Source organism: Ovis canadensis, chromosome 3 (assembly GCF_042477335.2).
Source record: "Ovis canadensis isolate MfBH-ARS-UI-01 breed Bighorn chromosome 3, ARS-UI_OviCan_v2, whole genome shotgun sequence".
Taxonomy (NCBI): domain Eukaryota; kingdom Metazoa; phylum Chordata; class Mammalia; order Artiodactyla; family Bovidae; genus Ovis; species Ovis canadensis.
The window spans coordinates 20490517-20634695 of record NC_091247.1 but is presented as its reverse complement, the minus strand read 5'-3'; the positions used below and the strand labels follow the sequence as shown (position 1 = coordinate 20634695).

At 49.2% G+C, this 144179-nt stretch overlaps 2 protein-coding genes across 2 annotated transcripts; one reads left to right on the top strand and one right to left on the bottom strand.

Annotated features, from left to right (window-relative positions):
- Positions 1–53198: 53198 nt before the first annotated feature.
- On the top strand, positions 53199–60743 carry NTSR2 (neurotensin receptor 2). Its single transcript, XM_069586305.1, is given in 5 exon segments — positions 53199–53822; positions 56752–57001; positions 59037–59127; positions 60397–60571; positions 60573–60743. Coding segments are annotated over 5 exon segments (1257 nt in total). The 3' UTR covers positions 60690–60743.
- Positions 60744–71622: 10879 nt separating this feature from the next.
- Positions 71623–140467, bottom strand: GREB1 (growth regulating estrogen receptor binding 1). The gene is made up of 32 exons (XM_069580216.1): positions 140311–140467; positions 135368–135487; positions 133786–133962; positions 125062–125244; positions 123088–123231; positions 121602–121730; positions 118657–118770; positions 118004–118147; positions 116104–116289; positions 112744–113094; positions 111567–111695; positions 110757–110885; positions 109933–110130; positions 109117–109297; positions 106975–107170; positions 104578–104714; positions 102713–103052; positions 101448–101563; positions 99971–100170; positions 98221–98310; positions 95410–96017; positions 92494–92596; positions 88372–88530; positions 87278–87420; positions 83717–83878; positions 82611–82815; positions 79930–80104; positions 78177–78395; positions 76731–76866; positions 75444–75644; positions 74638–74776; positions 71623–73297 (listed from the first exon to the last, which is right to left on the bottom strand). The coding sequence occupies exons 1-32, from the start codon at positions 140465–140467 to the stop codon at positions 73134–73136; spliced, it is 5835 nt and encodes a 1944-aa protein (XP_069436317.1). The 3' UTR covers positions 71623–73133.
- Between the last annotated feature and the right edge of the window lie 3712 nt (positions 140468–144179).

Genomic DNA, 144179 nt, shown 5'->3' with positions numbered 1-144179 from the left:
ACCCCCTCCTACATTGTCTTTGGACAGTGCTTTTGAATCTTGATGGAAAAGTTGCATGTGTAAGACCAACTCTTACAAGGAAGAGAATGCTTCCTTTCATCTCTAGCTCAGAGTAACTTGGGTAGATTTGTGGTTAACCCACTCCAGTATTCTTGCCTGGAGAACTCCATGGACAGAGGAGCCTGGTGGGCTACAGTCCATAGGGTCGCAAAGACTTGAACACGATTGAATGACTAACACTGTAGAGACCTAAAAAGCATGTTCTGCTGTCAAAATTCTGGGAAGTAGGTTCTGGTAACTGCATGGGATTTGTACATTGCTCTGTGCACTGGTCACTATGCAATCCAGCACCTCTGGTAATCATGTGTAAGTCTACCATGTTCTGTCGTGTATAAGAGAATGCTGTTCGAGGCAGTGTATCTAAACTTTCAGCAAATCATCTGAACCAAATACAAGGCTCTTCTGTAGTCTCTCCAGATCTTGTCAACCTAGCCTTACCAAACTTTAGAGGCTAAGAAAATATTAACTTGTTTCTTGGGAGTCTCATCTTTAAAGTTTACTCTTTACTATTGAGATGTGAAGTCAGCATATTCATGGCCATGAGATTTCAGCCTGTATGCCCCTCTGCAAGCCTCAGGAGAAGAAGACCCCGAAGGTTCACATTTCCCCCCACCCTGGGGTATTTGGCTGCATAGGTAGATAGATGACTGACAGCCCAAAAGAAAGGAAGTCATTTTCCCTGGTTTTCTCTGAAGGTCACACCATGCTCAGAAAACCACATTTGGTGCTGGCCTCCGTGCTTGAGAGATATAATGATGGTCTGGAAGGAATGAGCTAGCATGAAAGGCAAAGCCAAACCACTCTCTAAGAATAATGACCAAAGCTGCTTAAATTGCAAAAGAAAACCCAGTGGGGGGAACGGGAGATGGAGAAATAGTGACCTAAAGAGAGGACAGGATCATATTTGCCTGTAGATTCCAAACCATCTGAAGGATGGAAGTTGGTGGATCTGCAATCATGATAAAAGGGACCCATGGCGAAAGGACAGGCCTCTGCAGAGAGGCTCCTCTGTGCCTGGAGCCTGGGGGCTCCCCGCTGGATCCCCACTAGGAGCAGGGCTGTGGAGACAGATCCAGAGTGAACAGCTGGATCTTTTGTGTGACCGGGTTGAGAAATCTGGACTCAGCTTCGTGGTCCCACCAGAACAGCCCTCAGAGGAGTGGGGGTCTGTGCAGAGGTGGGCAGTTGGGTTCAGCATGCTTCCACCTGATTCTCTGATGCCTGGATTGAATTAGCTGCTCCACCTCCCTCTGCCCTCCAAAGAGGATGACCTGGTTCTAGCAAAGCTCTCCGTTGGGTGAAATGGAGAAGATCCCTGAGGCTTCTGCCCCAAAAAGAGAAGAGACAGGAGCACTTCTGCCTAAAGGGACTCTGAGAATAAGCTGGTTCCAAAAGCTAATTTTGAGTTTTAGATCTCTCCCTGGTCCAGCCCTCAGGCTCACCAGAGGGAACATGTCCCCACCCCTGCTGCCCCCACCCCCAAGCTCATCACAAAATCTGACCTGGGTCTCTGATTTTTCCTCCCAGAACAGTGAGGACGTAAGCCCAGTAAAAATATCCCACATGTCTTTCTGGAAACGGAAGTGTCTTAGACAGGGTGTGGTTCTGGGGATCCGGAGATCTAGGTCCTTGCCTATGTTCTGCCACTTACAGGATCCTACCTAGGTCACCTCAGTCTCCATGATGGAGAAAGAGAGGAAGTGGGAATAGAGGGCCATCTGCTCTGACCTGTCATTTACACATCTATGCTGTGACTTCATGGGGACAGACAGCCTCATATCGTCACGACTGTCTGATGCCCCAACACACACAGTGCAGTAACTGTCAGGCTGGGGCCCATGCCCCCATTCCAGGGCATCTCCATTCATTTCAGAGGATATTGAGGCAGCTTCAGAAGGAATAACTGTGAATTCTCTTTCATTTTAGAATATCACATCTCCCTCCTCCCACCCCATATTCTCCTCTCCTGTCTCCCTCCCTGGCGGATGTGTAAGCAAAGGCTTGGGCATAACTAACCTAAACAAAGGAAATTCTGAGCCGAGTTGGGAGTTTCTTGACTTTCCAGTGGGGGCTGGGCAGACCAGGGTTTGTCCGGGCCCTAACACTGCTCAGTTTCAATTCTCTTCTACCGTTCCCTGCCCTGTAGCATTGAATATACCACAGTACGGTCTTGCTCCGCTGATGCTCAGCTTAGCTGCAGTGTTCTCAGGAGACCCAGAGACAGCTGGGTCAGCCAGAGAGCATCTGGATGGGGAGTGGTTCTCTGACAGACAGGCACCTCCAGGCTCCTCCAGCATCAGACCTCTGACGGCCTGTCTGGGGCCTGGCTGCTCTGCCTTCACCATTTCTCCACACAGTCAAGGCTCCAGATGCACTGGATAATTTTCAAGTCCTTGGGCTTGTCCTGTTCCCTCCTACCACAGGGCCTTTGCACATGCTGCTGCCTCTACATGGAATCCTCTCCCCCTTCTTCACTGGGTTAACCACTGCTCACTCTTCATCCTTTGTTCAAGCATCACTAACCTCCCCAAGGATGTCAGTGTTCCCTGTTAGACACTTGGATTGCTCTGCGAATCTTTCATTTAGCGTACTGATCAAATTTAAATGTTCCATTTGTGTGTGCAATGATTGCAAAATCTCTCCCCCAGCAGACAGACTCTACAGGAGGGAAAAGACCATTTCTGTTTTAAGGATCTAGCACCATTTCTGGTACTTAACTGGTGTTCAATAAATATTTTGGAATGTATGCTTAATTATCATATGGTGTCAGCATTCACTGAATAGGAAATGATCCTTCTCAGTAAGATTCTAATTAAATACATTATTGTTGGATCTGACTGTGCTTAGTGCCTAGCACTGATCCATCTTGGGCAAGAGTTACAGAGCAGGGCAGTCACGATTCAGGCTAAGAAACGCAATCGGCTGTAAGATACCTGCAGAGTACTTCTAGATAGGAACACGGTGAACGTCATCGGATAAGTTCAGAACAGCTCCGGTTATGATGCTGGACAAGGAAGAAAATCCTGGGTGAGGATGGCAGGTAAAGCAGAATGAACACAGGTGTCTATTTTCCCTTTACTTCCAGATGTTGTTGTTCAGTCACTGACTCGTGTTCTACTCTTTGTGACCCCATGGACTGCAGCACACCAGGCTCCTCTGGCCTCCACCATCTCCCGGAGTTTGCCCATTGACTTTATAATGCTATCTAACCATTTTATCCTCTGCCGCCCTCTTCTCCTTTTGCCTTCTATCTTTGCCAGCACCAGAGTCTTTTCCAGTGAGTTACCTCTTTACATCAGGTGGCCAAAGCGTTGGAGCTTCAGCTTCAGCAACAGACCTTCCAATGAATATTCAGGGTTGACTTTCTTTAGGATTGACTAGTTTGTACTTTCAGATACCTCATCTCTTTAGATTTCAAGGAAACTTCAGAACTTAAAATTTCACAACCGTGAAGAGAGAACCATCTTCCATGGAAAAGACGTTTAATCAAATTTGGAATGTGGAAGCAAAGGGAAGGGTTGAGTAAAGAAATAACACGGAGCAAGTTATAACCTGGAATGCCTGCAAAGGGGCTGCAGCAGAGGGCAGAGCCACCTGCTCAGGAGAACCTCAAAGCAGGGGCCAGAGCCAGAACCACGTGGTCTTGGTAACAGCTCCCTGACTGTTTATCCCAGAGCAAACCCCAGCAATGGGAAATTCCAGGCAACCTTCCTACCCTATCCATGTTAAAGAAAAACAGTCAACTGCTAATCACCAGATTCTTGAGGAAACTGCAATCTGAAAGAAAAAGAACAACAGACGGGGGAAACCTGACTCCAGAAGAAATAAAAAATAATTAAGGGAACAGAAGATAAATTAATAGGAAGAAATGCCCAAATTTGAAGCTCAGCGAGATCAGGGAGGTTATTTCATACATAAAATAGAAGAAAGCTGTGAAAGAGGAAAAAAACTAGAGAACAAAAAGGAATCTGTTAAAGGAATCTGTTAAAATCTGTTAATTATTTTTGATTGCCAAAAATAACAATGAGAAAAATAGAAGGTTAAGTTAATGAAATCTGCCAATCATAGACCAAAAAGTTGGGCAATAGGGGATGAGGGAGATAGGGGAGAACTTCACTGGTCTCCAGCCACCACTCTTTTTGTTTTCCATTTTCCTTTAATCTGTTGAAACATCTCATCTGTTGATATTCATTAGCTTACAAGTATGTTGTCCATCAGAACAATACAGACTCACGCTCCAAGGTCTAAGCAGAATGAATGGGACACAATCCACTGCTGAGGCTTCAGGATACAAAGGGTTAACCGATACCCAGAAGCTTCCAGATAGAAAATAATAAGTCATCCAAGAAGGAACAAATGTCAGACTGGCATAGAGGTAACACTGGTTCTTAGAAGTCAATGAAACAATGCATTCAAAATTCTGTGGAAAAGTGATATAACCTCAAATTCTCATTCCAACCAAACAATCAAACATAAAGCCAAATTAAAATAGAGATTCAGACACACAAGGACACAGAAACCTCTCTTCTAGACCCCTTTTCTGGGAGATCACATGAAAATGAATTCCAGTTTGCTTACTTCTAAAGAGTAAACTAAGAAAAGAAGAAAATAAGGATCTGGGTTAAGGTAGGTGTAATGAGAGCCTGCCTAGATGCCAGCTCTAGTGGAGGACTGAGAGCAAGCAGGAAGAGAGGTCTCCTGGAGTGAGAGGTGATCCAAGAGAAAAAGGGCTTGGAAAAATCAGGGAACATGATACAGGTACTAAATGCAAGAAATAAATGAAAAGAATTAGAAACTACTGAACAAGGCAAACTTCTTATACAGGCAGCATACTGCTGCTGCTGCTAAGTCGCTTCAGTCGTGTCCGACTCTGTGCGACCCCAGAGACGGCAGCCCACCAGGCTCCCCCGTCCCTGGGATTCTCCAGGCAAGAAACTGGAGTGGGTTGCCATTTCCTTCTCCAATGCATGAAAGTGAAAAGTGAAAGTGAAGTCACTCAGTCGTGTCTGACTCTTGGCGATCCCATGGACTGCAGCCTACCAGGTTCCTCCGCCCATGGGATTTTCCAGGCAAGAGTACTGGAGTGGGGTGCCACTGCCTTCTTCATACAGGCAGCATGCTGCTGCTGCTGCTGCTAAGTCACTTCAGTCGTGTCCAACTCTGTGTGACCCCATAGACAGCAGCCCACCAGGCTCCCCCGTCCCTGGGATTCTCCAGGTAAGAATACTAGAGTGGGTTGCCATTTCCTTCTCCAATGCATACTACAGAGCTTAAGAACAAAGTCTCTGGAGCTAGGTGTGGGTCTGAATTCTAACCCTGCCCTTTTTCAGCTGTATGACCTTAAGCGAGTGGCTCAACCTCTCTGTGCTCATTTTTCTCATCTCTCAATTACAGATAATAATAAGACCAACTTATAGAACTATTGTAAGGAAGTAAATGAGTTAATATTTATAATGCTCTTACCAAAAAAAAACCTATCACTTGTTCCATATAAGGTTTGTTGAATAAATAAGAAATAAGTAAGAAAACCAAAGTTCTATATGAAAATCACGGTCATCCAAATAAGTTAGTAAATAGATCCCAATTAAAACAAGTTAATGGACTTAAAGAATGTGATAGTTTCCAAGTGACAGACTGAAGTAAAAGCTTATCAGTGTGTGTGTAGTGGGGAGGACAGACAGGGACTGGGAAGCATATATCTTTCCTGCTAACAAGGAAAAAGGCAAATATAACTTCCAGGAAAAACATATTCCCTGCCTAAGAAAAACTCCATATGTAAGAAAGACAGAGTCTAAACACAGAACACACTGAACAAGGATAGGATTATACATAAACTGAAGAGTATGAAAAAGGAGAATGCATTTACATACAATGATCTGTGAGAATCAGCTAGATTCTCCTCTCTCAGTAGGTCCATAGGACAAGGTGCAAAGCAGATACAGAAGTGGTCGGGGTAAGAACCTGGAACTATGGCTTCAGCTCTGAGCCAGCATTTCTGAGTTGATTTTCTAGAAAGTAGGTACATGAAACACTTTGATAAAATATTTCAAAAATTAATTTAAATCTAACCAAAGTCACTTCCTCCCCACGCAAAACATGCCGTCCATCCTAAAATCCTGTCCTTTGTCAGACCTGAAGACAAGAAAGAAAAACAGTAAGCAAAACACAGCTCCAAGAAACTGTGCCAGGATCATCTAGAATTCTGGGAATTGCTGCTTTTGTTAGGAATGGTGCAATCAAAACACAGGTTGGCCAAGAGGGAGGCTTCATGTGACAAATTGTATCATGTTCTCTCGTCCGAGTTAGACGGCTTACGTAGTTTGGGTGGACATTTCATTGCTCAATTCTCCCTCCAGAATTCAGGGCTTATTGCCTTGAATGAACCTCTCTTTGTGGGGGGAGAGGATAGGTATGCTGCTGTGTATCTGGGGTGGGGGGGGAGGTTTCTGCATCCCATTGCCAGATTCTTCAAACTGAGAGCAGGACCCCCCAGGAAATCCTGCCCTCAGACATTCCTCGGGTCCATGGAGAATTCATCACTGGCTTCTCTGTACCAAGCATCCCACATGGAACTCCACCATGGCACGTGATACAAGTCTTGTCACTGCGTCATTTCTTATGCCTCTATCTCCTCTGCCGGCCGGTGAGCCCTTCAAGCCAAAGACTAACCACAACACGCCCATCACTCTACCTTGTGCCACACACATTTATCTACAGTAACTAGGAGACAGAGACAAGGGCAGGGACAGAGCTCTTGAGTCCTACTATCTGCCCCATCGTACTTCCCCTTCATTTTGGGTTTTTCTCATCACTCAGCATTTTTGGCATTTATTATCTAAGGATAACAACATACCAAAATATTACCAAAAGCTGTCATAGTAGAGGTTCTGACTGAAAACCCACCTATATGACCTCGCCCACCTCCCCATGCCACACACACTCCTGGGTGATTCTGTCCCCCTTGCAGACTACGGTGACACTGTTCTACTGTTGACCCCCAGTTCAGTATCTCCCATCCTGACCTTGCCTCTCGGCTCCAGACCTTTCATCCGACTAACTCCTACACACCTCCATTTGGGCAGTCCTCCAAGCACTTCAACTCAACTGAGCTAATGACCACTTGCTAAAGGGTCTCCCTGCCTCCAGCCCCACCCCATGTCTGCCCTGTAACAGGCTACAGATCTGACTTAGCACTGTCTGCTTAAGTCTCTTCAATGCTAACCCTTCCTCCATTACCTTCTCTTGCAGGATAAAGGCCAACTCCTCAGAACAGCAAGTGAACCCCACCCCCCATCACTGGCACTGCTTTCCCCTCCTCCACTGTCATCACCCACTCTTTCAATCATATGATCCAGTTTTTACCTCCATGCCTGGTTCACCTGGGCCTCTTTCAAGACCGTGCTTCTCTTGGACTCACTTTCTCTTGGAAGCATTTTTTCTGAGTTGCTTCTAAACTCTCCACCCAACCCAAGCTGAGTTACAAGCCCATCTGCTCTTCTATGGGCTTCCCTGGAGGCCCAGTGATAAAGAATACACCTGCCAATGCTGGAGACTCAGGAGATGCAGTTTCCATCCCTGGGTCGGTAAGACCCCCTGGAGGAGGAAATGGCAACCCACTCCAATATTCTTGCTTGGAGAATCTCGTGGAGAAAGGAAGACTGTTGGGCTATAGTCCATGGGGAGGCAAAGAGTGGAACATGACTGAACAATTAAGCAAAAACATACACACACACACTTCTCTTCTACACGATGCCTGGTGGTAAACAGCGAGCACTCTGTTCACAATGGGATGACCTCCCAATGCACCAAAGGAAACAAAGCTCAGGGAAGTTAGACAACTTGCTCAATATCACACGTGCCCTAAAAGTGGCAACTGTCACCAGAATTCTGCTCTCCTAATTCAGTTCTCCTGCACAGACAGTTAAGATTTTCTGTAATTTCACCCTAAAAACCAGAAACTTCACATCCCTGTCCATGGTTTCTTGTCTTGTTAGTTCCTGAGCTCTGTGAAGGTCCAGTACAAGGCCTGACAGGAGGGCCCAAATGATGCCTTTCCTTGACCGCCTGTCTTGTAACCTGGCCATTGTGCAGCACCACGGACCGGAGGCTGGGCCTGGAAACCTGGTGGCCATGGGCTCCAGACCCCAGGTCTGGAGAATGGGATTTGGCCATGGAAAATGGCAGCCTCAGACCACCTCATGACAGCCAGCCCCCACGGCTACCCACAGCAGCTCACTTACCAGGACATCCTGCCCCTTCTCTCCTCCATAGAGGACAGCTCCCCTCACTCCAGCCTCAACTGCCACTAACTGCCCACCCCACTCAGGATTCCTGGCCTCTGATTGGGCCCAGTCCCTGCCAATCCACTTGGAAATAGAACCTGTGCTTTTCCCAGCATTCCCAGGACCAGTCTTCCTCAGGAGCCTTCTTCATTCACTTAACTGGGGTCTCTGGATTCATGTATGAAGATGTGCTCTGGCTGGCCCTGCACTGGGTCTCCTGGGTCCTCTGCAATTCCTCCTGGTCCACACTCTGACCAGAGTCTCTCTCAGACTGAGCTCTTTGAAAGCAAGACCAAGTGTTACTTTTATTCTATATCCCCAAAACTTAGCACAGGCCACAGTTGAGACAAATGACTATTGAGGCTTTATTACTTCCTCCCTGTGTGTGCGTGCTAAGTTGCTTCAGTCGTGTCTGACTCTTTGTGACCCTATGGACCCTATGGACCCTATGGAGCCTGCTAGGCTCCTCCATCCATGGGATTCTCCAGGCAAGAATACTGGAGTGGGTTGCCATGCCCTCTTCCAGGGGATCTCCCCAACACAAGGACCGAACCTGCACCTCTTCTGTCTCATGCATTGGCAGGCAGGTTCTTTACCACTCATGCCACCTGGGAAGCCCACTTCCTCCCTAGAGTATTCCAAAAGCCTTTTCTTGAGACCCCTCCACCTGCAGTGTATTCTCTCAAGTCTCTTCTCCACAGGAGAGAATCTCAGGTTTAAAATCTACTGAGCAGAGCAAGTTGTAGGAAACTACTGAAGCTTAAACTCTGCTCCAGGGCAATGTGCAGGTGATTTGTAGGTACTGTGAGAAAAGAGCCAGGATGTAGATGGACTACTGCCTGTTATGCTTCAGTAAAATACGCCTCCCCCCAAACTACAGAGGCTCAACAAGTCAGACTCATGAGCAGAACGTGGAAGCTGGCGTGGGCATGTAGACAAGGGAGGTGCTGGCCCTCAGGATGCTGAACATGGGGGCAAGGGAGACCCTGAAAGAGCAGAGAACAAAGCACTAAGAACAGTCACAGAGACAACCTGAAAGGCCGGGCCAAGGCTTGGGGACCAGGCATGGGGCAGTGGCCAAACGGACCAATGGGTGCAGGAAGAAGAGGCAGAATTTGCAGGACTCTGAGGGGTTCAGTGGCAGCAGCAAGGGCTTTTATTAATGTGATGGACATCTGACCATCTATCAGGGGCAAACAAATAGTCTGAACTTGATATGAACCGTTTCCTGTTAGCACTAGGGAGCCACCAAATGCTTTTTAATCAAGGAGGTGATAAAATCAGAGCTATGACAAGCTCTAGGTCCATCTATGTTCCTGCAAATGGCATTACTTCATTCTTTTTGATGGCTGTTGTACATATGTACCACATCTTCTGCCAATGGACATCTAGGTTGCTTCCATGTCCTGGCTATTGTAAATAGTGCTGCAGTGGGCATTGGGGGGCATGCATCCTATTGGACCCACTCTGCTCAGTGTTAAGTGGCAGCCTGGATGGAAGGAGGCTTTGGGGAGAATGCATGGCTGAGTGGCTTTGTTGTACACCTGAAACTATCACAGTATGTTAATCAACTATACTGTAATATAAAATAGAAAGTTAAAAACATAACAAAAATCAGATCTATGCCCGAGAGAGGGTGGCTCACAGGCAGAAGAAATTAGAAACTAGCCAAAATGTTCTGGGCTTCATCTGGGGCTCATCAAACCTTTAGAAAGGGCTATAGAGCAACTCTGAAAGCTTTAGGGGAATGGTAGTCCTGGTCTGGGGACTGCGTGTATCCATGGCAATAAGCCAGCTGGTCAAAGAGTATTTTCTCTCATCTGGAAATATTAAAGTATCATTAGGACATTCACAGCAGCTCCACTCACATTAATGTTTGAAGACCAGACATTTCGAATCCATCCAGGGTCTCTCATTATTGGAATCTGGAAAACAAAAACATTAGAAAATAATTCATGGTGATGTTCTGAAATTACTGGTAGCATTTGCACAACCTCGTGAATGTACTAAAAACTACTGAACTGTATGCTTTAACATGGTGAATTTTATGGTATGTGAATTATGTCTCAATTAAAAAAGAAACCGAGGACTTCCCTGGTGGTCTCATGGCTAAGACTCCATGCTCCCAATGCACGGGGCGCAGGTTCGATCCCCAGTCAGGGAACTAGATCCCACATGCTGCAACTAAGACCTGGCACAGCCAAATAAATATTTTTTAAAACAAATAAACAAAATTAAGAAGGAAATTGAATAAGAAGAAGGATGTGGTGAGGTTTTCTTCCCATGTGCTCAGAGGGTGGGATTTGGAAGGAAAGGACACAACATGAGTTCGTAAATCTCTCTTTCTTTTCTTCATCATCTTCATCCTCCCAAGGCACGTGGACCTACTGGGGAAACTTCAGGAGATAAGGCAGCATGAGGAAATGACAGGAAGCGGAATCTGAAGACACACTTTCATGGGCTTCCTCTCCTATGTCTTGGCTATAGGGCTGCGCAGGGCTAGTTCTCTTATCCGTATAATGGATGTAACGATAACCTCAGAATGGACAGGTGTGTTGTGAGCATTAACGGAATCCACTCAGGTGAAGGGGCACAGCCTCACACACAGACGAGCTGCTGAGACTGTTGGTGTGAAATTATCCAAGCGAGTAGGACCCGCTGCTGCTGCTGCTGCTAAGTCACTTCAGTCGTGTCCAACTCTGTGCGACCCCATAGACAGCAGCGCACCAGGTTCCCCCGTCCCTGGGATTCTCCAGGCAAGAACACTGAGTGGGTTGCCAATTCCTTCTCCAATACATGAAAGTGAAAAGTGAAAGTGAAGTCACTCAGTCGTGTCGGACTCTTAGTGACCCCATGGACTGCAATCCACCAGGCTCCTCCACGCATGGGATTTTCCAGGCAAGAGTACTGGAGTGGGGTGCCATTGCCTTCTCCGAGTAGGACCCGCACTATCTGCTTTTCCCACAGGGATCCCAGTTAGAGTTCCCAGCCTAAGAGACATGTTGAGTTTTCATGGGCCTTAAATTATTCCTTAAGCTGTACTTAAAAACACCTGTATCCTGAATTCAATTACAGCAGTCCAGAATCAACCACCCTTGAAGGCCCTCGCTCCTGCTCCCCTCACCCCGTCATCCCCCTGCCCTGTCACCCCACCTACTACTCATCTGAGGCATTTAGTTTTTCCGGCTTGCATTGTTGCCTGGCTGATCATTAATGGCGTTGCTTCGCCTCCTGGTTTATTGAGTTTCTCCCAGGGGCCAAGCACTTTGCTAGGTAGTGGGAACACAAAGACGAGTAAAATCTAAATCTTGTCCTTTGAGTCATTCATGATCTGTGGACTATGTTAGTCACTCAGTCGTGTCCGACTCTTTGCGACCCCAGGAACTGTAGCCCACCAGGGTTCTCTGCCATGGAATTCTCCAGGCAAGAATACTGGAGTGGATTGCCATTCCCTTCTCCAGAGGAACGTCCCAACCCGGGGAGCAAACCTTGGTCTCCTGCCTTGCAGGCAGATTCTTTACCATTTGAGCTACAGGTAAGTCTATGATAGCCACACGGAAGTCTATCATTCATGATCTAGTAGGGGTGAGTGGGCAGGAAGACATGCAGAAAAGGTTTCCATGGCCGTGGCCACCATCAAGACACAGCTGGGGTCGGGTGGGTGGGGGAGGGGCCAACAGTTTGCCTGTGGGATATATCAGGATGGCTCCACGCCGTCCTCAGAAGGTGACATCTGAGCTGCTTCTGAAGGGTGAGTGGGGCTCTCAGAGGAGAGAGGAGGGGGAGAGTCTATCCCAAGCAAAGAAGGCGTATTCAAGGAAACAGAGGCAGCACACATATGTTTGGGGAACAGCCAGGAGCACTCATGACTGCAGAACATTCCATCATGTGCAAGAGACATGGAGGGGCCTGGGCTGGTCTGTGGTCAGGAGACATGGATAGACTGGAGCTATTTTTTAAAAATTGTTGCTGCTGCTAAGTCGCTTCAGTCGTGTTCGACTCTGTGCGACCCCATAGACAGCAGCCCACCAGGCTCCCTCGTCCCTGGGATTGTCCAGGCAAGAACACTGGAGTGGGTTGCCATTTCCTTCTCCAATGCATGAAAATGAAAAATGAAAGTGAAGTCGCTCAGTCGTGTCCAACTCTTCGCGACCCCATGGACTGCAGCCTACCAGGGTCCTCCGTCCATCGGATTTTCCAGGCAAGAGTACTGGAGTGGGGTGCCGTTGCCTTCTCCAAATTGTTATGCCCCCCTTAAACCAAATTTTTTGCAGAAGCCTGTATATAAGTAGAAGGGGAACATTATGGTCATTTCAGGGAAGAGGACTGGAGTCCCCAGTCTTGGCTACGGAACCCTGGCTTCAGAGAACATGGGGTTTATTTTGGTTTTTGTTTTTTTGGCCATACCGTACAGCATGTGGGACCTTAGTTTCCTCACTAGGGATCGAACCTGTGCCCCATTTCACTGGAAGTGAAGAGTCCTAACCACTGGACCATTAGGGAAGTCCCCAGAGAACACAATTTGAGAACAATCATTGTACACAAGAGGGGATGGCGACGGGCAGGATGGTCAGAACTGTGTTTTACGTAATTGCTCTGACATGTATTTTGGAGGCAAAGAAGCACATTTAAAGGGTGTGTGTGTGTGTGTGTGTGTGTGTGTGTGACTGAGCCACATGGCTTGCAGGATCTTAGGTCCCAGCCAGAGACTGAACCCACGCCCTTGGCAGTGAGGTCTTCCCAAGTGGCTCAGTGGTAAAGAATCTGCCTGCTAATGCAGTACATGCAGGAGATGCTAATTCCATCCTGGGTCAAGAAAATCCACTGGAGGAGGAAGTGGCAACCTGTTCCAGTGTTGTTGCCAGGATAATCCCATGGATAGAAGAGCCTGGTGGGCGACCGTCCATGGGGTTGCCAAGAGTCAGATATGATTGAGCGACCGAGCATGCACGCACACCTCAGCAGTGAAAGCTTAGGGTCCTAATCACTGGACTGCCAGGGAATTTCTGGGGTTTTTGGTTTTTTGTTTGTTTGTTTCTTAAGACGATTTTAGCAAAAGGTACAGCGTGTGAAGGCAGGTGGTGACGGGGTAGGGGTTGAAGAGAAAGGGGTGGCTGTGAGTCCTGCCTGTGGGCGAGGCCCCCAGACTTGGTGAGACTCCGACTGGTCAGGTGAGTGAAGAGGGAGATTCTGTGGATGACAGAATTTTCTGGGTGACCTGGGTGGCCTGGGTGACCAGGTAGATGACATTGTCATTAACTAAGTGAGGGAAATTGGAAGGATAAATTTGGAGAGGACTACTTGAGTATTCTGGGACATCTGGAATAAAAAGGACAGAGCTTCCCCTAAGAGAGAAACTGGGAAGGAAGCAGATATGAGTTAGGGATTTGACCCAAGTCCAGACGCTGGTTGGGAAAGTGGGGCGAGGCGATTGGTTTCTTCATCTATAAATTGCTTAATATAGTAACTGTTTCAGTCCTGGCTTCAACCAATCAATGCATTTGAAATGCTTCTTGAAATCCAGCTACCACCTCCACTTCATCTCCTGTGGATTATTATAGCACGTGGCAAAAACCATACTCCTTGGATTCAGATGTTCTGTGCTATCCAACTCAGATTCCTCAAGGGCACAAACACAGTCACATGCCCACCAGCGCCAGCCGGGTACAATAGTTGCACTGAATTTACACTCACAAGATAGGTTAGGAAGGCGGGCAGCAGTTTAAATTCACAGTGCTTGGATTTGATCCCAATTACAAAGGAAGTTTCAAATTAGATACCAGATATATATTTTTCCTGCCATGGGAGCAATGATTCTGATCCCCCAAGAGTTTGGTTAGATTTCAAAGATTAAATATATATACAAGAACACCAAAAATGGTGAACCTGTGTATTTCAACAAGTTTCTCTCAAAGCTAAGAAGAAAATTTTCTCACTCTACTCCCACAGTTATTTGCTGTCATTCAAAATTCTAACACAAAATTTGAAGCCCAGCCAATGGACCCTGAGCATCAAGCGGTTAGCAACCATGGGGGAAGCCAGAAACGAACTTGGGTTTGAACCCCCATTCTCCCACTAAGAACTGTATGGCCTTTAGGGAGGAATTTAACCTTCCTAAGCCCCAATCTTCTCGTCTGTAAAAAGAAGCAAACAATACGAGAACAATAAAATAGTTCTGGAGCTGATGTAAGAATGAAAAGAGATAACACCGTGTGAAACAGTAATGCACAAATATTAGCTGCTAATCCTGGATGCTGATCATAACATGGGAGACTGGATGTCAGGAGCCGGCAAACGTCTTCTGAACAGCTGGTTTGCTTTCTCCTTATTCGCACCAGGAAGTGTGTGATTGCTCAGGTCCCTCCTTAGGCACTGGGGGCCAGGGCCACACTTCCATGTCCATGTTTCTCCTTGTAAATAAGCCAAACTCTATCATATTCACATTTGTGTTAGCCTCATTCTTGGCTCTTTTTTTTTTTTTTGGCCTCTACCTCCTTTTCCCTTTTCTTCCTCACTTAATTTAAATGTATGGAACCACCATGGACTGACTGTTCGTGTCCACCCTCACCCTGCTTAAAATTCAAATTTGAAGCTCTAATCCCCAATAGGATATTATGTGGAGGGAGGGCTTTGACATGTAATAAGGTCATAAGGGTGGGGCCCTTGCAATGGAATTAGTGCCCTTAAAAGAGACAGGACAAAAATGAGCTCTCTCTGCCCTGTAAGGGTACATCAGGAAGGTTGCCATCTACAAGCTAGGGGCAGGGCTCCCACTGAACCAAACTCTGCTGGCACCCAAGCCTTGGACTTCAGCCTCCAGAACTATGAGACTTAAACTTCTGTTGTTTAAGCCACCCAGTCTGTGGTATTTTTGCAACAACAGCCTGAGCTGATCAAGACAGAGATTCTGTTATGTTTTGAACCATCTTTTGTCCTTTGATATATGCAGAAATAGATATGAAAAGACAGGTAGATAGCTAGATAGATATAAAACATGGGGAAATGGTTTGGAGAATGGACATAGTAAATATAGACAGGATAATAGATAGGAGATAGACATGTTTCTACTCTTTTCCTTTATGCTGTGTTGATTTGCTGCTCACTTGACTACATTAATCGTTATATAGTAGAGAGCACCTGAAATAGAAACCAAAGGGCAGAATTATACTAAGTGATTCCCAAGGGCTCTTTATCTCCAAAATTCTATAAGCTTAAATGCACGTGCCTGCCCACATCATGATTCCAATGGCATGACTCCTGTCTTCCTCAGCTCAGCCCCCTCTGTTAGCACAACTCAAAATAAGGGAAGAGGGTAAGGAAGGGTTTGCCCTGGTGGGAGAAGATGGGTGAAGAGGAGGACACTGTAGGTGGAGCTGGAATGGGACCCAGTTAGCCTCTACCTGGATCCCCCGGGTTCCTTAGATGAGTATAGAAATGGAAAGAAGATCTGTAATCAAGAGAACTGGATCTAAGCCCTGGTTATAATACTTAACTAATGCTTAGTCCTAGGTAGGTCACTTCACGTCTCAGAAATTCAGTTTCTTCAACTACAACACAAGATTAATAACACTTCCTCCATCTTCAAAGCTCCCGAGGGCAGGTCAGGTGCCTCTGAGATTTCATGTCTCTGACCCATTCTCTGAGTTCATGGGATTATACCAGGCACACCTGGATAATCCAGGATAACTCCCTATTTTAAGGTCAGTGATGAGTAATCTTAATTCCATCTGCAACCTTAATTCTTTTCTGCCATGTAATTAACATATTCACAGTTTCTGGGGATCAGGACATGGACACTTTTGGGGTGAGGTCACTATTCTGCCTCCTAATGGGTCTGTCCCCATTTCCTCTTGCCGCTCTATAGTTCACTCTTCATGCTGTAGCCAAGGGGAGCTTCCTGAAACACAATCTGGTCATTTAACCTCCATGAGTAAAGTCATTCAAGTCAATATATAAAATGTATCAAGTGGTAAAGAATCTGCCTGCCAATGCAGGAGACCCAGGCAAGAGTCTCAGGTTCGATCCTTGGGTTGAGAAGATCCCCTGGGGAAGGAAATGGCAACTCACTCCAGTATTCTTGCCCAGGAAAGAAAGAGGAGCCTGGTGGGCTACAGTCCATGGGGTTGCAAAAGAGTCAGACACGAATGAGCACATACAATTTTTAAACTCTTTCTTAACATGATGAATGTAGTTTCTACCCACCTGTCCAGTCTCACCTCCCACCCAGGCCCTTCGATCTCTGACCCACTCACACTGGGCTTTTCCGCCTCTCCTATTCAATAGATTCCATCCAGCCACAGGGCCTGGGCATATGCTGTTTCCTCAGCCCAAGACACATTTCAACTGGTGAGCTGCTACGGATCCCCCAGACCACACCAAGTACCATCTCAGAGAATGGTTCCTGGCCTCCTTAACAGCGGTTCCATCCTGACTGCACTCCCTGATCGCTCATCCCCTAATGGCACCCCCATCTTTCCTTTCCAGCGCTTAGCACAGTTGGCAAAGTTACAACTGCTGGTGTCATTCTCCAGCTCAAGACATCCATCAGGGACAGTACCTGTGGTTCTCACCACGGCATCCCCTGAAAGGTGGTCAATAGACACGTGTTGAACGCAAGAGAAGTGTCACTTCTTCAACATACAGAGGAGGACACTGGAGCTCAGAATGTCGAGGAACGTGGTCAAGGTCACACAGCTAGCAAGCAGGGGTTGCTGGGATTTGACCTGAGAGCTCCAACATCACTCCATTTGCATTGCAGACAACTGATACGGGAGTGGGGCTGCTGCTGCTGTTGCTGCTGCTGCTGCTGCTAAGTCGCTTCAGTCGTGTCCGACTCTGTGCAACCCCACAGACAGCAGCCCACCAGGCTCCCCCGTCCCTGGGATTCTCCAGGCAAGAACACTGGAGTAGGTTGCCATTTCCTTCTCCAATGCATGAAAGTGAAAAGTGAAAATGAAGTCGTTCATTCGTGTCCAACTCTTTGCGACCCCATGGACTGCAGCCTACCAGGCTCCTCCGTCCACGGGATATTCCAGGCAAGAGTACTGGGGTGGGGTGCCACTGCCTTCTCTGAGTGGGGCTGCGGACGATTTGATTTTCATGATCTTAAGGGAAGATGAAGGTGGTCCTGCAACTGCTTGAGATGTAACTTCTAGGACAGAAACCTCCACTGAAAGGAGTGACGCCAGCAGACTCTTATCTTAGCCTCCTAAGGTAATAATGCACAGCTGCCACTGTTTCAAGCCCAGCTGTAGTTGCAGTGGTGTGCTTAATAGGGGAAGGGGTGGGTGTGTGGGTGTGTGGGTGTGTGGGTGTGTGGGTGTGTGTGTGTGTGCGTGTGTGTGTGTGTGTGTGTCTGATTACAGATGGCCTCAAATTCTTTGCTGCCATTGACAAGTGAAATCTGGCAGCCCTCCCCTTGAATCTGAGCGAGACTTCTTATTCATTCCATGTGATAATTTCTGTTATTTTTGTTTGTAATGTTTCAGATTGCAAGGCAATAGGTAATATAGTGTAAGTAAAATACTCTGTCTATTATTTACTACTGGTATTTTGATTTGTACAGTCATAATTTGTTTCAATGATTTCATTTTAACATCCTCCACTGATGTATATTAATAATATAAGTTCAGGTTTAAAGAATGATGGGAAAATGTTGCATGGAATACTTTCGCAAGTATTGGGAGTTCAGTATGTTTTGAAAATAGCAATTTACTAATTCAATGGACATGAATTTGAGCAAACTCCAGGAAATAGTGAAGGACAGGGAAGCCTGGTGTGCTGCAGTCCAGGGGTTGCAAAGAGTTGGACACAACTTAGTGCCTAAATAACAACAAAATGTAACTTTTGGGGTGTAAGGAAATGGGTTTTATCAAAGTCCATTGTGGGCAATGGTAATACTGGCATTATTACCTGGTAATACTGGCACAGGGCATTCACTCCACGCCTTATTAACAGTGAGGTATGTTTAAGAAAAATTTTTAAAAACATCTGAGCAAGTCTGACAGACTTGCTTGCTCAGTAACGCGGAGGACAAATGACATCCTTCAACTCCCGAGGTGGTAAAAAACCTTCCTGCACCCCCTCCACATTTTGTGATGCTCTTTGTGGGGGATGCCAGCTATGATGTGAGAGGCTTGACTACCCTGAGATGTCCCATCCCAGAGGCCCTGTAGGCCCTCCTGGCCACAGTCCCGGCTTGGCCCCACCTTCTAGCCACCCCCACCGAACCACCAGACACGTGAGAGAAGCCGGTGTGGTCCTTCCAGGCCAGCCTGTCCAGCAGTCAATTTCACCGAGTCATCATGTGAGGAGGTGAAGCATCACCCAGCCAAGTCCTGCCTGAATCCTGACCCACAAAATCACAAGCTGTAATGAGACAGTCGTTGGATGAAGGCCCTACATTGTGAAGCATTTTCCTTGGAGGGATACATAAATAGCCATGATAGAGGATGTGTGTCTGGGGGAGGGGTCTGGGTTGTGTCTCCCTGTTTGTTTATACACAAAACTACATCCTTGCATCGTTTTCTGGTGGACAGTGATCGTGCTTATTTCTGCAAACATGTCTATGTTTTGCTTATATCCCTTGGATTGCAAGGAGATCCAACCAGTCCATCCTAAAGGAAATCAGTCCTGAATATTCATTGGAAGGACTGATATTGAAGCTGAAACTCCAATACTTTGGCCACCTGATGTGAAGAGTTGACTCATTGGAAAAGACCCTGATTCTGGGAGAGATTGAAGGGGGGGAGGAGAAGGGGACGACAGAGGATGAGGTGGTTGGATGGCATCACCAACTTGATGCACATGAGTTTGCGTGAACTCCGGGAGCTGGTGATGGACAGGGAGGCCTGGCGTGCTGCAGTCCATGACACGACTGAACGACCAAACTGAACTGAACCCAGTTTGTGCTTCTGTGTGTTTACCTGTGTGTCTTCTTAGTTTCTGTGTGTCTGCATGTGTGTATTTGTGGCAAAACGATGAGGATAACTCTCTCGTGTGGAATCCAGTCCCAGTGCATACACGCCTCCTTGCCTATTTTTGAGAAGGGCCCACACAGACCTATCAACACACACACGTGTGTGTCTATCCAAGGATAAGGTTTGATGGAGAAGAAGGACATAACTTCTAATTAGCTGGTTCTAATGGAGAATTCATTCAATACAGGCAATTATGGAGCACCCACTGTTTGCTATGCACTATACCAGGAGCCGGGGATCCAGAGAGAAGCAAGACTTGGTACAAAGCCTGGGGCAACGCCAGGAATCTAGGGACCTGGAAAGGATCAGGCCAAGCTGAGAGCCCAGGGCTTTCAAGGTAGTGCCTCTGGGCTCCTGGGGCACCTGAAGCCCAGTGAGAGCTCTCAATCCAGCCCATGAGCAGCAGCTCCGAGCCAAGCCGCCCCACTCTACCCCGCACACATGACAGTCTTCCCCAAGGACTTCTCCTGGGTTGGCCAGAAAGTGAAAAGTGAAGGTTGCTTAATTGTGTCCGACTCTCTGTGAACCTGTGGACTGTAGCCGGCCAGGCTCCTCTGTCAGAGGAATTCTCCAGACAAGAATACTGGAGTGGGTTGCCATTCCCTTCTCCAGGGGATCTTCCCAACCCAGAGACAGAACCTGGGTCTCCTGCATTGCAGGCATATACTTTACTATCTGAGCCACCAGGGAAGCCCATGCAAAAACCAGTTCTGAGGTGGGGCAGATAAATCTGGAAACATCAGATAAAACAGAGATAAAGATTTATTCCAGCATAGCTTCTTAGCACCCTTACTACCTCATTGAATGCTGTCAGTCTCCTAAAGGGAATATAAAATGCAGCATTTCCCCAAACCACACAATCTTGAAATCCCTTTTCACTGAGCAGATGATGATACCTGTGTGTTCAGTAACTCATTCAGGGGACATCCTGGGGCAGAAATAACAGGTGTGGTCTCCAACCTTGGGGGCCAGTCAACCACGTTTCCTATCATACCATCCCCCAGGGAAGGCAAGGCAGCAATTCAAGTCTGAATGGAGAGACTAGTGGAAGGAGCCACAGAAGTCTGGGACAGAGGGAGTGAAGTGAAAGTCACTCAGTCATGTCTGACTCTTTGCGACCCCATGGACTGTACAGTCCATGGCATTCTCCAGGCCAGAATACAGGAATGGGTAGCCTTTCCCTTCTCCAGGGGAACTTCCCAACCCAAGGATCAAACCCAGATCTCCACATTGCAGGCGGATTCTTTACCAGCTGAGCCACCAGGGAAGCCTAGGACGGAGGGAGGGAGGGTGGTAAAAATGAATGAAAACAGAATTCGTCTGTCTGTGCTATGGCGATGAGGTACGAGACTGAACCAGGGAGATTATACAAAATAGTTGAGAAACAGTTTTAGTACAGCCACTGCCCAAACCAAAGAGACATCCAACCAACCAGAAGGGACACATCAGCCTTGGATACACCAATTAGCATGTCAAGTATTTTTTTACAGGGTGACTAAAACAGATTCTAGAATCCGACCAGCTCAAATCCTAGATCCATCACAGACTATCTGTGTGACCTTGATCTAGTCCTTTAACTTTTCTGTGCTTCAACTTTTTCACCTGTAAAATGGGGCTGAAACTACATTGTTATGATAAGGATTGAATGTAAATAAACTTCAAGCACTTAGCCCCAAAACAGCTTCATAGCACACATTGAATAAATGTCATATTATTATGATGGTGACCAGTACGTGTAATTTAATGACAGAATTGAGGTCCGGTGAAGCTTCTCACTGGTGCTGAGTCCACTGTGCCTGTCTCCTCTGCCAGGGGCTGTGAACAAGCTTAAGTGCTGTTGGCTGCTGCTGCTAAGTCACTTCAGTCATGTCCAACTCTCTGCAACCCCATAGATGGCAGCCCACCAGGCTCCTCTGTCCACAGGATACTCTAAGCAAGAATACTGGAGTGGGTGACCATTTCCTTCTCCAGAAGAGCGCTGTTGCAGTTCAGAGCAGAGAAACCGGCGAGCACAAGATTAGTCACGTCTGGTCACTAATTATTTCCTACCTGCCCTGCCCTGTCTAGGTACTGAGTTCATCATTAGGACAATTGCGAAGGTGACTAAGCCTTGATTGCTTGAGTGATTCAGAGATTAGAGTGGAATCATAACACACACGTACTGTGTGTCCCGTGCTGCACCAGGTGCTTCCTACATTCAAATTCTCATCATTCCTCTCTAAGTGTTGTGGGTATCACCATCCTGGTTTTTATTGGAGAAGCCAAGTTTCAGAAAGGCTGAGGGATTTTCCCAAGGCCACACAGCCTATCGGCTGTGCCCTAGATCATTCTGTCCAACTGACCCCCTGCCTACTCACCCTCCATCTGTCTTGTGCAGCCTGACCCAGCTCCTGCAGGTGCCATCAATCATTTCCATGTCAGCATTTCCCTAACCCCTTGTTCTTAACACCACACCTCTCAACTTGCCTTGCCTACCTGTCCCCCACTGGACTGGGAGCTCCCTAAGACCAGCCACCAGCTTACTCTTCTTTCTGTTTAGAGCCCAGTACATGTGGCCACTCAATGACCATTATGTTGAATGTCTGAATGAGAGAATGAGTGAATGATGTAACCTCAGGTGTGGTCAGCTGGCACACAGACCATATTTATATTAATAGCGCTTATAGTTTCTCAACACAGTAGAGAGCGATTCCCCAAAGGCTTTGCATTTCATATGTCAAAGCTCATGACCCATGGCCATGGGGAAGCAGTGTGGAACTTCAGTTTCTATGTTCTCTCTGTTTAATCATCTTTCTCCTGAACATCCTCCAGCAACTCAGACCCCTTAAGTCACGGAGGTGATGGAGTGTGAGGTGACATCCAACCCTGGCAGGGTTTCCCCAAAGGATTGGAAATTGCACGGCCCATGAAGTCAAACTTTGTTAGTTCTCCCAAAGCAGAGCACAAGTCAACTTATAACACACTTTATTCTTTTCCACTACAAATCATGACTTGGCCTCAGCAAGCAAGTGCCCCTTAGAAAGGTTTTATGTAGATAGACTTTTTTTTAAAGAGACACAATAATACAGTCCTGCCAATTCAAATATTTGTCTGAATTAATAAGCTCATCTTTTAAGATACAAACAGCCTTTAGAGAGAATAAACAGAGCAAACCTTTTACCCACAGTGTCCACAGATTAAATACACTCAGCAAATTCAGTTGCTCTGTGGGAAAAACAGTTTATAATGGGAGGGGGGGAATGGTGGAGAGTAAGGTCAGAGGGCATGTTTGGGGGAAAAGAATCAGAACCTGATCCACCAATTCAAAAGTGGGCGGGTTTCTGTGCAGAAACAACCACCAAGAAGGTGAAGCAACTGCTGCCCCTGAAGACATTAGATCCACATGACTCTGTTCTTGCTGTTCCTAGAAGGGGCGGGAGAGGTGGGAGCCAGTCACAGCAGCGCTGATTCCGGGGAGGACGTTTACATAAAGAACCCGGAGAAAGCCTCTTGACCCTGCGTACACTGAGTTCCTTCTACGAAAGCATCTGGTCTCCTGAGACCGCTGGCCCCCTGCCAGGCTGGGGCACGGGCAGCGGACAAGCGGAGGTGACGGCAGAAGAATCAGGACAGGGCAGGACACGCTGTGCCCCAAGGACTCCAGCCCTGCCTCCAGCCCTGTCCCAGAGCACCAGGCACCGAACTGACCCAGAAGACAGACTTCCACATCCCTGTGCACCTGGGACCTGCAGGGGGAGGTGGGTGGGCTTCCCAGGTGGCGCTTATGGTAAAGAATCTGCCTGCCAACGCAGGGTACATCAGAGACGCAGGTTTGATCCCTGGGTCAGGAAGAACCCCTGGAGGAGGGCATGTCAACCCACTCAAGTATTCTTGGCTGGAGAATTCCATAGACAGAGTGGCCTGGTGCGCTACAGTACACGAGGTCAAAAAGAATAGGACTGAAGCAACTTAGCACACACGCATGCAGGGAGGTGGGCATTGGATGGAAAGATTGTTGCTCAAGAGAAACTGACAGCTCAGTTGTTTAAGTGCTGGACACAGTGATGCGCTCTGACCATCCAGCTGCCTACACCCTGGCCAGGACTGCAGGCAAAGCTGGGCGCTTCCAGGCTGGGATATCACTCAAAGCTGAGAGAAGCATGATAACCCTCCCCCTGGGGGTGGACTGGACTCTGGAGAGGGGCTTGCTCCTGGCCTGGGGAGATGGGCAGGAGGGGTTGTAATTGGGGTGGGCACAGGAAGGGCTTGGTACCAGGCTCTGCCAGGTGCCCACAGTGAAGAAGCTAATAAAGTGGGAGAGGTTTTTCAGCCAGCAAGATGGCCAACCAAGAGCTCCTCTGTTCAGCCTGTCTGTGATGGTGGCCTTTCCCTGTCCCCAGGCCAAGCCTCGTCACTATCAACAACAAGCAAGAAAGAAACCAGCAGGTCACCAAGCTTCAGCGAACGCCAGCTTCCTAGGGCTGAGAAAACAGGCCAAATTCCTTGGTTGTGATGTGCAGACTCCTGTGGCTGGCCAGGCTTTCAAGCCAAGGCAGTGAGAAGCAGGAGCCAAAGCCTGGTGGGGCCCAGAGTGGCCGGGGGCTCCCCTTCCTGCCCCCAACCCCAGCTTGGCTACCAGCCCCCAGGAGCTGCTGCTGCCCCAGTCTGGAGGGAAGTCAGAGCCCAGGGTTGCCAAAACACAGGAGCTGGGCGAGGCCTCTGGGATGTGCAGGGGGCTGGCCTCGGGGCACACACGGGGAGCCTGGGGTTTGCGGGACTGCCTGTTTGAATGATGGCTTCACTTTAGAAACAAAGAGGGAATAAGCCAGAGCTCCACAGAAGTGGGTGCCTCCTCCTTGGGACCCGAGTGAGGGGACCACGCACCTGCTCTTACAGGATGCAGCCCCACTCTTGGGAAAAAACACCTTCCGCTGGGCGGGAGGCTGGGGACCCAGAGATAGGGTAGGGGGTTCCCTGCTCTGAGGGATCCCTGCCAACCTGGAAAACCATGTAACAGAGAGCATAACAGGATAGGATCACAGGGAGGGCCGCAGAGGAGCGACAGCTGAACTCAGCCGCGAAGGTGGGTGGGGGTCTCAAGGCCGAGAAGGGGAGGAATCTCTTCCCCAGGGAAAGGATCACGAAGGCTCCAAGCTCAGAGAAGGGGCTCCTCGTGCCTGCGGCTTGATTCGGAGCCAGGAAGGGGCACCCTCGGACCACGCCAAGCTGGCAGTGCTGAGGAAGAAGCTGGCTTTGCTCCTGATTCTCCCCATCTGGCTGGAAAGCCCAGAGGCTGCACCAGCCTGTGCATCAGGTTTTAGGAAATAGGCCTGCTGCCCCCACACCAGGGAAAGAGAGAAGCCCCTCTTAAGACATCATCAACTTTCCCATCTCCACTATTGACCCATTCTGTCAACAAGGAAACACACTATCGTCTTGTCTTACTGTTCAGTGGCCAGCAAAGCCCCTCTCTTCCCTGGATTCCCCTGCCAGCTACTGCCCATTTCCGGTCCCCTTCCCAGCAAACGCCTCTGCTTGTTTTCTCCAGTTTCATTCTTCTTGTTGCTCTCTTAAGCCCTTTTAGTCTGATTCCCCCGCCTCCTCCACAGTTTCACCAGAGCTGTCTTCATCGAGGTCGCCAACAGCATCCAGGTTGTAAATGCAAAGGACATTTCTCAGTCTTTATTTGTGCTTTTCATCCATCAACAATGTTGGACACAATGTCACTCTCTTGTCCTTAAAACACTTCCTCCTCTGGCCTCCAAGGCACCAAATTCCCTTGGTTGTTCCTCCTGCTCCAGTGTTGGCTCTCGTTTTCTGGCAGGTCTCTCCTCTGCCCTCCAGGGACCAGACCGAGTTCCTCTTCTCAAGCTGACTGACTCCTACGGTGACCTCATTCAGTCTCGTGGCTTTAAATACCTACGGTATCCCTGTATCTCCAGCTTCAGCCTCTCTATAGAGTCTAGAATCATATACTCAACTGCCTGCTCGTTATCTCCAAATGGGAAACCTAGCAGCATTCTCCAAATCAGCACATGCAGATCTCCACTGACCCCCACACCACTCTGCCCGTGGCTTCCCTTGTCTTGATTGATGGTCACTATAGCCTTACAGGTGCTTGGGCATTCTTCTCTCCTCTCAATCAACATCTGATTCACCAGGAAATCCCAATAGCTCTGTCTTCAGGACGTGTCTGGGATCTGATCACTTATCACCCTCTTCACGGCTCTCCCATTAGTCCAAACCCCCTTATCTGTCTTCTCATTCACAACAGTGGCCTTCTCTATCAACTTCTTGCTTCTCTGATCCTACCGACTACTCTCCACACTGCAACCCAAGAGGTCAGAAAACCTCGCTGCTCAGCTCAGACCTTGAAACGGCCAAAATAAAAGCCAAAGTGCTGACAGTGGCCTGGAAAGCTCTGGAAGCTCCCTCTTCCACCCCCCCACCCCCCGACCCTGGCCCTGGCTTCACCTCCTGATGCCCCACCTCCCTTGCATTTCATTCCAGCCACGCTGGTCTCCTTCCTGGTCCCCAAATGCTCCGTCTTAGGCAATAGCAACAGCAAAGATCCTTACTGGTTATTCTCTCCACTGGGAAAACCTTTCCCTACAAATTAAGTGACCAACTCTCATCTGCTTCAAGTATTTGCCGAAATATCACCTTCCCAACAAGCCACTCTTGACTACAGTCTGCCCCCTCACCTTACAATCTCTGATCTGTGGGCTATTTTTTCTTCCATTGCACTTTTAACTCTAACACATTAGATATTTATTATACTTATTGTTTATAAATTGTCCTGTTGTGAACTCCATGAGAGCAAGACTTCATTTTTTATTTGTTTTGTTTTGGTGAGATTTGTTCACTGATGCATCCCAAGTTTCTAGCACAGTTCTTGCCATACAAAAGGCTCTTAATAAATATTCTTGAGCGAATGGAACTGAATGAATTATAGCCTCCTGACTGACTTGGACCTCGGTTTTAAGATGCTCATTTGACAAGCAGCAAAATCAAACAAATAACCATATGATGTCACAGACAGTGGAGTGTCATAGAGATATACAGTTGCTGAAAAAATGATTGGAGAGTGGTACATTGAGCCTTTCAACTGTAATAATCCTTTTTTTAAAGCAGTGGTAGGGATGCAAATGTTCATTATATTACTCTGCATCGTGGATGTATGAAAGATTTCCTATTTTAAAACAGTAACAGATACTCAGCAAGTTAGCACTGACTATCGTGCGCTCAGTCCCGTGCTAGGTACTGGGCTGGGGAGCAGATCAGGACCAAAAGAACCCTGGCCCTGCCCTCCAAGAGCTTGAAATGTACAGTGAGACAACACAGCAGCTTCCAGAAAAAACACAGTGCAGACAGGACATACAAGGAGGCCAGTCCAGGAGGCATGGGCGGATGAGTGACACCAACACCCCATGGCACAGAAGCTCAGAGGGTACAGAGATGGCTGGTCAGAGGTGCCGGGGGTCCTCACGAAGACAGGGAGCTGAGCTCAGCTCCGGGGAGCCAAGAGAAGGAGAACTCACAGAGAACAGGCGCTCTCGCAGGAAGCCCACGTGCCAGTAAGAGTGTCAGTTCAGTTCAGTTCAGTCGCGACCCCATGGACTACAGCATGCCAGGCTTCCCTGTCCACCCCCAACTCCTGGAGTTTACCCAAAGTCATGTCCACTGAGTCGGTGATGCCACAACCATCTCATCCTCTGTTGTTCCCTTCTCCTCCTGCCTTCAATCTTTCCCAGCATCAGGGTCTTTTCAAATGAGCCAGTTCTTCACATCAGGTGGCCAAAGTATGGGAGTTTCAGCTTCAGCATCAGTCCTTCCAACGAGTGTCCTACCCTAGAAATGTCTGTCAACCTCACCATACCTTTCTCATCCATTCACAGCAACCCCTGTTCTATACAATCCACCAAGTCTCTTCTGCTTGGAGGATTCTATCATTCTGTGTGCCAAAACGACCAATCTGCTCAATGCTAGGCATTGGGCAAGGGGAAATTTTTTAAATACATGGACCTTGCCTCAAATAATTCACAGTCTAATATGGGAGTTGGGCATTAGTTCCCTTAACAACCTTGAGAGGGAGGTACAATAAAGATGAAGAAACTGAGGCTCAGAGAGGTGCCAAGGACAAAGCACAGACTGGGTCTCCCAGATCTCCCATTCCAGAGACAGGTTCCCAGGTAAACCAGAAGCCCCATTCTCTGTGACCTCATACTCTGACCCACCTCTGAGTCAGCCAGAGGGCTCGCTCTTGTGAAGAAGGCAGGTTGTGACCCAGCAGGTCTGCGGTGGAGTCTGAGTCTGCACTTTTGATTGGCACCCAGGTGTTACTGATGCTCCCGCAGGTCTGAGGACCAGCACACAGCTCTCAACTCAGACAGGCTCACATTTATGTGCCTGGACCACATCTAGATCATTCCAGAATCTCTACATCAATGCTTCCCAAACTGGGAGTACATCACAGTTATGTGGGCAATTAGTTAATGCCTACAGCTGGATTCCATAGGGATGGGATCTGGAATTTTATAGTCTTTTTTTTTTAATGAGTTGTTCAGGGATTCTGATACATGACCTTTGCCAAAGATGACTGCCCCACCTCGTCTTCCTGAGAGCCCAGGACCAGCTCTGGCTTTTCGATGTCTCTGACTCTCTAGCTCCACCTGCTGGGTCCACTTTGTCTGCCACAATGACCTCAGAGCCTCCTTCAATTTACAAATGGACACAAGCTTGAGAAAGCTTCTGGGGTATTTGAAGTGCATGAGGAAGCTTGCCCCATGACCCAAAGAAGATGTCTCTCCCACTACGGCTGATCTTGATGTCTTAGGTTTCTCAGGCTGCAATATAATCCCAAGATCTCAGGGCAGGATCTGGTCTCTGTATCATTGTTGTTGTTCAGTCACTAAGTTGTGTCCGACTCTTTGCGACCCCAAGGACCACAGCACATCAGGCTTCCCTATCCTTCACCATCTCCCAGAGCTTGCTGAAACTCAGGTCCAATGAGTCAGTGATGCCACCAACCATCCCATCCTCTGTCTCCCCTTTCTCCTCCTGCCCTCAACCTCTCTGTATCGTGGGGCTTATCAAACGATACAGAAGATAGACCTGGGAGTGCAGTGGAATTTAAACAGAACCTCTGAACTAAGCATTGCTCTTTCTTCTATGTGTTTCAAAGGCAAACATCTGGAGAAGAGCATTTTAAATGAGTTTCCTCCTGTGGTTGTCCTCTGGGATACAAAGTGGGCACTACCAGAGCCCTAAGTGTCTCAGAGGAAAGGAGAGGTGGGATATGGGAGAAGAAAAGGAGGTGGGGGCCCCTACAGGGCACTGAATGTGTGCTAAGCACTTTACAAACGCTGTGATTCAGGATCTAAACCTGCTCGCTCATCAGAAATGACTGGAAAAGGCACTGACAGTCTTTATTCTAGGCCCCACTCTAACCGATTGAATCAAACTCTCTAGCACGAGCTTCGCGAAGCTCCCAGGTCATTCCGGTAGGTGGGAAGCATGCGTTACATCATTACCCTCTCACAGCAGCCCATTTTACAGATGAGGCCATTCAAGTGCAGAGGGACTTTCTGAAGCCACAAGGTCAGTACGGGCCAGAGCCAAAGCAAGGAGAAGGAAGTGGGACCCACCTTTCCAGTGGCATTTTTATAGGAAGTCCTGCTGTTTGTTCAGTTGCTAAGTCATGTCCAACTCTGTGACCCCATGGACTGTAGCCCATCAGGCTCCTCTGTCCAGTGGGATTTCCCAGGCAAGAACATTGGAGTGGGTTGTCATTTCCTCCTCCAGGGGATCTTCCCGACCCAGAGATCAAGCTCGAGTCTACTGCACTGGCAGGCAGGTTCTTTACCACTAGCGCCACCTGGGAAGCCCAAGACAGATATGCTGCTGCTAAGTCTCTTCAGTCGTGTTTGACTCTGTGCAACCCCATAGACAGCAGCCCACCAGGCTCCTCCATCCCTGGGATTCTCCAGGCAAGAACACTGGAGTGGGTTGCCATTTCCTTCTCCAATGCATGAAAGTGAAAAGTGAAAGGGAAGTCGCTCAGTCATGTCCAACTCTTAGCAAATCCCATGGACTGCAGCCTACCAGGCTCCTCCGTCCATGGGATTTTCCAGGCAAGAGTACTGGAGTAGGGTGCCATCGCCTTCTCCAAGACAGATATGCTACTGCTGCTGCTAAGTCACTTCAGTTGTGTCCAACTCTGTGCGACCCCATAGATGGCAGCCCACCAGGCTCCTCCGTCCCTGGGATTCTCCAGGCAAGAACACTGGAGTGGGTTGCCATTTCCTTCTCCACCAAGACAGATATACTAAGACTCAAAAAGTCCATTGTGTAACTGATAGAAAAGGCCTAGCCATCAGCAGTTATTAAGTAACTCTGAATGCTTTGATCTTAGAAAACAGTAAGAGATATTTAAATCTAGAATAAGACCAGGGGCCATTGTACACTGTACTGGTCAGATAAAACTCTAAGAAGGACGCTGACAAACTAGACTGTGAAGAGTACCAGTTGGTGTCAACAGAAGCAGAAATCACATCTCATCTCACAACAGAGTAAATGGAAGAAGTCAAGCATATCTGGAGAAGAACAGATGAAATAGGGTCATAAACACTGTCTGCGTGCCTGGTAAAGAGACATAGACACTAAAAAAGTGTATATAATATAAACAATATATAAAATATTATAGATAATATTCATAACTATTATAAATCATATATTTATTCACTTATATCTATATATTAATACACAAACATATTTGATGTCTTTATGTTCTTGGAGAAGACTCTTGAGAGTCCCTTGGACTGCAAGGAGATCAAACCAGTCAATCCTAAAGGAAATCAGTCCTGAATGTTCACTGGAATGACTTATGCTGAAGCTGAAGCTCCAATACTTTGGCCACCTGATGCAAAGAACCGACTCATTAGAAAAGACCCTGAAGCTGGGAAAGATTGAAGGCAGGAGGAAAAGGGGACCACAGAGGATGAGATGGTTGGATGGCATCACCTACTCGATGGACAGGAGTTAGAGCAATCACCGGGAGTTAGTGATGGACAGGGAAGTCTGGCACAGTCAGATATGACTGAGCTACTGAACTGATACTTGTGTATATTTTTGTATATAATCGTGTGCAGCTGAACCCCACAGATTGTGAGTCTATATTATTCAGAAACTCTGTGAGTCTGATAACCAGGACTGGGAGTGACCACAAGACTCCCACGAGGCCAGCTGTGAGTGTAAGACTGCATTACGTGACAGTCAACAAGGCCCCCTCTCAACTAACATTTGAGAATCCCATACATCATGGAGTGTTCTCTCATCCAGAAAATTTCCAAGTGCAGAACTTGTCTCTCCTGCTCCCTGCTGCCACCCCCATGTCATCCTAGGAAGAGGCACCGGTACCAGGGTCAGTTGGAAAATGACTGTCATTCAAGAGAGATGGTCCCTTCTGGAGAAGCAAATCTCTAACTCTGAGTTTCAGGGCTGAGCAGAGATGTGCAGCTGGGAGACTGGCTCGCATGAAAGAGTTCAGTCCTGTGAAAGCTTCCAGAGAAAAATAGGACAGCGGCATTTCCAGGGGAGAGATTAGATCTTAGAAGCAGGAGACTAGCACAGAAATAATGGTTTCACTGCTGGTTGTGAGACCTCAGCCCAATTAACTAATGTCTCTCAGCACCTCTGTGTATAAACTAAGGCTAATAATCCACCCACATGGTTCTTATGACGCTCCAATACTTTGGCCACCTGAGGCGAAGAGCCGACTCTCTGGAAAAGACCCTGATGGCTGGGAAAGGTTGGTAGCAGGAGGAGAAAGGGGCGACAGAGGATGAGATGGTTGGATGGCATCACCGATTCAATGAACATGGACTTGGGCGAATTCTAGGAGATACTGAAGGACAGGGAGGCCCGGCACGTTGCAGTCCATGGGGGTCGCAAAGAGTCAGACACAACTTAGCAAATGAACAGCAACAACAACGGTTCTTAAGAAGATTGATGACAAAAAGAAAATGCTTCCTCAGTGCCTAGCATACAGAAAGCACTAAATAAACAACAACAGCAATAATAGACCTAGACATTTGCATTTTGGAAGCACTTTAAATTGTCCATAAATTACAAATAACTATATTTGCAAAAATACTGTGCTACAAGGCGGCCACTCAGAGTGCAGCCTATAAGACTCACTGTTCTTACTCTTTCCATCTGGTAATATTTCACCCACTGGGCATTGCTAACTGGATAAAACCCAGAAACTTGATCCCATCTTGCTTCACCTTTCACTGTGAATTGTCCATCAACGGGCTATTAATAAACTCAGTTTCTGCCCATGTAAGATCAGGGGAAGATATTAGCTAGCCCAAGTGCCCATTTCCTTTATCTTGAACTATTTGAAGTTCAAATCACCTCAGATAAAAATAATTCACTCAAGAATTTCAACAAAACTCTCTGATTGTTGGCTGAAATGCTTTATGTATGGATTCAGTTTTCATTTGCCCTTACTTGTAGGAGAAGAGAGGACACGGTCCCTTCCAGGTGTGCCCTCTCCTGGGTCCCAGTGTCACAGTGCCCTCTAGAGGGCATTTCTGGGCCAGGACACCAGACCCTGAATGGACCGCAGTTACGATACTCAATATTCTTGGGCTGCCCTGGTGGCTCAGATGGTAAAGATTCCACCTGCAATGTGGGAGACCCGGGTTCGATCCCTGAGTTGGGAAGATGACCTGAAGGAGGGCATGGCAACCCACTGCAGTACTCTTGCCTGGAGAATCCCATGGACAGAGGAGCCTGGTGATCCATGGGGTCCTGGTTTAGAATTACATATCCTAACAGCTGATCCAGTGTTTTGCATTAAACTTCTATTGCTAAAATGGAGTCAGGAGACAGTGGAAAAGGGAATCAGGTGTAGGTTTTAATACCAGCTCTGCTGTAACTACATGAGTGACTCTGGGCAGCTGGCTTTCTCTCTGTTAGAGGACCCTGGCGGGCTACAGTCCATGGGATCACAAAGAGTCGGATGCAACTAAGCACAGCACAGAAAGGGCTGCACTGAAACAGCGCCCCCCAGCCAAGGCCAACAGATAGGCTCAGCCCACCGAGCTGAAGTCCGGAGACTGTCACTCCGTTTTGCTCCCAAAAGAATTTCAGTCTGTGGTTCCCAAATGGTCAGTTTGGACAGGCTACAGGAGGCTGCCTCTTCCTCCCAGGGGTTCAAACTGCACTGCATGCAGCCCTGGGTGACTAGGGAGAGAGAGACGGGGGCAGGGGGTGGTTGGCAGGAGGTGGTGGATGCGGGATCTTGAGAGGGGAGGGTACCAAGCATAGCATTTCACAAGTCGCCCCATTTTAATTTCATTTACAAGGAAGAGCCTGCTGACATTGTCACCGATGGCAAGGGTTCTGTAACAGGAATAGCAGGTGTTTCAAATTGTGGCCAGGCCCAGATCTGGAGCCGCGGCCAGCACACAGGGCCCCCTGGGCAGAGTGAAGAAAGAGCACTCTCTGGATGAACGGCTTTCAGGGAGAGCCCCTTCTTCCTGACCATCCCAGGACCCTCTGCCCCCGAGCCCAGCAAGGTTGGTGAGTGGGGAGCAGGGTGGCTTTCTGCCCTGGGTGACACCTGGGCCAGCACTCTGTGTGGACCACAAACTTACACAGCTGCCCTGCCACACCCTCATTCCACAAAGGCACCTGATAAGGCTTGTAGATAATGAGCTTAGCTCCTCCAAGTGGGCACTCCTATGCCCACAGCTGTGATTGGTAGACAGCCCTATGGGGGAGGGATCATAGCTCGAGAGTGACAGAAGGCCTGCTCAAAGCCACACCGTGAGCCTAGAACTGAAACGTCCAATTCTGTGTTGCTCTCCTACTGAGACAGAGTCTCGCTCTCTTCATTCATCTAACAATAAACACTTCCAAGTTTCAGGGGAATTTGGAATTTGCTGCCTCCCCTTGCTGTCCCTGCTATAAGGGATGTCCATTCTTCAGCCCCTCCCCCTAGACTATAGACCCACCAGCCAGGAATATCACATTTCCATAATATCCTGCTTTGCCATCCATCCTGCTTTAAAAAAAAAATAAGGTCTTGTATTCCAAATTTTTGGTTATTATTTGCTTATATTCTTTAACAAATCTAGAAAGGATCTCAAGTAGCTTAGGGAAAAAACTCAAGCAATCAAACTGTTTGCAAATAGATCAAAACCCATGACATGGAACAGGATTTAGAATGATGGGAGGAAGTAGACAGAATTACTCCTGACATCTAGGCTCAGATAATCCTGCTCTCGGGGACTCAACAGAGCCCAGGCCTGGGGCAGCCAGGGCAGAGGAGGAAGATGAAAAACAGGCTCTTGTCCAACAGAAGGACTCACATTGATTCATCACTTTAGACAACATTCCATCCTGTGAGGAATGGATTTATAACACCTCACACGGGGCAGACAGCAACAGAAGAAGGTGTCTGGCCCACCGGAGCCTCGGGGGCGGGCATCTTCTAAATCACTTACATGGGATGAGTGTGACCTTTCTGGTGAGCATATGCTCTGCTCACAGCGCCCCGGGGGTGGCCATGCATCCCACTCCTGTGCCTTTAAACCAGGCCTACTTACCCACAAAACACACCACACAGTCTCTGTCCAGCAGCCAATATCCGCCAACCTCAGGCATTCCAGAATAACTCATCTGGGCCAGACCCTCTGGCGCCACCCTTTCCTACCAGCCTTTCATGTTCCCAGTCTTTCCAGCCTGACATTCTGGTCTTCACCTCCCATTTCTCACTTGAGCTTTACTACAGAGCCATCTCTAAATTGTTTCTGAGTCCCCCTACTCTCTGGCTCCTTCCTCTCCAAGGGTCTCCCCCAACTCAGGGCAGGACTGTGGGGGATCACCCAGTAAGCGCTGGAAGTGGGGTCAAGGAGCCTCAGTGTGTAAATGAAGACGAAACCAGGCAAAAGCTCGCCATCGAGTGATAAGGACCTGGGGGTACTTATTTTGTAATTTCATTCATTCTCTGCTCCTTCTAGAAACGCCGAGTACTTGCTATGTGCCAGGGACCAATCTCGGAACAACTACGACAAAAGCCTATTCCAAACAGAAGTGGGGGTTTAGGAGAGAAGCATCACTCCCAGCTGGGGTTTCCAGGCAGAGGCTACACTTGGGCCAGCCCTTCAAGGAAAAGTGACGGCTGACAGTGGCAACCCCTCCCCCAGATTCTCTGCTGACTGAGCGTAAACTGTGAATGAAGACATGGGGTTGGATAAGCATAGACACCAGGAGGAAGCTGAAGGGATGAGAAGCTGAGAGAAAGGGAACAGAGGAAATATCTGGAAAGAGAAACAAAGCGTAGTGTACTCCAAATTCAAATGGGAAGAGAAGTTCAAGGTGGTGTCTGAATTTACCTATGTTTCCTGCACGGAAGGAATTGTAGCCTTAAGTCTATAGTCATGCCTAGAAAATATGTCCTCTGACAGGTTCAGTCTCCCCATCTGTAAATTGGGGGGTTGCAGGCTTCCCTGCTGGTTCAGTGGTGAAGAATCCACCTGCCAGTGCAGGAGACACCGATTCCATCTGTCCAGGGAGCTCATATTTTCCCCAGTTCTGTCCCACCACAGCAAAAATTTGAAGCGATAGACGGACCAGTGTTACAGCTTGGAGTTACAGCTTAGTTTTATTTGGCAAGCAAAGGAACATACATCCTCTAGGCGTGAGGGTGGGCTGACCCAAAAGATGCGAAGAGAAGAAAGCCCATGGCGGCTCAGTATTGGTTCTTTTTATGTTTTTTTTTTTCTCCTTCTCCTGGCCTGCCTTAAGCTGGGCTCACCAGAAGGGCTGTTTGCTTCACCTGAGGTTCTCACTCCAGTCCTCAGACCTTCCTTTGTTCTATTTCCATGGGCTTTTCCCCTTCTTTGTCTTTTAGCTACCACTATTTTGGACTCCTTTTTTCTGTTCTAACTACCTAACACATCCCTGGTCCAGGAGGATCCCAAATGCCGAGAAGCGACTAAGTTCGTGCGCCACAACTACTGAGCCCGCTCTCCGCAACAAGAGAAGCCACTGCAATGAGAAGAACATGTACCTCAACCAGAGTATCCCTGCCTGCTGCAACTAGAGAAAAGCCCCAAATGAAGACCCACAGCCAGAGGTAGACACATTGTTTAGAAATGAGGGGTTGCACCAGATCTGGGGTCTTAAACACTGTGATTCAGGGACTGAAAGTACATTTCTAGCCTTGACCTCTTCCTTGATTCCATCATTGACCTCCAATTCCAGAAGCTTCTCACCTCCATTGCAACCACCCTGGTCCAAACCACCTTCACCTCCCTGTGGGATTAATACAACAACCTCCCAACTGGTCCCCTGCTCCTGCACGGCCCCTGGTGCCCCCAGGACTTCCTGTCTCAGTCAGAGTCAAGGCCAATTCCTTGATGATGCCTGGTCAGATCCACCCCTCCGTTACTTTCTGACACAAACTCCTATTCTTCCCCTTGTGGTCTTAGCCCAGCCACACTGGCGTCTTTGTTGTTCCTCAAACCTGCCAATGGCCTTCAACCTCAAGCGGGGCCTGGACACCCACCAAGCCCTCTGCTCACCCCCGCCTCCTGCCCAGATGTGCTTTGTCAAGTGAGGATCATTCTTGATGCTGCCAAAAGGTGGAGTTCCACGTCCAGAAGCCAGTATGGATCCAGGGCCAGCCCCAGATCAGTGAGGACCAGCGTGACACCAGCCTATGGTTCACAGACCTTACAGCTCACACTGAATTTTTCAGTGACTTGTCCTCTTCCACAGCTCCTACTATATGCTTCATGCGGCTGCTAAGACTCTCAAACCTCACCCCATTTACCTTCATGATAAGCTAACAAAGGTGGTTTATTAGTCCCAAGTGGTAAAAATGAAGAGCCCGAGGATCAGAGCAGCTCAAAGCACCTTGGTGGAGGTGGGATGGGGAGGCCCCGCCCCCGCCTTCTCATCTCTGTAGAGCCTGGGGCGAGGGTCAGGGGCCAGGAAGTCTGTGCCTTGCTATTTCAAATCCTGAAAGATGATGCTGTGAAAGTGCTGCACTCAATATGCTAGCAAATTTGGAAAACTCAGCAGTGGCCACAGGACTGGAAAACGTCAGTTTTCATTCCAATCCCAAAGAAAGGCAATGCCAAAGAATGCTCAAACTACCACACAGTTGCACTCATCTCACACGCTAGTAAAGTAATGCTCAAAATTCTCCAAGCCGGGCTTCAGCAATATGTGAACCGTGAATTTCCAGACATTCAAGCTGGTTTTAGGAAAGGCAGAGGAACCAGAGATCAAATTGCCAACATCCACTGGATCATGGAAAAAGCAAGAGAGTTCCAGAAAAACATCTATTTCTGCTTTATTGACTATGCCAAAGCCTTTGACTGTGTGGACCACAATAAACTGTGGAAAATTCTGAAAGAGATGGGAATACCTGACCACCTGACCTGTCTCTTGAGAAACCTATCTGCAGGTCAGGAAGCAATAGTTAGAACTGGACATGAAACAACAGACTGGTTCCAAATACATCAAGGAATACATCAAGGAGTACTTCAAGGCTGTATATTGTCACCCTGCTTCTTTAACTTCTATGCAGAGTACATCATGAGAAACGCTGGGCTGGAAGAAACACAAGCTGGAATCAAGATTGCCAGGAGAAATATCAACAACCTCAGATATGCAGATGACACCACCTTATGGTAGAAAGTGAAGAGGAGCTAAAAAGCCTCTTGATGAAAGTGAAAGAGAAGAGTGAAAAAGTTGCCTTAAAGCTCAACATTCAGAAAACGAAGATCATGGCATCTGGTCCCATCACTTCATGGGAAATAGATGGGGAAACAGTGGAAACAGTGTCAGACTTTATTTTTCTGGGCTCCAAAATCACTTCAGATGGTGACTGCAGCCATGAAATTAAAAGACACTTACTGCTTGGAAGGAAAGTTATGACCAACCTAGATAGCATATTCTAAAGCAGAGACATTACTTTGCCAACAAAGGTCCATCTAGTCAAGGCTAGGGTTTTTCCAGTAGTTATGTATGGATGTGAGAGTTGGACTGTGAAGAAAGCTAAGCACTGAAGAATTTATGCTTTTGAACTGTGGTACTGGAGAAGACTGTTGAGAGTCCCATGGACTGCAAGGAAATCCAACCAGTCCATTCTAAAGGAGATCAGTCCTGGGTGTTCTTTGGAAGGAATGATGCTAAAGCTGAAACTTCAGTACTTTGGCCACCTCGTGCAAAGAGTTGACTCATTGGAAAAGACTCTGATGCTGGGAGGGATTGGGGGCAGGAAGAAAAGGGGATGACAGAGGATGAGATGGCTGGATGGCATCACTGACTCGATGGACGTGAGTCTGAGTGAACTCCGGGAGTTGGTGATGGACAGGGAGGCTTGGCGTGCTGCAATTCATGGGGCCGCAAAGAGTCAGACATGACTGAGCGACTGAACTGAACTGAGGTGATTAAAGCAAAGAAATTGAGGAAAACAATAGGATGGGAAATATTAGAGATCTCTTTTAGAAAATTATAGATACCAAGGGAAGATTTCATGCAAAGATGGGAACAATAAAGTACAGAAATGGTACGGACCTAACCAAAGCAGAAAATATTAAGAAGAGGTGGCAAGAATACACAGAAGAACTATACAAAAAAGATCTTCATGACCCAGATAACTCAATGGTGTGATCACTCACCTAGAGCCAGACATCCTGTAATCCAAAGTAGGCCTTAGGAAGCATCACTACAAACAAAGCTAGTGAAGGTAATGGAATTCCAGCCGAACTATTTCAAATCCTAAAAAAATGATGCTGTGAAAGTGCTGCACTCAGTATGTCAGCAAATTTGGAAAACTCAGCAGTGGCCACAGGACTGGAAAAGGTCAGTTTTAATTCCAATCCCAAAGAAAGGCAGTGCCAAAGGATGTTCAAACTTCTTCACAATTGCACTCATTTCACACACTAGCAAAGTAATGCTCAAAATTCTCCAAGCTAGGCTTCAACAGTACATGAACTGAGAACTTCCAGATGCTCAAGTTACATTTAGAAAAGGCAGAGGAACCAGAGATTAAGTTGCCAACATCTGTTGAATCATAGAAAAAGCAAGAGAATTCCAGAAAAACATCTACTTCTGCTTCATTGACTACGCTAAAGCCTTTGACTGTGTGGATTACAACAAATTGTGGAAAATTCTTAAAGAGATAGGAATATCAGACCAGCTTACCTGCCTCCTGAGAAACCTGTATGCAGGTCAAGAAGCAACAGTTAGAACTGGACATGGAACAACAGACTGGTTCCAATTTGGGAAAGGAGTATGTCAAGGCTGTATATTGTCACCCTACTTCTTTAACTTATATGTAAGTACATCATGCAAAATGGCGGGCTGAATGAAGCACAAGCCGGAATCAAGATATTTGGGAGAAATATAAATAACCTCAAATATGCAGATGACAACACCCTAATGGCAGAAAGTGAAGAGGAACTAAAGAGCCTCCTGATGAAGGTGAAAGAAAAGAGTGAAAAAGGTGGCTTAAAACTCAACATTCAAAAAATGAAGATCACAGCATCCAATCCCATCACTTCATGGCAAATAGATGGGGAAACAATGGAAACAGTGAGAGACTTTATTTTCTTGGGCTTCAAAATCACTGCAGATGGAGACTGTAGCCATGAAATTAAAAGACGCTTGCTCCTTGAAAGTAAAGCTTTGACAAAGCTAGATAGCAGTAGTCATATATGGATGTGAGAGTTGGACCATAAAGTCGGCTGAATGCTGAAGAATTGATGCTTTTGAACTGTGGTATTGGAGAAGACTCTTGAGTCCCTTGGACTGCAAGGAGATCCAACCAGTCCATCCTAAAGGAGGTCAGTCCTGAATATTCATTGGAAGGACTGATGCTGAAACTCCAATACTTTGGCCACCTGATGTGAAGAACTGACTCAAGAGAAAAGACCCTGATGCTGGGAAAGACTGAAGGCAGGAGGAGAAGGGGACGACAGAGGATGAGATGGTTGGATGACATCACTGACTCACTGGACATCAGTTTGAGCAAACTCTAGAAGATGATGAAGGATAGGGAACCCTAGCATGCTGCAGTCCATGATATCCATAGAGTCAGACAAGGCTGAAGGACTGAGCAACAAACTCAGTTTGATCTATTTAATATTTAATCTATTCCCTTAGCTTTTCTGCTAACACATCAAGGCATGGTATCTGCAGGGAAGAACATCCTCAGGGAGCCGGACCACACAGTTTCTGCCTCCTGCACTAACGTTAGACCCTAATCTTTGTGTGAAACACAGCACTGCCATACAAAGCCCTCCAAACCTCTCTAGCCCTGACAGGAGGAGATGATTAGGACCCCCTAAGTGGCAGTGAGAAAAGGCCTTTGGGTACAAGCTGTGGGTGAGGGGATGGCCCCAAAGCCAAATGCAGGTATGACCTTACAGATGTGTACCAGGTAGGGTGATCACCCCACTTCAGAGCAAAAGGGGGTGCTGTAATATTACATCAAGGCAAAAGGTATAAATCCAGCTGACCCAGACATGTAACACAACTGTGTTAGGAGCTCTGGGCAACACCAAGATGGAGACACTCTGGTTGCCCTCGGGGCTCACAGCCCAACAGGAGAGAAGAGGTTATAAATAAGGAGAACAGAACAGACAGAAAGGGAAGGTGGTAGCAAGAGTCAGAGTTTAAAAGCGCAGTGCAGAATGTAATCCAACAACAGTTTCCTGCGAGGAGTTTAATCACAAACAAGCTTAATGAGGAATTCAGATTTGATCCAGTAACGACTGACTTTGCACCACCGACTTTGCACCACCGAGTTTCTGTGTGCACCATCCTGTTTCTGTCCCTAGTAAAAGTCTTATCGGCCACTTGGCTGTGATACGACGGGGTGGTGGTTTTCCTGTAGCTTTTCTGTTTTCCTGTTTGTAAGCACTCGCAGAGTCGGATGCGACTGAGCGACTGAACTGAACTGAACTGAACTGAAGCACTCTGTAGTGGCAGAGTACCACCTCCAGGGGGCGCTCCAGACCTCCCCTTCGACTTCACAGGAAGCAGGGGTCTGGTGGGTGGGCCCAGGCCACTGGAGAGACGGAGCAAGGAGGCCAAAACTCTGATTCCCATGGCGGGTACGTGTGGGGACTGCTTCCTGGTTTCTCTCTCTGCCCGTCTCCGCATCACCCAGCCAGGGAGCCGGTAGTTTCATGCTGATCCCAGGCAGTAGCCTCTTGGGATCCTGCCTGGATCAGGTGGGCAAACAGGTGTCTCAAGTCAGCTGGGCCTCTGGGGAGAGGTGGACACTGTCCCTGAGTCTGTCTTTCCATGCCCCCAGCACTGTCAGGGGTGCTGGCCCTAGGGGTCCCTGAGGAAAGTGGTCCCAGAGGCCAAGACCCGGCCTCTGCCCAGGCTTCTGGTCAGCTTTGCCAACAGAGTTTGGTGGCAAACATGTGCTCTGGGAAGTTGGGGCCCAAAGTCCAGCCCCTTGCCAAGTCTCAGGGGCTGGAGACGGCAGGATGGATCTGAGGTCCTGATGTTCATTCCCTGGAGACCCAGCTAACATAATGGGTTCAGCGCCTCCAAGGAGAGGCACTTGCTGGGCAACACATGGTCGCAGAAGGTGAGGACAGAGCCAAGAGCAGGAAGCTCTTGAGAGGCCTTGAATGCCGAGCCAAAAGGTCTGAACAAAGGCTCATTCTGAATTCTCCATATTAGGGGATGTGGGGCTCTGATTTGGTGCATTATCTCTTTACCATGCTGAGATCAACAGTCCAAATGCAAATGATTTTCTCTTCACTGGTATTTACAACCCAACTTGTAACAAGCTATTTTTTTTTTCAGGTTTATTAATGATAGCTCATTTACCAAGCACTTGGTACCAAAGCTCTGATACTTTGGCCACCTAATGAGAACAGCCAATTCGTTGGAAAAAGACTCTGATGCTGGGAAAGACTGCAGGCAGAAGAAGAAGAGGGCGGCAGAGGATGAGATGGTTGGATGGCATCACCGATTCAATGGACATGAAACAGGGTGAACTCCAGGAGATGATGAGGGACAGGGAGGCCTGGTGTGCTTCAGTCCACGGGGTTGCAAAGTGTCGGACACAACTTAGCAAGTGAACAACAGTGAGCAACCAAGTCCCTGTGATTATTATATTATTAGGTATTGTTAAGTCCCATTTTACAGATAAGAAAACTTAGGCTCCAGTTAATTAAACTTGCAGGTGGTAAAACTAAAGCTTGAGCCCAGGTGCTGTGTGGCCCTGGATTCACACCAAGTCCCACATATTTGGTCCGTGACTGTTTGCTTTCTCTCACAGGCTGGGGGTCTGACCGAGATGAATGTCACCATGCATGCCCCAACTCAGGAGACATAAAATCCCAAACGGCTTGAGGAACTGAACTTGCAGAATTAGCTTTAGCAGAACACCCTGTTCTTGCAAAGCCCAGCTGTCACTCAGGCTGAACCCTTGACCTAGAAGTCTCTGCCTGCCACCCCTCCCCCCATGTGTTTATTGAAATCCTACCCTCCTCCCAAGGCCTGGCTCCGATGCCAGCTTCACAAAGACGCCTTTCCCAGCCCTGCCAGTGGGAATTCCTCCTGATCTGTGTCCACAGGAACTTGGCAGCTGGCAGATGCACCCACTCACACTCCACCCTGACCTCCTGCGGGTGGGGACCAGGTCTAACCCATCACTGTGCCCCATGGGGCTCTGTACACGCTCAAAGCCTGGACATCAAGCTCACAGCCTCTGGGAAGGGATGTGGCCTGTGTCCAGGGAACTGTTGCCAACTTAACAGGTGCCTCCCAGGGCTCTCGGCACTGCCAGCTGCCCTTTCCTGGCCCCAGGAATGAAAGTGCCCCATGATGGCTGAGCCATTCTTACCCTCCCCAGAAGCAGCCAGCTCAGCCCGGCTCCTGGCCACAGCAGCTGCAGTTCCCGCCTCTCCTGCCCTGCTTGGCCAGCTCTCTTGCAGCCTCCTCCTAAGCTTTCCTGCATGACAGGCAGTCCATCTGGGCATCCACCTCGATTTCCTGCTTTGTGTTCCACTCCAGCTTTGCTGAAGCCTCACTCAGGACCTGGCCTCCTCTGTCCTCCTGGGGCTGGACCCAGCCCCCAGCAGTGGAAGGAGGCCAGCGCTCCCCCTGGAGCCCCGTTAGACTCCCAGGATCCCTGCCCTGCAGCCACCCTTAAGCTCAGCAGGTCAGATTCTCCTGGATGTGGACACCAGCAGGAGCCAAGCCCAAGTTCCTGGGCCCATTTAAATCCTGCACCCAGGGGTGGACAGTCTGCAGGGCCAGCACAGCAGCTCCAGAGTCCAGCAAACTGTCTGCCACCACCCTTCACCCTCTCCTGCCATGGACACCTGCCTCTGCCAGGAAGACAGTCACAGATGTCACACAGCAAGGGGTCCAGGCCACAGTGGACAGCCAGAGGGCTTTGGGAATTTTAGAATCGAGCACACGGGGCAGTGAAGGGGTTGAAATGAAAAAAGAACTAGAGACTTTGAAATCCTTTCTGTGGCTTAATTATTATGAGCCTCCAGGGAAACACAGGGCGACCTCAGTTGACAAAGTTCCCAGACGACCTCCCAAGCAGTGAAATGATTGGCATTTTACTATCTATCTTATTAATATTTACACTCTGCTGTAGAATCGAAACCTTTTCTAATACACATAATTTTATAACCAGGAAAAATTACTAATAATCCAAAGATAAAAGCAGAAAGCAGACATTGTCAGAGCTTCCTCGGATCACAGCATCCGCCGGTGTGGGGAATGATGATGGGGCTGGGCTACCACCCTGCCTCCATCTTCCCCACCCCCTCCCATCCCCGAGCCACTTGTCAGGCAACATCAAAACCTCAGTTTCCCCGGGCTGTCAAATGGGAATGACATTTTACAGCCCAGGGAAACTGGACAAGAGAGATGGGCTGTACAAGAGAGATGCCACGATGATAAGACCTGTGTCCCAGGGCCGAGGAGACTCGGTCCCAGTGTGGACGTGGGAGAGCTTTCCAAGAGCGCAGTGCTGCCCACACAGGGGAAGAACGGGGCACTTCTCAGGGCTGCTCTGTTAAAGAGAGACATTCCAGGAATGGGAAACAAGACACAACCGTCTTAATCTCCAACGAACCACAAAACTGTCTGTTTAGCTAGAGTGTGAGTGCCGTCGATGTACAGAGCATTACGGGGGAGTGCTCCCATTCTTGCCCTCCGCCTGCAGAGGGAGGCTCACTGCGCAGCCACCTCTGCGAGCATCTGTCGGCCCAGGAAACACCAGCCCAAAGGGCCAGGTGGCAAAGGCTGGGAGCAGAATCCAGAGGCCCTTTCTCAGGTGCCCCCTGCCCCCCGCATCTCCACCTGAATACCAACAGCAAGGTCCCATGTCCCTGCAGAGAAAGGAGCTGCCCTGAGGGTGGACGTGACTGAAATGACAATGACAGGGGCTTCGGGGAACCGGCAGCCAGGAGGCTGTGCCTGCTCCCTGCACGCCACACCCCTTACCCTCTCCCCATAGGTGCAGCGGACCCCAAGCTCTGTTTCCAGGGCGTGTGGAACCCTCCAGGACCAGCCCAGCCTCCGCAGCTGGGGGCCAGACCAGGAGTGTCAAAGGTGTCCTAGACATTAGGGGCGGGGGAGTGACGCATTGGTGGTTTCCCTGGTGGCTTAGACGTAAAGAATCCGCCTGCAATGCAAGAGACCAGGATTTGATCCCTGGGTCGGGAAGATCCCCTGGAGGAGGAAATGGCAACCCACTCCAGTATTCTTGCCTGGAAAATCCCCATGGACCAAAGAGCCTGGCGGGCTGCAGTCCATGGGGTCACAAAGAGTCAGACACAATTTTGTGACTAAACCACTACCGTTAACACATTATGTTCTCTGTGGCCAAACCCTCAGCCTTTGGAAGAAATAGCCAAGCCCAAACTCGAGTCCAGGCTCCACCCTTGGTCCACACTTCCACTTGGGGTTATCTGAACAACCTCTACTCATGCTTTTGGGGCTTCACACAAACATAACTACCTGTGAAAAAAGCCTGGACATCTAGGATGAGATCAAGAAAACACAGACGGTGCAACCTCTGGCTTTGGAGTCTAGGGGTGCCCGCAGCGCACACATCACACTCTGACACAACCGTGCTCAAATGCCTGTGTTGATCCCGTAACTTCAACCCTCGGGGCCTCCCCTCCTTGCCCGCATGCAAATACAGAAGGCAGCAAGCATTTCCTGCACAGTGCCTGGTGAGCAGGAGTCCTCAAATAACTTTCTGTCTTGAGTATGAAAGCAATCACTATTACTCTCCATCCAAGGCAAAGAAAAATGCCTTGACTTCTTGAGTCAGTTCTAAACCCTTTTCCATAAATGCAGCCTCCATCCCAGGAGCCTCTAGGGAGCGGCTGGTCCCATTACTTCTTTGGAAAAATGTGGACGCACCGATCTTCTACGAGACACACAGTGCCCCAGGCAGCGGAGGGGGGTGGGGCGGTTTTCATGTGGCCATGCCCTGGCCCTTACCCACGACCAAGGTGAGTCCGGGCGGCTCTTTGCCTGTGGGGGCTCCCAGGTGGGGTTACAGGCATGGTCCTGCTCCTCCATGGCTGGGATCAGGGGGACGCCAGTGGCCTCCCTACCCAGCACCCAGAGAACGGTGTCTGCGGAGGCTAATTTCAAGAGCTGGGAGGCTGGCCCAGTGACACTGAGCCCAGAGCAGGCAGCTTCTCTTTCCACCCAGGAGCCCGGCCAAGTCACAAGGCTCAGGAAAAGAGCAGAGTGTTGAATTGCAAATCCTCTCCCACCTGGGACTGGCTAACAAAACAACACCAGGACACCTCCCGGTCCCTGAAGGATGCAGAGGTCTTCCAGCAGATGCCAGTTTCTCTGGACTCTGTGAGACTGACACCCGGTCACAGGGCATGACCTGCTAGGTACCCTTGCCTCACCACTGCCTTTCCCAAGGTCACACAGCCACAAAGGACAGAACTGTGATTCAAACCCATGAGTGCTGCCTCCAGAGGCGATCTGTGGGGAGATCGTCTTGGGGAGAGACACCACCTCACGTGCTGGGTGCAGGGAACCTTGCAAAAGAGGATATGCGGGTCCTTAGTCCACTCACCTTCTCCTCTACCACTGTCGTGTCATGTGAAAGTCTTAGGCGCTCAGTCCTGTCTGACTCTTTGAGATCCCCTGGACAGTAGCCCACCAGGCTCCTCTGTCCATGGGATGCTCCAGGCAAGAATACTGGAGTCGGTAGCCATGCTCCGCTCCAGGGGATCTTCCCAATCCAGGGATCAAACCAGGGTCTACTGCACTGCAGGCAGATTCTTTACCACCTGAGCCACCAGGGAAGCCACTGGTTTCCCACAGAAGTGACGAGGAATCCTTTCTTTCCCTGCACGGGCACCCTTTGGGGAGTCAGGAAGGCTGGGGTCAGCGGCCCCCCTTCCCCAGGGGACCACAGGCATCACCTCCATCACACTCAGCAGCGTCATCATGACGACTCGCTGGACCTGAGTGCTGCCTGCACACCAGGAAGCCAGGGAAGGGAGAAAACAACACTTTCAGACACGCCACCAGGTGGTCTACTGCTCTCCGGTACACGTTCTGCACGGCAGCCCTATGAGGTTACGGAAGTGAAAGAGGAGCTTAAAGAACTGGTCTTGGGTCACAAAGCGGGAAGTGACTAAGCAGGGTCGGGTTGACCCCAAACACGGTGCTTGAAATGTGGTTCTGATCCTGCCAGGAGCTGCGGGTTTGTGCTGATGGGGCTGGGCTCTGTGGGGCACAGGTGTGCAGGCCTGCAGCTGGGTGGGGGGAGGCAGTTTCTGGGCAAGGTGGGGGTGGGAGGGGAGCACAGGGCAAGCTGCAGGCCTGGGTGAGAGGCTCCGATCTCATTTGACAAGGACTGAAGGAGACAACCTCCCTGACCCCTAGCACAGAGTGACCCCCTGGCCCCCAGAATCCCTACAGCCTGTGATGCTAGGACTGCCCACCTCCAAACGCCTCTCAGCTCTGCTCCATGGGTGCAGAAGCATCAACCCTGATCCCTACCTCCTTCCCAGCCAGGCCTTCTGCCTTTCCACTCGCTTCACTCCCCTTCCTCCTGCTCTCCGGAGGAGACCCTGACCCAGAATCCATCCAGGGATGTGCCGAGGGTGGAGTGGGCAAATACCTGAAAGATGCCAGGCATGTCCTAACAAACGTGATGGGTTCTAACGACCTCCCTTGACAGGTTGGAGGTCAGTGGCTACCCCAGTTCTGCTGCATCTGGTAAGCTGCAGGAAGGTTCTGAACTCCAGGCTTCCACGTGCCCAGGTCACCATGATCCTGGCCACACACTGTGCAGCTGGCCTCGCTCCCCCTGGAGAAGAGCAGAGAGGGTGGGGTGGCCCCCCACCCACTCCCTGGAATGGCTCCCACAGACTGAAGGTCCCTGACTGTCCTCAACGGAAGGGCAAAAATAACACTTTCAGACACTTCGACTGAGCTGGGTCCCCACTACTCTTACTATTTTTAATTCCTGCTGTCGAGATATTTTAAGAACCTCGTGACCAAGCAGTGATAAGACTGTGAGTCATTACACCTGGTCTTGGGGAGCACTCAGCTGGCTGTGTGGTAGGTGCACAGAGCCATGCTGGAGCTGTGAACACAGCACTCCGGTCCTCCTGCACCCATCCCCAGGGCCAGCCACGTGGAGCCTCGGCGTGAACAAGGGGGGGCGTGCCTGGTCTTTGGGGCTCCAAGCCCAGGCGGGTTTCACACCCCTGCTTGTGGGGAGGTCAGGCTGATGGGTATCCTGCTGCTATGTCAGGCCAATGACAGCCAGCGCTGGCTGGGCTGGTGCACCTAGAAATAGGGACATGTGTGTTGATGGGGTTCCTGGAAGCAACACATGATGACTGAGCTGCACCATCTGAATCACACAGACCTGGGCTCTGGGGCTGACTTGGCGCCTCGAAGCTGTTCTGACTCAGACCTTTAAGGACCTTTGTTTCCTTATCTGGGAAACACAGGGATAAAAATAGTCTCTCCGTCACAGGGCTGTTGTGGGGCACATGAGGCCATGAACAGAGAGTCCTTGATGAACACTGGTGTGAATTAGACCCTCAAAAAGCAGTCACAGCTACTAATCCTTACAGTCACTCTGAGGTAGGCATGAATAGCTCCATTTTACAGACAAAGAAACGGAGGCGCTATTTTACTTTGGATTTCTGTTGGCCAAACTCTCCAACTTGTCCTCCACTGGAGCTTCTGAGAACTCCCGCGCTGCCCCACAGGACCCCAGGCAGGACCACGTTGAAGTCTGCCCTGAATCACTGCCCCCTACATGCCCCAGCCCATCCACAGGGCACCCCTTTTCCCCAGGCTGCCAGGCCCTGGTTTGGGAGTCTCCTGTGAATGCCCCTCCCCTCTCAGAACACCTTGTCTGGTCCCATTTCTGAATCTTAGCTCATGCCATGACCCACTTCCTGGAAGGTCTTTCCAAATGTGCCCACTGTCTGGGGCCTTCCTCCACGGAGCCTTCCCTGATTTCTCTGCTCCACGAAGAGGCTTCCATTCTTAGGTCTTTGAGAAAAGGATGGGAGGTTGGACCTGAGGTGTGAAATGCAGGATATCAACCCCCAAATGGGTCAATGTTCTAATCCCAGAACCTGCAAATATGTTACATCTCTGCCTCCCTCTCTGTCTGTCTCATAACACACATACACACAGTGACTCTCTGTTGTCCCCCCTTTCTCTGAGTCAGGAAACCCTACTATGACTCAGTTCTGGAGTGATGGAAACAGGGAATTAACTGTCTTTTTTCAAGGTTCAAGTAGCAAGTAAATTCTCTGGGTCATGTGCTGGCATCAGGACCAAAGGCTGCTTGGGGAAGGAAGCTGTCTGAGTCTGCTCAAGCTGCCAGAACAGCACACCAGGACTGTGGGGCTTAAACAGCAGAAGTTTATGTTCTCACAGTCCGGGAGGCTGGAAGTCCAAGATTAAGGTGCCAACAGGTTTGCTTCCTGGTGTGAGCTCTCTTCCTGGCTTGTAGACTGACCGTCTCCTCCTCACTGTGTTCTCGTGTGGCAGAAAGAAAGAGACAGAGAGAGGTAGGGAGCTCTCTGATATCTCCTCTTGTGTGTGCGCTAATCACTCAGTCGTGTCCAACTCTTTGTGACCCCATTGACTGTAGCCTGCCAGGCTCCTCTGTCCATGGGACTCTCCTGGCAAGAACACTGGAATGGGTTGCCATTTCTTTCTCCAAGGGATCTTCCTGACCCAGGGATGGAACCTAGGTCTCCTGCTTTATCATCTGAGCCACGAGGGAAGTCCTTATATGGATACTTATCCCCTATGATCTCCTTACTTCCACTGTATAATCATAAGGGATTTGATTTAGGTCATACCTGAATGGTCTAGCAGTTTTCCCTGCTTTCTTAAATTGAAGTATGAATTTGGCAATAAGGAGTTCATGATCTGAGCCACAGTCAGCTCCTGGTCTTGTTTTTGTTGGCTGTATAGAGCTTCTCCATCTTTGTCTGCAAAGACTATAATCAATCTGATTTTGGTGTTGACCATCTGGTGATGTCCATGTGTAGAGTCTTCTCTTGTGTTGTTGGAAGAGGGTGTTTGCTATGACCAGTGCATTGTCTTGGCAAAACTCTATTAGTCTTTGCCCTGCTTCATTCTGCATTCCAAGGCCAAATTTGCCTGTTACTCCAGGTGTTTCTTGACTTCCTACTTTTGCATTTCAGTCCCCTATAATGAAAAGGACATCTTTTTTGGGTGTTAGTTCATGACATTGTACAGGAGACAGGCATCAAGACCATCCCCATGGAAAAGAAATGCAAAAAAGCAAAATGGCTGTCTGAGGAGGCCTCACAAATAGCTGTGAAAAGAAGAGAGGCGAAAAACAAAGGAGAAAAGGAAAGATATAAGTATCTGAATGCAGAGTTCCAAAGAATAGCAAGAAGAGATAAGAAAGCCTTTTTCAGCGATCAATGCAAAGAAATAGAGGAACAGAACAGAATGGGAAAGACTAGAGATCTCTTCAAGAAAATTAGAGACACCAAGGGAACATTTCATGCAAAGATGGGCTCAATAAAGGACAGAAATGGTATGGATCTAACAGAAGCAGAAGATATTAAGAAGAGGTGGCAAGAATACATGGAAGAAGTGTACAAAAAAGATCTTCACAACCCAGATAATCACGATGGTGTGATCACTCATCTAGAGCCAGACATCCTGGAATGTGAAGTCAAGTGGGCCTTAGAAAGCATCACTACGAACAAAGCTAGTGGAGGTGATGGATTTCCAACTGAGCTGTTTCAAATCCTGAAAGATGATGCTGTGAAAGTGCTGCACTCAATATGCCAGCAAATTTGGAAAACTCAGCAGTGGCCACAGGACCGGAAAATGTCAGTTTTCATTCCAATCCCAAAGAAAGGCAATGCCAAAGAATGCTCAAACTACTGCACAATTGCACTCATCTCACATGCTAGTAAAGTAATGCTCAAAAGTCTCCAAGCCAGGCTTCAGCAATACATGAACCGTGAACTCCCTGACATTCAAGCTGGTTTTAGAAAAGGCAGAGGAATCAGAGATCAAATTGCCAACATCCACTGGATCATGGAAAAAGAAAGAGAGTTCCAGAAAAACATCTATTTCTGCTTTATTGACTATGCCAAAGCCTTTGACTGTGTGGATCACAATAAACTGTGGAAAATTCTGAAAGAGATGGGAATACCAGACCACCTGCCCTGCCTTTTGAGAAATCTGTATGCAGGTCAGGAAGCAACAGTTAGAACTGGACATGGAACAACAGACTGGTTCCAAATAGGAAAAGGAGTACTTCAAGACTGTATATTGTCACCCTGCTTACTTAACTTATATGCAGAGTACATCATGAGAAATGCTGGACTGGAAGAAACATAAGCTGGAATCAAGATTGCCAGGAGAAATATCAATAACCTCAGATATGCAGATGACACCACCCTTATGGCAGAAAGTGAAGAGGAACTAAAAAGCCTCTTGATGAAAGTGAAAGTGGAGAGTGAAAAAGTTGTCTTAAAGCTCAACATTCAGAAAATGAAGATCATGGAATCCGGTCCCATCACTTCATGGGAAGTAGATGGGGAAACAGTGGAAACAGTGTCAGACTTTATTTTTCTGGGCTCCAAAATCACTGCAGATGGTGACTGCAGCCATGAAATTAAAAGACGCTTACTCCTTGGAAGAAAAGTTATGACCAACCTAGATAGCATATTCAAAAGCACAGACATTACTTTGCCGACTAAGGTCCATCTAGTCAAGGCTATGGTTTTTCCTGTGGTCACATATGGATGTGAGAGTTGGACTGTAAAGAAGGCTGAGCACTGAAGAATTGATGCTTTTGAACTGTGGTGTTGGAGAAGACTCTTGAGAGTCCCTTGGACTGCAAGGAGATCCAACCAGTCCATTCTGAAGGAGATCAGCCCTGGGATTTCTTTGGAAGGAATGATGCTAAAGCTGAAACTCCAGTACTTTGGCCACCTCATGAGAAGAGTTGACTCATTGGAAAAGACCCTGATGCTGGGAAGGATTGGGGGCAGGAGGAGAAGGGGATGACAGAGGATGAGATGGCTGGATGGCATCACTGACTCGATGGATGTGAGTCTGAGTGAACTCCAGGAGATGGTGATGGACAGGGAGGCCTGGTGTGCTGGGATTCACGGGGTCGCAAAGAGTCAGACACGACTGAGCGACTGAACTGAACTGATGATCTCCTTTATCTCTAATTATCTCCTTACTCCAGATGCACTCACACTAGGGGTTAAGTCTTCAACCAATGGGGAGGGGAACACAGTTGAGTCCATGGTAGAAGCCCTTTTGATGGAACCCTACATGCAACAGGCAAGAAAGTTAGGAATCTAGGTACACAAAGCAAACAGAACACCCAGATTCCTAGACCCAGAGACACCTTGCCTGGCCAGGAAGCCTTGTCAGTACTTCACACCACAGCCCTGAACAATGTAGCATCCTGCCTCTGGCATCTCTGGACATGTAATCCTTCCCTTCCATAACTGCCACCCCCAGCAGCACCCTCTAGTATTAGATAGTTCTGAATTATTTGCTGCACAATTAGAGATCGAGAAATTTAGCTTGGCCTGTGACCCAGCAGGCTTCCCTGGTAGCTCAACTGGTAAAGAATCCTTCCACAATGCATGAGACCCCAGTTTGATTCCTCAATCAGGAAGATTCACTGGGGAAGGGACAGGCTACCCACTCCAGTATTCTTGGGCTTTCCTGGTGGCTCAGCTGGTTAAGAATCTGCCTGCAATGTGGGACACCTGGGTCCAATCCCTGAGTTGGGAAGATCCCTTGGAGAAGGGAACAGCTACCCACTCCAGTATTCTGGCCTGGAGAATTCCATGGACGGTATAGTCCATGGGGTTGCAAACAGTCTGGCACGACTGAGCAACTTTCACTTTGTGACTCAACAGGGAAGCCCAGATTTTGATTCTAACATAGACAGTGGAGGATATCAAAGATCAGAGTCTTCCAATACAGGCTGAAAGCAATCTTAACACAAGTGATGATTTTATTCAGGGGCAAAATTAAGTTCTTGTGGGTACTGAAGAAGCAAGTGCTAGGCCCAGAGCATCCACGCACGGATATGTTCTCAGAGTTTCAGCTTAGAGGGACCAGGTATGGGATTTACAACCAGAGGGCATAACAGTCATTCTCCTCTAGTCCCCTGGGTGAAGATAGAAATGCTGAGCCCTCTGCACACATCTGTAGGGAGAGCCCACTGGATGTGTCATTGGTGCTGAGTCTTCCTCACTCCCTTATTAACTGTATCTCACCTTCCTGCACATCGCAACTAGAGAGTAGCCCCCCGCTTGCCACAAGCAGAGAAAGCCCGGGTACAACAATGGAAGACCCAGTGCAGCCAAAAAAACTTAAATAAGTGAATTAAGTTCTGGTGTTCTAGATGGGGCTAAGAAAGAGACCTATGGAAGGCTTTAAAACATGCTCAATACTTCTTTCCACTTTCTCATACTGCTCCATGAGCATGACGTCCTCAAAGGATGGGAAAAGCAAATATCATGTGGGGGCAGCTGACAGAGGACTTCCTGGAGGACATTACTGCAGCACTGAAACAGCCTTTAGCAAGAAGATGAAAGAGATCTTTTCTAAGAATAACAGCTTCAAAATGTTGCATGCATGCTCATTCGTGTCTGATTCTTTATGACCCCATGGACTATAGCCCACCAGGCTCCTCCTCTACCCATGGCATTTTCCAGGCAAGAATCCTGGAGTGGGTTGCCATTTCCTCCTCCAGGGGATCTTCCCAATCCAGGGATCAAACCTCAGTCTGCTGCATTGCAGGTGGATTCTTTACCACTGAGTTACCTGAGAAATGTTGACATGTGGGAAAATTCTTGATCAGTCACCCTGGGACGGTACCCAGGCAGCAGCAGAGCACATGGTGCATGTGGGATGCCTGCTTATGCCACAGGTAAAGAGTTTCACACAGATTCACCCAGCAATCTTAGCAGAAAGTCCGCAGTGTCGGTATTTTTAAAATGCAGAAAAGGGTTGAGAGGACAAAAAATAACTTGCCCAAGGTCACACAGCTAGTAAATGGAGGCATTCGGCCCAACTCACTGTCTCTCAGGTCCCCCCAGAATGAGCCTACCCTCCATCCAGCACGTGTTTCCCCCGCAGGGGACTGAACTGAGAAACGTGAGCGCAGCTAACAGGCTTACCCTCGCGGTCCTCCGCCGGCTCCAGGGCACCCTTCGCGGGGCGTGTCCTCCCATTCTGGAGGTTCCCAGAGAGGAGGGGAGGCGCTGGCCAACAGGGCAGCTCGCCCAGTCTCCGGGCAGGGAGAGGGAGGGAGCGCAGTCTCGGGAACGCGATGGAGACTGGCAGCCCGCGGACCCCGGGACCCAGCCCCGGGCCCGCGCTGAGCCTGGACGCGCGGCTGGGCGTGGACACGCGCCTCTGGGCCAAGGTGCTGTTCACCGCGCTCTACTCTCTCATCTTCGCGCTGGGCACGGCGGGCAATGCGCTGTCCGTGCACGTGGTGCTGAAGGCGCGGGCCGGGCCCCCGGGGCGCCTGCGCTGCCACGTGCTCAGCCTGGCGCTCTCCGCCCTGCTGCTGCTGCTGGTCGGCGTGCCCATGGAGCTCTACAACTTCGTGTGGTTCCACTACCCCTGGGTCTTCGGAGATCTGGGTTGCCGCGCCTACTATTTCGTGCGCGAGCTGTGCGCCTACGCCACGGTGCTCAGCGTGGCCAGCCTGAGCGCCGAGCGCTGCCTGGCCGTGTGCCAGCCCCTGCGCGCCAGAAGCCTGCTGACTCCGCGCAAGACCCGCCGCCTGCTGTCCATCGTCTGGGCCGCCTCGCTCGGCCTGGCCCTGCCCATGGCCGTCATCATGGGGCAGAAGCACGAGCTGGAGACGGCGGGCGGGGACCCGGAGCCCGCCTCGCGCGTGTGCACCGTGCTGGTGAGCCGAGCTACCCTGCAGGTTTTCGTCCAGGTAAGCGGGAGGAGCGACCCCACCGCCTGTGTTTTCATCTCTCACGCTAGAGAGCAGTCAGAAAGTTGGGTCTCACCGCCCGATTTAACCAAGGATTTGGGGAGAGACTTGGCCAAAGGGAAGCACTAAGAGAAGTCCAAACAAGAATGAAATAATGCCATTTTGTGGCGACACGGATGGACGTAGAGATTATCATACTGAGTGAAGGTAAGTCAGAGAAGACAAATTATTACACGATATCGTTTATGTGTGGAATCTAAAGCATAATATAAATGACTAAATGCAAAACAGAAACAGACCCTCAGACCTAGAAAATAAATTCATGGTTATCAAAGGGGAAGGGAGGGAGAGACCCGGGATTAATTAGCACTATAGAATTAGCAGATAAAAAGTACTGTATATAAAATAGGCAAGCAACAAAGATTTGCTGTATAGCACAGGGAATTATATTCAATATCTTGGAATACCCTATATGGAAAATAATCTGAAAAATATATATGTATATATGTATAACTGACTCACTTTGCTATATACCTGAAACTAACAGTATTGTAAACCAACTATATCTCAATAAAAAAAATAGAGGAAATTCCAGATTTGAACTCAAGATTGACTCTGAAGTCTTCCCAGTCTTGCAGGAGTGGTGAGCAAACGTGATTGAGTATGAGAATTACCTGGAGAGCAGGTTAAAAATTGTAGATTTCATGACCCACCCAGTCTTCTGCTTTTTTATTATCACCCAAACTAGTGATCTGTAGCCCCATGATAAGAACAACTAGTTTATTGGGTCATTGTACAGATAGAAAAAGAGGCCTAAACATTCAATGTTAATGAAAGATTTCAAAAGAAATATATATATCAACTGCGATCTTAACAGGAATATGGAAAATAGGAATAAAATATGGAAATTCCTGTGGAAATAGGAATAAAAACGCAATAGGAAGGCATTCCACTTGCTTTCAAAATTGCAAAGAGTTGAGCACAACTGAGCGGCTTAGCATGCACACACCAGAAGTATCAATACCCTGTCAATATGTTGAGCCCCATCAGGTAATCAACCAACCTCATCTTGTATTTTTCAATCATGCCTGGAGGCCTCTCCTCTGCTCCAGCACCTTGGCAATGCTACCCCATCTTTCTGCTCCTCTAGGGGACACCCAATTTGGGGATCCCAGGTCTCCCTCTATGTTGGTTCACAACCTTATTTTGATGGAACATATGCTCTTGTAACCTCCTGAGAAAATGTCCATAGACGGTAAAAACACTTTTTGAGAATTTATGTGTCTGAACATATTTCATTTTATCCTCTCATTTCTCACAGTATGGCTGGGCAGAACATTACAAGATGGAAACTGTTTTTCCTCACAAATTGTAAAGCATCAGTCTATTATTTTCTAGCTTTCTCATTGCTTTCAGTGAGTCTAAGGACAGTTGGTGATGGACAGGGAGGCCTGGTGTGCTGCAGTCCATGGGGTCGCAAAGAGTTGGACACGACTGAGCGACTGAACTGAACTGAAGGCCATTCTGGTTCCCCTCCTTTGTACGTGCCCTGTTTTATCCCTTTGGGAGCTTTGGAGACCTACTCTATCTCCAGGGGCTAAATGTCGTAAGAACGTGCCTTGACGTGGATTTATTTTCATCCATTGTTCTGAGCACCCACACGCCTTTCAGTCTAGAAGTTCACATCCCTCAATTTTGGGAAAATTTTTTTAAAATCCAGTTTTATTGATTTATGGCTGGGCTGCATCTTCACTGATGCATGGGCTATTCTCTGGTTGTGGCAAGCAGGGGCTACTCCCTAATAGCCATATGTGAGCTTCCCACGGTCGTGGCTTCTCTTGTTGCAGAGTGATGGCTCTAGGGAGCGTGGCTTCAGCAGCTGCTGCACGTGGACCCCGTAGTTGTGGCTCCTGGGCTTAGAGCAGAGCCCCAATAGTTGTGGTGCACGGGCTTAGTTGCTCTGTGGCATGTGAGATCCTGCCAGATCAAACCTGCGTCTCCTACACTGGCTAGGTGGATTTTTTTTAAAAATTAATTTATTTAGTTTTAATTGGAGGATAATTACTTTACAATATTGTAGTGTTTTTTTTGCCACACATTGACATGAATCAGCCATGGGTTTACATGTGTTCCCCATCCTGACACCCCTCCCACCTCCCTCCTCATCCCATCCCTCTGGGTCATCCCAGTGCACCAGCCCTGAGCACCCTGTCTCATGCATTGAATCTGGACTGGCGATCTGTTTTACACATGATAATATACATGTTTCAATGGTATTCTCTCAAATCATCCCACCCTCGCCTTCTCCTACAGAGTCCAAAAGTCTGTTCTTTACATCTGTGTCTCTTTTTCTGTCTTACAAATAAGGTCATCGTTACCATCTTTCTAAACTCCGTATATAGGCGTTAATATACTGTATTGATGTTTTTCTTTCTGACTTACTTCATTCTGTATAATAGGCTCCAGTTTCATCCACCTCATTAGGACTGACTCAAATGCATTCTTCTTAATAGCTGATTAATATTCCATTGTGTATATGTACCACAGCTTTCTTATCCATTCATCTGGCAAGTGGATTCTTTACCAATGAGCCACTAAGGAAGCCCTGGGAAAACTTTCTTAAATGTGTTTTTTTCCTGCATTACAATTTCCTCCACTGTTTTCTCTATTTTTCTTTCCAGCATGGCTATTATTTAGACAGTGAGCATCCTAAACATCCCCTGTTTTCTTGTCTTTTCTATTTTCACTGCCCTCCTTACTTTCAGAGAATTTTCTCAGCATCTGTAAATCTGCTGTCACCCGCAGCCCCAGCCCCAGCCCCAGCCCTGCTCCTGTTGCTGCAGATTCCTGGGCCCTTGGGCACACCTGAGGACCAGCGGTCACCAAGCCTTGGAGCTACTGCCATAACCCTTGGAATCACCTTTTCCAGGTGAATGTGCTGGTGTCCTTCGTGCTCCCTTTGGCATTAACCGCTTTCCTGAACGGGGTCACCGTGAGCCACCTGGCAGCCCTCTGCTCCCAGATGCCGTCCCCTCCCGCTGCAGGCAGTTCTGCCCCCAGCCGCCTGGAGCTAATGAGCGAGGAGAGGAAGACACTGGCCCTGGGGGACCAGGCCACCCTGGTGAGACACAAGGACTCCCGCCGGATCCGTGGCCTCCGGCGCAGCATCCAAATTCTCAGTTAAGTTCCCGGTAACCCCGCCCGGAGTGGAAGGGCCAGACCAGGGTGGTCTCCACCAATCCCTGGCCACATGGCCTTGAGCTAATTCCTGCCTCTGTCTAGGTCTCATTTTTCTCTATGCCCTGGGGAGTTATACAATCACCAACAGGCTTCTGGAAGGTACAGTAGTATAATTAAAAGAAGGAATGGAAATTGTGTACACTAACCGCCCCATCGGCTCCAGGGGGTGGTGCACAAAGACAAGCAGATGCCTGGCTGCTTTTCAGGGAGTCTGGCTGTTCAGATGGACACGAGGAACCGATGTATTTAAGGACCCGCTGACCAGGCATTGTGGACGCAGGCCAGCTAGGTCTCCAAATCCAGTTCCCCACTAACTCTCCACTTTCTCTGATGCGACATTGATCTATGTGTTTGCTTGTTTAAGTATCTGGGTAAACTTGGCTCTGTAAGGGCAACTTGAAAGGCACAGGAAAGCAGAGGTCTCTCCACGCACCTGTGTGATCCAGGCACACACAAGGTCCAGAAGGATGGAGGGACAGGGTCTCTGCTGCCATGTGTATGTCACAGTCTTGTGCACAGGACTGAAATACAAGAGCTAAATGTGATGTGACGTGCCAAGTAGCAGAAGCAGCACGTGAAGGGCCTGGACTTCTTTCCATAGACAATGGGCCATCACTGAAAGAGCCGGGGTCCAGGAATGACAGGAGGACTTGCTCTTGAGATATACATGCTTGGCAGTTTTGCAGGACAGGCTCTTCAGTGCTTCTCAAACTTCCATGCACGTAGGAATGCTTGGGGAGAGTTGTCAGACGTGGACCCCTGGGTCCCCATCCAGAAATTCTGATGTGTCTGGTCTGGGTGTGACAGTCTACATTTCTAACAAACTCCCAGTTGAGGCGGATGCTGCTGGTCCAGGGACCTCAGTAGATTAGAGAATGGGTTTGCCACTCAGGGCGGGAGGAGAAGGAGGGAAAGGAAGGAGGAGAAGTTTAGGTCAATAGGGCCAGTTAGGAGACTGCTGTCACAGTCCAGTGGAGGGAAGATGTGGTCCCCTGGGGTGGGCACAGTGAAGTTGGGGAGAAAAGGAGAGAGGAGAGATGCTAGGGAGTAACTTTTTAATAGACTGCATCTTGGGGGTACTGGAAAGAGAAGACTCTCTGGCTTATGACTTGGGTGTCAGATGGACAGTGGTGCCATCAATCAACCAGAAAAAGGGGATACAGGAGGGGAGAGGCTTTGTAAGGCAGGATATTTGAGCTCTATTGTCTATGCAGTTGGGCTTCCCAGGTGGTGCTAGTGATAAAGAACCCTGTCAATGCAGGAGACACAGAGGCATGGGTCCAATCCCTGGGTGGGGAAGATCCCCTGGAGGAGGGCACGGCAACCCACTCTAGTATTCTTGCCTGGAGAATCCCATGGACAGAGGAGCCTTGCGGGCTACAGTCCACTGGGTCACAAAGAGTCAGACATGACTGAAGCGACTTAGCAGGCACACATGCACACACATCTGTGCAGTTAGATGACCAAGGGGGAATATCCAGCCCTGAGTTGGGGATAGATTCTAGTGGCCAGGAGGTTATAGATGTTGTAGAAGTTTCTAGAAGCATGTCAGTGGGCCAGTTAGGATTAAAGTGGACATTCACTCAGAGGACAGGGTAACAGCAGGTTTGGGGACAGATCCAGACAAGAGTGGGGCTTTCCTAATACCTCAGTTGGTAAAGAATCTGCCTGCAATGTGGGAGACCTGGGTTGGGAAGATCCCCCTGGAGAAGAGAAAGGTTGCCCACTCCAGTATTCTGGCCTGGAGACTTCCATGAACTGTATAGTCCATGGGGATGCAAAGAGTTGGACATGACTGAGCGACTTTCACCTTCACTCTTTCCAGACAAGAGTGTGCCAGATAACCTGCCAACCCCTTGACTCCAGGAACAAGCTCTTGGGAAAGGCTGTTGTCACCCCGGGCAGGTTCCGCCCTCAGAGCTGCATAACTGCTAATGTGTTCGCTGTCTGTCTCTCTCCCCACCTGTCCTGCAGGAGCTATTGTGGCCGTGTATGTCGTCTGTTGGATGCCGTACCACATCCGCAGGCTCATGTACTGCTACGTCCCTGACGAACGGTGGACCGAGTGAGTGAGGGGAGGAACCCCAGCTCATGGGGGCCGGGGCCTGGGGCTGGGATTGCCTGCACTCTCCAGGGGAAGCCCCTGCTTGCTGGCCTCTCCAGAACTCTGGCCTCCATTCTAGCTGGCCCTGCCCAGTCTGTTATCCCAAAAGTTTCCAGTTCAGGGTGGGGAACCAAGCATCATCTAGAAAACTCTCTGAACTGCTCAGGCCGTGTGAGTGGCAGTCAAGGCTTCCAGCCTCCTGACTCCAGGATGGAGAGCTGCCTGCAGGTAGGGAACAGGGCAAAGACCATGTTCTCACAAGGAGGGAGAGAGGGAGGAGGCCTCAGAGCTGGGATTCCACGAGCTAACAGAGGCTGCTTAGAGATGAGACCGTGCACACCCATTTCATGACACAATGGGAGAAAACCCAAGCTGAGAATCCCTTCTCTTTCTTTTGGAAATCACTGCAACCTGATGATAAGCGGAAGTCGGACATCTGAGAGGAGAGAGATCCTATGTGGCCTCCAAGGAAATAGTTGTGTCAACAGATGACTGGTTCTCGAGAGCTGCAATTTCCCCTACACACAGACACACAAGTACATGCACACGTATGCACAAGCACAGGCACCCAGGGGTACACATACAAGTGCGCACACACAAACACATGCACAAGTGCACTCACACACATACACAAGTGTGCACACACATGCACAAGCTCGGACACACCTGTGCACATATATGAGAGTGCACACACACAAACACACGCACAAGTGCACTCACACATATGCACAAGTGTGCACACACATGCACAAGCTCGGACACACCTGTGCACATATATGAGAGTGCACACACACAAACACATGCACAAGTGCACTCACACATATGCACAAGTGTGCACACACATGCACAAGCTCGGACACACCTGTGCACATATATGAGAGTGCACACACAAGTGCACTCATACATAAGCATGCACACAGACACACACACCAACATGTACACAGGTGCAGCCCTTCCCAAGGCAGCCAGGGAATTCTCAGAATGCCTCTCTCCCCTTCAAGAAGCCACATCTCCTTGACCTCACGCAGCAGCACGAGGCTCCCCACATCTCGAGAGCCTGGACGCTGGTCTCTGTCCATCAGCAGGGGTGCTTTTCACTCTGCAGGCAGCTGGGCCTGGCAGGCCTTCCTGACCTGGCCCTGTGGAGGGGGAGACGCTCCCAACAGGAAGGGGAGGACCCGGCGGGCAGGCAGCAGGCCCTCTAACCAGCCTTCCGGGTTTCCCTTCCAGCAAGCTCTACGATTTCTATCACTACTTCTACATGGTGACCAACACGCTCTTCTACGTCAGCTCGGCAGTGACGCCTGTCCTGTACAACGCGGTGTCCTCCTCCTTCAGAAAACTCTTCCTGGAGGCCCTCGGCTCCCTGTGTCGAGAGCACCACCCCATGGAGTCATTCCCCCCGGGGACCCCAGAGCCACACCCGAGTGGGTACAGCTTCCAGCTCTGGGGCTCCCCCAGGACCCCCAGCCTGGATGAAATTGAATAATGAGCAGAACAACCCTGACTGCCTAGCCCTCTAGTGCTCAGCAATTTCAACACTAATAACTCAAGCTGCGTGATCAGGGGGAACTAAAGGGAACCCAGCCTCTGCTGCTGACCAGTTGTGTACCTGCAGGCAAGTCACTTGCCCCTCTTAGCCTCAGTCTCCTCATCTGTATGAAGGAGATGAATAATACCCATCTTTTCATGCTGTTTGACGGTTACATGCTTAGTGCCTAGAGCATAATAAAGAGTATATTTTCGCTGCCATTATTTTTGTTGTTACCACTATTTTTTCTTTTTTTTCTGCTCTCCTAGAAGTCCACCAGCTTTTACAGGTTGTGTGCTCAGACGTCCCATGAATTTCCACAAATGACAAATCAACAGTGCCCAGAGCTGACTGCACTGTTAGGTCACATAAGTCACAGTAAAATCCTCTAGTCTTTCCCAGTAAGGGAGCAGCTCTTCACCTTACCAGGGTGTTCTGTGCGCTTCGGAGAGCCTGCGGTCACCAGCTGCCCCCTCCTTTCTGGCCTGCATGTCCACCTGCTCTGAAGGACAGCACTGCAGACGCTCTCCAGCCAGCCTGGTGTTCAGAAGAGCTGCACTTCCACTCTTCTCATCCAGGCAGGCTCCCTCCAGTCCTCCACAGACCCCATCCCTTCCCCTGTCTGCACAGGCTTGACATGCCAGCCTTGCTCCTGAAGCCTTATGAGGCCTGAGCCCACAGAGAAAGTGTGGTTTTCCTATGAGTGTCTAGAAGCTGTTGAAGCCACAGGCCTGCGAAGGGGCAGGAAGAGAACACTGGGCGCAGAGTAGAAAGACCCAGAAAAGGTTCTTTCTGATGAACTGTGTTGATGTTTCTCCGAACTGAGTCCAACTCCTGATCCACCATCACCCACCTGGTTCATGTCAGAACCAGCACCTGTGCACACACACCACACGCACACAATCACACAGACACACCACATGCACCAGGTGTGCACAACCACAGACACAACACACACACACACCACATGCATGCAATCACACAGATACACCTCACACACACATGAGTACAACCAGATACACCACATGCACACAATCACAGACACACCACACACACCACATGCGCACAATCACAGATACACCACACACACCACATGCACACAATCACAGATACACCACACACACCTTGTGGGCACAACCAGACACACCACATGCACAGAGTCAGACACACCACACACACACCACATGCATGCAATCACACAGATACACCTCACACACACATGCGTACAACCAGATACACCACATGCACACAATCACAGACACACCACACACACCACATGCACACAATCACAGACACACCACACACACCACATGCACACAATCACAGACACACCACACACACCACATGCACACAATCACAGACACACCACACACACCACATGCACACAATCACAGACACACCACACACACCACATGCACACAATCACAGACACACCACACACACCACATGCACACAATCACAGACACACCACACACACCTTGTGGGCACAACCAGACACACCACATGCACAGAGTCAGACATACCACACGCACACAGTCAGACACACCACACACACACCATGTGCACACACACGCATGCATATGTATCACACCATATACTTGACACATACATACTTGACAAATCAACACACTACACACACACACACCTGGATGGGCACCCTGTTTGAAGTGAAAAGCTGGAATGGGCAAAGGAAGACAGGATGTGCGGTTGGAGGAGGAAGGCCCAGCCTGGGCACACGGCCCGGGGTGCTGTACAGGGACTGCTGCATGACTGGGAAGCGACTATCCCAGCCCCCAGCCCCAGAGGCTGTGAGAAAAGGCCAGAGGAGAAGACACACACTTCACGGGGAGCCTGCACAGAGCCAACCACCCTCCTTGTCAGGGAAGAAGGGCATCCTGGAAGGAGTCGCCCAGCACTGGCCTCGGGACCTCCGGTCAGGTGGCTCTGCAGCCAGGCATAAGGCCGCCTGGTGGATGGACAAGGACATGCCCCAGATGGGCATGTGGAGGGGCAGCCCCTCTCTGCCCTGCGCGGCTGGGCTGTGGCACTGGCTGAGGCCCCCTGTTGTTGTTCAGTTGCTCAGTCATGTCTGACTCTTTATGACCCCATGGACTACAGCACGCCAGGCTTCCCTGTCCTTCACCATCTCCTAGAGCTTGCTCAAACTCATGTCCACTGAGTCAGTGATGCCCCTGTTGTTTCTGGTCAGTCGTTAAGCCATGTACGACTCTTTGAGATCGCATGGACTGTAGCCCACCAGACTCCTCTGTCCATGGGGTTCTCCTGGCAAGAATATTGGAGTGGGTTTCCTTCTCCAGGCAGGGATAGAACCTGCATCGCCTGCATTGGCAGGCAGGTTCTTTACCACTGAGTTATCTGGGAAGTCCTGTGATCTGATCCAAAAGGCCCATCTCTGGAGCTCTAGTAAAGAATCTTTGTCTTCAGCTTCTGATGCTCCCCGGCAATCCTTGGAATTCCTTAGCATGTAAATGGACCACTCCACTCTGTGTCCATGGGCCCATGGCATTCTTCCTGTTTTTCTTTCTCTTATTAAGGACACCACTTACAAGTAGATTAGGAGTCTACTTGACTTCAATATGATATCATTTCAACTAACTACATCAGCAACAACTCTATTTCCAATTAAATTCACATACTGAAGGACTGAGGGTTCAGTTCGGTTCAGTCGCTCAGTCGTGTCCGACTCTTTGCGACCCCATGGACTGCAGCACGCCAGGCCTCCCTGTCCATCACCAACTCCAGGAGTTCACTCAAACTCATGTCCATTGAGTCAGTGATGCCATCCAACCATCTTATCCTCTGTCATCTGCCGGGGGTCCAGCACTGGTGGATCCAGGGAATTCGAAGGTGGGGACAGTGTCGGCATCCTTGGAAAAATACATATTTAATCACAGATATACAGAGAGATTAGAAACAGATAGTGTAATAGGAAAATTAGTGGAGAAAAAGAGGCTGAATAACTTGGTTTACGTGGAATAGCATCCATGCTCCAGATGGGAATTCAGCCAGAAAAACTGGGAGCAAGAAAGAAACAACATGGGGGAATCAGTCTTTCTGGAAACTGATCCAATTCCTTTATTTTGGGGTTTGCTTATATACCTTTCAGGTATGACCTAAACCAAATCCCTTATGATTATACAGTGGAAGTGAGAAATAGATTTAAGGGCCTAGATCTGATAGATAGAGTGCCTGATGAACTATGGAATGAAGTTCGTGACATTGTGCAGGAGACAGGGATCAAGACCATCCCCATGGAAAAGAAATGCAAAAAAGCAAAATGGCTGTCTGGAGGGCCTTACAAATAGCTGTGAAGAGAAGAGAAGCGAAAAGCAAAGGAGAAAAGGAAAGATATAGGCATCTAAATGCAGAGTTCCAAAGAATAGCAAGAAGAGATAAGAAAGCCTTCTTCAGCGATCAATGCAAAGAAATAGAGGAAAACAACAGATTGGGAAAGACTAGAGATCTTTTCAAGAAAATTAGAGATACCAAGGGAACATGTCATGCAAAGATGGGCTCGATAAAGGACAGAAATGATAGGGACCTAACAGAAGCAGAAGATATTAAGAAGAGGTGGCAAGAATACACAGGAGAACTGTACAAAAAAGATCTTCGTGATCCAGATAATCATGATGATGTGATCACTAATCTAGAACCAGACATCTTGGAATGTGAAGTCAAGTGGGCCTTAGAAAGCATCACTATGAACAAAGCTAGTGGAGGTGATGGATTTCCAACTGAGCTGTTTCAAATCCTGAAAGATGATGCTGTGAAAGTGCTGCACTCAATATGCCAGCAAATTTGGAAAACTCAGCAGTGGCCACAGGACCGGAAAATGTCAGTTTTCATTCCAATCCCAAAGAAAGGCAATGCCAAAGAATGCTCAAACTACTGCACAATTGCACTCATCTCACATGCTAGTAAAGTAATGTTCAAAAGTCTCCAAGCCAGGCTTCAACAATACGTGAACCGTGAACTCCCTGACGTTCAAGCTGGTTTTAGAAAAGGCAGAGGAACAAGAGATCAAATTGCCAACATCCACTGGATCATGGAAAAAGAAAGAGAGTTCCAGAAAAACATCTATTTCTGCTTTATTGACTATGCCAAAGCCTTTGACTGTGTGGATCACAATAAACTGTGGAAAATTCTGAAAGAGATGGGAATACCAGCCCACCTGACCTGCCTCTTGAGAAATCTGTATGCAGGTCAGGAAGCAACAGTTAGAACTGGACATGGAACAACAGACTGGTTCCAAATAGGAAAAGGAGTACTTCAAGACTGTATATTGTCACCCTGCTTATTTAACTTATATGCAGAGTACATCATGAGAAATGCTGGACTGGAAGAAACACAAGCTGGAATCAAGATTGCCAGGAGAAATATCAATAACCTCAGATATGCAGATGACACTACCCTTATGGCAGAAAGTGAAGAGGAACTAAAAAGCCTCTTGATGAAAGTGAAAGTGGAGAGTGAAAAAGTTGGCCTAAAGCTCAACATTCAGAAAATGAAGATCATGGCATCTGGTCCCATCACTTCATGGGAAATAGATGGGGAAACAGTGGAAACAGTGTCAGACTTTATTTTTTTGGGCTCCAGAATCACTGCAGATGGTGACTGCAGCCATGAAATTAAAAGACGCTTACTCCTTGGAAAAAAAGTTATGACCAACCTAGATAGCATATTCAAAAGCACAGACATTACTTTGCCGACTAAGGTCCGTCTAGTCAAGGCTATGGTTTTTCCTGTGGTCACATATGGATGTGAGAGTTGGACTGTGAAGAAGGCTGAGCGCTGAAGAATTGATGCTTTTGAACTGTGGTGTTGGAGAAGACTCTTGAGAGTCCCCTGGACTGCAAGGAGATCCAACCAGTCCATTCTGAAGGAGATCAACCCTGGGATTTCTTTGGAAGGAATGATGCTAAAGCTGAAAATCCAGTACTTTGGCCACCTCATGCGAAGAGTTGACTCATTGGAAAAAACTCTGATGCTGGGAAGGATTGGGGGCAGGAGGAGAAGGGGACGACCGAGTATGAGATGGCTGGATGGCATCACGGACTCGATGGACGTGAGTCTGAGTGAATTCCGGGAGATGGTGATGAACAGGGAGGCCTGGCGTGCTGGGATTCATGGGGTCGCAAAGAGTCGGACACGACTGAGTGACTGAACTGAACTGATATACCTTTTGTTACACATAGGGATGAATACAGAGTCACACGGGGGTCAGCAGTCCTGACCTTTATCAAAATCAGGTGCTTCACATAAATGTATAAAAAAAAAGGTCTTAGGGATATTACATCATCTTCTGGCCATGAGACCTGCTGACAGTTTATGATCCTTTCTTTCTGATAACCAAAAAACTTATTTTTTCCAAGGGTGTTTTTTCTTAAACCAGGCACCACCCTCCAAATAAAGTTACATTCCTATAGGGTGAGGGTGTAGTGAGTTACAATCAAGAAAGGAATTTATTTAACCCAAGGTTAACATGATTAATCTTAAGGGTTAATACTTATTTCTCCTATATGCTTAAAGGTTAATACTTATTTGTCCTATATGTTAGTTATATTCATTATAAGGGTAGGGAACATGGAGATTTAGCAGCAAACATCAGCCCAACAACTGAAAATCCTTTCACAATGCTCCCCTTAAGATCTATTTAGTCTTAAGATAGTGATAAAGCTACATTTTTACATAGCAAGGACACAGTGATTTATAACAAAGTACAGTGATCTATTACAAAAGAGAAAATTCATTAACTCAAAAGTCTAGTATTGCTAACCTTAAAACTACTATATTTCCTTTTCTATATTCCAAATACATTGATTAATATATTCCCAGGTGCCTAAGGATATGGAGGCCTGGCGGCAATCTGACTCAACAATGAGAAAAGCCCTATGCTAATTAAGACTTTCAAAATACTCCAAAGCTCTCTGTGCTGTTTATGGTTGAGAGGTAGTAAACAATCATGTGGGTAGTGGCAGGAGTATGGATAATCCTGTCACACAAGCTAGTCTGTCAGCAGAGAGTTTTGACCTAAGACACCCTTGTCACACCCAGGGCAGGGAATTAGCAGCAATTATTGGCACAACAAATGAAAAACCCTTCACCAATATAATTCCTAACCAACCCACTATACTAATAATTTCCAACTCCCCAAAAGAATTTGCCTTTAGTAAGTCTAAAACATCTTGTGCCTCTCAGATTGGGAGGCTGTAAACAATCACACGTGGCCGGAGGAACCTATACAGGTGGGCTAGATAACCTTCAGAGGAGTCCGTAAGCTGAAACACTCTTGTCATGCCCAGGAATGTTTACTGACTTGGAGCTGCACGTTAACTCCTTCTCCGAGAGAAATGGTTATGGGGGAGAGCATAAAACAGACTCTGGTTTTGGGGTAGATGCTTGGGAACAGGGGATTTCCTGAGGCTTGATCACTCCTTTGCGTATGCCAAGCCTCCTTCCTCATGACCTTTGCCATGGGCGGAGTTCCTCACGCTGGCCCCCCGCAGTCATCCCCTTCTCCTCTGGCCTTCAATCTTTCCCAGCATCAGGGTCTTTTCAAATCAGTCAGCTCTTCACATCAGCTGGCCAAAGTATTGGAGTTTCAGCTTCAAAATCAGTCCTTCCGATGAATATTCAGGACTGATCTCCTTTAAGTTGGACTGGTTGGATCTCCTTGCAGTCCAGGGACTGTCAAGAGTCTTCTCCAACACCACAGTTCAAAAGCATCAATTCTTCAGCGCTCAGCTTTCTTCATAGTCCAACTCTCATATCCATACATGACCACTGGGAAAACCATAGCCTTGACTAGACAGACATTTGTTGGCAAAGGAATGTCTCTGCTTTTTAATAAGCTGTCTAAGTTGGTAACTTTTCTTCCAAGGAGTAAGCATCTTTTAATTTCATGGCTGCAATCACCATCTGCAGTGATTTTGGAGCCCTCCAAAATAAAGTCAGGCATTGTTCCCACTGTTTCCCCATCTATTTGCCATGAAGTGATGGGACCAGATGCCATGGTCTTAGTTTTCTGAATGTTGAGCTTTAAGCCAACTTTTTCATTCTCCTTAGGACTTCAATATATCATTTTGGGGAACACAATTCCACTCAGCACCACCTAAAGCCCACTCTTTCTGGCAGGGTGGATTGCCACCCAAGGAAAAACCTTGCATAGAGTAAAGATTCTAAGAGAAAAACTGCTGCTCGCCAGAGTTCTAGAAGAAAAGGCCCAAGGAAACTGGGACAGTCTATTCGGCGAATGACAAATGCAGTCACAGAATTTGTTTCTCCTCTAGACCTGAAGGACTTGAAAAATCTGTACTGGCCTTTCCAACTGTTTCGCTAATTAAAATGCTAATTCCTTTTGAGCTGGAAGTCCTCTTAAGCCAGTAGACTGAAAAAGAAACAGCAGCTGTGGACACTGGACTTGCCCTTGGTTCACGGTTTTCCCTGAAATGAGGGCTGTCTGCAGAATCTGAAGCCAGACCTGACAGGTTTAGTGCAGACATCTTTATTGGAAGTGGTTTCTAAACCTTGATGCTGGGGGTTTCCTGGACTCTGGATGGTACTTAATGTGCTGCCTGTGGTACATTGGTGAACCCAGAACCACCTTCAACAGGCGACCCAACACCTCTCCTCTCAGTGAGAAAATTCGGGATCAATATTTTTCATTGCACAGTCTTAGAAGCTAACAGCACCTACTAATATATAGCATTTGGTGGGAGTAAATAACTCAAAATAAGAAGCAGCTGTGATGTTAATGGAACTATCCTGACACTTGCAGGGATGAATCTAGATCCATTTCGTCACTTGAGACCCGTGTGATCTCTGGTGAGTCACCTAGCCTTTCTGAGCCCTAGTTTCTTTTGTGTAAAATGATACCAATGATCTGCTTCTTCAAGTGTTAATTGTGATGATTAAATGAAATAATGGACAATTAGTCATCTAGTAAAATACATAACCATACTATATGGTGAAAAAAGTTTGCTACTCACTGTTGCTGATTTCATAGCTAACATATGGAGCTGGTTGACTTGGCAGAAGAACCAAGGAGCGAACCCAAGTCTCCCAGTTTCAGATTCCATGCCCTCTGCACTGCCACATCCTGTGTTGAGAACACTGACATCCATATAAATGTTGCTCCTGGAGCACGATTTTTCCTCCTTTATTGCAAGAGTCTTAGATTGCTGAAAGCATTCAGGAAAAAAGAACTGGTGTTATTGGTGTGAACTTACTATTGTTATCTGGTTTTGGGGTGACTGTTATCTGGCCTTGCAGAAGTACAGGATTCCGTATTTCCCAAGGTTCTGGGAGAGTTTTTTTATGGTTTATATACACATAAAAATTAGCACTTTCACAGTGTATGCAACCATCACTACTATCTATCCTAGAACATTTTCTGGAATCTTTATTATACAAGAATTCTCTCCTCTTTGAAGGCTAATTACTGTAGACCAACTCTCATTTCTGTGGGTCTTTTTTCTCTACTTCTGCGAGAGATGTACTAGTCTCCCCTTATGATTACACAATTTACCCCTTCTCACATTTCTGAGTTCTTCATATTTCATAGTTGGCATTTTTACAAAGTTTGGGGACAGTCTTATCACCCTGAGTAGAACCTGGGACTTTAACTTAAAACATCCCATTGCCTATTTAATTTTTAAATATGAAGCCCTAGTCTGATTAGCTTTCTTGACACAATCTGAGTTAAGAAAATTAATTTGATTATTGATAGTTTTAGATATGTTCTTTATTCCCTAAGTTTTTGTTATGTCCAGAGTCCGAGTCCCCAAAACTGAGAGAATAAGACGTCCACAGCAATGCAAAAGCATGAAGGGGTTTTATTTCTAGCTCGAGCTAGGGTTCCCGCCACATCCAACGCAGTGGAGTGGAGCAAGGAGCTCCGAGCCCAGATTTACAGCAGTATTTATAGGTTTTAGAACAGAGCGTTGGCAAGGGCTGATTGGCTGCAGGAGTTTCCTAGTATTTACTAATTGGCTAATCTTTATTGGCTGCAGGGGTTTCCTGGTATTTACTAATTGACTATTGGCTGCAGGGGCATGTCTTTTACGTCCTGATAAACTCAAACCAGGTTATGGGGAGTATGCTGATTAGACAAGTCCTGGCATCCGCGGGGATGACCTCACTGGGCAATGACTCAGCCTTTCCCGTGAGTCCTACCTTAGTCCCTGAAGCCTATCATGGCGTTTGTTAGGTCCCAACAGTTTTCTTGCTTTTTACCCCCTTCCCCTCCCCAGCCCACTCAACTCCTACACTGATTTTGTCAGTGTTGATTTTCCTTTTGATGTTTAAGGTGTTGGCCATCCAGTTTTTCCCTTTTAGCAGCTACTCTAAATGTTTTTTAACACATGTTTAAATGTTCCTTTTTCACTAATTATGTTAATCACTTCTATCCCTAGTAAACCAAGGATTTGTGCTCAATTTCACTCATTTTATCAATTCCTCCATCGCTGACCACTCCCACCCCCAGCTCCCATATTGGGATCAGCTAAGATAGAAGAGATTCATTCATTCACTCAATGGGCATTTCACGAGCATCCACCATGTGCTGGGCATAATCAAGGCTCTGAGAACAGAGCAGTGAAACTATCATACAATTCCTACTTTCAAGGGGAAAGACCAAGAAAACAAGCAAAGACAACTAAACACACTGTGTTCTGGTACACTCAGTGAGGGATGACAACGTTGAGGAGGTGGCTTTTGAGTATTAAGGGCCCAGAGGAAGTAAGGGAGGGGTCCAGGCAGATGTGAGGGGGAGGAGCACCCTGGGCAGAGGTGGGCACCAGCCTGGCAGTGGCCCCAGTGGTCCAGGAGGGCTGGGCAGCTGATACACAGTGAATGGAGGAAGAAGTAAAGGGTGAGCAGAGATTGGGAACATTCCTTGTGCTGTCCCCTAGACTTTTTTCAGCTTACCTCCCAGCTGTCTGTTTCACTTTTGAGCTGGTCTATTTCATTTGCCCACTGAGGTTTTAACTTCTAAGATCTGTAATTGCTGGGGTGTTTTTGGTCCTGGATACAATACCATCTTTCCCCCTGAATTTAATTATACTTGTTTTATAGGATTGTTTGCTGTACTGACTCATGGAGTTTATCACCTCCTCCCTTACAACATTTCCTTTATTTTTGTTATGAGTTTTTCTTGTGAGTTTATTTTTGTACTAGGGAGCTCATGTCTGCTATTAACTGCCTCAAGTGACTGTGGGGACAAAACAGTGCCACGGAGAAGGGGCTGCTGTGAGTTTGTCTTATTCACAAAGCCCTGGCTCCCCAGGCCCCCTGCCTACCTGGGTGTCCACACTCTCTCAGCCTGAGCTTCAACCCATCAGCTGCCAGGAGATCAAACCAGTCAGTCCCAAAGGAAATCAATCTTGAATATTCATTGAAGGAGCTGATGCTGAAGCTCCAATACTTTGGTCACCTGATGCCAAAAGCCAACTCATTGGAAAAGATACTGATGCTGGGAAAGATTGAGGGCAGGAGGTAACACAGGATGAGATGATTGGATGGCATCACTGACTTAATGGACACGAGTCTGAACAGACTCAGGGAGATAGTGAAGGACAGGGAAGTCTGGCGTGCTGTAGTCCATGGGGTTGCAAAGAGTGGGACATGACTGAGCAGCTGAACAGCGAGCACATCTTAGTGTACACTTACTTTCATGAATTTATTCTTTTCTTTCCCAAACTACCCTTTCTGTCACACATTGAGATTTCAAGCAGGTAGTTCTCTAAGACAGTGCATTCATTCCCACCAAAGAAACAATACATGCATTATGAATTTTATTTGTAAGGCTGGAACAAACAAGAATGTTACTTTTTTTCAACTTTAAATTAACGAATAAAATGGGAAGAGCAGTCTAGAAGCCACCATTTATTAAAGACTCAAGAAGGTAGAACTCAAAAAGGTAAGTTTTTATTCCAAAATAGGAATAATGACGTATACAAAGTGATCGTTTTTTAGAAACATTGATCTAAATTTTTTATACTCATGGACTATTTTTTTTTTTCCTCAGGGAAGAAAAGATTGACATTAACTCTTTGGCATCATCTTTGAACATAATTCCTTGTCAGATTAGTATCCATTAGAGTGCTTATAAACGTCTAAGATGGATGGACAAGAGTGCATTCTGCTGATTCATTTCTGAGGAGCTTTCAACTTTTCCTCTGGTTACGGGCCACTCCATAAACAGTGTGGTGGGCCGGGGAGATGGACCCCGGAGTCTGCTCTGCTTCTCTTCTTCCCCGGAGTCTGCAGCCGTGTGATCTTGGGGAGATGCACTGTTTGCATCTCAGAACCGGCTCATCTTTCAAACGGGAAGAATGATTCCACAGCACAAGGCTGCTAGAAAGGGTAAGCAAGATAGTAACTGTGAAAGCACCTGGCCCCGGGCTCGGCCTCTAGGGGGCACCCTAACATGCTGGTTTAAAAAATATTCTGGCAGGCAAGGCAGAGTACGGGTATCACAGAACAACTCTGTTACTTTGTCTGTCCCCTTCCTCTCTGGACGGGGACCAAACATTCAGAAGAGAAGACAAGCAATTCAAGGAGCTAAAAATTGAGCTTCAATAAATTAGAGTCAGAAATCTAGTTCTTATCAGCTACTTTCCCTATCGCTTTGGTTGTTTTCACTGTTTGTTTCAAGAAAGACGTTTGGCTCTCTTTCCTTTGTAAGGCAAATTCTGTTTCTCATGGTCAATCTCTGCAACCCTAATTTCCTTCCTGCAAGCCCTGTAGTTTTTTTAAAAAAGTTTCTTTTCACTTTTGCCCTTTCTAGGAAGTAGGGTATTTACCCTGTACTATTTTAATAGAGTCGTATTTGCTCTGAAGTGAAACTATTTATTTTACTTTATTAAATTTGATGCCTTTGGGCTAGTTTCTAAAAGAATAACCTTACACAATTCGTAATTAAGTGAACCTACTTCGTTTTTCCTTGTGTCCAGCCTTTACCATTAAAATGGTCTTTTGGACTATTGCTCTGGAGTAGGTTAGAGGGAAACCTACTTAGCCAACATCACATCCATCATCTGAAATGCTGGCATCTCTACAAGATAATCCAAGAGGGATCCTTCAGAACTAAGAGGAAAGTCAAGTTTGTCCATGGAAGCATATGGATGATGTAAGAGTAGGCAAAACTTTGTTCTTCATAAAATGGACTATGATACAGGCCAGGGCGGTGGGGTCTGGCCCAGAACCTAGGAATCTGGGGTTGGAGTTCTTGCTCACCACCCACTCGTCCCTGTTGCTCTCAGTAAGTCTCCGCGCATCTCTGGGACCTATGGTTCCCTGGCCCCACTATGAAGGTGTGGCAACACACACCTCTGGGTCCCGTCCTGGCCCAGACGCCCCGGGGTTCCGATTCTTCCTTTAGCCTCAGCAGCCTGAGGTTGGGCAGGCTTCACCCTCAGATGTGCCGTCCGGTCAGGAAGAAGAGTGGCTGGTCCTCCTTGGCGTTGGCCGTCTGGAATTCATCTCGCAGCCGAAACTGCCACTCGTCTTCCAGCTCCAGGCGGACGACTGTCTGGCGGAGCGAGTTGCGGTCCTGACAGATCACACACAAGGTGGCACCTGTGTGGACAATGGCAGAGGTGTGTGAACGGAACAGGGGAGTTTCTGCACAGGAAAGCTCCCGCCCAGCTGCCGTTTGCCAGAACAAAAGATGATGCTGCTTTTGGAAGGGAAGGGCCAGATGTCCAAGTGAGCACCTGTTTCCAGGGGCTGCTTTGCCATCTTAGCCAGATGGTGAGCGTGTGACTTCGCAGGTCTGGCAGATGAGACAACACTGAACCAAGAAATGATGGCAAAGAAGCGAGCAGACAGGGAGAAGGAGGCAGACTCAGGATCACAAACCAGCATCCTCAGCTCCAGCCCTGGTGGGAGACACCCTGGCTCACAGCCTAACCCTGTCCTCTTCACTCATCAAAGTCGGCCACCCGCCCAGGCCCCACGCACCTCCTGCCTGGCAACGTGAATTCTCCCTCCTCTTGACGCCTAGTACACATCAATAATCATGGGTGTTCATACCATCTACCCCCCTACCTCCACGTCCTATCCTTCTATTAGACAAGATGTTTCCCAGGAGCACAGCACGTTGTGGAAACCTCTGATTATTTCCCCAAAGCTTATGCAACCCCCGTGCTCACTCAACACCTTGCAGAGAGGAAGGTGGGTGTCACAGCCAACCAAGAAAAAGTGAAGATCAATTAGGGATCCCAGCTGGATTTGAAATAGTGTTTTTAAGTCATACTGAATGAACGTTTCCCACTCTCAACCACTCCAGCACGAAAACACCTATAGAGGGGAAAAGATTAGAAGCAAAGATGCCCGCAGCAGCCCAAGACAAAGAGGAAGAACTCATCCACCGAGAAGAAAAAGTGTCTAGGAGGTCTGCATGCTTAGGCTAAGAGCCTGGCCTGAAAAGCAACAGAAAAGTTGAAAATATCTGCTGGTCACTGGGAAGAAAGGGGATGTGTCTTATCTCTGTGCAAACAGGTAGAGGGGAAGAGCCATCCTGGGATCCTGCCCCAGCTTCCCTGTGCCTCCCTGGAGAGCCGGGGAAGTCACAAGCCCTGAGTCTCAGTTTTGCTGTTGTTGTTTAGTTGCTCAGTCGTGTCTGACTCTTTGTGACCCCGTGGACTGTAGCCCACCAGGCTCCTCTGTCCATGGGATTCTCCAGGCAAGAATACTGGGGTGGGTTGCCAAGCCCTCCTCCAAGGGATCTTCCCAACTCAGGGATCAAACCCATGTCTCCTGTACTGGCAGGCAGATTCTTTATCACTGAGCCACCAGGGAAGCCTGAGTCTCAGTTTACTCGCTGGCAAAAAGGATGAGGACCAGGTTCACCTGCACAGAGGTGCCAGTAATGACAGCCATTCATCAAGGTCCACCGTAAGAGCACGAGAAGTTACCTTTCAGAAAATGAAACTTTTTCAAAAAGCTAGCTCCCACGAAGGAGTCACAGAGGTACAGCAGGAGTCCACTGAACACGAAGTCAGAGCAGCTGACGTTTAACGAGTGGGGCCTGGAGCTCACGTAACACACAGAGATCTGGGGGGGAAAAAGGAATCCATGAGAAAAGCCATTTTCCATGAAACACCCCACAGCACTGTGCTAGAGCTTTGCATCTGACACACACTAACTGCCAGGTCAAGCTCAGGCTTGGAGGACCAAACACAAGATTCAATGTCATTTCCAAATCGTATGTTCTAAACATCAACTCTGAGACTTACCCAGATATATCTATTCATTACCTCATTTGAGAATCAGAAATGTTCTGGCATTAGTAGTAAGTTTGATTCCTAACTTTCTTTATCAGGGTGTGTGTGCTAAGTTGCTTCAGTTGTGTCCGCCTCTTTTTGACGTCATGGACTGTAGCCCTCCAGCTTCCTCTGTCCACGGGATTCTCCAGGCAAGAATACTGGAGTGGGTTGCCATGCCCTTCTCCAGAGGATCTTCCCGGCCCAGGGATCAAACCTGCATCTCCTGTGCCTGCATTGGCAGGTGGGTTCTTTACCACTGAGCCACCAGGGAAGCCCCTTGATATGGGGGCACACCATTCCAATTCTTTCAGCCTTTATCTTATAGACTGTAAAGCAGGGGCCAGGCCAGAGTTGACACAACTGGGGGGCTATAATTCCAAGTTCTGGGTTCTAGCTCCCATGTTGAGGGACTTCTCTGATTGATGGACTCGACAGCGCCCCCCTCGGATGGTTACCTGAGACCCCAGGTTCAGGTAGCAGTCCACGGACAGCACAGGGTGGCCGAGATTCTTCAGGGACAGCGGGAAGAAGCAGTGGCTGTGGTGCTGGAGGAACTTCTCCAGGAGGAGCTGTGCGGGGGCCGCAAGGAACGTGTGCCTGCTGTCGGGGGCGCAGATGTACTGGGCGGGCACGACGGCCATGGGGCTGTCTGACACCTGTGTGGGGACGGGCGGGCGTCAGCCACTCCCGGGGACCCAGAGTGGGCCTTCCCGTCATGGATGGCTGTGTGCCGCCGTGATGTGAGAACATATACATCCACGGTGAAGCTCTCTATTAAGGAAAATTTGGCTTAACTAAAGTGGGACTCGTGAAAACGGACCACAGGGTCAGTGACTGCAGACAATGACCACTCCGTGCAGAGACCTGGCTGTCTTGTCTAGAAAAAAATAAGAGAACCCACGGACCGAATGTTCCCCCAGATCCCGAGATGTCAGCCTCTGGGAAGGGCCAGCCTTCCTCCTGACCTCCAGATCCCCTCTGTCTCCTGTCCAGTCCCACTGGTCTTCCTCTCAACAGCCTGGCCCTCTGAGCCCACAGTCTCTTACTCCATTGCCGACGTATTTCCCAGGCTGGAGCCAGACTGTGCACATATATAAGCCTACTCAAGTCCTCTGATGGACACCTTTCAATGGGTTCTCCTACTTCTTCAGCTCATCTCTGCCACTCTCCTCCATGGATCAAAGGGACCTTCAAGGCAGGGGTATGCCAGCACCCTATGGGTTCCTGGAGGATACAGATCACCGAGGACACGTCTCCCTCCACCCGGAGGCTATCTCCAGGGCAGATGGCACACCCATCAAGCTAGCCTGTCAGTCCCATTCAGACAGTATTTAGCAGGTGCTGTCTCGGGGACCCTAAGAAGAGCACGGTACCACATCTGACCCCCAAGGGCTCTGCCCAGCAGAAAAGCCAGACAAGTGAGCAGCAAAGACACTGATGGAGACGTGCTCGAGAAATCACGCGGAGCGAGAGCGTGGGGTGGGCGTGGGAGGTGAGGGCAAGGGCACACTGGAAGGCTGGTGGTGCGCACGCGGCAGGGAGACACACACACACACAGAGAACCGGAGATGAGAAGGGAAACTCGATGGAGTCTTTCCCCTCTCAGGGCTCCCAACAGGCAACCTTCACTAGCACTTCCCAGCTGTCAAGCCCACCCCGCTGACTCTGAGGTGCCCGGTGGCCTCCCCACCAGCCTTCCCACCATGGGCAGCAGCTCTCTCCGGACACACGGCCGCACCCACCTTGGACGTGATGTGGAAGGACCTGTGCCCGCCCACCGCGATCTGCTTCTTCATAACGCTGAAGCGGTTGAAGCGGCAGAGCAGGAGGCCGGCGCTGTGCACCCGCAGATTGAAGTCCACGTCGTCACACGTGAACCTGGCGGGAACCAGAGCAGGGGGGCGGGTCGGCCTCCAGTTAGCTCGCGGCCACACCCCCACCAGACACCCCGTATCTGGGAAGATGAGCAAGCTCGTTCCTGCACTCAAAGACCTTCCCCTGGGAGGCACAGGAGGCAAACCAAGAAGGAGACAAGCTGTGATGCCCCTGCACCAGGAAGGCAGGGTGTACTCAGGCTTTTACTATAGAAACCCTGTCACGTGTGGACCGTGCACACCACGCCAGGCCCTGTGGAGGGGACTTAACAGATGCCACTTCATCTATCTGTTAAAAAGAAGACAACTGACCTCCCAAAGTAAATTTATTGCTTCCCTGGTGGCTCAAATGGTAAAGTGTCTGCCTGCAATGTGGGAGACTGGGATTCGATTCCTGGGCTGGGAAGATTCCCTGGAGAAGGAGATGGCAACCCATTCCAGTACTCTTGCCTGGAAAATCCCATGGACAGAGGAACCTGGTAGGCTACAGTCCATGGGGTCACAAAGAGTCGGACATGACTGAGCTTGGTACCCCATGCCAGGTACCATGAAGGGGACTTAACAAATGCCACTTCATCTATGTGTTAAAAAGAAGACAGCTGACCTCCCAGAGTAAATATATGAGCCACTGTTACAGCTGAGGAAATCAAGACTCAGAGACGGCGAGTCATCTGCCTAAATTTCAAAGCTGACAAATGGCAGAAGCCACATTCCTAGCAGGTCAGTCTGCTCCGAAACAGACACTCCTCTGCGGGCACTCTCAGGGATGTGCCCACTCCCTGGCAGGTAGAAGGCTCACTAACATTAGCAACTGGATTCTTCTTGAGACATGAGCACTTTTGTGGCTAGATCCAGAGAGAGGCACACAAGGAAATTATCATTTCCTTCAGCGCTCAAGCTCCTAGAAAGTAATATGTTCACAGAAGGAGCCAGAAAAGCAAGAGAAACACCACCTAGAAGAACAGAAGTCATTAAATACGGTACCGTGTGAACTGGTGAAGGAAGTTAAATGGTTTTATGCAAATCTCCCCTAAAATTATGCAACAAAAATACTAAAAAAAAGAAAAATCCATGAGGACTGAAAGCAAGGGGCCAGGCCAGTGTCATGGGTGGGAAGGCCCTGCAGGGCAAGGAAGGAGCAAGGCTCCTCCAGGAGTAAGGCTGCCCCTTGCAGAGGGCCCTGGGACCGTGGGCTGAGCTGATGGACATGGCTGGACAAAGGGCCCTGACCGTGGGCTGAGCTAACGGACGTGGTTGGGCAAAGGGCCCTGGGACTGTGGGCCGAGCTGATGGCCATGGTTGGGCGGGGCTCACCGGTTCTGGTTGTACTGCACGTTCTGGGTCAAGTCCACGTTCAAGATGATGAAGTCATGCACGTGGCAGCGGGAGAAGGGCTCGCGCACCTCGCGGCTCCCGGTCTTGCTGGACCACTTCCGCATGCCGATCAGGGCGTAGTGGGTGATGTTGGGGGATGCCTCGATGTGCTGCATGATGTGCTTCAAGGACACGTTTCTCTCCGACCAGGAAAACTCTCTGCTCGAAGGAGGGAGACGGACATCCCCAGGTCGGCATGCAGACTGGGCCGGCCAGGCCGCTGCTTTCCCCTGAACATGCCGGGCGGGCTGCTGTGCCCAGAACCCATCACAGCCACCAGGCACTTTGAATTCATTATCACTGAGCCTCGCAGCAATCCTGTGATATAAAACCATCATCCCCATTTCACAGATGAAGAAAAGGAGGCTCTGGCTGACTTGCCCAGTGCCACGCAACAGAGCTCAGCTGGAAGGGTGTTGTCTGTCTCCAGAGCCCACATTCTCTGCACCATGCCACACCACCTTGCGTTTCTGGTGGCAATTCCAAGGAGGCCGGGGAGAGGGAAGGAGGCCGTGTGTAAGCACCTCCCACCCCACCCTGATGGCGACTGAGGTCTGGGAAGACAGTGAGGGCCACCTGATGACCAGGGGGGCGGCTGAAGGGAGTAACCCCAGGGCTGGTAGCCCAGGCCACAAGAATTCTGTGTGTGAGAGACCCAGTAAGTGGCTCAACTTCTCTGCATCTCAGCTTCCTTTTCTCCAGCCGAGGGGCTTCTGCTAAGCTCCCTAAGGCTTCAGCCAGCTCTGACACACCAGGACTTGAACATTATGCTTAGGATTGAAATTCAGAAAAGCAGAGGGAAAAAGCTTAGTTCTCTTCCTCATCGCTGTGCTCAGCCAAGCCCTCACCCTCGGAGGGGTGCCAGTGAGAACGCTGAAAGCATGGCGGCTTGCTGGTGTCATGTCTGTGAGCTCTATCAGACCGAACACATTTTTCCTAGAAGAACAGTGGTGAGGATGGAAGTTGTTACACTAGGACTTAGGACTCACTAACACAAAAGAGAAGAACTAACCTTACATCGTTCCTCAAACAAAAAGAGCCAAGCATTCACGTTGTTTCTCAAATAAGCCAAAGATAACGGCTAAGTTGAAATACTTGTGCCAAAAAAACACACAGAGGTATCTTCCCAATGATGCTCAAATGCAGCTCTATGTACTGAGCCTTTTCTACCTTGTGCCGCTCCATCACCCCCCTCCAGGAACACAATTCACGGTTTACCTAATCCTCGTAACAGACCTCTAGGACAAGGGCAAGTGCCCCTTTGAAAGGTGTCCCAGAAAGAGTTGTTTCCTGAATGTCACAGCAAATAAAAATATAGCTTCATGTCAGGAGGAGGCTGGGGCGGGGAGAAGGTTCTGGAAGGTGTGGGGAAGGGCGCATCAGTGATGGTGATGGTTAGTTTCTTCATCAGGGAGTTTGTTAAGTGGGTGTGTTCTGTTTGTGAAAATACCTGAATATGTATGACACTTTTTTTTTTAAATATATTTTATACTGAATCTATGTTGCATTACTTTCTCTACTGTCCTCAGTAAAATGTTTTCAATTAAAAACTCAAAAGCTTGGTGGGTGAACCCACCCCAGATAGGGTTCTGTCCACCGCACACCACATCTTCTAACAGGAGGTGCCTTCTGAGGTCCTCAAAGGATGGACAAGAATCCCCCACTGGGCCCCCGTCGGGAAAGGGGCTCTCACCTGCTTCTCTCCCCACCACTGTCGACGTCTACCACGTTCCACATCACACAGGAGTCATCAGAAATCACAATGAAAGGCCAGATGTCCTGGGGCTTGATTCCCAGCTCCTCCTGACGGTTCCGCTCCAGCTCCAGGTTGTGGTAAGACAGCTCCTTGATCAGGAAGTGGGCGGCGCCTGAAATGAGCAGACGACCCCAACTTGGGTCAGTCCAAGTGCCCACCCCCACCCAGGACAAAGCCCCGCTAAGAACAAGAATTTGATGAAAGCCTACCCAGGCCCCAGCCCTACCTGCTCTCATCTGCAGTCCTTATCCACTCACTATAGGCTGTTGACTCGGGAGAGGAAATTCGAGGGCAGAAAACACTCCCCTCCCATTTGTGCACACATGTGTCTATTTATCTTTGCTTATTTAACTGAGACTCAGCTTTTTTAGCTGGGACCATGAATAAAGCAATAACCGAGCACTGAAGAAAAAAAGAATCGTCAACAAATCAAAATAGCTTTAAAAACCAGAAAGCTGAAAGAGAAAGGTCTTTCGATTCTATGTGGACAAACACGGTCTCTCGCCAGCTGCCTCTACAAGGATGAGGTCACTAGGGCCCACTGCAGACCTTCAACACACCCTGCAAGCAGTTCAGGGTGGAGAATGAGTCACTCTAGGCTCTAGGACAAACCAGCAGAACAGGCCTTCAGATCATGAGATATTTTTCAGGAGAAGATTTTATAAGTCCAGTTTCGTGCACTGTCTCCTATGTAAAAAAGCACTAAAATCCTTAGTGGAGACACCTGCTGTCCGTGACCAGCTCCATCCTTCTGGTGACCAGCAGCATCCTTCCGCTGATTTGTGTGCCTGATGGCAGTTAACCCCTTTCACCAAAATCACATATACACCGACCTCTCCCCTCATCTCCTGGGAGCAGTTCCTCGGAGCTAACTGAGAGGCTGTCTCCCAGGCTCTGGTCCTCATTTTGCCCCCAATAAAACTTTACTCACAACTCTGTCATTGTGCTTTTTCTTTCAGTCAACACCTAGAAGACTCTCTCAAGTCTCCATTTACAGAAATTTTATTGAGTAGGGTGTGTTTTAAAGGGTCTATCGCCAAAGATTCAAATGACAGGTTATCCCAGAAAACCAGCAGTTAGTGAGATTAGGGTATAACACTGTGGAAAATTCTTCAAGAGATGGGAATCCCAGACCACCTGACCTGCTCTTGAGAAACCTGTATGCAGGTCGGAAGCAACAGTTAGAACTGGACATGGAACAACAGACTGGTTCCAAATAGGAAAAGGAGTATGTCAAGGCTGTATATTGTCACCATGCTTATTTAATTTATATGCAGAGTATATCATGAGAAACACTGGGCTGGATGAAGCACAAGCTGGAATCAAGATTTCCAGGAGAAATATCAATAACCTCAGATATGCAGATGACACCACCCATACGGCAGAAAGTGAAGAAGAAATAAAGAGTCTCTTGATGAAAGTGAAAGAGGAGAGTGAAAAAGTTGGCTTAAAGCTCAACATTCAGGAAACTAAGATCATGTCATCCAGTCCCATCACTTCATGGCAAATAGATGGGGAAACAGTGGAAACAGTGACCGACTTTATTTTGGGGGGCTCCATAATCACTGCAGGTGGTGACTGCAGCCATGAAATTAAAAGATGCTTACTCCCAGAAAGGAAAGTTATGACCAACCTAGACAGTATATTAAAAAGCAGAGACAGTACATTGCCAACAAAGGTCCGTCTAGTCAAGGCTATGGTTGCTCCAGTAGTCATGTATGGATGTGAGAGTTGGACTATAAAGAAAGCTGAGTGCCGAAGAATTGATGCTTTTGAACTGTGGTGTTGGAGAAGACTCTTGAGAGTCCCTTGGACTGCCAGGAGATCCAACCAGTCCATCCTAAAGGAGATTAGTCCTGAATATTCATTGGAAGGACTGATTTTAAAGCTGAAACTCCAATCCTTTGGCCACCTGATGCAAAGAGCTGACTCATTTGAAAAGATCCTGATGCTGGGAAAGATTGAAGGCAGGAGGAGAAGGGGACCACAGAAGATGAGATGGTTGGATGGCATCACCGACTCAATGGATATGAGTTTGAGTAGACTCTGGGAGTTGGTGATGGACAGGGAGGCCTGGCGTGCTACAGTCCATATGGTTGCAAAGAGTCGGACACGAATGGGCGACTGAACTGAACTGAACTGAACTGATTAAGAATGTTCAGGGGCTTCCCCAGTGGCTCAGTGGTAAAGAACCCACCTGCAATGCAGGAGACGTAGGAGATTCAGGTTCACCTCTTAGGTCAGGAAGATCCCCTGGAGGAGGGCATGGTGACCCACTCCAGTATGCATGCCTGGAAAATCCCATGGACAGAGGAACCTGAGGGCTACAGTCCATGGGGTCGCAAAGAGTGGAACACAACTGAAGCCACTGAGCACACACACACACACAGAACATTCAGAAGAGCACACACACCTGCTGTTTAGGTGGTCTTGGTGCAGTGGTGGGACAGCAGTGATTATAGAATGAATGTAATTAATATGCACACACCTGCTGGAGGGGACTAAGGGGAAACAGGTGTTCAGTCTAGAAAAACATTTCTCAGTGGATTTCCTATGAAGTCAACATGTCTTGAATTTAACTTTGCAACAAATTTGGAAAAAAAAAAAAAAAGGCCTACCAACTCCAGCGCTGTTGAAGATGCTGGGAAGGACCAGCATGATATGGTTGGGCCAGTATTTCTTGTAAATCGCCATTTCATACTCCTTGACAACCAGCACGTGCAGGTGGCTGGCACCATCCATCGCGTGGTACAGGTTAAAGAGTCCGTGCTCGTGACGGCCAGTTGTGGGAGTGAACGTCGGGCTCTTTATGTATTCGTGACTCTGGAGAGCATGGGCACAGAGACGTCAAGCGTTTGTCAGCCTGGCCACAAAGACTGCCCTCCCTCCGAGATGTGACTCTGCAGCCTCCTCCATCAGAAGATGGCGCCTGTTTCTGCATGCCTTGCATCTGGCTGAGCCCTGGGACTTGCTTTTACAGATGAAATGCAGTACAGATGGTGGCGTGCCAGTTCCGAGCCTGGCCTCCAGAGGCATTCTGTCCTCTCTCAGAACCCCCCCACCCGAGGGGGAAGCCCGGGCTAGTCTGCTGGACAAGGAGAGGCCACAGGACCAGACACGGGCATCCCACTGAGGCCACCAGAGTCCAGCCCCACTGCCAACCTGGTAACTCACTTCAAACACAAGGGATGGCAACCAGGATAAGCACCCAGCAGAATTGAGCCCAAACCGCCGGTGCACAGAATACAAAGCGAAATAAATGCTTGTTTGAGAATGGTGTGTGAGGTGAGCAAAACTCATGGGCTTATATCAGCGATCCAAATCCATGACCCTCACCTACTGGCGCCTAATACACGTTGGGTGCACGTTATTCCTGTGTGACTTAAACCCCTCCACTTCTGAGCCATACAGCCTAGCTTCTTATTCTCTCAGGTTGTGAATCTTCTATATAAACAACTGTGTTTTATTTCACTCTTTTCTCAACAACCAAGCTAGGTCTTCTATTCCTTCTTGATTTCTCAAAGCACTTGCCACAAAGCTGTGCACTGAGCTGGTGCTCCTAACCAGTTCTGATGGGAACCATCTAGAAAACAGAGTAGAAGAGCTAATAAAGCCTCTGTCACCCTCTAATAAAGGACCGCACTACCACTTTACAAAGGTTTTCATCACTTGATAATAGCCCCTGGGTCTGCAAGGCTGAGCCCCAGGGCCACAGGGCCAGTACCTTGTCTGTGACGAGCGGCAGTCTCATGCTCTCCAGCTGGCCTCCGGGTTGGCTGAAGACAAAGTGGTGCTCCTTGGACTTGGGGATGATGAAGTGGAGCTGGATTTCCTCTCCTAGCATGGAGTAAGAGAAGGCAAAGGCGTGCAGGGTGGACTCATAGAGCTGGGGTGCGAGGGGGAAAGGACAGAGCTTGTCATCAGAGTCTGGCCTGACCTCCCAGAAGAACCCAGGCCTGCTACAACCATGACCACACAGAGGCTACTGCCACCGCTGCCCCAGCTGATGCCAGTTCATAGCATGGACACCCAGGTCTCGCGAGTGTGTACCCGAGGCCATGCCTGATTGGTCAGAGGCTCCCATCCTGGTGCTGACCCCTCGGTACCCAGGGGATGCCTCTGAAGCCACCCAGCCCTTCTGGACTCTGGATTGGACCCATAGGCATGCTGGGGCACCAAAGCCTTCATGCTCCAGGTCACATTTTTCATTTCAACAAAGGTTATTTCACATTTTTAATTTCAACAAAGATTATTTTCCCATCACAGCTCATCTGTGTAACAGCAGAAGACAATAACTGTGTAAACTTGTGCGTGTCCATCTCACCCACCACATCCAGACTCAGGAACCAACGAATAATCCTAGGTCCTCACTCCCATGGCAGACATCCAGAAGTCTTGGGCTCACTCCTATCCCTAAATCTAGCCTCACCTCCAGCCACTTTGTCTAAAGAGCCCTCCTGTTACCCAGTTACCACTGCTCCTGGTGCGGCCTCCCAGCCCAGCTAAGCCCAGGCCAGAGGTATGCCTCCTCCAGGCCTTGGCTCTGGCGTCCACAGCAGAGCCTTACTGACCCCTCTCCCTTCAGCTGCCCCTGCAGATGCACAGGTGGTCTGTCCCGTGCCCTCCGGGGAGCCACGGGGGCCAGGGCAGGGCTGACACAGGCCAGGACGTGCTGGCTGTGACATCTGATGGACTGTGGCTCTGCTTTGAGAGCCAAGATGAGGGAGAAACAGAAGCTGACCAGGGGAGGGAGCAAAGAGGGTCATAACCGAGGAATTTCCTAAGACAGCCTCCCAGAGGAGCCTTGAGCAATGAGGAGAAAGAACCAAACAGCAGAAGCAGTGACCTGTCAGCAGGGAGTCAGTGTGTGCCCCTGTGTCCTCAGGGGACCTGGTTTTCACACCCCTGCAAGTGTGGCCCCAGACCTGACCCACCTACACAGAGGCTGGCCCCGGGGGCTAGAGCTCAGACCTGCCCTCCTCCTCCTTCTCCTCCAGGCTCCGACCACTCATTCACTGCAGACCCTGAAGCGACCAGGCACTGAACCCTTCAAGTCTCTGCATTCTTTACATTCCAAGATCAAGAAAATGTTTTCACTTATATTTTTCTCTGCCTTGAAAGAAAAACTTCATCTCCAAGAGAAGATATGTTAGGAGGGTTTATCTGCAGCAAATAGGATTTCTGGTCATTTTTAATCCTTTGAAAAACCACTCATATGTATTTTTTGTCTAGAGTACAATTGCATCATTTGAAAAAAATCTGCTTAGAGGAGACAAGTGCTAGCTATGTCAGTAGCAGCTAAGCTCAAGGCCAGGCAGATTTGGGAAAATTAAAGCTGCCATCTGCTGTTTCCCTCTGCAAAGGGGACAGACAGAGGAAGCTGGAGCCCTTGTCACCTTCAGGCCTTTCTGGGGCAGGTATGGACTGGTAAGAGCTGTCCTGCATCCCTGGGTGCTGCACAGCTATCTGTCTCCCATCAGCTCCAGCTGCCCCTGACTCCCCTTTCCTTGCCTGCATCTGAAGTGAAAAGAAATTCTAAGTGTAAAATCCTACCCTCCATCTGTTTCTAGAGAACCAGACCACAGGCCCCCACAAACCTCCATAAGGCTGTGCTTAGTAGCTCAGTTGTGTCCAACTCTTTGCGACCCCATGGACTGCAGTTCACCAGGCTTCTCTGTCCATGGGGATTCTCCAGGCAAGAATACTGGAGTGGGTTGCCATGCCCTCCTCCAGGGGATCTTCCCAACCCAAAGATGGAACCCAGGTCTCCCATACTGCAGGCAGATTCTTTTACTGTCTGAGCCACTAGGGAAGCCCAAGAATACTGGAGTGGGTAGCCTTTCCTTTCTCCAGGGGATCTTCCTGACCCAGGAATCGAACTGGGGTCTCTTGAATTGCAGGCAGATTCTTTACCAGTTGAACTACCAGGGAAGCCCCTCCACGGACTAGTAAGAGACTATGCAAAACTGATGGATGTTAATTAACTCAACTTATTGTGCCAATCATTTAGCAATATACACATTTATCAAATCATTATGTTGTCTACATTAAACTTACACAATGTTATCTGTCAATTATATCTAAAAAACCGGAAAAATTGTTCATTTTCTTAACAAGTGTTCGTCGACTGAATCAATTTAAAAAATAGAAAAATTTAAAAAAAAAAGAAGGAAGTACCCCCTCCCAAGGTAGCATTGCCCCCATCAGGCCTCAGCTAAGAGTTCTCACTGCAAAGGCCCCATTCCTCTCCACAGCACGGATGACTCTGTGGTCTGTCTGTGCCCACCCACCCAGCCTCCTGTCCTGGGACCAGGCTTCACCCTAAGCTCCATCAACACCCACTAAAGTCACTTCTGATTCCCCTAGACACCCCTCGTCTCCCTGTTATTGCACTTGCCATTCGCTCCTTCCCCCCAGCTTCTGTCCACCTTGGCTCCTTGGCAAACTTTAACTGATCCTTCAGAACCTTCTCCCCTGCTCCCTGCCCAGTATCATATCTTCATTTATTAAATGGGGATAATGCTATAGCCTTGTGGGGTTTTAATGAGAATTAAGGAAGAAACTCAATAGCACGGTTTCCTAACCAAGTGCCCCTTGAATGAATGGATCACAGGTGTCGCTTGAATATAAACTGCTTCAGCCCGAGCCCTGGGAGCAGTCTTATCCATCTACCCAGGGTCCAGGGCAAATATCATTTCCTATCACATTAAAAAGTGGGAAGTACTGGTATATAAAAAGTGCCTAGTACATAGCCCGGTACATAGTAGATGGTCAGTAAATGCAAATTTCTCTCTTAAACCTCATAATGTCTACACATCAATCATATCGCTTTCCTGCCAGCTTTAGCCTGCTCTGAAGTTTTGTTTATGTGCACCTGTCCATCCCTAGACTGTGAGCCTCAAGTCTGGGGTTTTCTTCACCTCTGAGTCTGTGTCCAGTACATAACAAGCACTCAGGAAGTGTCTGCTGCACTGAACTAACTAGAAATTGCTAAGATGTAAAGAAAAGTACGACACTTATAGCCGGTTAATCTGCCACTAATACTCGTGTCACCCCAGGGGAATCACTGTTTGGTAGCGTCAATAATAATTTCAGAGATGCTCGAAGGGAATGGAGGATTCAGGACGAAAGGGCTTCTTCCAGAACTTTCCACCTCCTGACTCCGGGAGGCAAACATAGCGAGAAGAAGGAAACCGAGGTGCTGGCCAAGGTAAAGCACGTAGCCGAGAGCCGTGGACGTGCCCGCTGGAGTCCACCTGAGGGGCTGCCTGGGGCTCCGTCCTACCTGGCAGCGGGGGTGGAAGCCCATGTACTGGTGGCACTGCTCGCAGTGATGGTACGTGTTGTGCGCCGCGAACTTGGACAGCCTCATCCTCGCCGTCTGGCGTCGCACGAACAGGTCCTCCGGCTTGCGGTGCGTCCCTCTGTCTGCACGAAATCCCAGCGTTAAAGAGCGCAGGAGGCCCAACCCATACTCTCCCCTCCCGCTTGTTGGCAACGGAACACTGTAACAGGGCTTCCTGGGATCGCCTCTCACCTGTCCGCCCCAAGCTGACTCTACTGGCCTGAAAGGACAGTCTCAGTGGGATAAACTAGACACTACAGTCACATCTCATCCTGCTACAGATGTTTTATAAACCTATTCAAGGATTTGATCCGTGACAATGTAAATCAATCACTGACTTAGCATGCAAATGCTGCAAAGCACACGATCACCTCTAGGGTTTCAAACGACGTAGGAAAATTAAGATTTTAACACTCAACCTCCATTCGAGAAGGTCTACGTGAAGCATGAAGGAGGCTCCAGTGAATGGCATCTGCTCTGTGCTCAATGAAGATAAAATGATGGAATCGACAAGGAGACCGGTATCTTCCTCTCATACTGCATTCACTGAACTTGCCCGGTCAGTGCTTATAATCTCACTGGCCACTCACATCCGACGTTTGTCACCAGTGACCCTGAAACCCGGCAGGGTCATAATACTGTGAAAATTAGTGGTCCCCGAAGAAGAAGCAAGAAAACGAGAGACCAAGGGCAGGATGGGAAATAGATGCATTTTGTTGTAACAATCCAAATTCATAGAAAAACATACATCTTTTTCTTCAATTAATAAGAATCTTCAGAGTATTCCAATCATGAAAAGCCATCCATAGCATCCTCACATCTTTCCGCACTAATGGAGCGGTGAGTCTTCCCTCGTGGAGTTGAAGAATGTTTCCTGTCCAGAGAGGTGGTGACCTCACTGCTCTAACAGGCACCGCCGGTTCACTCATCACCATCAGATGTGCTCATCACTAGCAAGATTTAGCTCATCCCTTTAAGAGGCTATTCCCACCTACTCTGGAAGAAGGTGGAAGCAAGAGTTTAACAAATCTGACCTTCGCTCTTTATGCTCTGATGGTGTGAGCAGATCAGACTGGCATCCTCGTACTTCGGGTCGTGAATAATATAGTCAAAAGGCAACTTCTTGAACAGCTCCAGGTCCGGCCAGGGGTCACTGAGCTGGAGGTAATGCCAGTCCGAATCTTCTCTGAGGTCTACAGGATCGGGAGAAACACAGATATGTGACCAAATGGGATGTGAGAAGGATTTATTTCAAACGTGCACGAGGGTGATGGCTGGAGGGGAACTGATGCTGAATCTACAAGTTACCACGGGATCTCAAACGGCCAGGTACCCGTTCCATTTTCAGGATTCTTCTAATTCAGCAAGAGTATGCATTCAGATCTACCTCTATCCAGAGGAAGAGCCTCATGCTGGCTTTCCTAGGGATAGGCTTGCTCTTCTGACTTCCACTAACTTCCACTCCTCCCAATACACGTAACCCTGGCCCTGTCCCTCAAATACACCACACTGGTTGCCAGGACCAGCAGAAACTGACGCAGTTCTCTCTCTTGCTCTTATATCTAAATGCTACCCAGCCAGTAAGGCCCAACGCCTATCACCGCACTTCTAGGAAAATGCTATTAAATGCTCAGATCCACCAGCTTCCCCTTTCTGAATGCCAACATGACTCCTGGCTCAACCCATATCTTCACGTCTGCCATGTATCATTGCACATCATAATCAGTGTGGTCTACAGTGCTCATTAAATGCTTGTTGGCAAAAAGGTAAAAAATTCTAGTTGTTCCAACCCCAAATTATGGAATACATTGACTTTATGTATATGATATTTTATACAAATGATACTGAAAGTGCTGCACTCAATATGCCAGCAAATTTGGAAAACTCAGCAGCGGCCACAGGACTGGAAAAGGTCAGTTTTCATTCCAACCCCAAAGAAAGGCAATGCCAAAGAATGCTCAAATTACCACACAATTGCACTCATCTCACACACTAGTAAACTAATGCTCAAAATTCTCTAAGCCAGGCTTCAGCAATACGTGAACCGTGAACTTCCAGCTGGTTTTAGAAAAGGCAGAGGAACCAGAGATCAAATTGCCAACATCCACTGGATCATGGAAAAAGCAAGAGAGTTCCAGAAAAACGTCTATTTCTGCTTTATTGACTATGCCAAAGCCTTTGACTGTGTGGATCACAATAAACTGTGGGAAATTCTGAAAGGGATGGGAGTACCACCTGACCTGCCTCTTGAGAAACCTGTATGCAGGTCAGGAAGCAACAGTTAGATCTGGGCATAGAACAGACTGGTTCCATATAGGAAAAGGAGTACGTCAAGGCTGTATATTGTCACCCTGCTTATTTAACTTATATGCAGAGTACATCATGAGAAACGCTGGGCTGGAAGAAGCACAATCTGGAATCAAGATTGCCAGGAGAAATATCAATAACCTCAGATATGCAGATGACACCACCCTTATGGCAGGAAGTGAAGAACAACTAAAGAGCCTTTTGATGAAAGTGAAATATGAGAGTGAAAAAGTTGGCTTAAAGCTCAACATTCAGAAAACTAAGATCATGGCATTCAGTCCTGTCACTTCATGGCAAATAGATGGGGAAACAGTGGAAACAGTGGCTGACTTTATTTTGCGGGGCTCAAAAATCACTGCAGATGGTGATTGCAGCCATGAAATTAAAAGACACTTACTCCTTGGAAGGAAAGTTATGACCAATCTAGACAGCAAATTAAAAAGCACAGATATTACTTTGTCAACAAAGGTCCATCTAGTTAAGGCTATGGTTTTTCCCGTAGTCATCTATGGATGTGAGAGTTGGACTATAAAGAAAGCCGAGCACTGAGGAACTGATGCTTTTGAACTGTGGTGTTGGAGAAGACTCTTGAGAGTCCCTTGGACTCCAAGGAGATCCAACCAGTCCATCCTAAAGGAGATCAGTCCTGGGTGTTCATTGGAAGGACTGATGTTGAAGTTGAAACTCCAATACTTTGGCCCCCTGATGCAAAGAGCTGACTCATTTGAAAAGACCCTGATGCTGGGAAGGATTGGGGGCAGGAGGAGAAGGGGACAACAGAGGATGGGGTGGTTGGATGGCATCACTGACTCAATGGACATCAATCTGGGTAAACTCCAGGAGTTGGTGATGGACAGGGAAGCCTGGACTGCTGCGGTTCATGGGGTCACAAAGAGTTGGACACAACCAAGCGACTAAACTGAACTGATATGTAACACTATGTCCATATAGCTAGATGTGTCCATATATATATATATATATATATATATATATATATATGTGAAGTCACTTAGTTGTGTCCAGCTCTTTGCGACTCTATGGACTGTAGCCTACCATGCTCCTCCGTCCGTGGGGTTCTCCAGGCAAGAATACTGGAGTGGGTTGCCATTTCCTTCTCCAGGAGATCTTCCCAACCCAGCAATCGAACCCGGGTCTGCCTGCATTGCAGGCAGACGCTTTACTATCTGAGCCACCAGGGAAGCTTATATATATATATCCTAAATGTCCATAAGAGTAAAACAAGAAGAGGGAGAGGAATGCTTATTATGTATGTAATAGATGCTCAGTGCTTCATATCATTTAATCTTCACAACATCCTGTTAAAGGGAAATTATGCATATTTTGCCAAAGAGAAACCCAAAGCAATAGGAGGGTCATTGAGAAAATAAGGCTGTGAACTTTAACACAGTTCAGGCAAATCCTCTTTATCATGAGTATATCCAACAAAATGTGAGACAGAAACTCAGCAGACTCACTGACTTTCATCTGCAATACAGTTCCAAACTGTGGGGGAAACGGTGGAAAACTCAGAGTGCAGATGAGTGTAGATACGGTTCCTTTTTCCTTCAAAGGAAAGATCAAGGGCTAGACGGGCATCCTGGGTTCTAAATTTTCTCCCAGTCAAAATGCAAACATAATTAAGAGTATGTAAAGAAGTTCTCTGTGTGCAAAGGGCAGGACTTCCTTCTTTGTCAAGGCTGACTACATTGCACGTATATACCCCTTCTTTATCCACTCAACTGCTGACACCATACAGTTGTTGTTACACTTTGGTTATTGTGAATGATGCTGCAATGAACATGGTCACTATGTGAGGTGACTGCGGTGACTATTCCACAGTGTGTATCAAATCATCCAGTTGTGCACCTTAAACATACACAATAGAAGTGCTCTTAGATGCCAGTGCAGCCTCCTGGGGCCCCTTCTCAATAATACATACTCCTTACACGAATCCTCATTCCCAGCAGATTCATTCAGTAGGCTGTTTCAGAGCCACCGGAGTGGCGCAAGAAGAGGAAATGGAGGAGGTGCTTTGAGCATGAAACATGTTCAAAGACAGTCTTCCCTTAATCAGGATAAACTCCACTCTGGGAATGAGGAGAAAAGCCTATTCCCCACATATCATGTATTTTTCATTTTGCCCCATGATGCTGACCTATGTGCTCTGCAGTCTGAAAGGGAATTCTCGTCTGATGGACACTTCCACTTTCTAGAGGCAGCATGCACGCATGCCCAGTTGCTTCAGTCGTGTCCAGCTCTGAGACCCCATGGATTGCAGCCCACCAGGCTCCTCTGTCCATAGGATTCTCCAGGCAAGACTAACAGAGTAGGTTGCCACTTCCTACTCCAGGGGATCTTTCCAACCCAGAGATTGAATCCGTGTCTCCAGCACTGGCAGGTGGATTCTTGACTCACTGAGCCACCTGGGAAACTCCCTAGAGGCAGCAACCAAATCTAATATGGTTCCAGTTCTGCTATCCCTGAGCTGGCTCCTGAACATGTTACTTAGCAGAAAAATGGATTAACAATATCTGTCTCTCAGCGTGGTAGAGGAAGTGAATGTGGTAATTTCTGTAAAGTATCTGGCACAGTGGTTGACATTTGGCAGGTACTCAGTAAAGAGCGGTTATTTTTAGTATTGTCATTTTATCTTCCCCAAGGCCTCCCAGGCTCTACTCTAGGATTGAGCAAAATGACTACAAGGGGAAGATGAAAACCGTCCAAAGCCCTTGGGAGGGGTCAGATCGTTAACCTGAGAATTCCATCTTAAAAGTGAAAGACGCAGCAAGGTCCCTTGAGAAACTGATGGAGATTATTCCAGTCCCCAGGGTCATCAACAGGGAACTCACTGATGTTGATCTCTTCCTCATCGTAAACATCCACTTCCGTCAGCCGAATGAGCATTCTGGACAAAATGCTGAGGAACTGCAGGTAGGCACCCGTCTTCCCGATCTGCAGGGACAGCGAAGTGGGAGCCGACCATCAGTATGTCCATGCCTAGGGCAGGCGCTAGCTGAGCACCTGACTTGCCTCCACTCATCCACCAATCTTAACCATTTCACCCAATTAAAATGAGGGCTGGGGGGGATGCAAAGACCTTTGAGGGAAAATGTGGCCTGAAGAAACATGCCACAGGCAGACAGATGAACTCCCATGGGCAGGAGACCCACCTGCTTATCAATCATTGCAAATGTCTTTCCAGATTTTAATTGGCCACACTGTTTAAGCTGTTAGACCAAGCTGAATAAAATGTTGCATTAGAAAAAAAAATGAACTGACATTTTAATAATGCCTTAAAAGTCTTGCTCAATTGTAAATTGTGATTTTATATTAATTAATGGATGTATCTGTAGCGGGATAACAAAATTCATTGTGAGAGATGGGAAAGGTTGCATCACACCTCTCTTCTCCTAAGTTCAGGACTTCCTTCTGTTCTTGTATTGATGGGTCCCCACCCCCATCAAGCCAGCGCTAGGCCAGTATACTATTGGTCTTACTGCACTGACGTCACAACTGGCTACAAGGGGACCTGGGGGTTAGCCTTCTCTCCTGCCCACCTTGGCATCCTAAGAATGTGCTCTCCAAGTTCTCAGCTTAATGCCTGGTTCATAGGAAGGATTCAATAGATGCTGATGAATGGAAATAACTAACTTCCAAAACGAAAATATGAAACACAACAGGGGGACCTTCAGAGAAAATATTTGCAATGCGTATAATTCACAAAGGATTAAATTTACACTCTAAAAGAACAAAGCAAAAGAAAAAAAGTCAAATGGACTAAAGGAAAAATAAATAAGAGAGACAAAACCGGAAAGTCTTGTAAAATAAATACCAGTGACCAACAAAGATATTAAAATATATTCACCTTTACTAATAAAACTATGATATACAAAATAATTTTCCCCTATCAAAAATGCAAAAATTTTAAAGATTGATAACATTCAGTAAGATGAGGGTATGGAAAAACCAGGATTCCTTTATAAAAAACATTTTATTTCCCCTTTTTAAAAAATTACACAAAGTTCTAATATGCTTATCTAAAAGTGCAAGAAATACAGTTCAGTAAAAAAGTAGTGATGTTGCTCAGTCATGTCTGACTCTTTGCAACCTTACAGACTGTAGCTTGCCAGGCTCCTTCATCCATGAGATTTTCTAGGCAAGAATATTGGAGTGGGCTGCCATTTTCTTCTCCAGGGCATCTTCCCAATCCAGGGATCGAACTCAGGTCTCCCACATGGCAGGCAGACTCTTTACCATCTGAGCCATCAGGGGAAGCCCAATAATAAAGTAGAATAGTCACAGATTCCGGCCCCCTTCCCTGACAGCTCTCCTGTCAGCGATTTTTGAAGATATTTTCACACATGCAGACACATACATTTTCTGTGTAATTGATACGACCCTGCTGCTGCTAAGTCACTTCGGTCGTGTCCGACTCTGTGCGACCCCATAGACAGCAGCCCACCAGGCTCCCCTGTCCCTGGATTCTCCAGGCAAGAACACTGGAGTAGGTTGCCATTTCCTTCTCCAATGCATGAAAGTAAAAAATGAAAGTGAAGTCGCACAGTCGTGTCTGACTCTTAGCGACCACGTGGACTGCAGCCTACCAGGCTCCTCCGTCCATGGGATTTTTCAGGCAAGAGTACTGGAGTGGGGTGCCATTGCCTTCTCCAATATGACCCTATGTATATATTATTCTGCAACTTGATCTTTAAAATGGAGATATCTTAGAGAACTTTCAGCGTCAGTTTATAAAGATCTAGCTCAAATTTTCTGTGGCTGAACTGCATGATATCCCTGTGCCCAAGTACATTCAATCAAATTTGACCAACAGAACTCACGGTGTTTCCAGTTTGTTTTTTAACTACTGAAAATTACATAACACAAAAACGAGCACTTTTATACATATTTTTGTGGGTCTGTGTTTCTTGGGGTAGGTACCAGACAAAGAAACGAACATGTGAGTGAAAAGGAAACATGTCTTGAACGGGGACAGTGATGATGACGGGGACAATCACAGTGCTTTCTAGAGGTCAGACTGACATGTTCCAGGTGGCCTACCATTACTCTCTTGTCTAAAGCTCCTGTTCTTGTGACACAGCTATTAGCTTCCTCATCCTCAGATGAGGACACTGAGGCAAAGAGAGAGCTGGAACTGGCCCAGGGAGGAAGGTGATGTTTTAGTTTGAATCCAGCCCCAGGCAGTTCCCTGCAGGGCCCACCCTGCACCCCGGCTCTGTGTGGCTGAGCCCCTCTCCCGAGACCCCATATGAACCTCATGCATCCTCATCTCAGGTTCGCAACCCCTGACATTCACACCCAGGTTCCTGCCATGATGACAGGTGAAACTGTCTTTCATTGTCAGAAAAATACAATGAGCTGGGGAATGGAGACAGGCCTCCTGCCTCCCTTTTCTGTTTCACCAAATTCTTGCAGGACAGAAACAGGGGTCAGCTTCCATTGTCAGAGTGAGGGGGAACCGCCCTGACTGGCCGTGAGGACCAAATGGAGTAACGTGGGAAAGGCAGAACCATAATCTGAATGAGCAAGAAGGACCCGCAGAGAACCTCTCCAGCCCCACATCACTCAAAGGAGGAAACTGGGGTCCCTCTACCCACCCCCTTAGGGCCACAAGAGACGACGCCTGGGGGATGGCCAATGTGAATAAGGGATGCTCTGAGATGTTCTCAGCCCCAAACCAGCCTCTGGGTGGGCACACAAGCCCCCGCCAACCCCCGCGGAGCCCAGACACACGGGGCAGCACCCACCTGGGGGGGCCCGCTGAGCAGGAGTCGGCGCGGGTGGAAGCCGTCCATGCGGCCCTCGGCTCGGTTGCCATAGTCCATGTGGCCGGGCCGGGGCACCGTCCACTGGCGGTAGTAGAGTGACTGCTCCGTGGACGTCATGGTCTTGCTGAGCAGGGGCCGGAAGGAGCTGGCCCACATGACCGAGTGCGAGGGCAGGAGCGAGGCGGCCTTGGGCAGGCCACTGCCATCCGTGGACGTGACCATGTCATACACCAGCTTGGGCAGGAAGACCACGGGCGGCTGCCGGCAGGCCTTGGTCATGGAGCACTGGGAGGCCTGCAGGACGAGCGGGCCGGCAGCGGGCAGTGCCGGTGAGGAGGCCGAGCCCGAGGAGGATGCCGACAGGGCCAACACCTGGATGCCCCGCTGGCTGCTCTTGAGGCTGGGATCCAACTGTGGGGTCAGCCCCGGGCTGTGCCTGCTGATGACCGACGGTGGCCCCCCTGCTGCCCGGAGCCTCTGTCTCTCTCCACGGGCCCTGGCCTCCTCCGAGGGGCCGCAGGGCAGTGGGGACTGGGCCCGCTCCCCCTGTGAGGGTCCAGCCGAGGACTCGCCGCACGGTGCTGAGCCTGCAGAGAGACGCCTGTCAGTCAGGGCCTGGGATCCACCCCCCATCCCCAGCTCCTGCTTCTGCACCACTGACTCCCTTTACCTGCAATGATGGGAATTTCTGTCAAGGCAATTCCCCTTCTGGTTAAATATGGACTTTTTGTCTTTCTGACAAAGCCCAGAGGTGCTGCGGGTAGAGAGCCAGCACCGCTCCCCTGGCCCCACGTGCCCCTTCAAGCCTCTGCACCCTCAGCCCCATCTGTCCCAGACCCTCACCGTTAGCACTCAGCCCACCTCCTGCTTTGTTGCAGGTGGGCCCCAGAGCTCAGGTCTCCCCTTTGCACAGCAGAGCAGTGCTTCTGATTCAGCAAAACTCACAGGACTGAAAAGGCTCAACTCTTTAGCTTCCAGAAGAATTCAAGAGAGAAAATGCAGCACCCACAGCAGCTACCCAAACGCAGTGTTTCTTTTGCCCTCCCCCACCGGTGGACCACGTTGCAGGCCAAGGTGAGTGTGGGTTCCTGGCACCCAGGAGCGGCACCCTGGTCCGTCTTTTATATCACCCTGTGCATGCTAATTCACTTCAGTCATATCCAACTCTTTGTGATCCTATGGACCATAGCCCACCAGGCTCCTCTGGCGATGGGATTCTCCAGGCAAGAATACTGGAGTGGGTTGCCATGCCCTCCTCCAGGGGATCTTCCTGACGCAGGGACTGAACCCTTGTCTAATCTCCTGCATTGGCAGGTAGTTCTTTACCACGAGCGCCACTCTCACCCTGGACCTCCTGAAAGGTGGAGCTTTCCCCATCTCTGAAACACGGGGGTTGTACCCAAGGCCGCAAGAAGCATCTCATCAGAGACTTCCTAAGGTCTCAGGGTCCTCTGAGGAATTCTGAGAAAGTCCCCTCATAGGACAGGGAGGCTGGCCAGCAGCCTGGACATTCTAATCTGCCTGACAACACTGCACAGACCAGCAGGTTCCAGAACCTTCTAGAAAGCTGTCAGCCCAGGATCAGGGAAGAACAAAGCACCACACCTCTCTATTCTAATGGCCTGGAGCATCCACTCCTCAGGTTTCCCTGGTGCCCTGGGTCCCTCTGTTGTTTGGGGCAGAAGGATAAGAAAAAGCTGTAGCATTTGGCTTTTCTGACTGACTCGAGCCTATACATCAGACCTTCCTTCCATCACAGAGTCCATGCCCCTGTTGGGAGGCCTCTTTTGACTCCTTCTGTGCACATCTGTAAGGGAGATCCTCACCGCTTGACCCACTGTTATCCATGGGCTGGTGAGGAGATGGAAGAGAAGAAATCAAAGAAGACCCCAGGCCAAACCCCCTAGTGTGCTCTGACCTTTGCAGCCATGCCATGACCCTAAGCTGTCACCCCAGGACCACTCACTGCACCCAAGCACCGTACACACCTTCAAACCCCAGGACCTCCTCTACCTTCAAAGCCCAAAGGCCAGCTGCTGTCTGAAACCTGCAGGGACCACCCCCTACCCCTAAATCTGCCGCACTTGGGACAAACTTCTTCCTATACATATGCATAATATCTCATAGTGTGAATCTGTGTGCAGAAAATACACAGCAGCCCCTACTGCAACACAGCCTGGTCCAAAGGAACCATGAATTCCTTGCGAGCAGGTGTGTATCTAATGGGTCCCTCAGTGCCCCGAGCCAGGTAGAGAGCAGGTTCTCCATAAACGCTTGTGGTGGGAGGACATGTGATCTGTCTCACGCGTGCTGCCCCGGACTGCTCCCCTGAGGCCGAGGCGACCCCCAGGACCCATATTCCCCACTCCTCCGCCCAAGTGTGGTTGGGTCCAGGGGTCAGTGGACACTTGATAAATTTTGCTGCTTCTCCCCCAGTGAAGCCTTCTGTGTCTGCTTCTTGGCCCTCAGACTCGACAGCAACACTCACCCAGCTCCTTGCCCTGATTCCCCAAACCAACAGCTGCCTGCAGTGCACCGAGGGGTGGCCCTCTGACACCACTCAGCACGGGCTTCTTCCCAGGACAGTAGCCACCACAGCACAAACCCCTCGTAATTCCAGAATCACCCCCACCCCTGGCCCAGAAAGATGCCCCTACTCTCTAGAAAGGCCAGTTCATCACAGACCCCTTCTCTTTCCAGTTCTAGTTGAAAAGAATCTCTTTTCAGTCTCTGAAGTCTCAGAAAACTGAAACAGTCCAACTGAGGGATCCTTATCCCCTGGAGACTTACTGGATGCCTTAGAGGAGAGGGATGAAGACGCGGAGTCGTGGGAGCGGGATCGTTCTCTCTTCACGGGGCTCCGCTTCTCTGATGTGGAGCCTGTTTCAAAACACACACACTGAAGAGGCCTAGTAATCGTGGTACCATCTGTTACCCTAGCACTTCAGTTTATAAAGTGCATTCACATACAGCATCTCTCATCCAACCATCCCACCAGCCCTCCATCCACCCATCCATCCCTTCATCCACCCACCCATCCATCCATTCCTCTATCCATCCATCCATCCATCCATCCATCCATCCATTCCTCCATCCATCCCTCCATCCACCCATCCATCCTTCCATCCACCCATCCATTCTTCTGCCCATCCATTCCTCCATCCATCCCTCCATCCACCCATCCATCCATTCCTCCATCAGCCCATCCATCCATTCCTCCATCAGCCCATCCACCCATCCATCCACATCCCCAGGCCCCCTCCTCTGAGGGAGCGCTAAGGAGACAGGTGTACGGTGCAGGGCAGGTCAGTGAAGCACTGGCAGGTTAGTGGGGCTCCTGCCCAGGGGTCTTGGCTATAGGCTAGAGTAAGGAGGGCAGACAGGGCAGACCTGGGACCCAGGAGCCAGGCACCCACCCAGCAGGAGAAAGCAGGAGAGGGGAGATGTCCTGGTAGAGGTGACCCTGACCCCGGTTCTGAACAGCAAGCTTGGGTTTCCAGGTGAAGCATGGGGCAGAGGGAACTCAAGTGGCTGTGAGAGCAACTGTGTGGCCCAGAGGTGACAGAGCAGGGCACAACCATGAGATGAGTGTGGCCAAAGCTCAAGGGACAGCATGGGGGCCAGAAGCCAAGAGGTGCAAAGTGGAAAGGTGGGTCGGGAGATGCCAAGAGTGTGGATTCACTCCATGGGCAATTTCATGTCAGGGTCCCACCCACACCTGTGAAAAGCTTCTACAGCACCAGGAGGGTCTTTCCTCCCCATTTTACGGATGTATCATCTGAGGCTAGAAGAGGTGACGTGACCTGTCCAAATGCACACAACCAGAGTCGGAGGATGGGCAGGGAAGAGGCGTTCTGGTCTGCGGGCTCTCCTTCGGTCTCACTCTCCACTACACCAAACCCCACAAATGCCCTGTACTTTCACGGCAGCAGCTTTCAATTTTTTTCTCCCTGTCCTGTTGACGACAGCCAGATGCTTTGCACTGCCCTGATTTATGTGCCCTATTAAAACACATGGTGTCAAACTCTTATGTCTGCAGACAAAATTGGCCTGTTTCCATAAATCCCAATAATGGACACCTCCTGTGAATTCACATAGAAGACATAAGCGAGTGAATCTTAAACCAGCCAGTAATTCCACCAGCAATTCAAGCAAGGCACGAACTGAAACCCTAGGAAATCTCCGTTTTTCTTCCTACTTTTTAAGAATCTTAGAGCTTCAAAGAACTTGATGGGATTTCCATATTCTCACAACACCAAAAATGATGGGTGGTGGTGGGTGCTTTAGTGGCTAAGTCGAGTCTGACTTTTGCAGCTCCACAGACTGTAGCCCGCCAGGCTTCTCTGTCCACGGGGCAAGAATACTGGAGCAAGTTGCCATTTCCTTCTCCAAAAATAGGGGGAGGTGAAGCAAAATATGAAATTACTGAAGGATTTTCCCAAAAGATGTTATCTAGATGGTTCTCATTGGGAGCTGCCGACCAGCAGACAGGCCAAGGACCACCATGAGTGGGGACAGGAGCCTGGACTGGCCTCCCCACCTTCCGTCACCAGCTCCTCGTCCTCATTGTCTGTGCTGCTCAGCTTCTCTGCATCGCTCTCCAAAGCCTCGGTCCGGGCGCCCTTTTCCAGGGGAGGCTCACTGCTCACGAAGTACGCGGCCAGGCCCAGCTCCTGCTCCAGGGCCGTCCGCACCAGGCAGGAGGAGTTTATGAGCCGCAGGTCACAGTACCGCAGGGACCTGGGAGGAGGCGGAAGAAGGGATCTATCGAGAGCTTTCTACCAGGAGGCACCGCTGCGTGCCGGGGACCAGCACCCTGCCTGCCTCAGTAGGCCCCCAGGACTCACGCCAATGGAAATGCAGACAGCGCACTGTGAGCCCTGAGCACCAAAGTCCACTGGGTACTTAGCCCTGTGCTGCCTGGAATCAAAAGAACACTGACTTTCTGGTCAGATGAGAACGAGGCTTGAGTTCCAGCCCTGCCTCTTCGTGGCAACAGGACCTTAGAAGTGGGCAACTTCTCGGGAGGCTCAGATTTTTTTCATTTGAAGGATATGAATGAATATTAATAACCACTTAAGTGTACTGTTACGAGGGATATATGCAGTAAGTAGACACCTGATTATTCCAACAACATTTAAAATGTGTCCAGGACCATGTCTCGTGCAAGGGAGAGGATGGCTATCAAGTCACTGACACATTGGAAACCAGAGTCTGTCTGGGAAGGTACTCCAATGAGTCGTGACATATGTGGAGGGGTGGACACATAGGATGGGCAGGGCAGGGCTCGGGGGAACAGCAAAGGGCTTAGAGAGAGGTGGGTGGGGCTGCAGTCAGGCTCTGTAACTACTGCTCCTGTGACCTCAGGAAAATGGCCTTTCATTCACTCACCTATAAAACAGGGTTGTAATACTAACTTTGCAAGAGGCAAATGCTAGATCGAAAGTCCAGCACAGTGCCTGATACAAAAAGGAGTTCAGTAAAGCTCACTCAAATTTAAGATAAAGGCATTGTCTTAGTCTGATGGAGCTGAGGACTGAAAGACTTGATCCATGACACAGCAACAAGCAAGGTCGAACAGTTTGGAGCCGCTTTTAGCTGGCCCGTGAGTACACGATGCGAAGCGGCCCTTCTCTAAGTGTGGTGTGGCCCAGCGGAAAGAAGCCAGGCAGCACTGAGTCCAGCACCCACCATACCAGCTTAATCTCTAGGAGCCTCAGTTTCCTCATCGGCCCCAAGGCCTCCACCCATGGAGCCCAGCAGCAGTCCCCACACCCACCCCCCTGAGTCCAAGGGGTTCCTGTCTGAGAACTGGGCAAAGCTGCCCAGGCCCAGACACCTTTCACTGCCATTTGCTGGAAAACTGTCACCACAAAGATACAAGCCTCTGATGACTATGATGTGAGTGTACCACTGAGAGTCTTGGAGGGGAAGCCTGACCTGGTAAAGCCCCCAGGGTTGCCTGGGCGGCTGGCTCCTCACAGACCCCCAGGAGCGCAGCCCCCCAACGCACTCACCTTGGTAAGGACTCCCCATGTGGATCCATCCCACTGAAGATCAGGATGCAAGGCAGGCCCTCCAACTCCAAGTACGTCTGAGGCCGCCACTCCGCATCCTCTATGTTCTGCCACACCTGCAGATAATTATAGAGGGAGACGGCTGTGGGATGCCACCCTTCCTGACTAGCCCAACGCTAAGGGAACCCTGATGTCCTCCTGCTGATTTAGAGCCTTTGCAATGCCTCGTCTGAGCCTTATCAAATTTATACTGCAAATAAGCACCCCGTCAGCTTCACCACTGGATTCCCAGCCACGTAGAACACTGCCTGGCACTCGTGAGCCATTCAAGAAATAATCTGTCAACTGACTGCCTTAATCTTTGCTAGAAAGTATACATCCTCAGGCCTTCCTTGGGGGCTCAGATGATAAAGAATCTGCCTGCAATGCAGGAGATCTGGTTTGATCTCTGGGACAGGAAGATCCCCTGCAGTGAGGGAATGGCTACCCACTGCAGTATTCTTGCCTGGAGAACTCCATGAACAGAGGAGCCTGGTGGGCTATAGTCTATGGGGTTGCAAACAGTTGCAGACAACTGAGTGACTAACACTCCACTTCATATTGTACATCCTCAACTGTCTAACATTTTGTACCATGCTCTCCCCATTGTGGAGCTGCGCCCTCACAATTCCTTTCCAATTGCTCAATATTCTTGCCCTAAGCCTTTCATATCATCTGTCACCTGGAGGTCTAGCAGAGAGCGAGGTCTATGAGCCAGGCACTGTGCTCGTTTGCTGGGGGAGAAGCCAGATAACAGGCAGGGAAAACAGAACCTGTGCCAGGTTGGGGGTGGAGGGCAAGGAGGGGGAAGTGAGGCTTCCTGAAAGAAGGAAAGACTCTGACTTGAATTCTGTGGACCAATAGGTATTAGCTAAACAAAAGAGGAGAAGAAATGAACCCCTGGAAAGAAAGAAAATCGTGCCATGGCCCAGAACTTTGAAAGAGCAAGACAGGGTGTTGGGGAGGGTTTAGTTTTTATAAATAACGTGGTAAAGCTGGACTGAAAGATGCAGGTAGGGATGTGGTTAAGAGAGGAGCCTGGAGGGGTGGCCGAGTGTGCAGAGGCCCCGTTGGAAGAGACAGAAAGTTCATCACCGGTCCACCCCTTCCACTCTGCTCCCCGCCCCCTGGTCGTCCTGCCAGCCCTCCCAGGTGTCTATCCCCTCCCCCTGGTCATCATCTCCGCCCACCCGTCCTCCTAGGAGTCTGTCCCCGTCTGTCCCCACCTTAAGCTGCTTCAGGAAGTGCTTCCCAATGGTGATGCCCGAGGCGGGGTTCCCCAGGATGATCTCAAAGTGCTCCTCCAGGGCCAGCCGTGCCCGCACGTGGGCCAGCCGCTCATAGGCCACGGCCGCCAGTGGGGAGCAGGGCACCCGCAGCAGGACCATGAGCCCGTGGCCGCAGGGGCACTGCTTCGGGGAGTTGATGAGGTTCTGCGTGATCTCCAGCGTCTCCACGGACGTGTAGTTCTTCATCTGCGAGAGGCCACTCACAGCCATCATGGCGGCCGCGTAGTGCTGCACGAGAACAAAGGTCCTGATCACCGCGCTGTGCAGGCGGGGGAACCTGCAAGGAACAGAGAGACCACGCCGTGACCCGGGGCTGTGACTCCAAGGATGCCCAAGCGCTCTGGGAGAGCAAGGCTCTCCAGGGCCAACCGGTAACCAGACATCTGCCATCCAGGGCAGAGGGCATGCTTGCTGCAGGAGGAGCTGGGGAACTGAACAGAGAAGCAGAGGCAGGACAAAGGTCAGTTCACACAGCCTCAGTGTGACATCTTGGAGGAGATCTTCCCTTGGCGAGGCTACAGGAGCTCAGCTGACAATCCACCTGGTCTGATGAAATCCATCTGCATCAGAGCTGAAAGATAGTTTCCCAAAGGGAGTGCGGGGGAATACTAATCTCACAGGACACTGGACATGCCTTACACGCTAGCCCATTCACAGCACACCTGGCAATGGAAGGCACTGACAATTCTCACTGGGAAAAAGACCTTTTGGTAAATGTAAGGTTTATCAAACACATATGACCATGGAACCCCTTTTGGCATAATAGCTATTAGTGTGCAGCAGCCTAGTTTGGAACACAGTTTAGGAAGTACAGATTTAACTCACTCCCTTTATCAACAAGTGAGAAAAACAAGCTGCCACAAGGAGAGACGACAGAGCTCAGTTCAACACCCACAGTGAGCAGCAGAGCCATTCACTTTGTTTTATATTGTATGCACATGTGAAGTCACTTCATTTGTGTCTGACTCTTTGGGACCCGATGGACCGTAGCCCACCAGGCTCCTCTGTCCAGGCAAGAATACTGGAGCAGGTTGCCATGTTCTCCTCCAGGGAATCTTTCCGACCCGAGGATTGAACCTGCATCTCCTGCATTGGCAGGTGGGTTCTTTACTGCTGAGCCACCTGAGAAGCCCCAAGTGTTTTTATTAGACAGTCTGTAAATCTGGGCCTGCCTTTCCCACATACACACTGTGTGGATGTCAGCCCTTAATCTCCCTAAGCCTCCGTTTCTTCATCTGTAAAGTGACAACGTTGATACCCACCTCGGAGGTATGCTGTGACAGGGTTGAAAAGGTAACTCTGATTCTGGGTTCAGACCCAGTTCTGTCACTTTCTAGATGTATGGCCTGAGAAAGAGTCTCCCTGAGTCTCAGTTTATTTGCAAATGTGACTAATAATAACAGCTGTCTTGGAGAGATCAGGAGGACTAAATAAGATAATGAAAGTAAGGCTCTTGGAACAAAACAGGCACATGGTAGATAAACAAAGGAAATAAAGACAAAGCCAACTGATCACCACTCTTTACACCTTGTGGCATCTTAATTCCTCCCATTTTCTTGCCATCCCTTGAGTCTCAGACACACAGTCCCACATTCCAGCATATTTCCATCCATTGTCACTCACATGATATCACCCACCCAATATGCAAAACAAGGAATAAATTAAAGTCCACTGAAGCGACTTGAGTCACCCAGGAAGGGAGGCAGGTGACCTGCTCCCCAGACATGCCCTGGCTGCGCAGTCATTCCTCACCTGGCACTTGACTACTGAGCAGTTTTAGGAACTTCAGGAGAGCGGTGTACCTTTTTCCCAGCGCAGTGACCATGGCCTCAAAGGAGCTGTCGTATCTCAGCAACGGGAGGCTGTGTCCTGAGAGCGTGGACTCAATGAACTCAGACAGCCCGAAGTACTTCCTGTTCTCAGGATACAAGTCCACACCCTAAAACAGAGATGCACCTCGGTCATGCCAATGACACATTTGTGGGAACCGTGAATGTCACGTGCTGGGGGCACAGGCGACCTGAACAGCATCTTGCTCTAAACTGAGCTGACTCTGCAGTGCCCTGGGTGACCTTTTATAAATGTCTTTCCTCTGCAGACCTAGAGCACAGAGCACTCCATGCATAAAGGCCAGTGCCTCCCCATCACTCAAGATATTTCCATTCAACTGATGCTAGTGCCTTGGCCAAGAAGAAAATCAACCTTGTTTTACTTTTTTTTTTAAGACACACAACTTTTTTTGTTAAAACTGCTTCTTTCCAACAATTTTAATTGGCTTTGCTGCTGCTGCTGCTAAATCACTTCAGTCGCGTCCGACTCTGTGCGACCCCATAGACGGCAGCCCACCAGGCTCCCCCGTCCCTGGGATTCTCCAGGCAAGAACACTGGAGTGGGTTGCCATTTCCTTCTCCAATGCATGAAAGTGAAAAGTGAAAGTGAAGTCGCTCAGTCGTGTCTGACTCTTCACGACCCCATGGACTGCAGCCCACCAGGCTCCTCCGTCCATGGGATTTTCCAGGCAAGAGTACTGGAGTGGGTTGCCATTGCCTTCTCCTAACTGGCTTTAGGAATAGGCAAATCAATTATTTTTGCACTCAGGTGCTATTACATCAGCAGAAAGAAATGCACTTATCTAACCAATTTTACTCACGTTGATATAAAATTCCTCACAAACTAACATCAGAGCTTATCAAACTTCAGAGAAGAGGGAAGTTGGGGAAGGATGCTAAAACTACAAAAGTGAAAGTGAAAGTCGCTCAGTCATATCCGACTCTTCGCAACAGTCCACAAAATTCTCCAGGCTAGAATACTGGAATGGGCAGCTTTTCCCTTCTCCAGGGGATCTTCCCAACCCAGGGATCAAGTCCAGGTCTCCAGCATTGCAGGTGGACTCTTCACCAGCTGAGCCACAAGGGAAGCCCAAGAATATTGGAGTGGGTAGCCAGCCTATCCTTTCTCCAGCGGCTCTTCCCAACGCAGGAATTAAACTGGGGTCTCCTGCATTACAGGTAGATTCTTTACCATGAACTATGCCCTCAGGTAGCACAAGGCTTAAGCATGAGGACCATGGAGTCAGCCAGACTGGGTCATATCCCAGTCTGGCTCCAGAATTTTCTAGATGCATGGCTTTAGGTAAGTGGCTTAACCCATCCCCTCTGCCTCATCTTCCCTATTCGTAAATCAGAAATCAATGTAGCATCTGCGTCTTATCCGAGTTCATGAGATAAAGCACTTTGAACGTTGCCTGCCAGGCTCATGGTAAGCACTACATGAAAACAACTGCCGTCACCATCTATGTATATATATGTACATATTTGCTGTCAGGTGTGAATTGCAGCATGCAGGATCTTTCTTTGGGGCGCACAGACTCCCCAGTTGTGGCGCTTAGACTTGGTAATTGCAGTGTGTGAGCTTAGTTGCTCTAGGGCATGTAAGATCTTAGTTCCCCAACCAGGGATCAAACTCTTGTCCCCTGCATTGCAAGGCAGATTCTTAACCACTGGACCACCAGGGAAGTTCCCAGCTGCTGTCTCTGCCTCTGATTCTGAGTCAGTTGGCTGCAAACGAAGTATCAGCACCTTTAGAGGTTGCTCGGATGACTCCGAGATGCTTCGAAAAAGTCCAGAACTTGATGTCTACTGCTTGCTTGTATAATTAGGCAGAATCCAAATATCCAGAGTTTTCACATTACAAGAATGACTGCTGTCTTCTATTTTGGTGAGAAAATGGCAGATGATAAGCTGAAATAAAACTCACTAGGGTTTGTGGATGTGTGTTCAGTTTGAGAAAGGAGATTTTGAACCTCACTGCTGAAGGAGGCAAGGATAGGAAAAATAGGAACACTTCTAGACAAACTTAGAGTCGCCCCATATGGAGCCCAAGTCCTCACAGCCCTGGAAGCCTCGATGTCCAACACCAGGAGAGTGAGAGCTTCAGCCACTCAGAGAGCTTCAGTCACCAGAGAAACAGCAAACCAAGCGGACTCCCTTACGAGCTCTTAAGGAAGAAGCCGAGAAGTGCACCACAGGAAGGTTTCCAAAGACCAAGAAGGGCTAACTCTGACCCTGGGTAGAATCAACGAATCAAGGAGTTGGAACCCACTGACCCCCAGCTGGGCGCGTCAGTCAAATCTTTACTGAACAGAGCCTCTCCCAGCCCAATGTCACTGGTGCAGCAGGCCCAACCGCCCGGGCACTCACGTCACTGTAGGAGGCCGGCCAGTGGATCTCGTTGTAGGGGCTGACGAGGGTGTGCTGCGTCTGCAGCGCGTACGGGAAGGAGGTCACGTGGAGTGTCACGATGTTGGGGGCCTCCTTCACCTCCTTGCAGTTGAGCAATCTGTCCACCAGCCCCACAGATGGGTCACTTTGGGAGTAGAGGTTATGAACAGCGCTACTGAGGGAGGGAAAGGGGGAGAAGAAATGGTAAGTGGACGACCAGCGTCGTCCTGTCACCTGACCAGGATCGAACATTTGGATCAATTGATAATGAGCCCCCCAGTGCTGCCAACAACCGAAGCTTAGAACTCTGCCCTTGACTAGGAAAATGAAATTTTAAAGAAAAATACCAGTGGGATTTCCGGGCAGTACAGTAGTTACAACTCCTTGCCTTCAAGGCCAAGGGCGTGGGTTTGATCCCTGGTTGGGGAACTAAGGTCTTGCAAGCTATAGGGTGTGGCCAAAAAAGAAAAGAAAAAAAATCTGAGCACACTTCAGGTACTTGTCGGGAACTCCCCAGTCATGACCTGTTAAAAGCCTGGCTGGGGGAGCAGTGTTTCCAGAGGAACGCTTGCGCGATACACAGTCCATCCGCTTCTCCAGCACAGGGATGCTCACCCAGCCGTCAACGAGTTGCCTTTCTCCCCTGGGCCAACCTGATTGTACACCCATCTCCTGAAGTTCTTTTCTCTAAAGTCCTGTGACCTTGAATTGATCCAAAGAGGACCTAAAATGGTGCATTCTCTACCAAATGTTACAGCATAGGACCAGGAATAGGAAGCACTTTGGACAGAGGCGGAGGAGACAGTCACCTCTTAGCCTTCCTCTATGGGACGGGGCCCCGACTGTTGTCTTCTGTAAATTGAGGGGGATGGGAAAAAAAATCAGTGCTTCACCTCTTGGGTGGCAGGTCACCACTCGGAAAAACCTACCCACCAAAAGAAAATGGACAATATAGCTTTTTATATAACTCGGAATGTTCAAATTCGCCCAGTGCTAGACTGGACACCCTTTACCTGGGTGAACTTTAAGGCTCTGGCCAGCCCTGCGCTTCTGCACCCGCTGTAAATCAGAGCTTTCCTCCAAGGTCTGACCCATCATCTTCCCTCCCTCCTCATCCAGGTCAGGGGCAGTGTCTAAACACACAACCCCAGTCTCTCGGAAACGCCCAGGAACCCTGCCAGACTCCAAGCTTGAGACTATCTGAAATTCATCCAGATTTACGTTCATTTGAGCCGAGTAAGTGAAATCAGCTTGGGAAGGGCAGCAGCTGTGACCCACATGGTCCAGAGCTGTGAGGCTTGGTCAGGAAGGGGTTGGGTAGAGCTCCTCCCATCTGGATCCCTTTCTGGCACCAGTGTTGTACCCACTGTTCTGCCCCTGCCACCCTTCTCCCCCCAACCCAGCCTTGATGTTGAGCAAGATGCCCACCTTCTCCAGTTTCCATAATGATCCCTTTTAGAGGCCTTTTAGGGCTTCCCTCATAGCTCAGTTGTAAAGAATCCATACTGCATCCATACTGCAATACAGGAGGCCCAGGTTCAATCCCTGGATCGGGAAGATCCCCTGGAGACGGAAATGGCAACCCACTCCAGTATTCTTGCCTAGAGAACCCCACAGACAGAGGAGCCTTGCAGGCTACAGTCAATGGGGTCGCAAACGTCAGACACAATTTAGCGACTAAACCACCACCAGAGGCCACCTGAGATGACCCCTCAGCTAACTTCTGGCCCTATGGTCTGAAACAGCCCCACAGCACCTACCGGCAAATGCCAAGCCCCCAACATCATTCATCTTTTTAACACTTACGCCCACTGTCGCAAATATTATCCATACGTTGTGTGAACGCACACTTAGTCGCTCAGTCATGTCTGACTCTTTGCAACCCCATGGACTGTAGCCCGCCAGGCTTCTCTGTCCATGGGATTTCCCAGGCAAAACTACTGGAGTGGATTGCCATTTCCTTCTCCAAGGGATCTTCCTGACCCAGGGATCAAACCCACATCTCCTGCATCGCCAGGCAGATACTTTACCACTGTGCCACCAGGGAAACCCACATGATCCACACATCTTCATTCAGATAAGGGAAAGGCCAGCCCCGCCCTGTGCCACAGCCAGTCTAACCTTACAAGATCCCAGTGGGCGTGGTCGTGGATGAGGACGAAGAGTGTGTGCGGATTCTGAAAGGAGTTTTGCAGGAAGGACTTGAACTTCGTCTGCGCTTCGGCATCAAGCTTCAGAACATATTGCTCCACCCTCTGCCTGGTCACGTGCTCCTTCTCCAAGCCCAGCTCCAGCAAAACCCCTGCAACACAGTGAAAATACATCAGTAGCTCCAAACATGGCTGTGAGGTTTTTGAGTCATCAACAGACTCTTGAGCAGGATCTTCCATGTGGCAGGCTCCAAGCTGGGCCCAGAGGCTACAGGGATGGAGGAGTTATGAATGAGTCAGGAAGCCAGATACCAGAATACAGTTCACTGACTTGAGTGGAACAGAGGGAATACTCCAGTGACGCCTTGCTTTTAACAGTTTATAAAATCATGAACAAGCTGGGCATCAGCTTCATGAGCTATGAGCTGGGGGTGTTAATACTATCCCCTCTGCTTCAGGAACAAAGATGATGTTAGAATCCAAATCTGAATGTAGGTACATCAGAGCTTCTGCACCCAGACAGACATCAGACACTCCCTGAAAGGCCCGTGACATGCCATGTTAAGTTGCTTCAGTCATGTCCGACTCTTTGTGACCCCATAGACTGTAGCCTGCCAGGCTCCTCTGTCCATGGGATTCTCCAGGCAAGAATACTGGAGTGGGTTGCCATGCCCTCCTCCAGGGGATCTTCCCAACCCAGGGATCGAACCCATGTCTCCTGTGGCCCCTACATTGCAGGCGGCTTCTTTACCGCTGAGCCACCAGGGAAACCCCAAAGGGCCCATACCTGAATGCCACACATGGAAGAGGGTCTGCTGGTAAGTCACTTCTGAGGGTGGAATACAAATCAGAAAGTCCACCTTCTCAAAGGATCCCAAGTCCAGATTTTGGGTGCTGGAATCCGCGATTGAACACACGTGCGAGAGGAGCTTCTGGGCCACAGCCAGCTGGAAGGGCCGGATGCAGTGGGGCTCCAGATGGTAACCTGGAACCAGAGCCCCCGTCAGGGTGAGGTGCACTGCGAGCAGACCGCTACAGGCCTGGACTCTGCGGGGGACTCAAGCAAGAGCCCCATCCGGCTCACACAGGGATGAGGGAACCGGAAAAGACCAGCATTCATTGAGTGCCTGCTCTGGGCTACGCACCATGCTGGTCATGTCACACCTTACTCCTGATTTAAAAATTAAAAGATGAACAGCACTTGAGGATCTCAGGGGCTGAGACCTACTCCACCTGGAGGGGACAAGGACGGGATCCCAGGGAAGCTGATGCCGAGATTGGGCTTCCGAAGAGGCTGCAGGTTCTCAGGAAGAGGAGGAGACCAGCAGAGCCCCTCAGGAACATAGCATGAATAAAACATTCCAACAGTGCATTAATAAACTAGAAATCAACTCAGAGAAAGGAAAGTGTACAGATGTACATTTCAGGGTAAAATACGACTGTTCTCATTAAAGATCAAAATGAAAGCTAGGTATTAGGTCTACTCTGATGCTAGGGAAACACCCTGCCCACTGGATGTGCCTCGAACTGTGCTTCCTTGCAGACCTTGGGGGCCCCGGGACGCTGCCCCGCCAGCCTGGGGCTTGGCCACCGCTCCCCGGCACCACTCACTTGTACATGCAGGTGCCCCGCTGACATCCAGGGATGCTGACTTGCTGACAGAGGAGGCAGCAAGTGAGGAAGAAACAAGGCCTTGATTTTCCTGATGGAATTTGTCCAGCAAAATGTCAATGTCGCCTTCTGCCCCGAAACAGAGAGAACATCAGAAACAGGTTTTCCATCTCAGGGAAACTCAACATCAAGGGAACAATCTCTATGTGCTAGGCACTGTCCTGGGCCTGGGGCACCAGAGATAGGGTGGCCCATCCTGTGAAAGAGCCCACGGCCAAGGAAGGCAGATGTCCTTAGGAAAATGACATTATGACTCAGTGGGTTTTAGGGCAGGAGGCCAGACGTCAGGAGGTAGGGGTCTGAGCCCATCCTGGAGAAGAAGGGGCCAGCAAAGGTTTCTGGGAGGAAATGGGGTGACTCTTGAAGGGCGAGTAGCCAGGAAAAAAGGGAGATGGGCACTCAAAGCTTGGAACACACGGAATGAAGCACAGAGAATACACTTCAACAAGAGGCTTTAAGCAACTGAGAGGGGGAGGCAGGAGGGTGATGGACAGAGCCCTGGAGGTAGAGAGGACCATGTACAAGGCCTGTGTGTGCCCCCAAAGGCACCACACAGACAGACACCACACAGCCAGAGCAGGACTCAGCTAGCCAGAGACCCCACACCATGGAAGGGCCACCGCACCTGTAAATCCAGGCCAGCCTCGGCAGCTCACAGGGATGGGCTCTGAGACGGCCTCCCCTTGCGTCTGTGTTTATTTCTGTCTCATCAGTGTATGGTGACTTGCACCTGTCTGACTACAAGCATACCTGGACAGAGGGTGCTAAAAAAGGCCCCTAGCGAGTCCACTTTCCCGGTGACCAGCTCGTAATTGACTTCTTTCTGGTACTCAGCTGGGGTGAGAAGGCTCTCAGAAAGAATCCGGGCTTGGTATTTTCCTGGAAAACAAACGACAGCTTTGACAGGGCCCTCTGCTTAGAATTAGAGCATGAGCTCTTCGATGGCAGTCTATGCCTGCATCCCTTTCTCCCTCCATCCTCCAAGCCCAGCATCACACCGGGCTAAGAGCAGGGCTTCCTGCTGCTGCTGAAATGAATGAATGGTATACACGCCCCAGAGCCCAGTTTGGAACCTGACTCTCTCCCCCACTTAACCAGCTGTGTAACCCGGGCTGACCCAGCTTCCTCATCTGGAATTCATGGCTGGCAGCTCTATCTACTTCACAGGACTATCGTGAGGACGAAACAGGGCAAGGTTTATGAAATGTGCAGCCCAATGCCTGATGCAGCGAAGGCTCCAGTACTGAAGGTACTACTCAAATCAATGTATAGAATTTATTTAAAAAACACAGAAGGCGTTCAGGATGAAGGAATGACAAGAGATAATGAAGACCCAGCAGAGAAGCAATCTGAAATCAGCCCCTCATCTGAGATCCTCCACACTCCCCCCTTCCCCCAGAGACATCCCCCCGCCCTGTGTCTGCCTCTCCACCAGCACACGGGCTCCAGGAAAGCAGGACATCACTCCTGTATCCCCAGCCCCCAGGACAGTGGCTGCACATAGTAGGGCTTCAGTAAGTGTTTTTAGTTAATTAGCTAATAGTTAATTAGCTGACAGCCTCATTAACCCACACAACCCACTAAGGTCATTATTTTTTTTCTCTCCATTATGTAGTTGAAGATGCTGAGGAATGGAGTCACTGATCACAGGTTGGTGGCAGGGTGGCAGAGGGGTGGTAGTGGTGTGGAGGGGTTTCCCTGCATCTATACAGACCCCAAACTTGCCCCCAGTCTCTCAGAGAAACCAGAACTGCAGCAACTTTCATTCCAGAAGGAATGGCTTTTTCCAGAAGTGTGCTATTCAGGGCACACCAGGGGTGGCTGAGTGTTAACTGCAGCCAGGTGTGTGGGGCGGGGGACGGGGGACGCGGGGCGGCAGTGCTTCTGGGTGTCAACAGAAACATCTCAGCGGAGGGCCCAGCCTCACCGGTGACGGCGATGCAGGAGTCGATGGCGGCGCTCCGGCAGGCACAGATGATCACCACGTAGTTGGTCTTGGCCAGCTTGCCCTCTATCAGCAGCCGGAACATCTCAGAGAGGCCCTCAGCCAGAGAGTAGGTGCACTCGATGACGTGCACGCTGTCGTTGCAGGAGCTGGCAGCCAGGCCGGCCAGCCAGGGCAGCTGCGCGGAGGTCACCGGCGCCACGGCGCCTAGCGCGGGTGGGAAGGGCTGGGGCGGCGCCTGCTGGTACTGCCGGATCTCCGTTAGATGCGACTCGCGCCACGAGCGCAGGAAGATCTGCTCCAGGTCCTCCATCAGGGGCACCTGGTCCGCCGCTGGCAACGACAAGGCGGGTGGGAGGGGCTTCAGCGCCTGCCCCGCCCACACCGCAGGGCAGATGCTGGGGAGACGCGCTGTGCCCTAATGTCCACCTGACACAATCTGAATGATCAACATCCAAAATAGAGGGTGGCTGCAGCCCTCATCTCATCAGCCTAAAAGAACCACTATTTTTGAATGCTTCTCAGCTTCTTCTCCCCCACGTGCTGGAATTTTATGTTGTTGTTCAGCGGCTCAGTCCTGTCTGACTCTTGGTGACCCCATGGCCTGCAGTACACCAGGCTTCCCTGTCCTTCACTATCTCCAGGAGCCTGCTCAAACTCATGTCCAATGAGGCAGTGATGCCATCCAACCATCTCATGCTCTGTCGACCCCTTTTCCTCCTGCCTTCATCTTTGCCAGCATCGGAGTCTTAAATCACTCTGAACTGAACTGAAAGTCACTCAGTCGTGTCCGACTCTCTGTGACCCTATGAACTGTAGCCCGCCAGGCTCCTCTGTCCGTGGAATTCTCCAGGCAAGAATACTGGAGTGGGTTGCCATTCCCTTCTCCAGGGGATCTTCCCCACCCAAGGATCGAACCTGGGTCTCCCGCATTGCGGACACATTCTTTACCGTCTGAGCTACCAGAGAAGCCCTTTTAATCACTATAATGGGATTAAATCACTGTTACCGATTGTGGGGAAATGACTTCAGGGTGTGTCTGCCTCCTTACCATCATGCCAGCGTCAAACCACAATCATGACGTTTACAGCTTTCACACACAGCATTGTAACCAGGCACGTGACATCCCATGACTTGGAGGTGCCATCACAGACTTAGCAACACTGATCTATCATTGACCCTTGCATTGTTCCTGAGTAAGCACCTTCAAAGATACTTCTGCAGGACACAGCTTTATGTAAAGGACATAACTTCCTGAGCCTAAATGGACCTACAGAGCTGACCGGTAACACATCATCAGACTGTCTCCAGACGGTCCAAATGTGACAACTTACCATGCCATTAACAAACCACAACAACCCGGCTTCTACTGCACCCCTAGTTCTTATTGGATACCATCATTTGGGTTCTTATCATCAACTGAATTGAGAAAAACCCCACTTGTTTGATTTGTTAACTTTGTACTTCTTTGACGACTAGCGAGACTGAGTATTTTCAACATTTTTCCCTATAGCTATTGTCTGGTTTACATGTCAGAACTTTACATTTGGGTGAGCCAGTGGAAAGAGAGCCACGGTTTGATTTAGAAAACGTGTCCCCATCCAGCTACACCCAGCACCAGCTGTGGAACCTTGAGCTATCTTAGGATACAGCTTTCTGATCTGAAAAAAACAGGGATCATACCACTTCCTCATGGGGCTACGCCAAAACTGGATTAGACAAGCTGTCGTACTTCCTGTCTTTTAAAAGTTTTTCCCTGGAGCCCACAGCCCCTTCCAGACCCACCACCACCCATCAAAGCACCTGTGAGAGCTGCTCACACTCACCATGCTTGTCTCCTCACCTCCATCCCCTCTGACCCATTCTAGTACGGGTTTTGTCCCCAACTCTCCTCATATCTCCACCCACCCGGGTTGCCAGTGGTTTCCACATGCCCCAACCCAATGGTCAATCATCAGCCAGCCCTCAGTTCTCAGCCATTAATGAAATGAAGTCAGATCATATCTGAAACTGAAAGTCACTCAGTCGTGTCTGACTCTTTGTGACCCCATGGACTGTAGCCCACCAGGCTCCTCTGTCCATGGGATTTCCCAGGGAAAAATACTGGAGTTGGTTGCCATTCCCTTCTCCAGAGGATCTTCCCAAACCAAGGATTGAACCCGGGTCTCCTCTATTGCAAGCAGATTCTTTACTCATCTGAGCCACCAGGGAAGCCCAGATCATATCTGTCCCCTGCCTGAAAGCATTCCAGTGCTGCTATGGACTGAATTGTGTCCCCCTCCATTCATACGTTGAAGTGTTAACCCCCAATGTGACTATATTTAGCGAGAGGGCCTTTAGAGAAGTAGCTAAGGTTAAGGGGGTTCATAAGGGTGGGGTCCTAGGCCAGTAGGATGGGTGTCCCTATAAGAAAAGGAAGCAACTTCGGAGTTCACCCTCTTTTCCCACACACATGCATGAAGGAAAGGCCATGGGAGGACACGGCCATCCACAAGCCAGGAAGAGAGGGCCTCCCCAGAACCCCACCATGGGGCCACTCTGACCTTGGACTTCCAGCCTCCAGAACTATGAGAAGATAAAACTTCTGTGGCTTAAGCACAGTCTGTGGTATTTTGCTCGGCAGCCTAAGCAGATAGACACAAGCTATTCTCACTGTGTCTGACATACAGACTCTTGGCCTTAGCCTGAGGCCCTGCCGGCTCTCTGATAACAACCTCACTCTCAGGCTCTCACTGGGTGGCCACCCTGCCACCCGCTGACCTGGGGCGCCACACCACGCCTTGGCCCTTGCCTCCGCCCCCCGACTCTGCCTCCCTGAGATCTTCACAAGCCTGGCTCCTCCTTATCACTCAGGTCTCGACTCAGGGACGCCTTTCCCGACAACCTGGATCAGCCCACAACCACCCACCACACTCCCATTGCTTCTTTTTCTCTTGTTTACGGTTTCTCTCTCCCACTAGAATCCTTGAGGGCAGAGCCTTTGTGGTATTCCTGCTGTATCTCTGCACCTAGAATGGCAGAAAAATCACTTTTGGAAAAAAAAAAATTTATCTGGTTGCATCGGGTTTTCATTGTGGCACGTGGGGTCTTAGCTCCCCAACCAGAGATCGAACCCATGTCCTCTGCGTTGCAAGGCAGATTCTTAAGCACTGGAAGTCCCAGGAAATTGTATTTGAATTCGTACTGCCATCCCGGCCCCTCAGGTGGTGACCACTGCAGTGACCTGATGACGGAGGCCGTCTCCAGGAGGGCTCTGAGTGAGGGTCGTGATCAGCCCGTGTGCACGTCCCTCCTTTAGCGATTATTCCACCAGTGGTTCCCGCGAAATGGGAGGGGACTCACCCAGCTGGACGAGATAGTAGACGGTCAGCAGGAGCTGCATCTCCTCCGAGATGGGCTGAATGGTGGAGGCCCCGTACTGCTCGTAGGCTCTGGAGATGGACTGCGAGTTCTGGTAGCACGTGTACAGCAGGGGGCTCACGACCACGTCGTTCAGGTTGCCGCACAGGTAGGGGAAGTTCCCGTGGCCTAGGGGAGGGGACACAGCATGGCTTGGCAACTGGCCTCAGGCACAACGTGTGGTCACCACATGTGCACACGTGAGAGCTCAGTCGTGTCCGACTCTTTGTGACCCCGTGCACCGTAGCCCGCCAGGCTTCTCTGTCCATGGGATTCTCCAGGCAAGAATACTGGAGGGGATTGCAATGCCCTCCTCCAAGGAATCTTCCCCACCCAGGGATCAAACCTGCATTTCCTGTGCCTTCTGCATTGCAGGCAGATTCTTTACCACTGAGCCAGCAGGAAACCTGGGGCTCTCTGCATGCAAGGGAGTGAAAACATGCAGGCCAGCTGCTCATGAGGCAACTCAAGCTCCTTTGTGGGGAAGTCTTGAACTCTCAGCCCGTGCTGGTTTGTGCACCTGTTCTCATAACTGACAGGGGCTGTAGCATTTGCTTATTCATTTGCAGTCTCCACCTTTTTGGTACCAGGGATCAGTTTCATGGAAGACAATTGTTCCACAGACCCAGGGTGGGGGTGGGATTATGGTGTGGGGATGATTCAAGAGCAATATATTTATTGTGCACTTTATTTCTATTCTTATTATATCAGCTCCACCTCCGATCATCAGGCATTAGACCCCAGACATTAAAGACTCCTGATTTAGTCCAATTTCTTATTTTACAGCCGAGCACACAAAAGCCCAGAGAGAATTACTAAAGCTGCTCGGCCATCGCCTGTGCCTCCCAGCCCCCCAGGACTCCTTGATGAGCTGAGTTAGGAAAATAAACCACTGTACAGATCAGAGACTCCAAACACTGACAGAACTTGACAAATGCTTCAGCAAATGTTACAAGATTAATTCTGAGAGCAGCCCTCAGAGGCAGGACAGCCTGGGCCAGACCTATTATTAATTAGGTTATCCTCAGCAAGAAGCTTCACTTCCCCAAGCCTTGGTCTCTGCATGTGTAAAACAAGGTGAAGATATCAAACCCTTGTGCAATCTCTGAGATGATTAAATGTGGTAAGTGCCTGCATGGTATCGTGTACTCAGACAGCCTCCATTTATTCACCAAACACACACTGAGTAGACGCCTGCTGTGTGCTGTGCGCAGGCACCACGCTCAGCTCCGGGGGAAATCTAGACCAGGACACAGTTCACAGCCTCAAGAAAATTGTTTCCCAAACCTGAGGGTGCGCTAGGATCCCCTGAAAGGCTTCCTAAAACACAGACTGCCAGACCCCACCACAGAGCCTCTGATTCCAACTCGGGCCTGGTTCTGATTCTGGGATGGGTGGGCCTGGGAATTTACATCTCTACTGAGCTCCTGGGTGGTGCTGTTTTTGCTGGTCCAGGAACCACAATTTGGGGAGCACCGCTCACAAACACTCTGGTTTATCAGAGGCAACAGAAAGAATTACTCTTAGGGGAAGGATGTGACATTTGTCATAAAGGAGGCACAAAGATGCTATAGCGGGACCCAGATAAAGGGTCAGAACAAACGAACAAGCAAATGGTTGTCACGGAAAACAGTGACAGGCTCCGAAACTTCTGGCGTCTGATCAGGGGCCATCCCAGTGACCGGTCTGCTTGGTTCTCTCATTGCCCTGGAAACGGCTTTAGAAGTTCTCCCAGGAGGACAACCTGGTGTGGAGTCAGACTGGAATGATGTGTCATGTCTTCTGTTTCTAATGTATTCCCTGGCTCCCCGACCTTCCGCCCCCAGCGCATTGCTATACTTGCCTTTAAAGATCACTGGCTTGGCCTTGCATATCTTCAACAAGTTGTCGGGAACGGACACAGGCTCTCCGGAAGCCACAACAGGAAAGGTGACTGAAGCTGGTCCCACCCAGCCGACCTGGGGCATGCAGGTCACACCTGCGCTTTCTAGGGACACGCCGAGAGCGTGAAAAGGATACATCAGACAGGGCATCCACCTCCGGCAGACCTGACATCAGGCCAGCCAACACACCTGCTACAACTCTATCTTCTCCGCACCTCCAGGAGCACCCAAGTCTGGGAACCACAGGTTCCTGAGTCAAAAGATCTTAAAGGTCACCAGGTCCCCCTTCCCCACCGAACAACCCAGTTTTCTCTTCTTCAATGTCCCTGCCAAGTGACAAGCACGCCTTTCAGAAAAAAATTCTCTAAGATCGGGAAACTCAATACTGTGCAGGAATCCTGGGCTTTGTGAAGCAAGCCTGATACACGAGAAAGAGAATCTTTTGTTATACTCAAGTGTGCCTCCCTAGAATTTTCTCACCCATACATATGAAAGCATGTGTGCTTGAACATGAACATGCACATGCTCGTACACACACAGTCACACACACACACACCCCACCACCACCACCAGTGCCAGAACCTTGCATCTGGGGCAGGGCTCCATCACTTACCATACTTGGCTCTGTTCCCCGCTCCCTGGGGGTAGCCACCATCCGAAGCTGATAGAGACTCTGGAGACCAGCCTTTGTGGCGTTTTTTGGGAGGGCCGGAGTTTGATAAGATACCTAGACAACGTTCAGGGTGTGAATTAGGCTGTCACCAAAGACATGCTTCAGCAAAATGTTCCCCTGAGCTAGAGAACACTTATTTGTTATTTTTTTTTTTAAAGCACAGCTTTACATCTAGCGCATTTTAGCTTCCCTAGTGGCTCACATGGTAAAGAATCTGCTTGTGATGCAGAAGAGCCTGTTCGATCCCTGGGTCTGAAAGAACCCCCTGGAGGAAGACACAGCAACCAACTCCAGCATTCTTGCCCAGAGAATCCCATGGACAGAGGAGCCTGGTGGGCTATAGTCCATGGGGTCGCAAAGACTTGGACACGATTGAGCAACTAACAAACAGTCTAGAGGAAGTATCTAGGCTTAAAGAAATATCCTGTCGACCTCTATAAATGTTTCATTCCAAAGCTGTGTCAGTGTCTAAGCTTTAGCCCTCCGAGCCTTACCTCCTTCATCTTTACAATGGGATCATAAAACCTACTCTGAAAGGTGACTTGATCAAGACTAAAGAGAATATACGTAAGGCACAGAGTTTGAGGCCAATAAACAGCAGCCACCAAGTCCAGATCCTCATTATCTAGAGTGGGTAACCGTTCCCTTCTCCAGGGGATCTTCCCAACCCAGGGATTGAACCCAGGTCTCTCACATTGCAGGGGGGTTCTTTACCAACTGAGCCACCAGGGAAGCCCAAGAATACTGGAGTGGGTAGCCGTTCCCTTTTCCAGGGGATCTTCCCGACCCAGGAATCGAACCCAGGTCTCCCACATTGCAGGCAGATTCTTTGTGTCTGAACTACGAGGAAGTCCATCATCCTCTCCACATTCCAGTAAATTAATACTTGTTTCTGTAGACAAGCCCCAGCGGCAGTCAACCCACCACCACAGTTTCACCACTCGGGGGCAGTACCGATCCACCTGTGCACCTCTCCCCACCCCAGCCCTGAAAGCTAATTTCCGGCTAAAAAAATCCAGGGGAACAGAAGCTGGTACCCACTGCCACTAATGAGTCATCCTGCCCACGCCAGAACAGTGTGAGCATGACTCATGCTCTGTTCTTGGATTCTTCAAAATACCAAGAATTGGTTATCACATTTTGGGGGACCAATCTGACACAAAATATCCCTTACCTTTAGCACTCTCTATGTTCAACCATGACACGTTATACAAAGTTTAAGTTTTAAAACACTCTATGCCTGGATGCAACCCTCTCCCAAGGAAATCAGAACCCCAGCATGTCCACACAGCTCCCGATGACCCACCCCACCCCTCAGCCCCACCCCGAGCTCCTGGTGATTCTAAACCACAACCAGGATTGAGAACCACTGGTTCAGAGCAGTGTTTCTCCAAATCTAGCCAGAGACAAAGCTAGACAGAACCAGGAGGAGCTTGTTCCAAGTGTCTGCTCCTGGGCACACCTCAACCTACAGAAGCCGATCTCCAGAAATGAAAGGAAACACTTAGTCACAAGCACCCCTGGTTATCCTTAGATGTGCTGCTGTTTGAGAATTATTGCTTTTGAGTCTCTTAAAAATAACCCAGTTATTTTCACCTCTTCTTTAGACCAACGGAAAATGAATGAAACGAAATGAATAAAACGTTTAAAGACATGAAGTTCTTTGCTTGCAAAGAGCTTTCCCACAGGTAGGCTCCTCTGACCCCACAACCTCTGTGGCAGCTTCTATCACCTTGATGTCATCTAGAACTACATCTTCGTTTCCCCACACATCTGTCCTCAAGAGCAGGGAAGAGCTCCCACACAGACTGAGATGCCAGCTCCTCTAAAAGCCATGTTAAACTACCAGAGGAGGAAGGGCAAGGGGATGGGGCCTCAGTATGAAGGCAGAAGGTCTGAGGGTGTTTTCTTCCTTTGGGGTGCTAACTGCCTCTACACAGACTCTAAGCTCCTTGTGCATGCATGCTGAGTCACTTCAGTTGTGTCCGACGTTACGGACCTATGAACTATAGCCCGCCAGGCTCCTCTGTCCATGGGATTCTCCAGGTAAGAATACTGGAGTGGGTTGCCATGCCCTCCTCCAGGGGATCTTCCCCAAAGCTCTCCCAAAATGATGTCACCAGGAGCTGCCCCTGTGGACCAACCATTTCTGGCCATGTGTCCTGGTGCTGGGAAGGGGGACGCTATTTGGCATTTGGGGAGAGGCAAGTCTTCACTGTAGCCCACTCCCTGCAGGCACTGCAACATCCAGACCCCGAGCTAGACAACGGAGAAAGGGATTCTGCACATTTCCCACCTCCCCCTCCCCACTCTGCCCCCACCCCGTCCCGTCCCGTGGAGGGCAGCATTTCAGCTGAGAACCACTGAGCCCCCAAGTCCTTGTCATACTCTCCGTGTAGCTCCAGAAGCGGTTTCTTGAAATAGAGTCCACCCTGCCCACAGCAGGCCTCAGGCATGGGATTCTGAGGCTCCAGCTGTGCCCCTAATGGTGCAAGCCCACTCTCTCTACCAGCACCCATCGCATCCTCCGGGCCAGGCTCCATGGAGTAACTGGGCTTGCAGGGTGCGTGATGATGACTGTCCCTGTGAATGGCACTGGCCCACAGGGAGACATGTCACCACTCATAACAGGTTCCCACTACATCCTAGCACACACTCATCACCCAGATTGGGGGCAGAAGCCATGCGTCTCCCTACCCCCAGCACTGGGGGCTGAACACACTCCCAGAGACGCAGGAGGTGTCTGCTGATCCAGCCTGACTCTCATTCCAACTCCAGGAGGCTCAGGGGCCCCGGCGCTGCGGCTCTCGCGTCCCCCACCCGCCACCACTTTGGCCCAGAGCAGAGCAAGACACCCCCACCTCGAATAGGACAGTCAAGGTTACCTAAGGCTGAGGGACGCGGCACTGCGGACAGGCGGTTCTTCACCAGCGGCTGGTGCTTCGGGGAATCTTTGCCATTAAAAACAGCTGGACCCAGGGCTGCGGTTAGGGCGGGGTGATCGGAGGCTGGTCCTGAGAGCAGAGACAAAGAGGGGAGACCACGGGATGCTCGGGGAGTCCAGCAAACAGGAAATGGCTCTCCCTCCGTTTAACATGTTAGCTTTCCACTGATGCAGCCTGTCAAGGGTTAGGACTCTTGACAGAGTGATTCTGTCCCCCCCCAGCCCCCCGAAAAAGCAGACACACACGGACATGCACACACACACGCACACACATGCACACACAGGACACACGCTCCCACACATGCTCCACTGAGCACTCCCTGTGAGAGAAGGGCCTGTGGGGGCCCCGGAATTCCAGGAGCACCCCTGCAGCTGCTCCACCCTCCTCCCACCCTCTTGCTCACCCTCCTGGGTTCAGGGTCACGTCAAACATGCTCAGGAAAGCAGTCGGGTTTGCCGTCGCCCAGGGCCAGGCTATGCGTAGGATCTGGGGCTCCCCGGGCCTCAGGAGGATTCTGGGGACAATTGTGGGCTCTGCTCTAAGTCACCCACACAGGCCAGAATGATGTGGAAGGTACTCCAGAGTCAGGAGGAGCACCGAACATCCCCTATGTCGAGGGGTTGAAGGGTGGGCTCTGAAACCAGACGACCCGTCTGAGTTCCATGCTGCCTCGAACTCGCAACCTTCCTGAACATTATACCTCCTCCCTGTGCATCCACCTTCTCATCTAGAGGATGGGGGTAATATTAGAGCCGCTGTGAGGACAACGGGAGTTAACAAAAGTTCGCAAGCAGTAAGTATTTGCTATCACTGTCATCACACTTAATTTTTATAACCCTGCAAATTAGACAGAAAAGTTTCTCTCCAAGTGTACAGATGAGGAAATGGAGAGTCACAGAGTTAAAATGAGCTGACCCAAATCTCTCAGCTAGGAGGCAGCAGCACCAGAATCGCACCCAGGTATTCTGTGGGCAGAAACACTGATCCCTGAAGCTGCCCAGGTGTGCCAGGCCCGAGGTCACCCAGGCCAGGGAGGACGAGGGCAGATACCATTTGGAAGGGGGACAGGGAGCCTCTGGGGGGAGTGCATTCTCTGCTCAGGTGCAGCCTCTTTGCTGTGGATGCTGAGCCACGTACAGCAGGGGCCCAGGGCCCCTCAGTAGACCCCCCTGAGCAGGAGGACCCCCAACCACCAACCCCCCCGCCGCCAGAGCCCTTGGGAAGGAGGTTGCTGTCTACTTGCCATCAGCTGTCGTGCTCATCAGGTGTGTTTTGCATGGCCGAGGCCAAGTTCACAAAGCAGAAATACCAGCTATCAAACCCTACTGCCTGTGATAGCCTAGGTGAGCATCTTCATGCCTCCATTTTTCAGTTGGGGGAACTAAAACCGACTCCCAGCACCTCCAGCGCTGCGCCACCACCTCACCTGCCTGCGGGGCTCCCAGCGGGGCACTCGGGGTTGTCCCTGGACCGGGCTCACCAGGGAAGGGGGCCAGATGCCCAGAGCTGTCCAGCGGCGGGAACAGAGAGCTGGAACATGCACCCACAGATGCCTGTCGGCTTCTGAACTCTGCAGGGAAGAGGCACACATGACAGTCAGCTCCTGCTCCTCCCCAACAGCGACCAATGACTTCCGAGGCCAGAACCCAGTCTGCGGGAGAGCCAGGCGCGGAGATAATCGCGAGGGTGCCAACGCCTTCCCCGTCGCTGCTCCGGTGCAGCCGGGAGGGCTGGGGTGGGGGCCATTCCCCAGGCTCGGTCTCTGGGGAAGCCACCTGAGGGACAGTCCTCTTGCCAACAGCAGGAGCAGTGGTCACCACTTGGGAAGAAGGGAAAAACACATGATGCAAACGAGAGCTCGAATTCCAAGGGACAAACAGCATTATGGGAAACAGATGATGCAAACGAGAGCTTCAAGTCCAAGGGACGAACAGCATTACTCAAAAGTGAAGGAACAGCTGGGCTTCTCTGGTGGCCCAGATGGAAAGAATCTGCCTTCAGTGTAGGAGACCTGGGTTCCATCCCTGGGTCTGAACAATCCCCTGGAGGAGGGCATGGCAACCCACTCCAGTATTCTTGCCTGGGGAATTTCACAGACAGAGGAGCCTGGCGGGCTGCAGTCCATGACGTCTCAAAGAGTCGGACATGACTGAGCAACTAACACAGCAATAACAAAAAAGAAGAGCTAATACTTTCCTCCACCCCCTAAATCACTCTCCACTGGGAAGATTACCTCCCAGTGAGGTATCAAACCTGAGAGGGGCTTGGTCACAGCAAGTGATCAAGAACTCTTGGCTGGTCCCACAAGGGGAAGAACCACTTCCTCTCCGGGACCTACAAAATGATAGGCATGTATATAGTAGGAGCTCAAGAGATTATTGAGGGATGTGGCAACCCACTCCAGTTTTCTTGCCTGGGGAATTTCACAGACAGAGGAGCCTAGTGGGCTACAGTCCATAGAGTCGCAAAGAGTCGGACACAACTGAGCGACTGAGCAAGCAAGAAAAGGAGACAGGGAGGAGAGGAGTGATGGGAGGGGACGGGGGATGAAAGCCTAGAACCAGCCCCTCCTGAAGCCCCATTTTTCTACTCACAGAAGCTGGCTGGGATATTCCAGGTAACCAGAGACCACTGACACAGACAAGTGAGGGACAAGAGGCTGCCTCTCCTGGGCACCTCGCTGAGAACCCTTCTGGGACAGGTCCCTCCACGGTTGGTTGATGGGAGAAGGGGCATCTCGGTGGGGTCTGGAAAATCCAGCCCCTCCCTCTGCCTCCAGAGCTGACTGCAGCCAGGAGGATACAGGGGGACAGAAGAGAAGGACGGAGGGAGGCCCTTCCTAAAGCTGGAGCCCGCTCTCTTCTGCCAGCCCCAGCCCCAGGAAGCTGATCTTTTCTATTAGTGGTTGACAGGGCTGTGGGGCAGAGAGGGAGGCTATCTGGGCTGAGCTTTCTCTAAGTCAGGGCTTCGCAACTTCAGCACCATTGACACCGGGCTGCACAATTCTCTGCGGAGGGCTGCCCCAGGCACGGCATCCTTGGCCTCCATCTATGAGATGCCAGGGGCTCCCTGCAGTCACTGTGGTCAACAATGTCTTCAGACATCACCAAATATCCCTGGGGGACAGAATTACCCCCGGCTGAGAATCTTGCCCCAGATACTTACTACAGGAAGACACCGCACCGTGTGACCCTGTGTCAGCTTTCAAAGCGCCCATACAAGTAGACTGATACTATAAACTGGACGCCCGGGGGGCAAAATTGCATTTTGATTTCGTAGGGCTGACCTCTTGCCCACCATGTGGACTGCAGAGCAGTCTCGGCGCAGAGTCGGGCCAACAGGCCCCTGGCTGGCCTGGGGGTGCCCCCTTCATGTGGCCCACCCTGCAGAGCTTGCTCACCTGAGCCCTTCCAGCAAATGAGGGGCCCTTTGGTGAGAGCCCCCTGGGCGTTGCGGACCAGGTAGTATTTCAAGTGCTTCTGCTTCTTGGGCTGCGTGGTCAGCTTCAGATTGATGTGATTGGAGAATTCCGTGAAGTAACAGAAGCCCTTCTTGCCACAGCCGACACAATTCCCAGAGAAACCTGGGGGGAGGAAGCAAACCAGGATTGTCCCCACCTGACACCCAAGACCCCTCCAAGTGAACCATCGTTCACTAGGCATTCACGTCCTGAACCACCAGCCAGAGAAGTCCGAGGGGCAAAGGTCGCTGTCAGCTCACGCTGGTCCAGGGGTCAAGGTGACCTTGACACAAACAGAAAACCCTGACCAAAGAGACGCTGGGTCGTAGAGACGAGCCCAGGCAAGCATGGAAGACGGCATTGCTTAGGGGCATATTTAAAGACTATGCATCCTATGGGACAGAACCGCCCCATTCATCTGTCCACACTAACTGAGCACCTGCAATAATTCGGTTTGTCTGCATGGTCTTTGGGCTTCTCAGACGGTGCTTGTGGTAAAGAAACCGCCTGCCAATGCAAGAGACATGAGATGCAGGTTCGATCCCTGGGCCAGGAAGATCCCCTGGAGGGTGTCACGACAACCCACTCGAGTGTTCTTACCTGGAAAATCTCATGGACAGAGAAGCCTCATGGGCTATAGTCCATAGGGTCACAAAAGAGTCAGACACGACTTAGTGAATAAACAATAAATGTTTATACTGTAGTCTAACACATGAATTAAGGAATTATTTGATATTTGAGCATCACCAGCAGAAATAAAGTGACTATATTCTGTGTATATAATATGCACACAAAGCATTTCTAGTTGGTGGGGATGGAGGTGGGGGGAAGAGCTTTGTTTAAAGTATAAGTAAGTACAAGCCTTGCTGCTGCTGCTGCTGCTAAGTCGCTTCAGTCGTGTCCGACTCTGTGACCCCATAGACAGCAGCCCACCAGGCTCCCCCGTCCCTGGGATTCTCCAGGCAAGAACACTGGAGTGGGTTGCCATTTCCTTCTCCAATGCATGAAAGTGAAAAGTGAAAGTGAAGTCGCTCAGTCGTGTCCGACTTCACGACCCCATGGACTGCAGCTTACCAGGCTCCTCTGTCCTTGGGATTTCCCAGGCAAGAGTACTGGAGTGGGTTGCCGTTGCCTTCTCCAAGTACAAGGCTTAAGTACTTGAAATTATGTTTCCCAGGTGGCTCAGGGGTAATGAACCTGCCTGCCAAGGCAGGAGACGCGGGTTTGACCCCTGGGTGGAGAAGATCCCCTGGAGAAGGAAATGGCAGCCCATTCCATATTCTTGCCTGGAGAATCCCATGGATAGAGGAGCCTGGCAGGCTATAGCCCATAGCATCGCAGAGAGTTAGACAGGACTCAAGTGACTTAGCACGAACACACTATGGTCTTCAGTGCCAGCCAATCATAGAATCTCAAAGCAATTAAACCACTTAGACTGGATACACTGAGAGCCCTCTTGAGAGTCCAAAATTCCCTCCAGGAATCAAGGAAGTAGGCCGCATGAGTCGCAGAAATCAAGCACTTCATCACGTGTGGCCAGGATCGTGGCGAGTGAAATCTGGGCCCAGCAGCTATGGTGAAGCCTCTCAGCTGGAAGGTGACTGCTTCTATCAGTTCCTGCTGCCCGAGGCCAGGGGAGCCTTTCTGGGAGATGACAGAGCTTAACTCTGAGGCTCTGCAGAAGCTGCCTTCCAGAGGTGATGACAAAACCACCTCTTCAGTTCAGTTCAGTTCAGTCGCTCAGTTGTGTCTGACTCCTTGCAACCCCATGGACTGCAGCATGCCAGGCCTCCCTGTCCATCGCCAACTCCCAGAGTTCACTCAAACTCATGTCTATCGAGTCAGTGATGCCATCCAGTCATCTCATCCTCTGTCATCCCCTTCTCCTCCTGCCCTCAATCCTTCCCAGTATCAAGGTCTTTTCAAATGAGTCAGCTCTTCACATCAGGTGGCCAAAGCATTGGAGTTTCAGCTCTCATGAACTATTAAAATCCAGAGAACATGCTTGAAAGACTTAAACAAACTGTGAAGTCCATTCAAACCGGAATCAATAGAACTGTTGGTTAATACAAGAAAAACGTGATGGTTTCGCTTTTGTACCTGGTAGACCATTCTGCTTTAAGCTCACTGTCTTGCAAAGGCCTTCCCTATGACCTTGCCTCACTCACTGGTACATCTGGTTTCTATGCCCCAAAATCCTTTGGCAGGAGAGACCCTGAAGCTGAGACTAATTTGTTTTATCTTATCCTCTGGCTGACAAGTTTACAAAGGGCATCTTGATATAGGCCAGGAGGGCCAAGGGATTCTGTGCGTAAGCCCTGCTCTTAAAGGGGACAATCCTGAGGTCTCTGGCTACTACTGTCCAAAATAACATCAGTTAGTGAAGGTTCAAAACATTTCCCCATAGAGAAAGAAGATGCCTATATTACAGAAATATGACGGACTTTATTTTCTCAGGCTCCAAAATCACTGCAGACAGTGATTGCAGCCATGAAATTAAAAGACACTTGTTCCTGGAAGAAAAGCTATGACCAACCTAGACAGCATATTAAAAAGCAGAGACATCACTTTGCTGACAAAGGTCCCAATCATCAAAGCTATGGTTTTTCCAGTAGTCATGTACAGATGTGAAAGTCAGACCACAAACAAGGTTGAGCACTGAAGAATTGGTGCTTTCGCATTGTGGTATTGGAGGAGACTCTTGAGAGTTCTGTGGACTGCAAGGAGATCAAACCAGTCAATGCTAAAGGAAATTATCCCTCAATATTCGTTAGAAGGACTGATGCTAAAGCTGAAGCTCCAATCCTTTGGCCACCTGATGCAAAGAGCTGACTCATTGCAAAAGACCCTGGTGCTGGGAGAGACTGAAGATGGGAGAAGGGGATGACAGAGGATGAGATGGTTAGATAGCATCACTGACTCAATAGACATGAATCTGAGCAAACTCTGGGGAACCTGGCATGCTGCAGTCCACAGAGTCACAAAGAGTCAGACATGACTTAGTGACCAAACAGCAAACATTACAGAAACCTGGATTATCTGCTCTATTGCAAGCAAGTTTAATATTCCTTTAAAGGCATTAGAAATAAGGACAAATATCATGGTCTAAGAAGGCAGGCACAGGTTAGTTTTTCCTTCCAGACTCCTATCCCCTCTGTACTGAATAGATTAAGGTACCAAAAACATGCCAACACTGTGCTCTATGTTTACTTGTTGTTAGAGGGACATGAAGGAAACTGACATGCAGAGAAAACCAACGGTTTTGCCATTCACTGTCGCCCAGATGAAGCACCCAGCTGAACTGATGCAACCACCAGTTGGTCAGGACAGCTAAACCTTCCTTGGGGAAACCTGAGAACCAGAGGGACCAAGTGGTTGTCCAGAGCAGATTCAAAGAGTGATCCATTCAATTCTAGCATGAAAACAGAGTGGCATGCACAGGCATGCCCTCCAGGGCTGCCCCCAATGCCTACCACCCCCATCTCTGCTTTATCTCCCACCCCTCCTACTGCTATGCCGGACTTTATATTGCTGGCAGTCCTTATAACTTCTTCCTCAATGTTGCTGCTAAGCTGCTAAGTCACTTCAGTCGTGTCTGACTCTGTGCGACCCCATAGACCACAGCCCACCAGGCTCCTCCGTCCCTGGGATTCTCCAGGCAAGAACACTGGAGTGGGTTGCCATTTCCTTCTCCAATGCATGAAAGTAAGTGAAAATGAAGTCGCTCAGTCGTGTCTGACTCTTAGCGACCCCATGGACTGCAGCCCACCAGTTTCCTCCATCCATGGGATTTTCCAGGCAAGAGTACTGGAGTGGGGTGCCACAATGTTAGAGTTATTAAAATCTGTGTTTTTTCCCTATAACCATCCCTATCCTTCCACAGGACAGGGAGCATGTATGTCCATGGGGAGGTATGGGTTGTGTCTGTGTGCATTAGTGTACGTATACAGACTAGTGCCCAGCAGAGGGGAGACAGTCAGCAAACACTGGGAGGGAAGGAGGAGAGAGGAGATAAAACAATTAGCAGAGCAAACACTTAGCCTCTCTGCACCTGCTTTGATGTGCTTTTGTTTTCTAGTTTTCATGTTTCTAATGCTTCCTAGTTTATAATCTAATGTTTTTATTTTTTCTTTTGACTCCAACCTGGGAACCTTGAGCAGCTCAACTACCATCCAAGAATGAGGCCCTGAGAAACCTTCCAAGCTCCCTGGAAGGGATCCTGACTCTGAGGTCAAACGAAAGATGATGAGTAAGAAACAGAACTGCAAATCCAAGGATGCTCCGAGCACCTCGCCAAGGCCAGCACTGCCATCCCTTCCCAGAAATGGCTAAACAGGTTACAGGCCTTTGTCCGACGACAAATGTGGGCTGTGGGACCACGGCTCCATTCCAGAGGCAGGGAGGGAGGGCCACAAACCAGAAGGGGCTCCTCCTTGTGGTTCAGAAATCAAAGTGGAAACGCTGGCCCTCCCAGGGCAGTAGGGATAGACACACCTCATTCTATTGCGCATGCCTCTGTTTCTTCATATCTCAGTGCCAGGTAGGAATACACCCACCTCACTCACTCACTCCATTTTAACTCCAACAGTCATTAGCACATGAGAAGTAAAGTGGCTGCTCTTTAGGTTCATTTGCTGCTGCTGTCTTTCTCCAATTGGTAATCCACCCATTTTTCAGGACCCAAGTGCGTTGCCGGTGACGCCCTCTGAGACACTCTCATCCCAGAAGTCAATGCATCCTTGGGGATCCCACAGCATCTTAAGCCCTTGGTGGGAGCCTGTTGCCCAGAGATTTCCCAGAATTTTGATTTCTGTGGCTTTGCATGTGGACCTGTGAGGGAAGTCTTGGTTGGCCTTTGTCCTCCCACGGCCCTGAGCTTCCAGGAAGGACCAAGTACCACTTGGCTTTGGGGCCCCAGGCTGAACTTAAAGTCCACCTTCAGTTATTTATTACTATGAATAATAATAAACGCATAATTATTTGCCCGCTAGATGAACAAACGGCTTATTTACTCTCATCTCAGAAATGAACATTCCAGCTGTAATAGATGGAAGCGTCCCAGGTGGTACTAGTGGAAAAGAACCCACCAGCCAATGCAGGAGATGTGAGAGATGTAGGTTCAATCCCTGGGTCAGGAAGATTCCCCTGGAGGAGGGCACGGCAACCCACTCCTGTATTCTTGCCGGGAGAATCCCATGAACAGAGGAGCTTGGTAGGCTACAGTGCATGGGGTCACAAAGAGCTGGACATGACTAAAGCGACTTAGCAAGCACATGCACAGCTGTAATAGATGGTTTCTTCTCCTTTGTCTTAGCCATCAGCTGGTTTCGATGAATTACTACCAAACAACTGGAACACACATCTACATTTTAGTCTTTTCGCTTTCACAGACCAGAAATCTCTCAGTTGATTCAAAGTCACTAAAACCAGCACTACTTTCTCTATAAATTATTGGGGGGGGGGGGCGGTTACAGCTGTTACTTTCTCCTAAGATACTCCAGAGCCTCCCCTTTATAGGTCACTAAAAAGTGCTGAGCCCCGGCCCCAGAGGGGTGCTGGGCCACCGTGCCCTGTGCAGCCATCAGGGTTAATTGCAAGAAACCTAAACAGTGCTAAGTGTGCAAGCTGAGAGTATAAAGTTATTTTAGAAGAAGAAAGCACGGGTTATTACCAGCCGGCCCTTGTTACCCACCTCCGAGGGCTTTTTGGCAAGCAATTAACAAAGACCCCACTTCCTCTTCGCTCCCCGCCCGAGAGGCTGAAGCTGCTCCCAGGCCGGTGGTGAATGAACTGAAAGATTCTTGCCTCTGCATTTCGAGACATAGAGCCTCCTAGATTTACTGCCCTCGCAATTCCTTTACAGTCACAAAGGGGAGGAATTTAGGCCAGATCAAACGCTAACCAAGTCACCAGCCTGTCTTCCCCACTCATTCTGTCCTGAGCAGCCTTGATAAGCAAATTCACTCTGAGATGCAATGACTCAGAAGCAATGAGCTTCCTTGGTGGAGTAAATTTCCTGGATTATTCTTGCTTTCAAAACTGGGTAAAATAACCCCATAGACCCGCCTTAAGAAAGAACTGGCCAAAACCTCTTCTCCCGCTGGTTGTTGCCTAGAGTCGTGTCTGTCCCTCCACTGAGCAGTCATCTGCCGGGTTTCAGAGTGTACGCACTGTCGTGTTCCCTGGCCCTCGTGGCAGGAACCATTTCTTTTTCTTCTCTGGGTCAAGCCTTGCTGTCCCACCTCCATCCTTCAGTCCTTTGCACAGAGACTCAGACCCAAAATGTTCTCAATAAATATCTACTAAAGGTCTTGATGAAAGTGGAAGTGGAAAGTGAAAAAGTTGGCTTAAAGCTCAACATTCAGAAAACGAAGATCATGGCATCCGGTCCCATCAATTCATGGGAAATAGATGGGGAAACAGTGGACACAGTATCAGACTTTATTTTGGGGGGCTCCAAAATCACTGCAGATGGTGACTGCAGCCATGAAATTAAAAGACGCTTACTCCTTTGAAGAAAAGTTATGACCAACCTAGATAGCATATTGAAAAGCAGAGACATTACTTTGCCAACAAAGGTCCGTCTAGTCAAGGCTATGATTTTTCTAGTGGTCATGTATGGATGTGAGAGTTGGACTATGAAGAAAGCTGAGCGCAGAAGAATTGATGCTTTTGAACTGTGGTGCTAGAGAAGACTCTTGAAAGTTCCTTGGACTGCAAGGAGATCCAACCAGTCCATTCTGAAGGAGATCAGCCCTGGGATTTCTTTGGAAGGAATGATGCTAAAGCTGAAACTCCAGTACTTTGGCCACCTCATGGGAAGAGTTGACTCATTGGAAAAGACCCTGATGCTGGGAAGGATTGGGGGCAGGAGGAGAAGGGGACGACAGAGGATGAGATGGCTGGATGGCATCACCGACTCGATGGACGTGAGTCTGAGTGAACTCCGGGAGTTGGTGATGGACAGGGAGGCCTGGTGTGCTGCGATTCATGGGGTCGCAGGGAGTCGGACACAACTAAGCGACTGAACTGAACTGAGAGTGTGTAGGAGATCCAACCAGTCCATCCTAAAGGAAATCAGTCCTGAATATTCACTGGAAGGACACGCTGAAGCTGAAACTCCAATACTTGGGCCACCTGATGCAAAGAACTGACTCAATGGAAAAGACCCTGATGCTGGGAAAGATTGAAGACAGGAGGAGAAGGGGACAACAGAGGATGAGATGGTTGGATGGCATCACTGACTCAATGGACATGAGTTTGAGTAAACTCTGGGAGTTGGTGATGGACAGGGAGGCCTGGCGTGCTGCAGTCCATGGGGTTGCAAAGAGTTGGACACAACTGAGCAAGTAAACTGAACTGAAAGTGTTTTTATCTACTCAGATTTGGGGGCATATCAAGTGTAAAACTGAGGTTTAAATGTTTGTCCACGGGGAAAGCACAGAAGGAACTGGGGCCAGCAGGAGAAGTTTAACCTAGAAGTTTTTCCAATAAACTCTCACGATCAAACTTGCTTCTGCCATGAAGACTACTTCTGAGGCTACATCTCAGCTAGATCCTCCTGTCTGCCCAGCTCTCCTGCCAAGGAGATGCCAGGCCAGGTGAGGGGCCATGTGGAAAGCACTTGCCCACTCTCTAGACGAGGACACGGAGGCCCAGGGTCACATAGCAGCCTGTGGTCAGACACGGGGCTGGAGCCAGCTCACTGAGCTCTCGGTCCAAACCTCATGTCTCCCCCGATTTTGCTTCACTTATGGGGGAGAGTGCTGAGCACAGGGTCAGGCATTCAGTAAGAGCTCAGTAAATGTTTGAGCCAACAGGAGACAGGCTTGGTATGGCTTGGCCTCGACTCTGCACTGACATCGGGGATCCCGTGGGCCAGAGGTGGTTCCAAAGGTCAAAACTACAGCTGCCCTAGGCTGACTCTGACCCACTGAGTGACTGTGGGGTACAGTGGTTAAAGGTACCATACAGAACCAGTAAGACCTGAGTCTGAATCCTGGCCACATTCTTTTACTCACACACCCTCAGGCAAGTTCACTAACAGGTCCAAGGCGAACTTAACTGGTGAGAGGCAAAAGGTAAAGCAAAGAAGAGAACAGTAGAGGGTGTCGGGCAGTCACTTGGAACAGGACTGTCCTGGTCAGGGGGACACACACTCAGCCTTATTCTCCTCCTGCCACGTGTCTGCTGGCCTCCGAGAGCATCTCGAATGGGGTCTGGATTACACTCCCAACACAGGTAGACACTTAGGAAAGTTCTGATGAACACATTTACCAAAAAAAAAGTAGTACTATCTGATAGGCTTTCTATAGGAAAGTTGTCATGTTTTATTTTTACACTATTCATTTATTTTTTGGCCATGCTACACAGTATCATGTAGTTCCCCAACCAGGGATCAAACTCACGTCCACTGCACTGGAAGTACAAACTGTTAATCCCTGGACCACCAGGGAAAGCTCCAGGTAGTCATATTTTAAAACAAATCTCATTTACATTCTATTCCACAAAGAAATAGGCCACAGAATGAGGAATGAATGGGGCTGTGGGACGTGCTGATGAAGAGGCCGAAAGGTGGCCTGTCTTCCAAGGGGACCAGTGGCCCTCCTTGTCCCCACCCATCCTGCAGCCTGAGCTGCAGGGCAGAGCCCAGGAGGAACTCACCAAGAAGGGCATTGTGCCCGTTATCATCCGGCAGGAACCTCTTGTCCACGGCACACACCAGGAGATGGTCAGGCAGGCTGGGGGACTTGGCACCCACCAGGAGGAAGCCAGCGGGGATGTCGATGGGCTCACTGGAGATGGAGACCAGACGCAGGTCCTTCCCGGCCTGGCAGAACCCTAGGAGAGATGGATAGGCCTTACACGCTGTCCAGCAAGCGCTCCCACACAACCAGGATCCACGCGGGCAAAGCAGGAAAACAGTCTGGATTTTGTCAGCAACCACCCTCACCCCTGGACCAGGCTGACTCTAAAATTAATTCTGAGAACATTATTAAGTATGTTATCCTTACATGCGCTTCATTTGCCAGTTACCATGATTCACAACGATAAAGTGACTGGGCAGAATAAAAAAATAAAATTAACTAAAGTAATTCTGAGAGATCAAATTATAACCATCGTCATTCATGACACTTAGCTACTTGCTGTATTTATGACTACTGGTGTTACCATACAATACACATACATGCATGTACAAATGAAAGTCAACTGGAGAAATGGGTAGCCAAGTGATGGTAAATTAAAATGTGGATGAAAAATCCATAAGGGACTGTGAGTAATTTGATGTTTTTTCCACCCTGCACTTAACGTGTATGAGGGCAGGAATTCAGGCTGACAACCTGGTAATGATGGTCTCGGAGAAGTCACTTCAGCAGAGGGGGATTCCACGCACTTGAACTTTTTGTACTTCAGAGCGTTTAAACACCTGTGCGTGTGCTAAGTCGCTTCAGTCAAGTCTGACTCTTTGCGACCCCATGGACTGTAGACCACCAGGCTCCTCTGTCCATGGGATTCTCCAGGCAAGAATACTGGAGTGGGTTGCCGTGCCCTCCTCCAGGGAACTTCCCAACCCAGGAATCAAACCCTCGTCTCTTTACAGATGCTTTACGACTAGTACTACTTGGGAAGCCCTTAAACATGCTTCTTATTTTAAAATTAAGTGTCCAAAATACTTAGGGAAGAAAGGAAGAAGAGAGAAACAGCCGAGATTTATTTGGATGGACCTTTTCTGGGCCTCTCTCTCCCTGAAGGCACAAGTGGCCCCACACCCTGTGTTTTTCCATCTTTAATGACCAACAGGGATGACGTGGGCTAATGTGAACTCTGAGACCCCGAGGCCTTCCCTGCAAACCCGTAAGATATTTGTACCTTAGTAAGATTCTCCTCCAGGGACATCTGCTTTACCATTTTCAAGGCACTGGCTGCTAGTTCTCCCGTCTGCTCCTGGGCAAAGCAGGAAGCAGGAAGTAGTGCCCACTGTGCGAGGCACCGAGTGGGAGAAGCCCTGGCAGGCTATCATTTGATCATCTTTGGGCAGGTGGTCCTGCCCCTAATTTGCAGACAGGGAAATCGAGGCTCAGAGAAGTTAAGTCATTTACTCAAAGCTTCTGAGGTTGGGGGTGCCAGGATGGAGCCAGGTCTGGCTCTCAAGTACGGGGTAGTTCCCCTTCATCCATCATCTTGGGGACATGGGCTCGGCTCACAGCTCGGGGGCTCTCAGCGCGCAGGCCAGCGGGCATCTCACCGTCCGTGGTGCAGCATCCTTCGGGCGGGGGGTACATCTGGTAGGGGTTTGGGGGACAGTTCTGTTCCAGTGCCCCGTCCCCTTCCTCTTCCTCTTCTTCATTGTCCGCTCGGCTTCCACCTAGACGTGCAATAGCGGAGTGATGACCAGGCCGGGAGTAAGTACACAGTGAGCCCCAGTTAGTTAGGAATTAACCAGTCCTCAGAGACACACTGTTTAAGCCGAGGACTATCGCCCTTCTTCACTAGGGGCGAGGGGCGAGGCTCACTCAGACCAGACGTCTTTCCCAAGGTCACAGACTCTGGCTCCAAGCCTGGCCTTATGACTTCAAATACAGGTCCACATCCCCTCCCAGCGCTCACAGCTGCACATATCTGCATGAGCAACGGGGCTCGGTATGTATACAGTTGCTGACAAGGACCGACTATGAAGTCTGCACACAGCAGGCACTCCAACAACAGCTGTGTGGGAGGAACCACAGTGTAACCCAGGGACCATTTTACAGGTAAGGAAACCGAGGTTCAGAGAGACCCAGTGATTCAACCACCTGCTAAGCAGCACAGCCAGCCTGTTCCCAGCTGTATCTGGTGCCCAAGCTGCTGTCCTTGTAAACTGCATCACTTGGTTTAGAACCTGAAATACAGTGTGAACGGCCTTTACGTTGAATAAGACAGGAGTCAAACTATATGCTGTTATTTATTCCCAAGAGAAAACTAGATGTATACAATGTTAGAAATATAAACACACCAGAAGTTGTCACACACACAAAACGAACCAACACAGGGCCAGGCCCTCTCAGCGACTTTATGACTATAGGAAACTTTTCTTTTTAAGTGAAATAGTATTTTAGGACTAATGGCAAATGTGGAACGGGCCAGGAGAGCCAGCAATTGGCCAGGGAAACCCCACTCTCCTCGTGCGTGCTCTCCATCTCCGCATTAGAGGAGCTGGCCTTCCCCACGTGGTCAGCTCCTGGGGTCCGGGGGTGCTGCTGTTATTCAGGAATCCAGGCCCCAAGCAGAATGTCTCTCACACACAGAGGCAGCACTCAGGAAACCACTGAATTAGCCAAAAAGTTTGTTTCTGTTTTTTTCCGTTATCATTGTAATTCCCAACTGTTTGGCGTATACACAGAGCATGCACGCACGCACACACACACACACACACACACACACACACACACACCCCTTATCCAGCCTGCAACTGTTTGGCGTATACACAGAGCACGTGCGCGCGCGCGCACACACACACGCACACACACGCACACGCACACACACACACACACACACACACACCCCTTATCCAGCCTGCAACTGTTTGGCGTATACACAGAGCACGTGCACGCGCACACACACACACACACGCACGCACGCACACACACGCACGCACGCACACACACACACACACACACACCCCTTATTTACCCAGCCTGCTAGAGAAAAAGGGTTTCACATCAGTGAGTTTTCAAACTTCTTTTAAGAGATGTTTTGGGTAAAAAGTCTTTCTCAAATTGCCTATCTTTAAATGGCTTCCCTGGTGGCTCAGATGGTAAAGCGTCTGTCTACAATGCAGGAGACCCGGGTTCGAGCCCTGGGTTGGGAAGATCCCCTGGAGAAGGAAATGGCAACCCACTCCAGGACTATTGCCTGGAAAATCCCATGGACAGAGGAGCCTGATAGACTACAGTCTACGGGGTCGCAAAGAGTCAGACACGACTGAGCAACTTCACTACTTCACTAAATGTCATTTAATAAATAGCACCCAGATTTCTTCACACAACAGGGCTGCTACCAGCCTCCTTAGATACCCGAGGCCGGGGGCAGCTGCTTCCTTCCTTTCTGTGTCTCTTCCCCCCGTGCCAGCCCCTTTGCTGCCATCTCTTCTACTCTCACCTCCCTTGGCTCTCAACCCCCCCATTCAGTGCGTGACGAGTTTTCCAGTTAATGATGAAATCACACGCAACAGAAAAACAGACTAGGAATCTGGGAACTCCAGTTTAGTCCCTGGATCTGCCATTGTCTGTGTGGCCCCAGGAAAGTTACTTAACCTCTCTGTGCATCAAATCCTGCCTCTTTAAGATGGGTGGTTATAGAAGGTCACCTTGAGCTGTGACAGTCTCTGTGGGGAAATACGGCCCTCAGCATTGCACAGAACATTCCAACGGTGATTTAATCAGTACAGCGCACTGGGAGCGTAACCTCAGGGTGGTCACCATTTTAAAGGTGTTAGTCGCGCAGACATGTCCGACTCGTGGTGACCCCACAGACTGTAGCCCGCCAGGCTCTTCTGTCCATGGTATTCTCCAGACAAGAATACTGGAGTAGGCAGTCATTCCCTTCTCCAGGGGATCTTCCTGACCCAGGGATCAAACCTGGGTCTCCTGCATTGCAGGCAGATTCTTTACCATCTGAGCCACCAGGGAAGCCCTATTTTAAAGGTGCTGGAAGGACAAGAGGCAGAAGAAACTGAACATTTCGGGCCAGCCCAGGCCCATGACCTTGGGAAGGTCACAGCAGGAAGTAAGCAAGAATTTCTGGTGTCTCCCTCCAAGACTGGAGGACACAGAGGTGGTGGGGAGACTGTAAAAAGATTACCCAGGAAGAACACACAGGGAGTTGAAGGGATAAACACCAGAGCCTCTTTCAGATACTTCCTTCCTGCCACTAAATGCAGGCGTGGTTGGTTTTAGCAGAAGGTATAGAGTCACGCCCAGACCCCAAGTGCCACCCATGCAGCACAGTCCCCACTGGGGCTCAAACCACCCTTTAGCCGCCTACGGAGTGGGTGGCTTGGAAGGCTCTGCAAAATCAAGATTAGTCTGTCAACCAGGGTCTCACCTCCAAGGGCTCAGCAGGGGGACAGCAAAGAGCCAACAACTAGAGTGAAAAGGGGAAAGAAAGCCAGGCTTTCGGAGCTCGGAGGGCATGCACGGGAATGTCTGCACGTTTATTCTGTTCAACCAAAAAGAGCAGGAACGCAGACTCTCGGAAAGAATGAAAGAGGAGGGTCTTAAGCCTCCGAAAGTCAAAGAAAGGGCTCAAAATCCAGTGGCTGCCAAGAATCTGCTTTCCGCTACGAAAGTGGGATTAAAGGTCAAAGGTCTACATCAGACATTCCAGGGTCTTTGATGGAATCTGTCAGCCAGCAGCAAGCCTGAGGAGACTTCCTAACCAGGGCCAGACTAAACCAGACTGTTTACCAAAGTCTTCTGGCAGAATGAGGGCTTTAAAATGGCCTTAGATAAAACCAACTGTATTGGGAGCTTAGGATCTTAAAACTCAACCATGGGAATCTAGAGATGTCATGACATCACTTCACCCCATGGTGTATGAAAGTATTGATGCTTCAGAATAAATTTTGTTTCTTTACGTAAGAAGAAACTGTGTGACATTCTGAGTGGGTGGGATGACAGGAATTTACCTGTGTCTTGTTTAATAAACACTAATCCCAAATTTGAAGGGTACATTTGTTTGGTTTGCTTGGCCTTCCTTTAAAAAAAAATAATACATAAAAAGGTTTCTCCCCCGTTAGAAAAGGTCATACCCCTAATTTGGAGAACAAAGTAACAGGGCTCCTCTGAACTGCCCTTGCAAATAGAGAAAATGTTAACAGATCTAGGGGTGTTTGGGATATCAGCACCCTGGTCATAAAAAGCATCCTTAATGTTACTGTCTGAGGAAGGACAGCAATAAGATAAGAGATCCCGACAGAGAGACAGACAGACCAAACAAACCCTCTGCACCATGTTCTATGATGCAGAAACCAGGGGCTCAAGCTGAGTGCTCGATTGATAGGGACATTTAGCAAATCGACCATCTCCTCCTTTTCGCCAACCCCCCTCCCCACTCTTCCCAGTGCTAGAGAAACAAAATCCAGGAGGGTCTCTCTATGTTGTTTGCCAGACAAATGGGAAAATGATAGAGAGGGCCTGAGCTGGTTTTCATATCATAAACGAGAAGGGCTGACCATGAGTACTTATCATGAGTACTACTGTTCATTTACCGTTAGCAGCTAAGCCTTTCGATACTGTGAGAAGTTAACAATGATCATTTAACACATATTTCACAAGTCTTTCAGCTAGTCGAAAACATGGACTGTAAAAGATGCCCCAGTTATTCCTCAAATGCCCCCCAGTGACACAGTAAAACTTCCTGGGCCAGAAATCATTGGTACTTGGATGTGAATGCCAGAGAACCCTTGGGTTTCCTGACTCCTGCTTTTGACCACAATCTACTTTCTCTCAGACCCAGAGCAAGCTAAGCGAAGTCTGCAGGTAACTTCAAGTGGAAGACAAGTGACAAAAACAACTTCTTCAGCAATAAATAAGGGGGTGGGGCAACTTTGGACATGAAGATATGTGACTATAAAAAATACAAACTGAAGACTGAAAAATACAATCAGTTTATTCTCTGGATAATTAAATAAACCCCAAACTTATCCCCATGCCCGAAGATAATTTATTGCTGGCACACACCAAACTCATAAGGGTTTATTCTTGGCTTTTAAGAGTTTCTAGAGGACTTTCATTACTGCTATCACATGGAAAAGTACTTACACTCCTTTGCAAAGATAGGGCCACAAATCACAGAGGAAAAAGTATATATATAACTGAGGGTCAAAAATATGTTAAAATGTCTTACTTATCCAAGTCAGACCATGAAAACTTTTCATGAGTTTAAGTAACGACCAATTGAGAACAAGTTAACACCGGCCTTTCTTTCTCCTACTAGTCCAGTGAATCATCTCATTCCTTGCAACTTTATGGCTGAGACTTAAATTTGAGTTTTAGCCAAGTAAGGACACACATGCAACTTTCTGTTTCCTAATAATTCCATTCTGCCAGACCCACTTGGTTGCTATACCAAGTGGAAGAGGAAAGAGTTTCAAGTCCCATCTTGAACATTCCCACACACAGTAGTGAAGGGCACAGAAACATCTCCTACCTTCTAGAGCGGAAAGCTGCTGCTCTGCTTCCAGGTATAATTGCGAGAAGATGGGCCTGGGTACCAGGCTGTTGGAGCGCAGGGAGGCCTCGATGGAGTTGTGCAGGACCTCCTCAAACCGCGTGGTCTTCAGCTGTCCAGCGTACGAGTTTCCCATCTTCAAAAGAGACAGAGGAGTCTTCTGTTTAAAATGGCATTTCAGCTGCAGTTAAAAAGCCTGACCCTCGAGCATGAAGCCCAAAGGTAGAAGAGATCCGGGCTGCCAGGAAGGGAGGGCCCGTATCCCCCGCTCAGCCAAGAGGAGGAGCGGGTGGCTTTCAGGGACTGCTCCTGCGGGGCAATTACAGGAAGTTATATAAGTAACAGTTTTCCCTAATTTAGCACTCAGCAGAGTCTAACACCTCTTGGGAGATTTTACTAGAAACTGGCTCTCAGTCGTCCACAGGTTTCACAGCAACGCCCCCAGCTTCTCCCTGAGAGGTGATCCTGCTTTTGAGAGACCCCAGACAAAAACAAAGTTTTCTTCTCCTTGACTTGCAGAAGAATAGCCCTGCGCCACTTTCTGTGTGTGACGGCAGCCGACAATGCAGCGATCCATGACAACCGGTCCCCGATTTCAGGATTACTGGACCCAGCTGCCGCTCACCTTCCCAGGAGGAAGGTTAGCAGATTGCCCATCACTGCCTCCTCTGCTAAAAGGCCAATTAGCAACATTCTTGCTTTATGTGTTTATTACTTTATCCTGGTTTCCACTAGACAAATAATACAGAATTACATCTGGAAATCTGGGAATTAGAGAAGAGGGTGGAAAACCAGGAGGAAAATCATTGCGTCCATGCCCCAAGATAATCAATGTGATTTTTTTTTTTTTTGTAGCAGCTTAAGATCTAACTTACTTACCATCCCATTCACCTGCTACACATAAAACAGATAAACAATAAGGTCCTACCATAAAGCTCCTGCTGCTGCTAAGTCGCTTCAGTCGTGTCCGACTCTGTGTGACCCCATGGACGGCAGCCTACCAGGCTCCCCCATCCCTGGGATTCTCCAGGCAAGAACACTGGAGTGGGTTGCCATTTCCTTCTCCAATGCATGAGTGAAAGTGAAGTCGCTCAGTCGTGTCCAACTCTTCGCGACCCCATGGACTGCAGCCTACCATGCTCCTCCATCCATGTGAGTTTCCAGGCAAGAGTACTGGAGTGGGTTGCCATTGCCTTCTCCAATAAAGTTCCTACCAGGAACTATATATAACAATATCTTGTAATGAACTATAATGGAAAAGAATATGAAAAAGAACATATATATGTATAACTGAATCACTTTGCTACACACCAGAAACTAACACAACACTGTAAATAAATTATACTTCAATTTTTTAAGGGTGCAAATAAATGGTTTTTAGTATACTCACATGTGGTACAAGCATCACACAACTGATGTTAGAACACTGTCCTTATCCCCAAAAGAAACCTCATACCCTTTAGCTGTCACCCCCAAGTCCCCGATCCTCCAGCCCTAGCCAGCCACCTAATGTCTGTAGACACAGGTTAATAGAATCATATAGTATGTGGTCCTTCCCTCCATCAGACAATGTCTGCACCCTGCCTCTGCGTTGAGCACTTGTCAATACTCCATTCTCTCTGATACTCTGATGTACTGTTTGCAGACTTAATTCCCCGGGAAACAGGAGGGACATGGAAGGCTGTATCCACATGGCTCTATCACTCTATGATAAACTTTTTGATTCTGCCCTTCTCATTTGACATAAACATTGCCCCCAATCCTCCTACAAAGGCTGTCAGAACCACTTTAATGGTAAGGTTCAGATACTCGCGCAGACATTTCTCTGGGATCAGACATATGGTTAAATCTCTATTTTAGTCCTGGCCAAGAACTGGCATTTAAATGTATATTCCTTTCTAATGTGTTCTGATTATTTTCTATTTCATTTAGTTTTTTGTTTAGATCGCCCTGTTTCCTTTTAGTTTAACGTGTTATACTTTTCACCAAACTTCCTAAAATGACTACTTTATCCTCATGTTTATCTTCCATATGACTGCTTTGATAGTGAAGATATTTAAGGCTATACGTTTTCCCGAGTGCTTCTTATGCTGTGAGCCCTAGGTTTAGTGTAAAGAGGTCCCCTTTCGTTTCTTTTTGGATAGTTTATGATCTCCCTTTTGATTCCCTTTTTGACCCAGTAGTTATCCAGAAATGTAGGTTTAATTTCTAAACAGTCAAAATTTGAGAGGAAGAAGGATTAGCCTTCTATTATGTATTTCTAATTTTCATTAGATAATCACAACCGTGGCCTTTAAAAACTACTTTTGAAATTTGTTAAGGGTTTCTTTTAGACGGATGCTGGATGGATTGTTACAAATCTGCTATCATATAAGAAAAGATAAACTCTTAAAGGGATGAAAACAGATTATTCAGCTTTTCTATACTCTCGTCTATTTCGTGTGTCCGTTGATTCTTAAAGTGATATTTGACTTTAAATAGCACAAGATGGGGAATTTTCTGGGAGTCCAACGAATAGACTCTGTGCTTCCACAGCAGGGGACACAGGTTCGATCCCTGGTCAGGGAACTAAGATCCCGCAAGCTGCTTGGTGCGGCCGAAAAAATGGCAGAAGATGCCAGCCCCGACGTGACCTCAGGACACGGGCTTCCTGCTTCATTACAGTGACACACAGCCAGCCACACTAGTTGTGAGACTAGCTTCACATGCCAGACACCACCTCACAGATCACGTTGATTTAAGATGTAAGTAGAAGATTCTCCAAGTCCTCGTGCTATAGGCGGCTGAGCAATTTCAAGACGGGACCACTGGTGCCCTAAGGAGCTCTGGTTCCCCTCGTGAGGGTAAAATCAGTCCTCAGGTCCAGCCTTCCTTCTTCCAACTAACAGTGAATGGAAACAAACACTCCCTGCTTACGGCAGTAACTCCTGAGCACAGGTTCCCCGCCCCGCTCCACCACACCTCCTTGGTCAGCCCCAGCTTACAGCCTGGGGAAATGAGCTGGTGGGAGGGGTTGCTACAGGAATTAGCCCCAACAAAAAGAAAGTGCTCCTGAAAGACAGAGGGCAGCGGTGGAGCCAGCCAGAAGAGGCTCCAGGGCTCTGCGTCTGCGTTTCCTCTCGACTGGCTGCATCCTTCAATCCAAGAAAGAGGGATTCCTGGCCACATCTGGGGGCCCTTGCCTGCATTTCCATTCGGGGTGGTCCATGGAAAGCTGCTGCCAATTAACATCACGAACGGCTTCTGTTTCTATAGATCTTTGTCTGAAGAGCTTAACGCACAGAAAGCAGCTTAAAGTCCAGCCCATTTCACGAGGAGCCCCTGCAGAAGCATGCTCGAGGGTTGAAAGAAACGCTCAGGGCATCCAGAACATCTCTTCCTTCCCAAGGTCCTGTGCACCAGATGCCAGATCAGTACATTGAGCCTGGAGGACTCCAGGGGTTAAGATAGAGCAATGCCTGGTGTGGACAGAGCCGTAAAGAGGAAGAAAGAAAATGAACACTGTCCGGCTTCCGAGTGCCAGGCACCAGGCTTGTTCCGTTGCTCAACACGCATGGGCGATATTATGAAGCCCAGTTTAAAGATGGGGTTCCGAATCTTTAGCCTCGGAGATGATAAAACAACCTGCAAGAAGTCTTGTGGAAAGAAAACAGACTTGAGGGTAGAGGAGGGGTTGGGGGAGGGAGGGAGAAACACAAAAGGGACAAAACATGAAAGAGTGCTCACACTCAAAAAAGTGGAAATTTCATTTTACAACCCTAAGCACACACCAAAGCTTTAAAGTCTAGAAGCACAGAGGGAGAGAGAAACTGACCCCACTCCCAATCCAATGAGGCATTTGAAAGCCG

Bases quoted from the DNA above. Each gene is read 5' to 3' on its own strand.
- GREB1 (XM_069580216.1), bottom strand. From the start codon at position 140,467: ATGGGAAACTCGTACGCTGGACAGCTGAAGACCACGCGGTTTGAGGAG. The intron at 88,531-92,493 runs GTGAGTTCCCTG...CCGATCCTGTAG, and splicing joins TGAGGAAGAGATCAACATCA to ACCTCAGAGAAGATTCGGAC. The intron at 83,879-87,277 runs GTAGGACGGAGC...CTCGCACCCCAG, and splicing joins GCTTCCACCCCCGCTGCCAG to CTCTATGAGTCCACCCTGCA.